This window comes from Vicugna pacos, chromosome X, assembly GCF_048564905.1.
Source record: "Vicugna pacos chromosome X, VicPac4, whole genome shotgun sequence".
Lineage (NCBI taxonomy): Eukaryota > Metazoa > Chordata > Mammalia > Artiodactyla > Camelidae > Vicugna > Vicugna pacos.
Window position 1 is genome coordinate 41,601,528 of NC_133023.1, and position 144,179 is coordinate 41,745,706.

A 144,179-nucleotide genomic window follows, 5' to 3' on the forward strand; every position below is an offset into this window, starting at 1 on the left:
AGAGATGAGAAATGGACAGATTCAGGATACATTTTGAAAGTAAAGTTGGAAGGATTTGCTAATGGATCATATATATGCCATGTGAGACAAATATTTAGTAATATTTATTTAAATTAAATATGTGGTAAATATTACCACTCCTCATCAATTTTGAATCTGTGAAATGGGGAAATTCTGTGTAATGAGGTGTGTCATACTTCCTTGAAGTTAAGCATAGCTATGTTCATTTCTCTGATAAATGAAATATGAGGGGAAGTACAAAGTCTTACTTACTTTGGGGAGCAATTAAGAACCAATGACTGGTTCTCCATGCCTTCTTCTTCCTACTGCTATAACTGATGAAATTTGGAAATTGTAGCTTCCATCATCCTATATCCCTATATATATGCACATATATATATATATATATATATATATATATATATATATATATATATATATATATATATAATGGAATATTACTCAGCCATTAAAAAGGAAACAATGCCATTTTCAGCAACATGGATGGGCCTAGAGATTATCACATTGAGTAAAGAAGTCAGAGAAAGACAAATATCATATAACACTTATATGTGTAATCTACAAAAAGAATGATACAAATTCTATTTACAAGCCAAAAACAGACTAAAGACATAGAAAACAAATGATGGTTACCAAAGGGGAAAGGGTGGGGAGGGATAAATTAGGGGTTAGGGATTAACAGACACACATTACTATATATAAAATAGATAACCAACAAGGACCTACTATACAGCACAGGGAACTGTATTTAATTTCTTGTAATAACATATAATGGGACAGAATCTGAAAAGAAAAATATGTGTATATATGTATGTAAAAAATAATAATGCAGAGCAGTTACCATTCCTGATACATGATAAACATGTACAATGAACAATAAATATATATGTTGATGTGTTAAACCACTGAGATTTTGGTGTGTTTTATTACAACACTCTAAATCTAGCTAAACCTGAATGAAATTGCTACTGTTACCCAAAGTGGAGTGCTGTAGAAACAAAACCCATAAAAATCTTAAAAATATAGCATTGACTTAGCAGTCAGATGGTAGATGGCAAGAAAAAGCTCTTTGGAAGCTCAGAGGAGTTAAGAAACTTGTTTCTGTTTACACATCTGACAGATGGCAAAACTGAATTTGAATTCAATTCTGTTTGACTCCAAGGTCTATTTCATTTACCACTCTAGCCTTTCAGTTTGGACTTTGGTGGTTGGATGGTGGTGGCCTATCTTTAATTGATATATTTATTCTTTCAGTTAATATTGATTATTTGGCATCATGCTGAGCAGGAAGAGGAACATATAAATTAATAAGTAATTTTTCAGTTATGTTGCATTTCAGCTGACTTTGGGACTGCTGAGTGGAAAGAATGGTCCAGTAAGAATTAATTAATTAATTCATCCATTCATCCCACAAATCAATGCTAAAAATTTATAATGTGCCCAAAACCGTTATGTTCTAGGAATACAGTGGTGAACAAATCCCCCCTTGATAATGGTATATAATTCACTTTTTGTATTTTTAGACTCTATTTTTTATATTTTATTGTTTTATTGCATTTATATTCATCTACTTCTCTTTTTTGTACTGTTTTTGTCTAGTTTTGTAGTTAGGGTAATTCTTATGTCATAAAATGATACAGGAAGTATTCTCTCTTCTATTTTCTGGAAGAAATTGTGTAAATTAGTGCTAATTATTCTTTAAATATTTGGTAGACTTGTCCAGTGAAACCATCTTGGCATTGAGATTCTTTTTCTAGAGTTTTTTAATTACAAATTCAATATCTTTCATGGTTGTAGGACTAATTGGATTATCAGATTATGTATATTGTCTTGGTTGAGTTTGGCAGGTTGTGATTTTTTGAGGAGTATGTCTTTGTCTTCTAAGTTGTCAAATTTATGAGCGTAAAATTGTAGTATTCCTGATTATGTTTTATATGTAGGGTTTTTAGTGATATCTCCTATTTTATTCCTGGTGTTAGTGATTTGTGAGTCCTCTCATTTTATTTTTCCTCTCTAACAAAATGTTTATCATTCCCTTCAATTTTCTCAAAGAACTTCCTTTTGTTCATGCTTGCATTGTATATTTTTTCTATGTTTTCACTTTACCTGTGTCATTGAGTTTGAAGTGAGTTTCTTGTAAACAGCAGCAGACAGATTTTTTTTTGTTATTTTGTCACAGATTCTTGAGGCTCTGATTTGTTTTGAGTCTATTTCTATGTTCAGATTGAATAGATTTTCTTGATTATGTCTCAATTCACTGATTCTCTCCTCAGTTCACTGATTCTGTCCTGTCTTCTCCACTCTACTATTGAGTTGAGCTTTCCTATTTCAGTATTATATTATTTCTTACTGAGAGTTTCTATTTTTTTCATTTGTTTTAAGGGAATTTCAAATTGCTTGTGGAAACATTTTTATGATGGCTGCTTTCAAATTCTTGCCAAGGATGTTTCAGATCCTGGGGATGAAGAGGCTTCCTAGGTGCTTGTTTTGGTGGAAACACTCTGGATCCTGCCATCCTGTTGCCTTGTGTCTCTTGTAGGGGAGGGTAGCCAAGCAGAGAAGAAATGCACTTTCCCTGGCTGCTTATTATCAGCAGGTCTCCTGATAGATGCTCCTGACCATTGCCACTGGGCTCCATTGGTGTTGATGATGGTACTTGATTCAGTTCAGGTGAGAAATGAGCCTACCTTGGCTTTCTGTTATTGACAGGTTGGAGTTTGGGAAATGCCAGACCTGGGTTTCCTTATTCTGTTGTGTGTGGTGGGGAGAGGGGGAGATCCTAAGACACTCTGCCACTATGTTGTTCCCATGGTCCTAGAGTCTCTAACTAGTTTGCCTTCCTTTTCCCACCTTTCAGAGTTCTCATCTGGCTGTTTCTTGCATTTTTTCCAGAGTTTATAGATATACTTAGAAAAGAGGAGCAGGAAAAAAATGAGTCCATGGACTGGATGTTCACTTATATTATTTTTAGAATTCCATTTTGATTTATCAATAGCATTTCTGAGTGTATCTCTTGGTTTAGACTTTTTGTTATTGTTCTAAGTGTTATATATTATACATATTATTACACTATACATTATACATACATTACTTACCACAGTTCACCCATGTCTTCCTTTTTTTCCAGTTCAAATGAAGTGTAGAAAACTTTCCAGTTTTTAATTCCCTTTGCTCTCCCCTATTATAATATAAGCATCTTAACTATTTCTCTACATACTTTATGAACCACTGAAGACAATGCTATACTCTTTTCTTCAATTTTTAAGCATAGTTTAGAAAACTAAAGAGAAGGAAAATCTACTGTATTTACCCCTAATTTTCCTCTTTCTGTTGTTTTTTTCTTCCTTCTTGATGTTCCAAGACTCCATCTTTCATCATTTCCTTTCTATTTAGAGAATTTTCTTCTAGCCATTCTTTTAGGTAGGTCTGTTGGAGACAAATTCTCTTAGTTTTCCTTCATGTGAGATTGTCTTGATCTCCTTTTCTTTTCTGACAGATATTTTCTCTGGATATAGATTTCTATGTTAACAGTTCTTTTCTTGTAACACTTGAAAAATATTTTGCCACTTCCTTCTAGCCTTCATCATTTTTGATGAGAAGTCTATTGCCAATCAGAATTGTTTCTTCCTTATATATGACACATCATTTCTCTCTCATTCCTTTTGAGAATTTTCCCTCCAAATTTGGGAAATTTTTCCAGTATTTCTTTGCACTTAACAACTCCACCCTCTTTCTCCTTGTGAGTCCCTGATAATAGGAATGTTAGTTTTTTTGTAATAGTCCAAGTACCTGAGGCTGGTTTTAGTTTTTTTTTTTAAATAGTCTCTCTCTTTGTACATATTAGGTAATTTTTCTTGTTCTGTATTCAAGTTCACTTAGTCAATCTCTGTCTTCTCTATTCTGGTTTTGAGTCCATCCAGTGGTTTTATTTTGGTTTTAGTATTTTCAGTTCTAAAATTTCTGATTGAGCCTTCTTTACGTTGTCTATTTCTTTGCTGAGACTTTATATTTTTTTTTTGCTGAGATTTTCTACTTTTCATTTGTTTGAAGTGTGTTTTTAATGCACTTTGAAACATTTATATAATGTTTGTTTTGAAAATACTTTTCAGATAATTTCAATGTCTGTTATCTCAGTGTTGGCATGTGTAGATTTGTCTTTCCTCATACAAGTTGAGATTTTCCTGATTCTTGATATGATGAGTGATTTGTGTTGGATATTTTTTGTATCATGTTATGAGACTCTGCATCTTATTTAAATCTTTCATTTCAGCAGACCTTCTCTGACACCATACTAATGGGAGAAGGGGAGTGCTGCTTTGTAATTGCCAGGTGGGTATGGAAGTATAGGATCCTCACTCAGCTTCCCCTGACAAATGGGAAGGAAGGGGCTCCTCATTACTGCTGGAAGGTGGGCACAAGTTCAGGCTCCCCACTAGGCCAACACTGAGACTAACTTATCTGGATGTTGTAGGGGGAAACCTCATTACTATTCCCTATGTGGTCTCTACTAAAACCGTGGGAGAATGCTTCCTTATCACTGAGTGAGGATGAATGTCCCAGCTCCACACTAGGCTTCATCTGAAACCACACTGACTCAGGAAAGAAGTGCCTTGTTACAGCCAGATCAGAATGGAAGTCTGAGCTCTCTGCTCAGTCTTTATTGACCAAGGGGTGAGGTGAGGTAAGGCCACGTTATTTTCTATGGTATTTGGCTGGAGTGGGGCAGTAATTGTCTACAGTTTTCTATCTTGTTATGCTGATGCCCATTATCTTTTCTAGTTCTTTGGCTACAGAAAGAAAGCTTTTCTTGTAAACGTACCCATTGACATTTCTGGGTTACTAGATTTTGTCCCACCCAGTCTTGGATCTATGAGACAAAAAACATCCAGGAACTCACTACTGTGTTTTACTTCATGTCTGATTTCTTCTTGCCACCTATCACGTGTAAGGGTTTTAGTTGTACTTAGTGGGAAGAACAAGGGGAAATGTGTCTGTCTTGTCAAGCCTAGGATCTAGTCCAAGATTTACTATTTACTAGTTAATTGACCTAAGCAAGTACTTTAACCTCTTTGGGACTCAGTTTCCTCATCTGTAAAACTGGGATACGGATAGTGCTGTTTCACAAGGTGGTTCTAACAATTAAATGAGATCATTTTGTTAGTTAAGATAGTTTATCGCAGTGCCTGGCACCCCATAAATATAATTTCTATTGTCATATTTGTATTATCTCTAGCAGTGCAAGGAGAAACAAGTGAGCAAGCCATTTTTCTTGTCTTCAAGGAGCTTGTCAAAAATTCAGGAGGATGAAGTGGATACACAAGCAGCTACTATAAGAGCCATAATAAGATAAATACCATAGGGCTAGGACTGCCAAAATGCTGTGAGAGTTCAAAGGTTTGGAACATGGTAGCTAATGTCAGAATTTTGTACCTAATTTTTACATGTGTGATTTTCTCAACACTGAGGACTTGATATACAGCATTAAAGCTAGGAAGGCAAATATGCTGCAACCCTCTTCCTATATCTGTAGACAGACCCTACTTCTTTTTGGAGATAATGAGGTTTATTTATTTATTTATCTATCTATTTATTTATTTTTAATGGAGGTACTGGGGATTGAACCTAGGACCTCGTGCATGCTAAGCATGTACTCAACCATTGACCTATAGCTTCATCCCAGCACATACTATTTCTTGATCTCAGATATGACCTTGAATTTTTTTCTTGACATATTGCTTTAGGGTATCATTACTAATCACCTGAAATTGTCCTTGAAATAGAGTCTGTACCTAAAGTGTGATGCTCCTGGGGGGACATCAAGAAGAAAGTTGCAGATACTAAATACTATATATAAAATAGATAAACAACAAGTTTCTTCTGTATAGCACAGGGAACTATATTCAATATCTTGTAGTAACCTATAATGAAAAAGAATATGAAAACAAAAAATGTATGTATATGTATGACTGAAACATTATGCTGTACACCAGAAATTGACACCACATTGTAAACTTACTATACTTCCATAAAAAAAGACCAAAAGAAAAAGAGAAAGGGACATAGGCTAACAGTGCTAAATAGTAGAAGTAAAAGACATAGAAAGGTATCAAATTTTTAAGAAAGACATCATCGATGAATTTTGAGAGACAAATTACATTACAGTGAACCCAGAGTAAAGGTCACAGAGTGTGAAGCTCAAGGTGGATAGAGTTAGTGACTGTTGGAGTTGTGGGCATCAAGGAGCTTTGAGGCTAAATTTGGATGGATAATCCAAATAAATGTTGAAGTTGCCCATGAAGATGGCAGAATTTGCAGTGGAAATCAAGAACTGACTAATGGAACCCTCTTACACTGCTGGTGGGAATGCAGTTTGGTGCAGCCACTGTGGAAAACAGCATGGAGATTTCTCAAAAGACTAGAAATATGCTTATCATATGATCCAGTAATCCCATTCCTGAGCATATATACAGAAAGAACCCTACTTCAAAAAGATACCTGCACCCCAATGTTCATAGCAACACTATTTACAATAGCCAAAACATGGAAACAGCCTAAATGTCTATTGACAGATGACTGGATAAAGAAGAAGTGGTATATTTATACAATGGAATACTATTCAGACATAAAAACCGACAACATAACGCCATTTGCAGCAACATGGATATTCCTGGAGAATGTCATTCTAAGTGAAGTAAGCCAGAAAGAGAAAGAAAACTACCATATGAGATTGCTCATATGTGGAGTCTAAAAAAAAAAGAACATAAATACAAAACAGAAACACTCATAGACATAGAACACAAACTAGTGGTTGCCAAGGGAGCGGGGGATGGGAAGGGATACACTGGGATTTCAAAATTTGTAGATACTGACAGGCATATGCAAAATAGATAAACAAGATTATACTGTATAGCACAGAGAAATGTATACAAGATCTTGTGGTAGCTCACAGCGAAAAAATATGTGACAATGAATATACATATGTTCATGTGTAATTGAAAAATTGTGCTCTACACTGGAATTTGACACAACATTGTAAAATGAATATAACTCAATAAAAACGTAAATAAAAATAAAAATAAAACCAAAAAAAAAAGAACTGACTACAGTAGTCTCCCCATATCTGCAGTTTCACTTTCTGTGGTTTCAGTTACCCACGGCCAATTTCAGTCCAAAAATATTAAATGGAAAATTCCAGAAATAAACAATTGTGCACCATCTGCGTAGGGTGATGAAATTAACAGCTGTCCTGCTTTGTCTCAGGCATCCCTTTGTCCAGTGTACTCTGCCTGCTAGTCACCTAGTAACTATCTAAGTTATCAGAATGACTGTTGCAGTATTACAGTGCTTACATTCAAGTAACCCCTATTTTACTTAATAATAGCCCCAAAGCACAAGAGTAGTGATGACAACAATTCAGATATACCAAAGAGAAGCTGTAAAATTCTCCTTTTAAGCGAAAAGGTAAAAGTTCTATACTTAGTAAGGAAAGAAAACAATCATATGCTGAGAGGTGGGGGAGGGTATATAGCTTAGTGGTAGAGCACATGTTTATCCTGGGTTCAATCCCCAGTACCTCCATTAAAATATTTTTAACATTTTTTATTGAGTTATAATCATTTTACAATGCTGTGTCAAATTCCAGTGTACAGCATGATTTTTCAGTTATATATGAACATACATCTATTCATTGTCACATTTTTTTCACTGTGAGCTACCACAAGATCTTGTATATATTTCCCTGTGTTATACAGTATAATCTTGTTTATCTATTCCACATATGCCTGTCAGTATCTACAAATTTTGAAATCCCAGTCTATCACTTCCCACCCCCTTCCCCTTTGTCAACCACTAGTTTGTGTTCTATGTCTATGAGTGTTTCTGTTTGGTATTTATGTTTCTTTTTAGATTCCATATATGAGCAATCTCATATGGTATTTTTCTTTCTCTTTCTGGCTTACTTCACTTAGAATGACATTCTCCAGGGACATCCATGTTGCTGCAAATGGCATTATGTTCTCATTTTTATGGCTGAGTAGTATTCCATTGTATAAATATACCACTTCTTCTTTATCCAGTCATCTGTTGATGGACATTTAGGCTGTTTCCATGTCTTGGCTATTGTAAATAGTGTTGCTATGAACATTGGGGTGCAAGTGTCTTTTTGAAGTAGGGTTCCTTCTGGATATATGCTCAGGAGCAGGATTATTGGGTCATATGGTAAGCGTATTCTTAGTCTTTTGAGGAATCTCCACACTGTTTTCAATAATGGTTTCACCAAACTTCATTCCCACTAGCAGTGTAGGAGGGTTCCCTTTTCTCCACAGCTTCTCCAGCGTTTATCATTTGGGGACTTCTGAATGATGGCCATTCTGACTGGTGTGAGGTGATACTTCATTGTAGTTTTGATTCGTATTTCTCTGTAATTAGTGATACTGAGTATTTTTTCAAGTGCCTATTGATCATTTGTATTTCTTCCTGGGAGAATTGCTTGTTTAGGTCTTCTGCCCATATTGGATTGGGTTGTTTGTTTTTTTCTTATTAAGTCATATGAGATGCTTATATATTCTGGAGATCAAGCCTTTGTCGGTCTCATTGTTTGCAAAAATTTTTCCCATCCATAGGTTGTTGTTTTGTTTTGCTTATGGTTTCCTTTGCTGTACAGAACCTTGTAAATTCAATTAGGCCCCATATGTTTATTCTTGCTTTTATTTCTATTGCTTGGGTAGACTGCCCTAGGAGAACATTTTTGAGATTTATGTCAGATAATATTTTGCATATATTTTCTTGTAGGAGGTTTATTGTATCTTGTCTTATGTTTAAGTCTTTGATCCATCTTGGGTTTATTTTTGTGTCTGTTGTAAGGAAGTGTTCTAGCTTCATTGATTTACATGCTGCTTATACACGGAGAACTATAAAACACTGATGAAGGAAATTAAAGAAGACTTTAAAAAATGGAAAGATATCCCATGCTCTTGGATTGGAAGAATCAATATTGTTAAAATGGTCACACTGCCCAAGGCAATCTACAGATTTAATGCAATCCCTATCAAATTACCCAGGACATATTTCACTGAAGTAGAACAAATCATAATAAAATTTATATGGAACCACAAAAGACTTAGAATTACCAAAGCATTACTGAAGAAAAAGAAAGAGGCTGGAGGAATAACTCTCCCGGACTTCAGGCAATACTACAGAGCTACAGTAATCAAAACAGTATGGTATTGGCACAAAAACAGACATATGGACCAATGGAACAGAATAAAGAGCCCAGAAATGAACCCACAAACTTTTGGTCAACTTATCTTCGACAAAGGAGGCAAGTATATACAATAGAATAAAGACATTCTCTTCAGGAAATGGTGTTGGGAAAACTGGACAGCAGTGTGTAAAATTTTTTTAAATCGTATACTAAGATTGCTGAGATCTGCAATAAGAGCTTTTGAAAAAGGAAAGAGAAATTCATGCCAGTTTTGATGTCACACCTCCAACTGCAAAAGTTAGGGCCACAGTGTGTGATAAGTGCTTAGTTAAGATGGAAAAAGTCTTAAATTTGTCCAGTAAGACATTTTGAGAGAGAACATATTCGCTTAATTTTTCTTATAGTATATTGTTATAATTGTCCTATTTTATTATTAGTTGTGGCTGTTAGTCTCCTATTGTGCCTAATTTAGACATTAAATTTATCAGGGTAAGTATTTTTCAGAAAAAATATAGTGTATATCTATACAGCTCAGTACTATCTGTGGGTTCAGGCATCCACTGGGGGGTCATGGAATATATCTCCTGCAGATAAGGGGGGACTACTGTTCATGCTGAGGAGGAATGACATAGTACATAGCAGATTACAACAAGGAAGAAGGTTTGTTTACATGGCTACTCCCTCCCTCTACTAGATTGTGGCACCTCAAAGCCTAGGAATTATATCTTATTTTCTTGAAATCTCAGCACCTAATGCAGAGTACAAAGCATTCAATGAATGGGTTGAATGAATGAGGAAATGTTTGGTGATCATCAGGTAAATGAATGTAGATGATATATTTGAAAGGAAGTTGAAAATACCATCCTAAAAAGATTAGATTGGGGCTAAAGAGAAATGCTAAAAGCTGAGTTTCCCTTGAGCAAAATTGTATCTTCATTTCCCTGAGTCTTCAATAGGTAATTTGCCCCATTAAGCACTCATTCCTTCTGACCTCAGTCTATGTCAAAGACTCTTATCCTTGTCTGCAAGTTAGAAACACCTAGGGTTTTAAAAATTCAGTTTCCCTGCCTGCACCCCAGATCAATCAAATCAGAATATCTGGAGGTGTGACTTAGTCATCAGTATTTTTGAAAGTCCCCTAGGCAATTTGTGCTGCCAAGATTGAGAACGACTGGGTTGGACCCAGATAAAACCAAGTGCAGGCGTATTAACTTATTTAATCACACAAAGATTCAGTAATACAGCTAGAATTAATTTCTAGTAATTTTTGGTAAGAAATGAAGTATCACAGTTCTCAACTTCTGTTTACAATGTTATTCCATGATGACATAGTGCTTAGAGGCCTACAATGGATTGTGTTGGACCCTCATAGTGCTGAAAAATTTTTTAATTTATCTCCAACATTTAAAACTCTGGAGATTTCACATAAAAATAGGAGCTTCCACTTTCTCTTGAAAATTAGAAGTGCTGGTAACATGATGTTTGCAAAATTTATTGAGATTTGCGTTCCTTAGTGATACCAATCAGTCAAAACTGAGTAGCTGCTTCCCCATTTATTTATTTATTTTGTGTATGGTCTCATTTATATTTGGAATCTAAAAACCCCAAACTCACAAAAGAGTACAGTGGTGATTACCAGGAGCTAGGGTGGGGGAAGTGGAGAGATGTTGGTCAGAGGGTACAAACTTTCAATTATAAGATGAATGAATTCTGAGGATCTAATGTATAGCATAGTGATTACAGTTAACAGTACTGTATGGGATACTTAAAAGTTGCTAAGAGTAAATTTTAAAAGTTTTCAGCACACAAAAAAATGATAATTATATGTGATAATGGATGTGTTAACTAACCTTACTGTGGTAATCATTTTGCAATATATACATGCATCAAGTCATCACAACATACACCTTAAACTTCCACAATGATATATGTCAATTATATCTCAATAAACCTGGGAAATAGAGTTTTGAAAATTAATAAAGTTAAAAACTAAAATATTCACCAGTAGGTTTGGCACAAAGCACTAGCCCATTATTATGTATTTACTGATTTATTAATGAGGATAGATTTTTTTATATCTTAATTATAATTTTTTTTCTTTTTGTTAATGCCGTTACATATATTTTGGTAATTTTTATATTATAGTGTTTGTTTTCTGGGTTTTTTTCCTGTTTATTTTGAAAGAGTTCTTTACTTATTGATAATACTCACTGTTGAATATTTTTGCTGCCCCATTTAGGTGGAAATAGTCAATTTTTTTTTTGTCTTTTCTTTCTTTCTCTCTTTCTTTCTTTCTCTCTTTCTTTCTCCCTTTCTTTCTTTCTTTCTTTCTTTCTTTCTTTCTTTCTTTCTTTCTTTCTTTCTTTCTTTCTTTCTTTCTTTCTTTCTTTCTTTCTTTCTTTCTTTCTTTCTTTCTTTCTTTCTTTCTCTGATTAGAGCTTTACCAGTTTTATTGATCTCATAGAACCAGCCTTGTGTTTCATTAATCATTTTCTATTTTTTTTATCTTTTCTGTTTTATCAGTTTCCATCTTTTTTATGCCCTTTCTTCTGCTTACTTTGGGATTAATTTTCTCTTCTTTTCCTGGCTTCCTAAGGAGGTTATTGACTTGAAATCTTTCTTATTTTCTAACGTAGACATTCAGTGCTATAAATTTCCTCCTAAGTACTTCTATTTTTTTGATATAACTGACATATAACATTATATTAGTTTCAGAGATACAACATGATTCAACATTTGTTCTAAGTACTTCTTTAGCAGCATCCCAGAAAACTTGATATATTGTGTTTTCATTTTCACTCAGTTAAAAATACTTTTTAACTTCCCTTTTGATTTATCCTATAATCCATGAGTGATTTATAAGTTTATTATGCCGTTTCCAAATATTTAGGGATTTTCCAGAGTCTTTCTGTTATTGTTTCTAATTTAATACCTTTATAGTCTGGGAATACACTTTGTATTATTTTATTCCTTTAAAATTTATTGGGATTTGTTTTTATTCCACAGAATATAATCTATATTGTTAAATGTTCTATGTGTACTTGCGAAGAATGTGTATTCTACTGTTGCTGCATAGAGTTCTGTAAATGTCAATCAAGTCTAGCTGGCTGATTGTGTTGTTCAAGTCAGCTTCAAATCCTTGCTGATAGTCTGCTGATATTTTCTGTTAGTTATTGAGATAGGAATATTGAAATCCCTGACTATAATTGTGAATTTGAATATTTTTCTTTACAGTTGGTGAGATAATAGAAAATATGAATATTGGTCTCAGCCCCTAGTTTCTGGCACAAGGCTCCTAAAACTTTTCTAAGTTCCCAAGTGATAAGAGTAACTAGGAACATCTTTTGTTTGAATAGTTGGTCTTTGACCCCAGTTCTGGACACAGGGCTCCAGAAACTCTTACAAATTCCTCAGTGAATTCCTAGCACTAGGAGCATCTTTTGTTTTAATGAGGCAACTCTGGGTGGGCTTCTGGATAGGGGCTGGTCACCAGAAAGACTAAGCCTCTGTTAGAATCTTGGTTTCTCAGCGCCATCCCCCTCCATCCTCCAGAGAGGGGAGAGGGGGTAGAAATGGAGTTAATAATTGATTATGCTTACATGAGGAAGCCTTCATAAAATCCCAGTAGTATGGTATTCAGAGTGCTTCCAGGTTGGTGAACACATCCCTGTACTGGAAGGGTGATGCATCCCAACTCCATGGAGACAGATGCTCCAGTGCTCAGGATCCTCCCAGACCTCACCTTCTGTATCTCTTTATCTGGCATTTCATCTGTACCCTTTATTATATCCTTTAATACACTGGTAAATATAAGTCTTTCATTGAGTTCTGTGAGCTGCTCTAGCAAATTAATCAAACCTGAAGATGGGGTCATGGGAACCTCAGATTTATACCACATTGGTCAGATGCATAGGTGACAACCTGGACTTGTGATTGTCATCTGAAGTGAAGTGGGAGCAGTCTGTGGGACTGAATCCTTAACCTGTGGGATCTGACACTATCTCCAGATAGATAATGTCAGATTTGAATTGAATTGAGTTAAATTGTAGGACACCCAGCTGGTGTCACATAATTGCTTGGTGTGGGAAACCCACTCACATATCTAGTGTCAGAGTGTGAAAGTAGTGTGAGAGTGAAGGAGAACCACGAGAAAAGGACTGTTTTTTTTTCCTAACACAGCAGTTATATCAGGTTTTGCTCCATATATTTTGAAGCTCTGTTATTAGGTACATAACCATTTATGATTGTTATATCCTCTAATTGACTAATTTATCGTTATTAAATATCCTTCTTTTTCTGTGATAATATTCTTTACCTTAAAATGTACTTTGCCTCATAAATTAAGCATCTCCAGGTTTTTCTCCACTAGAGTTAACATGGTATATCTTTATCAAACCTTTTACTTGTATTCTATTTGTGCCTTTAAAACTAAAGTATATTTCTTATAGGCAGCATATACTAGTGTCTTGCATTTTTATCCAATCTATCAATTTATTACTTTGAATTGGGGTGTTCAGACCAGTTACACTTTGTCATTATTGATATGATTTAGTTTAAGTCTATCTAGTGTTTTTCTGTTTTCTTTTTGTCTCATCTGTTCTCTTCCCTTTTCCCTCTTTTTCTGGCTTTTTTCCCATTAGTTAAATATTTTTATGATTCCATTTTATCCCCTTTGTTAACTTATTACCTGTAACTTTTTGTTATTTTAGTGATCAGTTTTGGATTCATGGCCTACATGTTTAAATTATTGAAGTCTACCTTCAAGTAATATTATACCACTTTGGGTATAAATAATATCAGATCCTTCAAATAGCCTGCCCATTCTTCCCTCCTGGCCTTTATTTCATTGTTGTATACATTTTATTTTTACATATGTTATAAAACTTACAATACATTATTATTCTTTTTGTTTAAATGGTCGATTTTCTTTTAAGAAGTTTTAAATAATAAGAAAAATACTTTTATACAGTTATTCTTTTTGGATACCATTTCCAGAGGAAAAACACACTGCCATGTGCCTCCTCCATTCTCAATACTCTACTATAACATTACTTCACTTCTGACACCAGATATGTGGGGGAGGGGGTCCCCCACACCAAGCAATTCTGCACCAGCTGGGTATCCTAAAATTTAACTCAATTCTGACACTAGATATCATCAAATGTCACAGGTTAAGGATTCAGTCCCACAAGACTGCCTCCCTCACTTCAGATATCAATTCCAAGTCCAAGTTGTTACCTGTGCCTCTGCCCTGCTAACTATAAATTGGAGATTTTCACAACCCTTCCCTCAGGTTTAATTAATTGGCTAGAACTGCTCACAGAACTCAGGAAAGCATTTGTTTGCTAGATTGCTTGTGTATTATAAAAGGATATCTCAGGAACATCCAGATGCAAGAGTTGCATAGGGCAAGATATGTGGGAAGGGGCACAGAGTTTTCATGCTCTCCCTGGGTACACCACTCTTCTCACATTTCGGGATGTTCAGCAACCTGGAAGCTCTTTGAACTCATCCATTTGTGTTTTCATGGAATCTCTAATACATAGGTGTGATGAATTAAATCTTTGGCCATTGGTGACTGAACATTCCAACCCTCTAATCAAGGTAGGTTCTCCTGGCAACCAACCCCCATCCTTAGGGGCTTCCTGAAAGTCACCTCATTAACATAATCTCAGATGTGCTTGAAAGATGTTTGTTATGAATAACAAGACACCCATTTCACCTTTATGCTCTAAAACTATTTCAGGAACTGAGGACAAAAGACCAAATATTGAAACAGAAGATGCCCCTATGGCTCTTATACAAGAAATTATAAGACTTTTAGAGGCTATGTGCTAGAAACAGTGGATAAAGACCAAATATATATTTCTTATTATAATAAAATATCACACTATTTCTGGCCCTCTTCATTTCTTTCTGTAGATGCATATTTCCATCCAGTATCACTTTCCTTCTGTGTGAAGCACTTTCTTTAGTATTTCTTGTAGGACAAGTCTGCCAGTAATAAATTATTTCAGCTTTTGTATGTCTGAAAAATGTCTTTATTTTACCTTCACTTTTGAAAGATATTCTTGCCTGATATGGAATTTTACCTTGACATTGTTTTTCCTTTTGGTATGTTATAGATGTTTCTCCACTGTCTTCTTGCTTGCATTGTTTCCCAGGAGAAATCTGATGTCATCATTATCTTTATTCCCCTGTACATAGCACGCCTTTTATCTCTGAGTGCTTTTAAGATTTTCTCTTTTTTCCCTGGTTTTAAGCAATTTGATCATAATGTGCATAGGTGTAGTTTTCTTCATTTTTCTTCTGCTTGGAATTCATTTACCTTTTTGGTTCTGTGGGTTTATAGTTTTTCTTGAAGTATAGTTAGTTTACTATGTTGTGTCAATTTCTGGTGTACAGCATAATGTTTCAATCATACATATACATACATATATTCGTTTTCATATTCTTTTTCATTATAGGTTACTATAAGATACTGAGTATAGTTCCCTGTGCTATACAGAAGAGACTTGTTGTTAATCTATTTTATATATAGTAGTATCTGCAAATCTCAAATTCCCAATTATCCATTCCCACCCTCTTCCCCCTCTGGTAACCATAAGTTTGTTTTCTATGTCTGTGAGTCTGTTTCTGTTTTGCAAATAAGTTCATTTGCATCTTTTTCTTTTTTAGACTCCATACGTGAGTGATATCACATGGTGTTTTTCTTTCTTTTACTGGCTTTCTTCACTTAGAATGATGATCCCCAGATCCATCCATGTTGCTGCAAACGGCATTATTTTATTCTTTTTTTAAGACTGAGTAGTATTCCATTGTATAAATATACCACAATTTCTTTATCCAGTCATCTGTCTATGGACATTTAGATTGTTTCCATGTTTTGGATATAGTTTTTTTTTTAATCAAATTCACAAATTTTCAGCCATTATTTCTTCAATTTTTTTTCTGTCTCCTTCACTTCTCCTCTCTTTCAGAGACTCCAATTATGCATTCATTAGCTACTTTTCCCACAGCTCACTGATACTCTGTTCATTTTTTATGATTCATTTTTCTCCCTGTGTTTCATTTTGGATAGTTTTTGCCATCAACTACATTAATCTTTTCTTCTGCAATATCCAATCTGCCATCAATTCTATCCATCACATTTTTCATCATGCAAATTTTAGTTTTCATCCCCAGAATTTCTGTTTGGGTCTTTTTCATATATTTCATGCCTCTACTTAACTTTTTGAATATATGGAATACAATTATAATGTCTATTTAAATGTCTATGTCTTCTAATTCTAGTATCTCTATCAGCTTTGGATCACTTCCAGTTGAATTTTCTCCTCAATGCAGTTTATATTTTTATGCTTTTTTTCATTCTTTGTAATTTTTAATTGACTATTACCTAGATAATGTAGATTTTACCTTGTTCAGTGCAAAATATATTTGTATTCCTATGAATATTCTTGACATAGTTCTGGGACATTGGTAAGATATCTGGGAATAATTTGATCCTCTTTAAGTTTTGTTACAGGACTGGAGTAGTGCTCAAATCAGGCCTTATGATTCCCCAGTACTCTGAAGCTACCCTTCTGGGTACTTGACCCCATGCCTCATGAAGTTTAAAGGTTTTCAGTGTGGCTGGTGAGAACACGCATCATTTCTGGCCCTGCATTCACCTCAGACACTGTTAGTTCTAATCCTCTTGGGTGATTATCTGGCCTTGGGTACTTTCTTCTCATGCATGTTCTGATCAGTCCTCTGCTGAATAATGAAGGGAAATTCCAGTAGACTTCTGGAGTTTTACTTCTGTGCAGTTTCTCTTCTTTAGTACTCTCTCCTGAAAATTTTAGCCACCTAGGTCTCTCTTGACACTCAACCCCATCTTCTCAACGTAGGGAGTCCATTAGTCTTCTCAATTCTCCTTCCCTCCACCATAGCCTGGAAAATCTCTCAAGGCAATAAACTGGTGCAATCTTTGAGCTTGCCTCATTTGTTTCCATTGCTGGATCTTTGGAGATCCAGTATCTTGAAAACTGATGTATTATACAGTTTGAAGCATCTTTTGGTTCTCTCAGCTTTGAGGGTAAATCTGTTGTGTTTTACTCCATATTGTCCGCAAGCAGAAGTACTATTCTTTTTTTCTTATTGCATTTTAAATTGAGGTGTTTTACATGCAATAATATGCATGACTCTTGTGTGTACAGCTCAATTATCTATATATCTGTGTAATCACTGTCCAGATCAAGATATTAAAATATTCAAGCACTCTTAGAAGACTCTTTCATCCTTCTCCACTACTCTGTTTTATTAGAAATTAGATAACTACCTTGTTCTTCTTTTGTTTTGACCTTTAAGAATCTTATGCTACAGTCAGGATAAATCCATGTAATTTTATTGGTGCCACACTTAGGCTATCCATCCCTCTCTTCTAGAAGTAGTCTCACTTCAGACATTCTTTTTATTTTCTTTTTTACAAATGGCTATTACAGATCAGAATAGATTTTTTTTTACTTTTTAAAAATTGAGGTATAATTGACATATAGCATTATATTAGTTTCAGGTGTACAACATAATGATTTGATATTTGTATATATTGCAAAATGACCACCACAATAAGTCTGGTTAACATTCATCACCACACATAGTTACAAAAATTTTTTACTTATGAGGTCTTTTAAGATTTACTCTCTAAGCAACTTTCAAATATGCAATCCAGTATTACTAACTCTAGTCACCATGCTGTACATAATCTCCCCATGACTTTTTTATAACTGAAAGTTTGTATATTTTGACCCCATTCACTCATTTTACTCACCCCCTACCCTCTGCCTCTGGCAACCACCAATCTGTTCTCTGTATCTATGAGTTTAGTTTTTGTTTGTTTTGTTTTGTTTTGTTTTTAATTCCACATATGAGATCATATAATATTTGTCTTTCTCTGTCTGACTTATTTCCCTTAGCATAGTACCCACCAAAGTTCATACATGTTGTTGCAAATGGCAATATTTCCTTCTTTTTTATGACTGAATAGTAGCCCATTGTGTGTGTGTGTGTGTGTGTGTGTGTGTGTCCATCTTCTTTATTTTATCTATTCTTCCATTGATAAACACTTAGATTTCTTGCATTCTTGGCTATCGTAAGTAATGCTCAATGAACATGGGGATGCATATATCTTTTCTACTTAGTGTTTTTGTTTTATTTGGATAAATTCCCAGAAATAGGATTTCTGGATCATATGGTAGTTCTGTTTTTAGTTTTTTGAAGCTCCCTCATAACTTTATTGTTTGTTTTTTATTGAAGTATAGTTGATTTACAATGTTGTGTTAGTTTCTGGTGTATAGCAAAGTTATACATATATATATATTCTTTATATATATTCTTGTTCATATTCTTTTCCATCTCCTTCATACAGTTTTGATTGTAGCTATGCCAATCTACATTCTCATCAACAGTGAACAAGAGTTCCCTTTTTTCACATCCTTACCAACATTTTTTGTCCAGCAAAACTGGGCCTAAGTATTCATGGTTTCCAAGTTTCACACCAAAACCCACCAAATCTCACTGTTATCAGTTATTTATCATTCACATAGTAGAATTTTGATAGATACTAGCAAAAGTGAGTAATGCTAATAGAATTATGACCATGACTCCAATCAAGAAAAGTAGCATGATGCTGTAGAAAAAGTAATGGTTTCCTTCTGCTTTTTTACCCTTCCTGTCTGGATAACAAGTCAAAACCATTATTTTTAAATCAATGGCATGCTTTCTTGAGTTTATGATTTTTCTTTATCTTCCAATTACTATTTTTTCATGTTTCCCAGACCTCAGCAGACAAAAAATTAAATAACAATTAAAAGGGAACATTTCTTCGATTCTGCTACCGCCTGGTCTTCAGAAACTTCAATCTTTGTCAAATTCCACACAAATGATTTTAAGAGAACCCACTGAGGTTTCTTTCACCCCACAGGTTTTTATCACTTTGCTCCTCATTAGAATTACCTTGGAATTCTCTCAGGACCCCGCCCAGGGAACTGTTATGGTTTCTTTCTTTTTGCATTCTTCTTTTATTTTGGAAATGTTTTCCTAAAACTCAGTCTTTGGGTTCCTAGTACTGGGCTGGCAGACAGTGAGTGACTGAATGGGTTGTATTCATAATTCCTCTCTTCATGGTTTTGATATGAATTTTCCTGATGGCTAATGATGTTAAGCATCTTTTCATTTACTTACTGGCCATTTGTATATCTCCCTTAGAGGAATATTCCTTTAGATCTACTGCCCATTTTTCAGTTGGGTTATTTGTCTTTTTATATTTGAGTTGTACAAGTTCTTTATAAATTATATCCACACATGCCTTATCAGATACAGTATTCAAATAGGATAAACTATTTCCACATCATGTATCCTTTACAATCTAGAAGACTTTTTTTTTAATTTTGTTGCATAATTACCCTCTCTAGAACCTATAATACAATGTTGAAAAGAAGTGGTGGAAGTGTATATCCTTGCCTTATTGTTTATCTTAGGGAGAAAGCATTCAAGCTTTAATCATTAAGTATGATAATAACTGTTCCTTTTTTGTAGAAGATCTTTATACGGTTGAGGAAGTTCCATTCTATTCCTAGTTTGGCCTTTTTTTTTTAAATCATAAAGGGGTGTTAGATTTTGTCAAATGCTTTTTTGTGTGTCTGTTCATGTGGTTTTTGTCCTTTATTCTATTGATACAGTGACTTTAATAGATTTTCAGACTTTATACCAACTTTTCATTTCTAGGATACATTCTACTTGGTCATAATATGATCCCTTATATATGTTGTTGGGTTTGATTTGTTACTATTTTATTGAGGATTTTTGCATAAAGTTCAGTAGTTTTCTATTCTTGTCATGCCTTTGTCTGCTTTTATTTGTAGGAAAATATTGGCTTTATAGAATTTGGAAAATATTTCTCTTCTTTTATTTTCTGTAACAATTTGTAAAGATAAGTATTGATTCTAATTAATTATTTTAAAATTTGATAGAACTTATCAGTTTCTTTATAGCGTCATTCATTTCTTCTAATTTCTTGTTGATCTTCTGTTTGTTGTTCTATACATTCCTGTAAGTAGAGTGTTAAAGTTTCCAACCGTTATTGTTGAGTTCTCCATAGCTCTTTTCAATTCTGCAACTTTATGCTCCTTTCATTTGGAGCTCTGTTTTGGGGTGCATATATATTTACAATGTTAATATCTTGTGGATGGGTATACTCTTTTATAATAAAGTTTTTATTTATAATAAATGTTTTTTGTTTTAAAGTCAAAACTCAGGATATAAAGTCAACACACAAAATTAATCACATACATATGCTAATAGTGAAATTAAAAAATATATAATAGCTCCAACAGTTAAATAAAATTGAAGAAAACAATATAATTTATAACAGGTCAAAAAGGGGAAGCAATTTAACATGAAGAAAAAATAAACAGGATCTGCATCTTGAAAACTATAAAACACTGATTAAAGGAAGCTAAGAAGACCTAAAGAAATAGATTCATCTAGTGCTCATGTATTTATAGAGTCCTCTTACTAAGATGGTAATCCCCAAGTTAATCTATATATTTAGCACAATTTCAATCAAAATCACAAAATTTCAGTCAAAATTATTTTTGTGGTTATAGAAAGCTGATTACATAATTTATAAGGAAAGTCAAAGGGATTAGAATAACCAAGCCAATTTTGAAAAAGAAGAATATATTTGGAGGATCACAGTACTTGAGATTAAGATTTACTTATCAGGACAATATGGAATTGGTGAAGGGATAACATAGATCAGTGGAAAAGAATAGGGCATTCAGAAATAGACCAATACAAATATAGTGAATGATTTTTTTTTTACAAAGGTAAACTTAATGGAGAAATAATTGTCCTTTTAATAAATGGTGTGCATACTAAAACCACAAAGAGATTCTGCTACATACCAGTTAGAATAGCTAGCATAAAAAAAGTATAAAGAACATCTAGTGTTGGCAGGGATGTAGAGCAATTAGAACTCTCACACATTGCTGGCGGGAACACAAAATGGTACGGTCACTTTGGAAAACATTTTGGCAGTTTCTAATAAAGTTAAAAATGCACATGTTATAACTATGAGCAATCCTATTCCTAGACATTTCTTTTGAGAAACTAAGATTTATTTTCACACACAAGACTGCATATGAAAGTTATAGCTGCTTAATTTGTCATCTTCAAAAGTAGAAACTATCCAAATGTTTTTCAGTTGATGAATGAATAAACAATTTGTGATACATCCATATGATGAGATAGTCTTCATAAATAAAAACTAATGAATGGTTGATATATGTATCAATTTGGATGAATCTCAAAGTTGTTAGCCTAAGTAAAATAAGCTTGTCTCAAAAGGTTACATATTCTATGCTTCCATTTATATGACATTTTAGAAAAGAAAGAACTAGATTGAAAGAGAACAGATGAGTATTTGCCCGAGTTTAGGCGTGGGGAAGACTGTGTGATGAAAACAGGATACCATGGGGCTTTGGGGGTCTTTGGAATTTTTCTGTATCCTGATTGTGGTGTGGTTACATGAATCTATGCATGTGTTAATACTCATAGTACTGTACATACCAAAAATTAATTTATTGTATGTAATTTCTTTAATGACAATTTTTAAAATTTAAGTATAATTGTCTTACAATGTTGTATTAGTTTCTGCTGTACAGTAGAGTGATTCAGTTGTACATATACATTCTTTATCAGATTCTTTTCCATTATAGGTTATTACAAGATATTCAGTATAATTCCTTGTGTTTTATAGTAGGTCCTTGTTGTTTATCTATTTTATATATAGCAGTGTGTATGTGTTAATCCCAAACTCCCAATTTATCCCTCCTCCCAATCCTTTTCCTCTTTGGTAACCTTGTTTTCTATGTTTGTGAGTCTATTTCTGGTTTGTAAATAAGTTCATTTGTAACTTTTTTTTAGATTTCACATATAAAATATCATGTAATATTTGTCTTTCTCTATCTGACTTACTTCACTTAATCTGATAATCCCTAAATCCATCCATGTTGCTGCAAATGGTATTATTTCATTATTTTTATGGTTGAGTAATATTCCATTGTATATACATACTACATCTTCTTTATCCGTTTATCTCTCAGTTGACATTTAGGTTGCTTCCCTGCCTTGCCTATTGTAAATAGTGCTGCTATGAACATTGGGGTACATGCATCTTTTCAAGTTACTGTGTTATCTGGCTATATCCCAGAAGTGGGATTCCTGGATCATATGGAGACTCTAGTTTTAGTTTTTTAAGGAACCTCCATAGTTCTCCATAGTGGATGTACCAATTTACTCTCCTACCAACAGTGTAGGAGGGTTCCCTTTTCTCTACACCCTCTCCAGAATTATTGTTTGTGGACTTTTGAATGATGGCCATTCTGACTGGTGTGAGGTGACACCTCATTGTAGTTTTGATTTGCATTTCTCTAATAATTAGTGGTATTGAGCATCTTTTCATGTGCCTGTTGGCCCTGTATGTTTTCTTTGGAGCAATGTCTATTTAGGTCTTCTGCCCATTTTTTGATTGGGTTGTTTGTTTTGTTATTCAGCTGTATGAGCTGTTTGTATATTTTTGGAAATTAATCCCTTGTCAGTCTCATTGTTTGCAAAAATTTTCTCCAATTTTGTAGGTTGCCATTTCATTTTGTTTATGGTTTCCTGTGCTGTGCAAACTCTTTTAAGCTTAATCAGGTCCCATTTGCTTATTTTTGCTTTTATTTCCATTACTCTAGGAGACAGATTGAAAAAAATATCACTGCAATTTATGTCAAAGAGTGTTCTGCCTATGTTTTCCTCTAGGAGTTTAAGAGTATCTGGTCTTACATTTAGGTCTTTAATTCATTTTGAACTTATTTTTGTATATAATGTTACAGATTGTTCTAATATCATTCTTTTACATGCAGCTGAAAAAATTACAACTCTTTTTATGTACCAAGGTGAAATGAATGTCATAAAATATGGTTAAGTGAAAAAATCATGGTGCAAAATAGTTTGTATCATACGTCTGGTAAAAGTGTAAAAAATTTACATGTGTTTACTTGTATATGCATAAAATACCTTTGAACAAGTGAGAAATTCACTAGGTAGCTAGGGGCCAGGTTTAAAAAGGAGAGTTTTTATTATATATCATTTTGTCCCTTTTTTGGTAATTAAAAATATTCTTTATATCTTTATTATAATATATGAAATAACACATGTAATACATTTGTAAATATATGATAAACATATATTTGTAAATATATGATAAAGAATGGTGTAATGAACATGTCTGAACCAGTCTCAACAAAGATAAAATTATTGATTAATTTCCTCTGGCTATGAAATCCCCCAATGCTTTTCAGCACCTACCCTAGAGGTAAATGCTATCTAGCAATCTATGTTTTTCTGTTTACATATGTATGTGCTTCTTTTTTAAAATTTATTGAAATTGTTTATCCTCTTCCATTTTATCCCTCTACAAGTTTAAATTTATGCATTTTTCTTTATGCTGCTTTTCACTCTCACCATGTTTCTGCTCTTTTAGTGGTAACTTTTGAATATTTCTTCGACTTATTTAACTTAACAATGTCTGAAATTTAAAAAGATTTTAACCCTCCTACCAATTTAATTCTGATCTCTATCTCTTCCTGAGTTGTAAATATTTTTGTTCAGAATCTTTGAAACACCATTTTCTTCAACTCCACAGCTCAGTCCTGATTATTATGTTTGTGTATGTACCACGTTTTTTTTTTAATATTGACATACATGTTTATAATTTTATTTGCTCTTCATTCTAGAAGCTTTTTGGATTGTCCTTCTGGTATCATTTTCCAGAGCCTGTAGAAAAGTAGTTTTCAATCTCCTCTGTGCTTCAGAGACACTTTAAGGAGCTTTAAAAATATATGTAAATGCCTGACCTCATCCCCAAAGCTTCAGATTAGTTTTGGCTGGGATGGAGATCAGGCATTGGTATTTTAAAAAGTAGAAAGACAAAAGCTTTCCTAGTGATTCTAATGTCCACCCATAGTTGAGAACTATTGCTTTATAAGTTCTATATTTATTATGTTATTTTGTTTATTGCTTGTCTTCCTCACTAAAATGTAAGTTCCAAAAGTGCAAGGATTTCTTTGACTCCTCTGTTTATGCATGTATCGCTACTGCCTTGAAGAACGACACAGAAGCTGACCAACAAATGTTTGCTGAGTGAATAAGAATAGGATACGAGGCAGAAGCAGAGAAAAGGAGCAGTTGTCTGGTTTGGGTTAAAGAGTGAAAGGAAGCATTAGCAAGGTTTCATGAAAGGGAGAAAATGTGAGCTGACCTTTGAAAGGTGAATATAAGCTAGCAGTGTGTTAAAGAGATTTGTGATCTTCTTGGTGCACTTTCCAAATTATAAGGAATTGTGTGAGACTTGGATTTGGGGTGGGAGAGGCTGTGTGGTGAGAAATGAGGTGAGAGAGAGAGAGACAGAATTAGACTACCAAGGCTTCTGTATATCATGGTAGGGAGTTGGGATTTCGGGAGAAACATGGAAAGTCTGAGCTAAGTGATGTTGGTGACTGAGAGAAGTGGATGAAGTCTATAAATGTTCAGTAAGCCTGTCTATAATGGCAACCCTCTCCCTCTCTCCCTCCCGCAAGTACATTGCTATCCTACTTACCTGGTTTATTTCTATGTAGCACTTATCACCATTTAGCATGTATTTTTTAATCTGATCTTTTAAAATCTGATTTCTTTTTTTTAATCTGATTTTTTAATTTGATATTTTTAGTGGAAATACTGGGGATTGAACCCAGAACCTTGGGCATATAAGCACATGCTCTACCACTGAGCTATACCCTCACCCCTCTAGCATGTATTTTTTAAAATATGTTATTATCTGTGACACAAGAATGTAAGTTCTATGAGGGAAGAAGTTTTTGTCCATTATGATCATGGTTCTATGTTCAGGGCCTGGTGCATATTAATTGGTCAATAAATATTTGTTGCATGAAGTAATAAAGAATTTTAATGCAGAGGGCATCAAGGAATATGCTCAGGTTTCACTGTCTCTGGATTTTGGATAATCCATTGGCTATTTTTTTCCAGCTCATTTCCAAAATACAATTAATTCTTAAATGCATAAATCCCTTATTTTCTGTTTTTGGTCATTGATGACTATAATATCTTCTAAACCAACCTGTCTGTCTCTAGGTCTTCTATTTTCTGATTTGAAACATTACTATATGCTTTCTTGATTAAAATTCACCTTTGGCTTTCTGTTTTCCTCATAATTAAACTCAAACTCCATTACATGGTATGTAAGGTCCTTCCTTGTCTGGCCTCTTCTTATATCCAGCCTCTCAACACTGCTCCTTTCACACTATACTCAAATCCATTGTCATTCATTTTTAATTTACCCATTCAATCATTTATTCAACATCAAACAAATCTCCCTTGAGCATCCTCTAGGAGATAAGGTCTATTTTAGGTTTCTAGTATTCGCCAGTCAATGGGTTAGCCATAGTTCCTACATTGTCTTCTCTTGACCAATTATTATTGTTACATTATACTACTGTTAGTTGTTTATGTCTTCTTTTTCCCTACTGGCTGGAGGGTCTTGAAATCTAGGACTGCGTTTTACTCTTCTTCACATGGACACTGTCAGGAACAGAGCCTTGCACTGAGTGATGGTTCAAAATCTGTTGGTTGAATGGCAAAATATGAGTCAAAATGTTGAAATGAACTATAACAATACCAACAAAAGTCAGGACCTTGTGCTGGTCCTGGTCATTGCCCTGACCACATTTTGGTTATTTATTCAGTCAACAAACATTTATAATCACCCATTTTATGCTAGGCTCTAATGTGTTTAAATGGTACCTTTAACCCCTAAGCTGTGGGCTTCTAGTGCAATACCTCTGACTATAGCATAGTGTTTGGGATATGGTAGATTCTCAGCATATACTTGTATGTCAACTAAAAATAACACCAAAAGAGGAGAACTGGGTACAGATATGGGGTCCCAAAGAACTTTCTGGAAGTAATGGCAATAGTTAACTCAATGTTGAACTTTTAACCAGAGTAAGGATTTTTTTTTATAAGTTTTTTTGGGGGAGCAGATGGGTAATTAGGTTTATTTATTTAAAAAATTTTAATGGAGTTACTAGGGATTGAACCTGGATTATTATTATTGAAACTTTTTGTCAGTTGTCAATTTCTTCATTTTCCTGGGGACTATACAAGTATACAAGAGTGTTTTCTAAATAAGCTCACCTTTGCTTATTTGGAAATTTGAGTATGGCAGGTAACTCTCTGGATACCATTCCAAGATAAAAGTGATTCACATTTAGGATTTTTAAAAAAAATCTTGAAATCTAAGTATGCCACTAGTAAAAACGAACTTTAAAAAAATTCCAGAAAACAGTAAATCAGTGTGGTAAATATATAACTGTAGGCATCCTAGACTTAAGAGGCTAAGGGTAAGGGGGATATTTGAAAGTCTGAATCATCAAGGCTTGGTGACAAACTGGATACTTAGGGTTTGACAAAGATGCTGCAGTTCCTGGGATGACTAGAGCTAGAATTTGTAAAAAGTTAACTGATTCCCTCTTCCAGCCGTTTTACGTCACTATCCAGGTTCCCATCCATCTGGTGAGAAAGCCAAGGAGACGAAGTATTTAAAGAGCTTGCTAGAGAGGCACAGGAAGTCGCCTGGAGTGAAGGCAGGGGGCGGGGGTGGGGGGCCGGGGTGGGGGTGTGGCCGCCTGGGCTAAAGCTTCCACCAAACAAAAGAAAACAGCACTTCCGGTCACGCCATCGTCGCGTCGCGGCTTTCTTCATCGAGGTGAGTGTAAAGAAAGGGACTGGTAATTTTCACAAGTGAGTCCCCAAACACTTAAGGGACACTTTCCTCCTAGCGTTCACGTGAGATGGAAAGAATTCATCCTCAGAGTACATTGTATGTAGGATGTTTCTGATGCTTCTGATTCCGATAGCCTCTCTCCTCTCTCTTACTCGTCAAGAGACGGCCGGCCGTCATCCCCTCTCCCTGTGACTTTCCTGGTCCTTTTATCCCTGGTTGTTCTTTACTTCTCCTCGTTGTCCCGGATCCTCTCTGATTTTTTCTGAGCCGTGATCATTTCTTCTGTCGCCGATTTCTTTCCAACCTCTTTACTCCTACCTCCCACCCCGCCCCTCTTTTAGCTTAAGAACTTTTGCAACCCCCCTTCCCCGACTCTGAACCTACATTCTTCCTTCTTGTTCCTTCCGACCCCAGTATTTTACTACTCCTGAAGATTTCTGATCTCCCCTGTCATACTCCTGCAGAGGCCAGTGAATTATATACTTTATAAAATCAGATGTGACTTAAATTTCAAGGGCAAGGCTGCTTTTGTTCTTTTTAAAAATTAGCAAAGGAGCAGAAATTTTAAACTCTGAGAGACATATGGACTTCAAATTCTTACGTCCTTGTACTTATTTTTTTTACTCTAAACGAAATTACATGTCAGATATTGCACTGGTTTCAATCTTCTATTTATGACATTTAAACAAAATTTTGGTAGACAACTGAATCCTCAGATTTTTAGAGTGGCAAACAGAGTGGCTTTTCCCTATAACCTGGTGTCAGTTTTAGAGGGTGGAAGTTTACCATCCTTGTTAGAATTTCTCATAGAGCAGAAATGGTTGACAGGTATAATATCCATTCACAAATTTATTATTTCATATGAGTTGGGTTTATTATGTAACTCCTTTTCTAATGTCTGGTAGCAACATTGAAGAGCAAGTTGGCAGATTTTTCAGACAAAGATTTTTTTTCTAGGAGCTTTGCATGTGTTATCCATTTGGTGCAGTGTCAACTTTTTTCTTCATTTGTTGCAATGTGAAATGTATTTTTCTGCTCTATTTGCCATATATAATTTGTCTTGAGAAAATATTCGTTAATGTTCACAATTTATTCCTTCAGTTCTTTACCCAAGAGGAGGAAATGGTTATTAAATTTATAATGAGGGTCGGGGTTTTCATGCTCTAAAGAGGAACTGAACCAACAGTCTCCTTGCACAAGCAACATATTCCCTCCTCCTGCTATAACTAGTGTGTTAGACTTGCCAGAATAAGAGATGATTCTTTTTTCTAGGCCAGGTATAATTATCAGTTTTTTAACAGTGAGGCTGAGGTTTCCTGACACCAGAACACTTAGAGACTTTTTCAAAGATTGGTGCTGATGTCTCTATATTCTCAATTCAAATCGTAGTTACACAGCATTTTAAGTATCATCACACCGGCTTCAGCCCACTGTGCATGCATGCATCCATCCATTTGTTTAAGAGTTTTTTGTTGCATAGCTTATATGCCAGACAGTGTTTTAAGCACTGAGGATACAACAGTGGAAAATAAAACCCAGAGTCTTTGAAACTACAATTGAGAGACAGTAAATTAACATATAATAGAGTGTGATGAGGGAGGGACTGTACCATTTTAAATACCATGGTCACGAAGGTCTCCCTGGTAAGACATTTGAGCAGAAACCTAAAGGAAAAGAGGGCACAAACTATACAGATACTAGTGGGAAGACAGGATATGTCTATGGCAGTGTCTCTGCATTTATTGGTCATTCGGCTTCCTACATTCCCTCCCCTCCCCTCTCCCTGCCATCACTGTTCTGCATAGCATTAATGCACCACTCTGCATACTCAAATAATCTATTCTGTCCACATAAATTCCCCATATTCTCTTTCTCCTGGCTAGCTTCTGGCTGCCATTTAGGGGAATTGTAAGTTACCAGCCCACCCAAGAAGATGTTTCTTTGTCTCCATCCTCACCTCTTCCTCAGTCTGTTTATTTGTGGTGCACTGTGTGCTATCTTACAAGATCCGTGGTTTCCTCTCTCACTGCTCTTCCTCACTCTGCTCTTTCCTCTCTCACTGTGTGTCTGTAATATGTTGTCCATAAATGTTTGGTATGGTAAATTGAAGTGAATTCAGTGCTTGTCTGTAACAGACAAACTTTTAAATATAGATGGCTCCCTCCTGTTCAAAACCACCTTCTGAGGTCAGTATCATCATTGTCATTTTCCTGATAAAACCAAGATCCAGGTGTATCCTAACTTGCTAAATGGTAGTAGAGTTAAGGAGTTAAAGTCAGATACTCAGTCCTGGCCTGGTTCTCTCTTTCTGTCTGCCTGTATTTTTGTTTGTATGTTTGACTTCTTTGGCTTAAAGATTTTGTTTTTGAGATTGATCCAAGTTACTGGGTGTAGTAGTAATTCCTTCATTCTTATTGCAGTGTATTTCATTGTGTGAATTTACTTCAATAGGTGGACATTCTGGTTGTTTACATTTTTGGCCTGCAAATAGTGCTGTAAACATTCTAGAACATGTGTTTTGGTGATAACATGTGCACCTTTCTGCTAGGCATATACTTAGGAGTAGAAATGCTGACTCACAGGCTATGTATAAGATTAGCTTTAATAGATACTGCCAACCAGTTTTCCAAAGTGATTGTACTCAAAAACTCCTAACAGAAAATTTTGAGTTCTGATTGCTCTAGAATATTGCCAGTACTTGGTTATTATCTTGTCTTTTTAAGAAAAAATATGTAGCCACTCTAGTGGTTATGGATGGTATCTCGTTGTGGTTTTAATTTGCATAAGCCTGGTGACAAATGTGAATCTTATGTTTGTTGGCCTGAATATCTTTTTATGAAGTGCCTGTTCAAGTCTTTTGACCACTTTTTCTCTTAGACTGTCCTTTTCTTATTGATTTGTAAGAGATCTTTCTATATTAAAGATGTCAATACTTTGTTGGGTCTATTTATTGCAAATCTCAGTTGCTTGCATTTTCAGTCTCTTAGTGATGTCTTTTGAGGAACTGAATACAGGCATACCTTGGAGATAATGCGAGTTTGGTTCCAGACCATCGCAATAAAATGAATATCACAATAAAGCAAGTAATATGAAGTTTTTCATTTCCCAGTGCATATAAAAGTTAATTTTATACTATACAGTAGTCTGGTAAGTGTGCAATAGCGTTGTCTAAAAAACAACGTATGTGCCTTAAATAAAAAATACTTTATTACTGAAAAATGTTAACCATCATCTGACAACACAGGGTTGCAAGTGTACTGTGAATTTGTAAAAAATGCAATATCTGTGAAGTGCAATAGAACAACATACGCCTGTATCTCAATTTTAACATCCTTCAATTCATCATTTTCCCCTTCATGGGTAGTGCTTGTTTGCCCTGGTTAAGAGACCTTTGCCTTTCTTAAGGTCGTGAAAATATTTTTCTATATTGTTTTATCATTTAATCTCTCATTTATATTTATGATTCATTTGAAATTGATTTTATTGTATGTTGCCAGTATGACTTATGGGTATGGGTAAAGGCCCATTGTTCTGTTGTTGTTGTTGAAATGGGCATCCAGCTAACCCAATACCATTTATTGAAAAGATCATCTTTTTCCGCCTATAGTGTCATCATCTTTTTCATAAATTAAATGATTTGGTTATTTCTGTAGATTTGTTTCTAGATTCTGTTCATTTTAGTTTCTCTATCCTTTTCTGAGTACCAGTGTTATAATTATGTAATTTCATAATATACCTTTATATATGGTCAGTAAGCCTTACAGTTTTGCTCTTTTTCTTCAAGAATGCTTTGATTATTCTTGGCCTTTTGAATTTCCATGTTCATTTTAGAATCAGCTTACCAATTTTCACGAAAATTGTTCTTGGCATTTTGATTGAGATACCACCAAATTCAATACCAAATTTAATAATAATTTGAAGAGCACATGGCACTTCACCCATAAATATCTCAGTGTTCATCTCCTAATATTAGGAACATTTTTAAAAAAAAATTTAATTACCATTATCTTACTAAGAAAAATTAACAGTAATTCCCTAGTATACTAATCCATTCTCAGATTTCTTTTTTCTCAACAAAATTTTTATAGTTGGCATTTAAAACCATCATCCAGTCTAGATTAATGTGTTTTCTATTTGTTGAGTTTTTATTGTTGTCATTTTCTATATTTTGTTGAACTTGTTACATATTTAGTACTTTTCCATTCCCTGCAGTCGTTATTTCTTCTATTTCTCAAACTGTCCTGTTTGGAAGGAGCCATTTGGAAAACCCTAACATTGGCTTCTGTATTTTTTCATTTATTACTGAAATTTTCAAATAGATTTAAAATAGAAAATAGTAAAAAAAAAAAAAGCATGAATCCATTCCCGAGCTTCAATAGTTAATACCATTTTGCCAGTTACATTTGATCTTTTCTCCTCACCCACTTTTTTCAATGGAGTATTTTAAGCAATCTCAGACATAGTGTCATGGCGCAGGTAAATAACTCACAATGAATCCCTAACTCATAGGTACATTATATAAGGAATCACTAGGCCATTATTCTTAATAAGATTAACAATAATTCCATATCATCTAATACTCAGTCAATATTCAAATTTCCATGATTGTCTTAAAAATGTCTAGTTACAGTAGCTTTGTTAAATCCATGTCCAAACAAGGGCCATTTATTGCTACTGTTATGTATTTCTCTTGAGCCTCTTTTCCTATAAAATCCTCTATGATATCCCCCTCCATTTTAAAGACCATTGATTTATTGGAGAAACTAAGTCACTTGTCCTGTTGACAAATGGATTTAAATGCTTGCTTCTTTGAGATGGCTTTTATTGTGTTTTCCCTTCTCTGTGTTTCCTGTTCACTGGCCTTTAAAGCTAGAGGCTTGATTAGATTCCGTTTATTTATTTTTTAAGGGAAAGACTCATTTCAGGCAGTGATAATGCACTTTCTATTGCATTTTATCAGTCTGGTTTTGTCTTTTTAACTGATGATGAGATTGATTTGTATTTTCAGGTGATCTCAGCCTGGTCCCTCCTTGTAACACATCCTACCAGCCTTTCTCCTGTTGGTTTTAGCAGCCATCGAAGATGATTGTCTAAATTCAGTATTTCAGTAGTGGTTGGAAAATAGTGGTCTAATTCTAGCAATCGTTCTGCATTTATTAGCTGGAATTATTTTATAAAGGAGATCTTTTCCTTACTAGCTACTTTTTTTTTGTCCTGAAATATGTTTCACAAGAAGAAAGTCAAGATAGATTCTTTTTTTTTCATTTATCAATTTTCAGAGTAATGAGTTGGTTTCTTAGAGACTGTAATTGTTTCTTTAATATCATTAAGAATTCATGGATTTTGGTGTATTTAACGTGTCCAACATGTCCATTGTGATGTAAAATTTTTTTCATTGAAGTATAGTTTATTTATAATACCGTGTTAATTTCAAATGTACAGCACAGTAATTCAGTTATATATTTTTTCCAGATTCTTTTCCATTATAGGTTATTACAAGATATTGAATATATTTCCCTGTGCTCTACAGTAAATCCCTATTGCTTATCTATTTTATATATAGTAGTGTGTATCTGTTCATCCCATACTCCTAATTTATCCTTCCCTCCTCTCCCTTTCCCCTTTGGTAACCATAGATTTGTTTTTTATGTCTGTGACTCTGTTTCTGTTTTGTAGGTAAGTTCCTTTTTTTTTTTTTTCAGATTTCACATATAAGTGATACCAGATAATATTTGTCTTTCTTTGTCCGATTTACTTCACTTAGTATGATATTCTCTAAAGTCCATCCATGTTGTTGCAAATGGCCGAATTTCATTCTTTTTTATGGCTAATATTCCACTGTATTTATATACCACATGTTCTTCATCCAGTCATATGTTGATGGACAGTTAGTTTGCTCCCATGTCTTGGCTACTGTAAATAATACTGCTTTGAACATTGAGGTGCGTGTATCTTTTCGAATTAGAATTTTCTCCAAATATATGCCCAGGAGTGGGATTGCTGGATCATGTAGTAAATCTATTTTTAGTTTTTTAAGGAATTTCCATACTGTTCTCCTTAGTGGATGCAGCAATTTACATTCCCAGCAACAGTATAGGTGGGCTCCCTTTTCTCCACACCCTCTCCAGCATTTATTATTTGTAATACTGCAGTTTTTCTTTTTGATGCTCAAATTGTGTCATTTTAGAAATTAAGAGTCCTTTTTGTTTGATTCCTGTGTCCTTTTCACTTGTTCTTGTTGGATCCTAACTTCCCTGCTTTCTTTTCATTTATTTATTCAATTTTATGTGTGTGTATATATATATATATATTTTTTTTATTGAAGTATAGTCAGTTTATAATGTTGTACCAATTTCTGGTGCACAGCATAATACTTTAGTCATACATGAACATACGTATATTCTTTTTCACCGTAAGTTACTACAAGATACTGAATATAGTTCCCTGTGCTATACAGTATAATCTTGTTGTTTATCTATTTTATATATATTAATTAGTATCTGCAAATCTCGACCTCCCAATTTATCCCTTCCCACCCCCACCCTGGAACCATTAGTTTTTTTCCTATGTAAGTCTGTTTCTGTTTTGTAAATAAGTTTGTTTCTTAGATTCCACACATACGTGATATCATATGGTGTTTTTCTTTCTCTTTTTGGCTTAGTTCACTTAGAATGACAATCCCCAGGTCCATCAATGTTCCTGCAAATGGCATTATTTTATTCTTTTTTATGGCCGAGTAGTATTCCATTGCATATATATACCACAATTTCTTTATCCAGTGATCTGTCGATGGACATTTAGGTTGTTTCCATGTCTTGGCTATTGTAAATAGTGCTGCTATGAACATTGGGGTGCAGGTGTCTTTTTAAATTAAGGTTCCCTCTGGATATATGCCCAGGAGTGGAATTGCTGGATCACATGGTAAGTCTATTTCTAGTTTTTTAGGGAATCTCCATGCTGTTTTCCATAGTGGCTGCACCAATTTACATTCCCACCAGCAGTGTAGGAGGGTCACCTTTTCTCCATACCCTCTCCAGCATTTATTTTCTGTAGCATTGTGATTTTTCTTTTTAGTGTTCAAATTGTGTCATTTTAGAAATTAGAAATCTTTTTGTTTGGTTCCTGTGTCCTTTTCACATGATCTTAATAGATCCTGACTTCCCTGCTTTCTGATAAAAGATATTTTAGGCTCATCATGTACACTCCCTGCCCCAGCTCTAGAAACAGCCATTTTGCAAGGAATCGTGTATTCTTTCAGTAGGGATTGGTACTTAGAAACCAAGGTGTGAATGATCAGGGGATTTTTTTTTTCAGCCACACCACTTGATCTTTTTTTTTGTGCCCTTTTCTTCACTATTTTGAATATATTTGAGTGACTCCACTGGCATTCTGTTGAAAATTTCTTTGTGCATGGCTTTTATTTGTTTATGTAGTCATTCATTCAGCAAAAATGTTTGGAACACTTACTGCCATGTATATTGTCTTATGCTGAGTACAGGGGATGTGAAGGGAAACCTAACTGGTTTCCTGTCCTTGATGAAGATTCATTATAGTTGGGGTATGAGTAAATCAACAGACAATGTATAAAGCGTATAATCAATTCTATGGTGGGCATAGGCAAGTGGGTTTGACAGCCTGGGAGCACAGAGTGGGCATCTAAAAATGCTTTGGAAGAGGGAGATAATGCTTGATATTGGATGAGTAGAGGAGGTATGAAGTTAGAGGAGCTATGAAGGGTGTTTCAGTCAGAGGAAACTAGAAGAAGTAGAGGGATCTTGATGTGTTCAAGGAAAAGTATGTGTGTATTTGGTTATAACTGGGATGTAAGTTTTATGTAGGGGAGGAACGAAAACTGGAGACACAGAGGGACACTGAGAGCCCCAAAGTTCAGATCAGACAACTGAAATTGCACTCTGAAGGGTATGAGACAGAAGTCCTGGAATTGTTTTAAGCAGATGAGCTTTATAATCACCCCTGTGATCTACTGATGATGCACTGAGTGGGTGGGTGGGAGTGGCGCAACCAGAGACTGGTAAGGAGGCGAAGGGTATAGCTGTCAGGGAAAAGATAATGTCATGGTACACTGCACCTTAGGTCTGTGTGTGGTGTGTGGGAGAGGGGTGTGTGTGTGTGTGTGTGTGTGTGTGTGTGTGTATTACCATAGGTTATAATGTATGTTATATATAGATAGATATAGATACATAAGGCTCTCCCACACACCACACATGTATATGTATAGAACTATATATATATATATATATAAATATATATATAAAATTTATATATATATATAAAATAGATCTATGCATGCACATGGATGTAGTGTGGCATGTCTATAGTTCTGTATGTGCATGTATATCCAGGGGCTGTCACATTGCCACAGGTCTAAAGCAGAGAATATTTCATTGGAGAAACATTCTCTAAGGAAAACTAGAGTGGAAAAGGGCTAACAAAAACTCTCTTCTTGACCAACCTTTAATCATACTCTTTTGTGCTCTCTTTTCAACTAAACCTCATCCTTGGCCATGGTCTTTGGCCTGCCTAGCTCAGTTTTAGAAAGAATCCTGCTAGGTCAGTTTAGCAAGAATCCCCCTACCCTTGATAGCTCAGCACTCTGGCTTGCCTTCAGCAAGAATACCCCAGCCTTGATGTCTCCTTTTAGTAATTTTCTATCCACCAAACTCCCTCCTGCCTCCACCAAATCTGCTCCTTGGCTATAGATCCCCAGCTGTCTTTATTGTATTCAATCTTTCTCTCTTATTGCAATAGTCTTCCCACCTATTACAATAGTCCTTAATAAAGTCTTCCTTACCATTTTAACAAGTGTCAGAATAATTCTTTAATAGGCCATACCAAAACTTGTGCTTATTGTACTCTTCCTCTTCAAAGCTCTACCAGTTGGCATGGAGGATACCAGTTGTGTATCCTTGAGTAATCTGAGAATTCCTCTTCCTCCCCTCCTTCGTGGAATTTAAGGGTATAAGGGGGAATGAGGTGATTTTTTTCAGCTTCTCCCAGGGGTTAGAAGGTAGCTTTAACTGTTCTCTCTGGGAATGGGAATGATAATTGAAGATGCTTATCTCCTTTTCTGTGTCTGTGCCAAGTACTGTTCTATACTAGTGAACACATACTATATTCGCCTTTTCAAACTACTATCTTAAACTCCTTAAAATAGAAACTATGAAATTTATCTACATGGGTACATAAGATGTAGACTTGAGAGGGTCCTGTTAGGGTAAGGATTTAAGGGAAACCAGGGCAGTGAGTGTGAATGGATCAAGGTTGGTGAAGGCTAAAGTACAGACGGCCAGTAATTGGTCAAAGTGTTGATGAAGTGAATGTGGACTCTTGGGTCATGAATACTGTCTGTGCATAGAGAACAATCTTATGGTTACCAGAGGGGAAAGGAGGTGGGAAGGGATAAATTGGCAGTTTGAGATTTGCAAATACTAACTACTATATATAAAATAAATATACAACAAGTTTCTACTGTATAGCACAGGGAACTATATTCAATATCTTGTAGTAACCTGTAATGAAAAAGAATACAAAAACAAACATATGTATATATATGTATGACTGAAACATTATGCTGTACACCAGAAATTAACACAGCATTGCAAACTGACTATACTACAATAAAAAATAATGCAAGTTAAAAAAAATATTGTCAGTGAAAAGTAGAATAGCTAGTAAGTGGTACATGTATATTTTTAGGATGAGAGATTTGAACATGTTTGTATGTTCTGTGAGGGAGAAAAACAGGTCGTTGAAAATACCAGGGAGAAATGGGATAACTGAAGAAGCAAATATGGAAAAGAGATGGTTTAGAAAATACGTGGAAAGATGAACCATGAGGAAGAGCAAGGGCATCACTTCCCATTCTGAAGTTAAAGAGGGTCAGAAAGTCAGAAAGTTTTTCAGGTTTTGGAGAGGCAAGAGATTGAGGGAGTTTCTTTCTTGCCCCAATATATTCTCTGTGAATAAGGTTGTAAGGGCATTCTGGAGTGTCAGAGGGGATGGTCAGGAGCCAGAGAAAAGAGGTGGAAGGTTGCAAACTTCTTTGGGGAATGAGAAGTTGATGGGCAGTAATGAATGTCTAGCTGAGGTGGAAATAAAAGGTCTTTAGTTTTGTCTTTTTTTCCAGTTGTGTTCAGCTGCCAAGAAGTGGGAAGCCAGGAAACAACATTGGGTTTGATTTTAGACTCGTGAATGTGGTGATGATGATTTTGGGTGGTACGAGGTTTGAGGGACTTAAGCGGGTTGTTGAGGTTACTGATTAATTTTGTTCAGGATATAGACCATGGGATTTAGTCTCATCAGGAAAGTGTCTTCTCAGGAGGATTCTGTGGAACCCGAGAAATAGAAGCTGGGTAAATATGTGAGTGGGTGTAGATGAAGCTATATGGAGATTCTAAAGCTCAAAAAGCAGATGTTAAAAAGGTGGAATGGCAGACAAGAAATTGTGGTTAGAGTATGATATTGGAACTTAAGATTTCAGAGGAAAAGTAGTTCTAGATGACAAGGTTCAGTGGGTGGGTGAGTTGGAGTAGAAAAGGTCCAGGAACTGTGACTCTGGGGTGATGGACAAGTTAGCCATGGGCTCATCAAATACAGTGGGAAAGATATAGAATGGAGAGGAAGGCAAGAAAGATCCTATTTTTTTTTAATTGAAGTGTAGTTGATTTACAATATTATGTTACTTTCAGGTGTACAGCATAGTGATTCAGTTATACATATATAAACAAATATATTTTTTCATTATAGGTTATTACAAGCTTCTGAATACAGTTCCCTGTGCTATACAGTAGGACCTTGTTGTTTATCTATTTTATATATAGTAGTGTGTATCTGCTAATCCCAAACTCCTAATTTATCCCTTCCCACCCCCTTTCCCTGCTGGTAACCATAAGTTTGTTTTCTATATCTGTGAATCTGTTTATGTTTTGTAAATAAATTCATTTGTGTCATTTTTTTTGGATTCCACATATAAATGATATTATGACATTTGTCTTTCTCTGACTTACTTCACTTAGTATGATAATCTCTAGGTCCATCCATCTTGCTGCAAATGTCATTATTTCATTCTTTTTTATGGCTTAGTAGTATTCCATTGTGTGTATATGTGTACACACACACACACATACACACAGTACATCTTTATCCATTCATCTATTGATGGACATTTAGGTTGCTTCCATGTCTTGGCTATTGTAAATAAGGCAGCTATGAATATTGGGGTACAGTATCTTTTCAAATTAGAGTTTTCTCCAGATATATGCCCAGGAGTGGGATTGCTGGATCATAGGATAACTCTATTTTCAGTTGTCTAAGGAACCTCCGTACTGTTTTCCATAGTGGCTGCTAAAATTTCATTCCCACCGACAGTGTAGGAGGGTCCCCTTTTCTCCACCCTCTCCAGAAGTTATCCTTTGTGGACTTCTTAACAATGGCCATCCTGACCAGTGTGAGGTGATATCTCATTGTAGTTTTGATTTGCATTTCTTTGATAATTAGCTATATTGAACATCTTTTCATGTACCTATCAGCTGTCTATGTGGAAAGATGCTATTTTTTATTGAAGTATAGTCAGTTTAAAATGTGTTAATTTCTGGTGTACAGCATAACGTTTCAGTCATACATATACATACATATATTCATTTTCATATTCTTTTTTATTATAGGTCACGACAAGATATTGAATATAGTTTCCTGTGCTATACAGAAGAAATTTGTTTATCGATTTTATATATAGTATTTATTTAGCATCTGCAAATCTTGAATGCCCAATTTATCCCTTCCTACCCCTTTCCCCCCAGTAGCCATAAGTTTGTTTTCTATGTCTGTGAGTCTGTTTCTGTTTTGTAAATAAGTTCATTTGTGGCCTTTTTTTAAGAACACAAGATTGAGATTCCATGTATGAGTGATACCATATGGTATTTTTCTTTCTTTTTCTGGCTTACTTCACTTAGAATGATGATCTCCAGGTCCATCCATGTTGCTACAAATGACATTGTTTTATTCTTTTTCATTGCTGAGTAGTATTACATTGTATAAATATATCACAACTTCCTTATCCAGTCATCTGTCGATGAACATTTAGATTGTTTCCATGTCTTGACTGTTGTAAATAGTGCTGCTATGAACATTGTGGTGCTTGTATCTTTTCAAATTAGAATTCCCTCTGGATATATGTCCAAGAGTTTGATTGCCAGATCACGTGGTAAGTCTATTTTTAGTTTTTTAAGGACTCTGCATACTGTTTTCAATACTGGCTGCACCAAACTTCATTCCCACTAGCAGTGTTAGAGGGTTCCCTTTTCTCCACAACTTCTTCAGCATTTATCATTTGCGGACTTTTGAATGATGGCCATTCTGACTGGTGTGAAGTGATACCTCATTGTAGTTTGGATTTGCATTTCTCTAGTAATTAGTGATATTGAGCAGTTTTTCATGTGTCTATTGACCATTTGTATGTCTTCATTGGAGAATTGTTTGTTTAGGTCTTCTGCCCATTTTTGGATTGAGTTGTTTGGTTTTTTCTTCTTAAGTTGTATGAGCTGTTTATATAGTCTGGAAATGAAACCTTTGTCAGTTGCATGATTTGCAAATATTTTCTTTGATTCTGTAGGTTGTCATTTTGTTTTGCTTATGGTTTCCTTTGCTGTGCAAAAGCTGATAGGTTTAATTAGGTCCCATTTGTTATTTCTGCTTTTATTTCAATTGCCTGTGTAGACTGCCCTAAGAGAACACTGCTAAGATTTATATCAGAGAATGTTTGCCTATGTTTTCTTCTAGGAGGTTTATAGTGTAGATAGACTGTTAATTAATCAATCAATCAAGAAAGTAGGTAAAAATGTAGTGATATAGACTCTTTACTGCATAATGAGGACATATAGTTGAATTATATGTATTTTCTACCTAGTCATGTGGGTGAGATAGACATTGCAACAGGGAGTGCTATTATAGAGAGACCAGGGTGTGCTGATTCAATAGAAATATGGGGGAGGATATCTATTCCATTCTAGGAGGCTCAGAGAAGATCTCCTGGAAGGCACCATGTTAACCCCATGCTCATAGCAACACTATTTATAATAGCCAAGACATAGAACAACCTAAATGTCCACCAGCAGATGAATGTATAAAGATGTGATGTGATGTGATGTGTGTGCGTGTGTAGTGGAATATTACTAAACCACAAACAATGAAATAATGCCACTTGCAGTGACATAGATGGACCTAGAGGTTATCATACTAGTGAAGTAAGTCAGACAGAGAAAGACAAATATCATATGATATCACTTACATGTGAAATCTAAAAAAAAATGACACAAATGAACTGCTTTACAAAACAAAAACAGACTCACAGATATAGGAAACAAACTTATGGGTGCCAAAGGGGAAAGGGGAGGTAGGGATAAATTAGGAGTAAGGGATTAACAGACACACACTACTATATATAAAATAAACAAGGACCTACGGTATAGCACAGGTAACCATATTCCATTTCTTTTAATAACCTATAATAGAAAATAATCTGAAAATAATCAATATATATGTATATGTATAACTGAATTGCTTTGTTGTACACCTGAAACTGACACAACATTGTAAATCAACTGTACTTCAATTAAAAAAAAGAATTTAAGTTTGCATAGAAGTAGCAGTTAATCTGACAATGGAGGAGAAACCTTTGTGTGTAGGGGTCATTTATTTAAACCACATATAGTAGCTACCAGTATGTCATCTGCCTTGAGCTTGAGAAGTACCTGAAGAAATGGGCAGTTGAGAGGACACTGTGGTCTAGTAGGGAAAGAGGGCAAATAGAAAGAAACTGTTTTATAAATGGTTAAATTTATGCTATAACATTGATCACCTTCACTTTCTTGGAAGATTAGCCACTTCTGTTTTCCCCAATATTCCATGAGCTGATCATTTTCTATATATGCCATGTTTTTTGCATCTTGTGTAAGGAGTTCTTTCTCACCTTGATTTCATAAAGATGTTCTATATCTTCCTGTAAAGCTTTTATAATTTTCTTTTCACAATTAAGTTTATGATTCACTTGGAGTTTTATTTTTATGTACTTTATAATGTAGTGATCTTAATTTGTTTTGGAATGATTCATTGGTGGTTCAAGGACTATTTACTGAATAGTCAGTTCTTTCTCCACAGATTTATAAAGCTCTCCTTATAATATACCAAGTTGTAATGTATGTACATATCTGGTTCTGTGCTTTCTATTCTATTCCACTGGTCTATTTGTCTATTTCTATACTGATATCACACTGTTAATTACATAGTTTTGTAATGCATCTTAATATTTGGCCGAGAAAGACCCTCATTCTTTTCCCTCAAAATTGTTTTCTTTGCCTTTACTTTACCATATGAATTTTAAGATAAGCTTTGCATGATCTCTAAGAAATACTGAAATTTTGATTAGAACTACATTTTAGTTACAGATTATAGAGACAGAAGTGGCCTCTTTACCATAATGAAGGTGGTTTATCTCTCCTTTTATATGGATATTTTTAATGTCTTTGAAAAAAGTTTTATAATTTTCTCCATAAGGGTTTCATGTATATTTTATTAGATTTATTTCTGTGTAGTAATAGTTTCTGTTGCTCTCACTAATATTTAAAAATGACATTTTGTAATTCATTGTGACTGGTGTATGGGACAACTTGTTTCTGGTGTACAGGTCTGAGATCCATTCACCTTGCTAACCTCTTTCTCTGGGTCTGATTGTTTATAGATTTTATTGAGTTTTTATATAACCTTTATATAAGACATACTTAAAAGTACATGAATTATACCTATACAGCTCAATGAATGATCACAAAGTGTTTTTGGTTTGTTAATGTAATTTGTGAGCAACATTTTTGTGAGCATTTATTTTTCCCTTCGGTCCTTATACCTCTGAAAGTTGATGTCATTCTGTATAAAATAAAGTAGAATTTCTTTTCTGAGGCAGTTTCACTTAAGCATCTCTGATACCTCATGTTCTGATGAGCTGTGTTTGATGTGTAAATACTTTTGAAGTCATCAGAAAAAAGAAATACCTTTACTTGGAAATTTGAACAGCACTTAATAAAAAAGCCTACGGGGTGGCGATATTTCAGTTAATTGACTGCAGTCCAGGATTTGGTCTTCAGCATTTGTGAAATTCAAATGAAACTTGGTGGTAAACAAACACAAACTAATTTACTGAGACTAAGATAGGTGTGGAGAGAAACACACACACATTTTCCACTAATACATTCTTTCCAGTGACTAGAACACTCAGGTCCTCTGTCTAGGACACGTCAGTTGGGGAAGTCAAACTAAGAAAACAGCATGTTGCTTACTGTGAGCTTAGAATGAAAGCAAAAGAAGGTAGGGTATTTCACAAACATGGAGTCTTCTGTGCAGCTGTGGGTCATTTGAGGAACACATTTAGATGTTCTGCTTTCTCTTCATCACACCCCAAGCAGTTTGAGAGGCAACAAGATGTAGTAGGAAAATATTGGACTTTATAGACAGGGATTTAAATCCTAGCTCTTAGTGTACTGACTTTAGGAGTTACTCCTGAGTTTTATTTTTCTCACTGGTGAAATAGATATCACAACAGTGCTAATTTCAAAGAAATAGATCCTTTCAAAGTATTTGTTATATAGTAAACTGGCAGAATCGTTGGTTTGTTTTTGTTTATCCATGCCTGTGGGTAAAGAGGAAAGTGCCAATGATCCTTTTTTTTTAACATTTTTATTGAGTTACAGTCATTTTACAATGTTGTGTCAATTTCCAGTGTAGAGCACAATTTTTCAGTTATACATGAACATACATATATTCATTGTTGCATTGTTTTTGCTGTGAGCTATCACAAGATCTTGTATATATTTCCCAGTATAATCTTGTTAATCTATTCTACATATGCCAATGATCCTTTCTTAATTTGACCGAATGATATTAGAAGTATTCTTCTGTTTCTAAATGTTGAGACTACAGTTTCAGCTTTATCACCAGATGTGTTAGTTTCCTATTGTTACTGTAATACATAATGACAAACACAGACGCTAAACAGAAATTAATTATCTTGTAGTTCTGGAGGTCAGCAGGCCTAAAATCAAGGTGTTAGTAGGGTTGAGCTCCCTCTAGAGGCTCTAGGTGGAAATCGGTTTCTTGCTTTTTCCAGCTTCTTAGGGGCTGCCAGTGTTCCCTTGGTTCGTGGTCCTTCACTCCATCTTCAGATCTAACAGTACAGCATCTTCAACTCTCTAACTCTGACCTTCTGCTTTCATGATCCTGTCTCCTTCTCTAACTGACCCTCCTGCTTCCTTCTTGTTTTAACATTTTTTGTGGGGGGTGGAGAGGTAATTAGGTTTATTTATTTATTTAAAGTGGTGGTACTGGGGATTGAACTCAGTACCTTGTCCACGCTAAGCATGCACTCTGCTACTGAACTATACCCTCCCCCCTCCTGTTTACTTCTTATAAAGAGTCTTGTCATGACATTGAGCTCACTGGGATAATTCAGGATAATCTCTCCATCTCAAGATCTTTAATCAAATTTGCAAAGCCCCATTTGCTCTGTAAGGTAACATGTTCACAGGATCAGGACGTGGACATCTTGGAAGGGCTGTTGTTCTGTCTACCACACCAAGTTAATGAATTACCAAGTAAGATACTTAATTAGAATTACACATTTCTTTTGTGGGTTTTTTTGGAGAACAAAGCATCAATTTCTAAAATTGTAGGAGTCTTCCAAAATGCTTTTCTTTAAAAATTATTCTAAGGAATAATTTGTATTAACAGAGAATAGAAGTAATTGGTATCAGTTATGAATATTCATAAGTCTCCATATTGTAAAAGAGAACAAGATTGACATTCTCATTAAAATTCTCAATTTAACATCTTTCAAGTTTAGATTATTCGAAATAATTGTGAAGCAAAATGGCTTCCACCCTTCCTGGCTGCTGGGGAGAGAGTACAAGCCTACATCTTTTGAGTTTCCTTTCGTTGATTGTGAAGATTCGCATTTGTAAAGTTAGGCTCTGGAATTTCATTAGCTATTTTTAAAGAAAAAGCAGGTCTGGAGCCCAATTTTGTTTGTAAAAAATGGAGAAAGGACAGAAAAAGATTTTACTTATTATCAGTGAAAGTCTACATTTTGTGCCTAGTAAAGTAGTTGTTAAGATTCAGTGTGATCACTTTGACAAAGCCCTAACACCTGCTTGGTGAGTGAGAGCAGTTTGAGTCTCTTAAACTCCTCTGTACTTTCCATCTTCTGTCGCTTATTAATTTCCTCTAACTTGTCTTAAATTTTCACAAATTATTTTCCTAATCTCCTGATTAAAGCTATCCACTAGGGATACTGTTTTTTTTTAAGTTTGATTAGGTTTCATTATAATATACCATTTGATATAGCTTCCTGTTGCTTGGAAATAATCTGCAAGTTTGTTTTTTTCTTAATTTCCTTATCCACAGTAAAATACTTACATTATGGTTTGTGTTTGCTAATCCCGGTATTTGGAGTCTTTTCTGTTATCAGCTGATCCTGCTGGTTTGCTGCTTTGTCTATTCATGGCTCCAGGATCCCAGGGCAAGTCATATAATTCATCCTGGGCTGTGAAATGACCTGCTTCCCATTCATCCTCCCCCTGAGATGGTGGCCTTTTGGGGTCCCAGCTTATTGTAGGGAGGATCTCCTGTTGATTTTCCTACTTTGTGTACTTCTGGGTTTTAATCTGTCTTTCAAGGCAGCCAAAATGAAAGTTAAATTTTGAGGGGATTTGGCAAATGCTCTCAGGGCAGAAATTGCCTCCCTGCTTATATTTACTTCTCTAGGTTCCCCCTTTCCCATGATGTTTCCCTGATGTTTCCGTATTTTTATTGCCCTGGCTTTTTCTTGTTTTCAAATAGTTGTGACTTCTTTTTCATCAGGGTTTTTTTAAATTGAAGTATAGTTGGTTTATAATGTTGTGTTAGTTTCTGGTGTACAGCATAGTGGTTCAGTTTTATATATATATATATATATATATATATATATATATATATATATATATATATATATATTCCTTTTCATATTCTTTTTCATTATAGGCTATTACAAGGCATTGAATATAGTTCCCTGTGCTGTACAGTAAGACCTTGTTGTTTATCTATTTTATATATAGTAGTTAGTATCTGCAAATCCTTAACTCCCAATTTATGCCTCTATCCCACCTTTTTCCCCTCCTTGGCAACTGTAAGTTTGTTTTCTATGTCTCTGAGTCTGATTCTGTTTTGTAGATAAGTTCATTTGTGTCTTTTTTTTTAGACCCCACATATGAGTGGTATCATATGGTATTTTTCTTTCTCTTTTTGGCTTACTTCACTTAGTATGACAATCTCCAAGTCTATCCATGTTGTTGCAGATGACATTATTTCATTCTTTTTTAATGGCTGAGTAGTATTCCATTGCATATATATACCACAACTTCTTTATCCAGTCATCTGTTAATGGACATTTAGGTTGTTGCCATGTCTTCGCTATTATAAATAGTGCTGCTATGAACATTGGGGTGCATGTACCTTTTTGAATTAGGGTTCCCTCTGGATATATGCTCAGGAGTGGGGTTGCTGGATCACGTGGTAAGTCTATTTTTAGTTTTTTAAGGAATATCCATACTGTTTTCCATAATGGCTGCACCAAAAAGATTTTTTTTAGTTGGTTTCATTATAAGGATTTGTCCAAATAAGCTTGTGGGCAATTACCAGAACTTGAAAACTTTCCTTTAACTCTTTCCTACATTTTCTTTCACATTAGATTTAGGCTCAGAACTTCTCATTGCCTTTGGTTTTATTTATTTTATAGAGGAAAGATCTGTCGGCTGAGGAAAAACACACAACCTAAAAGTTGGGAGTTAAGTTTTATCCGGAGGCTTTCCTGAGGGATAGGACGTTTTTGCTGGAAAAAAAAATGTAGTCAAGCATCAAAATATTACTGGTAGTCATACAAGCAGACATCTCAAGTTAATGATTTTAGTGCTTTTCTATGTATAGGAAGATGCAAGAGTCTGGGCTCAAATTCTTCCTTAAATATACATCTTAACTATCTAGGACCTGTATATCCAAAGCACAGAATGCTTCCTGTTTTTCTCCTGAATTCCCCTCAGGGTGCACTATGTGTGTAGGAGGGGGAGCAGCTGCAGTGGCTGATGACTTGATGGTGGACATCATTTATTGTTCACTAGAATAAACATCCACTTTCTACATTTCCAGTGCTCAGAAATGCAAAGATTCTTGCCCAAGGTCCCTTAGCAAGGAAGTAGTAACATTCGGATTAAAGCCTAGCTCTGAAGCCTGTGTGCTTCGTCTGGTCAGTGCACTGCATACTTTGGATTCCAATGTTTTTTGTTCCTGGATTATGACACATCTTTCTTCTAAGAGAGTAAACGACTTGTTGTGTTTTTCTTATCAGGTTTTTATCCTTTAAGGTCAGCGGCCACTCCCTAGCCTTGAAAAAACATGCATTTTTAGGCCTCTTTCACAAGGCCTTTGGCTGGTTCTAAAACATCCTAATAAGTAAGAAAACCTCTTCCAGCACCCTTCCCTGTACCTTTCAGAACTGAATTTATGGGCTTGGAGTACCCCAGCTCTAACCACAAAGTTTTATTTCCTGTTTCATCTGCAGGATTTTCTACATCAAAAAACCAAACTAAATTCCTAGCTGAATTTGGAAAGAATTAAGGACAAAATGACCCAAAAAGAAATCCTCTTAGGTGAGCAGAGGAAGGAACATGAGACAGGGAGGGGCTTGAGAAGTTACAGACTTGTTAGATAAAATTATGATAGTTTTGGAATTTTGGTTGGTGAATGTCCCTGTCCCCAAGGCACCTTGACATGGTGGAAAACACAGGAGCTTAAGAGTCAGGCATACTTGAGTTGGCTTTCAATTTCCCAACCTACTAATTCTAAAATACTGGGTAAGTCAGTTCCCCTCTCTAACCATCAATTTCTTCATCTCTACAGTTGGAATAATAATATGTATCTCTCAAGGTTTCCATGTGAAATAGAGATAATGTTTCAGTGAAGTGTTTGTGCTTGCTATATCTTTCCTAAATAGTTGTAGCAGCAGTTATCTTTATTGTTACAACTGTAGGGGTGGGAAAATGTCCCCTTCTTCCCTTCAAGGTTCTTTGACGGGTCTAATAATTAAATTGACATAAGACAGATGAACAGGAGAAAAACAAATTTAATCTAAATATTTTTAAATTTTATTATTTTATTGTTTTTATTTTATTTTTTTTACTGAAGTGTAGTCAGTTTACAATGTTGTATCAATTTCTGGTGTGCAGCATAATGTTTCAGTCATACATGTACATACATTAATTCATTTTCATATTATTTTCCATTATGCAAGATATTGAATCTAGTTCCCTGTGCTATACAGAATAAACTTGCTGTTTATCTATTTTATATGTAGTAGTTAGTATCTGCAAATTTTGAACTCCGAATTTATCCCCCCTCCAGTAACCTTAAGAATAAATTTAATTTTGTATGTATAGGAGTCCCATAAAAATATGAGACTCAAAGTTAAGTGACCAGAGCAGGAAGCCTTTATACCTTTTAGATAAAAAACAAAAGCAAAAAAAAAAAAAGAATTTGTGAAGAATCGACAAGGCAGAAGGGTTTGGGCTAGAAATAGTAAATAGTGAAGAATTAACAAGGTTTGTTTGTCTGGCCTTCTCAGGCCCTAAATTCCCTATCTCTGGTGGTAAGGCTGCCTTCTACCCTTCTGTTACAGTGAGGATGCCTTGCATTTGAGAAATTTATCTCCTGCTTTTGGAGGGACAAAGGAGGATCAGAGTATCCAGCTGTTTCTCAAGTTCCTTTAATTCAAAATAACATGCCATCATGGCATATTTGGGGGTGACATATTCTGAACCTCTGGGCCCCTCTCAAACTGTCCATCTGATGGGTGCCCGTAAGACAAGGCAAAAGAGCATCTTTCGTTTCCTATTTTCTTTGTGGTTACCTTTTTGTTAGCATGTCCAGTTATTTCTCCCTTCTCTGAAAATTAATCTCTTGCTCCCTCTTTTCTTCCAAATCCTTGCTTTTCTCTCTTAGTTCTACACATTCAACACCTCCTTTTGTTTAGATCATTTTCCCATTTCCTTACTCAGTTGAATCTCTTTCATTTTCTCTACATTCCTCTCCAGACAAACCAGTCATCCTCCCGTCACTTGGCTTCTCTAAGTCCCTCTCTCCCTGAGTTGGGAGGCTACCTGAAAATGAGACAAAGCCATGAAGTCACCAGGTCTTAGCTGGCCTTCGTTTTCTGACTGATTTTCTTTCTTCCTCACTTTGGCAGCATCTTTTCATCAAGTAAAAGTTATATGTTTTTTTTTTCCTGTCTCTTCTTTTTTTAATTGTTTCCTTATGGATATCTCTATCTTTTTTACATATTTGGTATTATAAAGGGAGAGACAGGCTCATTGTGAGGATTTTGGAGACCAACAAAACTTTATAAGGAAGGAAATAAAAATCACTCATTTGATTTCCCAGCTATAATTCTTATTAATGAACTAATATATTTCCTTCCAGTATATACAGTTTTGTACCTTGCCATATTAGTTTGCTAGGATTGCCCTAACAAAGGACCACAGACTGGGTAGCATAAACAGCAGAAATTTATTTTCTCAGCATTCTGGGGCCTAGAAGCCTAAGATCAAGGTGTTAACAGGGTTGGTTTCTTCTTGGCCCTCTCTCCTTGGCTTGTAGATGGCTACCTTTTTATTTCTGTGTCTTCCCTTGGTCTTCCCTCTAGGTTTGCTGTGTTCTAAACTCTTCTTCTAAGAACACCAGTCATACTGGATTAAGGCCTACCCTAAAGACCTCAGTTTAATTAAATTACCTCTTTAAAGGTCCTATCTCCAAGTACAGTCACGTTCTGAGGTACTGGTGATTAGGACTTCAACATGAATTTTGAAGGGACACAATTCAGCTCATGCTTTCTTCTCTAAAAATTATCTCATGAGAATCTCCTCTGTCAGCAACCCGTATCGGCAACATTTTTTTATTGAAGTATAGTCAGTTACAATGTGTCAATTTCTGGTGTACAGCATAATGTCCCAGTCATGTATATATGTATATGTATTTATTTCCATATTCTTTTTCATTAAAGGTTATTACAAGATATTGAATATAGTTCCTTGTGTTGGCAACATTTTGATGACTGCATAATATCCCGTCATATGCATATACTACAGTTTATTTGACCAATTCCATATTTTTGAATATATTGGGGGTTTCCATTTTTTTCACTAGTATAAATGCTTCAATGAAACATTTTGTACATGAATCTTTATTTGCATATCTGACCATTTTGTTGGCTATATTGCTTAAAGAGTCATTACTAGCTCAAAAGGTACGACTGTTCTCTGGCTCATAATTGCACACTGCACAGTTGTTTTCTAGAAGTTTGTGCCAATTTCCATTAATACCAGCAAGGAGAACAGTCAGACATGCCCTTACACAAACTGCTGGTGAGAATGAGAGAGGAACAATCACTCTCTCTCATGGTTGTTTCAATTTACATTTATTAATGACTAATAGGATGAAATATTTCATACATTATTATCTGTTTGCATTTCCTTTTTTGTGAATGACTTACTCATTTTTTGACCCATTTATGTTGATGGGTCTATCATTTTACATGATAAGATTATAATGAAGAGTAGGATCTACTTCAGAGAGAAATTTCAGCAAAAGCCAAATTCCAAAGAATATTATGGATCCAAAATCCAAAGTCAATTGGTCAGAGTCTCTATGTGGAGAAGACTTGGCATAGAATGACATAGGCTGCAAGGAAGCTTGGCAGGGAAGAATCTAACTTATTCCTTTTTCCAGGGAAGTCTGTTGCAGGCACAGTACTGCCACTTATAAAAATTATCCTACTGAAGAGAAAGGTTGTGAGTGCATTGAATGAGAAAAGATTGAGCTAGATGTCTGTTTATGAGGAAAACTCCAATGTGAAAGAATGTAGAGATATGCTTCATACGACTATGACTCAGCAGAGTTTTTAGAATATGTGAAACACTGGGAAATTTTTGATGGGCAGAAGCCCTCCATGTATGATTAATGTTTAAAAGTCTTTGTTGGTGTTCAAGGTTGATGCCTCAGAGTTTTCTAGAGAGAAAGCCTCTGAAGGTAATGGAGACAAAGCAATGTTTAGTCATGATGCCAGTTTTATTTGACTTGTGAAGATTCATACCTGAGAATTTATTAATTCATACAACTGTAACAATGTGGGAAGGTGTTCAGGCTGAACTCAGTTCTCTTTACACAAAAGAAATTTCATAAGGTGGGAAAGCTTTCCCAATGTGAAAGAAATTGCACTAGCAAATCAAACTTTTTCCATCATGTGAAAGTGCATAGTGAAGAGAAACCCTATGAATGTATTAACTGTAAGAAAGACTTCAGGACAAGCTCAGACTTTTTTTTTTTAAACATGAGAAATTTGGAAGGGGAGAAAAGCCTCTGTGCTAGTAATGCCTATGTGGAAGGCTTTCAGATCCACCTTACTAAGCATGAAAGAATTCATAGTGCAAGGAAACCTTATGCATGTAATGAATGTGGGAAAGGGGTTTTGGTGATAACAGGTCAGTCCTTATGGAACATCAGAAAACTCGTCGTAGAAATGAAAAGACAGCCTTGTTTATCACCTGCAAATTCCTAGTGGATCGAGACTAGAATGAATAAGCCTTCAATTAGTGGCTAAGTCTTATCTATCATTAAATGATTTATAAAGGCCAGACCCTCTGTACATAAAAAATAGGAGTATTCTTTCAGCAGAATTTAGCCTTACTTGACATCAGTGAGTTCATAGTGCAGTGAATTTGGAAAGACCTTCATATTGTTTTTTTTTTTAATTGAAATATAGTCGGTTTGCAATGTTGTGTTAATTTCTGGTGTACAGCATAGTGATTCAGGAAAGGCCATCAATTTGAAGTGTAATCTTACTCAGCATTAGACAACACAGGAATCTTATTAATGTAATGTTGTGGAAAGGTCTTTGTGAGAAAAATCAGATCTTGGTAAAAATGAAAAAAGTTTCATAATAAAAGTTAACGAAAATATTTTCCATTTATTGCATATAATTATACAACTACCATGTGCCAAGCACTGCAAGAACTTTACATAATTAATCATTTAATTCTTGCAATAATCTTATAACTCTCATCTTTTTTTTACCTGTGAAGAAACTGAAGCAAAGAGATGGAAGAATTTTATCAAGGTCAGATAGCTATCAGTGGAAGAGCCAGGATTTGAACCCTAGACAGTTTAATTGTTCTGGATTTATAGTGGCAATGTGTAAATCTTCAGAGGTGTGTTAGCCTTTATTTATTATTTTGGAATTCATTCAAGAAATTAGAATTCACTCTTCAGTGCAGTGAGTTTTGGTAACCTTGGGTCAGTTTTGGAATCTGGTAGATACTCCAAGAAACTCTGTATTGGGGTCCATAAAATGGAGTAAAGGTTATAGTTTATCCTTTTAGGTTGTTTCCACATCTTGGCTATTGTAAATAGTGGAAACAACGTAAATGTCCATTAACAGATGACTGGATAAAGAAGATGTGGGGCATGTATATATATATATAATATTACTCAGCCATAAAAAAGAATGAAATAATGCCATTTGCAGCAACATGGATGGACCTAGAGATTATCATATTAAGTGAAGTAAATCAGACAGAGAAAGACAGATATCATATGATACCACTTATGTGTGGAATTTTTAAAAAGATGATACAAATTCTATTTATAAACCAAGAACAGACTCACGTACATAGACAACAAACTATGGTTACCAAAGGGGAAAGGGTAGGAATGGATAAATTGGGGGCTGTAGATTAACAGACACACAAATAGATAAACAGCAAGGACCTACTGTAGAGCACAGGGAACTATATTCAATTTCTTGTAAGAACATATAGTGGAAAAGGATCTGAAAAGAAAAGAATATATATGTATGTATATGCATATGTATAACTGAATCACTTTGCTGTACACCTGAAACTAACATTGTAAATCAACTACACTTCAATACATTTTTTAAAATAAATAAATAAATAAATAAATAAATAAATAAATAAATAAATAATAAAAAAGGAGTTTATCCTGGAACTCCCTTCGAATAGGGATCACCTCCAACCTTGAGCAGCTTCATCAATAAAATTCTCTTAAATGTTCACCATAACCACTTCTCATGCTGTAGGGAGTGTGATGGAGTATACAGATCACAGGCTCTGAGATCTGCTAGGACAGTGTCATCATCAGGAACTAAGGGAGAGTTGTCCAGTTCTAAAAAAAAGACTGAGTAGGAATGGAGGCCAGACTGATGTATGTGCTGGGAGCTTCAGGAACAGAGCCAGATCATTTTAGGGATTATAACCAGATAAGCCAAAATAAGCTGAAGAAATCTAGCCTTTAAGAAGAGAAACTAGGGTACATGGAGTGATTTTTCTCCTGGATGGGTATAGATATGGGTTGCTTGTCTTTTACTACTTAAAATTGCCATGGGGATATTCAGTGCTTCAGCACTCAAAGATCAGTGTGACTTCAAGAAACTCAAGGTATAAGAAATACAAATATATACCCTTTCACTTTAAGAAGGCACCACAGTATAGCAGAAAGTGTTCATGTTCTAGAACCAGATATACTTGGGTTTATTTGCCAGCTTAACTGCCTTCCAGCTGTATGACCTTGATTATATTAATAAAGCTCTCTGAGTCTCATGGTGCTCATTTTTTAGGTACGAATATTCATACCACACCAAAGTTGTAAAGATTCAAGGGACTTTAAGGGTCATAATGTGTCGAGAGCAGTACCTGGCACACAGTACACACTTAATGAATGTTTGCTATTGTTTTTGTAAGTTCTGCCAGGGCTTCAACTCTCCATAATACAGAGCTCCCCAACTCCAGTGTTGTACAGCTGTATTGAGATATTAATCACCTTAGACCATGAGCTTCTGCTAACTCATATGGTACCTTAGTGTGAATTGGAATATGATATCTCTTCCTCAAGACACCTTATGACTTCCTGCCAGAAAACTGTCATCATAAGTGCAGGTATCTATGATGTGTGTAACGTGAATGATCTTCCACAGAATCATGTGATACACAGCTTGCACAGTCTACATCTGGTAAGCTGAATAATGGACCTTCAAAAATGTTTGCATCTTAATCCCTAGGACCTGAATATAAAGCTGATGTTACCCAAAATGATAAAAGGGACTTTTCAGATAGGGTTAAGGTTTATGAGATGTGGAGATTGTCCTGGATTATTAGAGTGGGCCCAGTGTAATCCTAGGGCTATTTGTAAGAGATGAGCAAAAGGTCAGAGTTGTAGAGAGAAGAGAGGAGGGCAGAAGCAGAGGTCAGAGAGGAAGATGCTAAGCTGGTGGCTTTAATGATGAAGAAAGGGGCCACGAACCAGGAAACGTAGGCTCTCTAGAAGATAGGAAAAGCAAAGAAATATATTCTTCCCCAGAGCTTCCAGAAGGAATGCAACCTTGTGAACCCATTTTAGACTTTTGACTTCTAGGACTATAAAAGAATACACTTCCGTTGCTCTAAGCCACTAAGTTTGTGGTCATTTGTAGTGACACATAGGAAACAAATACACTGCACAGGCAGCCCAGTCTACCTGGAGCCTCCAGGCCAGTTACTTCTGGCCATGAACAGTCTTGTCAAGGATACCTCCGTGTCTGTACATATGTCATCATTTTCTATGTGTTTTATAGTGTTAAGATTCAGAAACAGTGCGCTGGTAGATTGTTGTTCCTTTTGAGGAAGGAGTTTTTACTCTCTTCTGTGGTTTCCCAGGGTTTCTGGATGCAGAAAGAATGAAGATAAGTTGATCACTTGTTTCTCCAAGAAAGAATGAAGATAAGTTGATCATTTGTTTCTCCAAGTGTGATATGTCTATTAAGTGGTTTCTCCGGTGCAGCACTTGGCTGGTTATCCGATTTCTGATCCTTAGTCAGAGATGTATATTTTCGGAATGAATTGAGACAAAATTGACATATCAATCAGAAAGCCAACATACGGGTTTTTGTCTCCACTGATGACAAGATGCCTTTTTTTTTAATTGTATGGTCAGTTTACAACATCGTATTAATTTCTGGTGTATAGCATAGTGATTCAGTTTTATATACACACACATACATACACACATATATATATTCCTTTTCATATTCTTTTCCATTATAGGTTACTACAAGGTATTGAATATAGTTCCCTGTGCTATATAGTAGAACCTTGTTGTTTATCTATTTTATGTATAATAGTAGTATCTCTTTTCAGTGGGCAGTGCTGGATGTACACGGACAAAATTTACCTCCTGATGCCAGTTCTTGCTACAACTTACTGTTGCAAAGAGTGTTTAGGAGATCCACTGCCATTAGTTATGTTAATTCTCCCATGCTAATTCTCTTAGAGCGACTCCAGTTATTATTGAGGCACTCCATTGTGACAGCCTACATTCCAGGATAAGAAATAAATGTATCTTGCACCAATTCCAATTGATTGAGATAGGTTTACATAATATGCCATCTTGAGAATAATTCTGAGGTGCAAGGGGACCATTCTGTGGTAGATTACTGATGTCTGCTGTAGATAGGAGATTGGCATCAGGGTGGCCTCATATATTACATCTTCATGATGATTGTTTTATTCATTCAGAAACATTTGTTAAGCATCCTCTCTATGCCAGGCAGTGTGATAGATATTTTGAATAGAGATATGAAAAAGGTATATTCCTGGTCCTAGAGGAGCTGATATTAGTAGAAGAGACGTGTAAATGAACATACACAGCAAAATATTACAGATGCTTGGGGAGAATATTTGGGAATTTTATTCACGGGATTAACAGGATCAGATTTCCATTTTATAAATATCCAGTGACGAGAGTATGATGGATAGAGTGGAGAAGACAGAACTGGGTAAAGGGAGACCAATTCAGAGGCTATTGCAAAAGAGGAGAGATGTTGAAGCCTGAGTTAAGGCAGTGGGGATGAAGTTAGAATACACGTATGTGAGAAATTAAGAACTCAGTCATTGACTGGATATTGAGGACGGGCAGCAATGAGAAGAAGGAATCCTCAGTTTTCTTCTGCCTTGGATGATTGAGATGTAAAGACATTCCATGGGCTGGAGAACTCAGAGTGAGGAACAGGTTTGAAGTGGGGGGAAATGATGAGTTCAGTTTTGAACAAGCAGAGTCTGAAGCACCTTAGTCCAAGAGGAATTATCCAGGAGGCAGTTGGGAATTTATTCTGTTGCTGTAAAGCAAGAGGGTTACAGGTAGATTTCAAGGTCATTAAACATAGAGATGATGGTTTTGATTAAGGTATGAATGAAATTGCCCCAAGAGAATGTGTGGAGTGAGAAAGCGGGGTACGGGGCAGAATCTCAAATTTAGGCATGGGGGTGGGGTTGGGGGGGTGAAATCTGAGAATGAACAGCAGGAAAGGTGGGAGGGGAACCTGAGGAACTACTGCATTCTTATTGCGCCCTCTTGTGGCAGTCTGAGTTTCTTTCCCAGAATAAATTTCCCCTCTCCTGTCTTTAGTCTCCTCTGTCCCTATTTCCAATCCAATTTGACCTGTGAGACTGGGGCTACCAGGTCCTCTGGTGGTCACTTCTCAAGTGTAAAACTTACCTTTGATTATTGCTGTCATTTAAGAACAATTTGAAACACCCCCTCCCAAGTTGCAAAAGAATAAAAAGCAAACATTGGGAGCACTTCAGTTTCTACCTTTATATGCTCCACACTTCTTTTTGATCTATTCTGTGGGCCATGTTACTTTCAGCAAATCCCAATTCTCATCTTTTTTTTTTAAAGTAAGCGCTTTTTTTGTTCGTTTTTGGGTTTTGGGGGGTAATTAGGTTGGTTGGTCGGTTTGTTTGTTTGTTTATTGGAGGTACTGGGGATTAAACCCAAGACATTGTGCATGCTAAGCACATGCTCTGCCACTGAGCTACACCCTCCCCATCCTCCAAGTTCTCATCTTATCCCATCTCTTAATAATTAAATAGTTCCCTTTATAATTAAAATATATATTATTTTGTATTTTTATTGTAGTAAGTGTAATATAATATATAGTTACAGCATATTTTATTTTATAGTAAGACCTATATATGGCTTAAAAATTTATAGTAACAAAAAAATTAGCAGTATTTACCTTCACATCTTCCCACTCACCAGACTCAAATGCCTGAGGTAGCCAACTTTGAAATGTACTAGCTATGTATTTTGGGTTTTACCTCTATAGTTCAAGACAATATGGCTGTATTATTACTTCTTGAAGTAACTCAAGATTAGCTGTTGATTTTCCATGATGGTAGATGAAGATTAAACTCTCACTTTTCTTCTCTTACTTCCCTTCTCCATCCTTTTAATATAGTTAGAGCATACATTTTGGTTAATGAAAATGTTTATATTATTGTGATTATGCAAACATTGTTGACTAAAAGACCAGTAGCGAATTGTGATTACATTTTTGCTTGTACACATACTTGTTAATTCTGGACTTAATGATTGCTTTTCACCTGCATATTTTTATATATTCCTATCCTTTCTAGCAGATCAATCGTATGTCTGGGATTTTCTTGGGGAGGGGGATTGGGTTTTTTTTTTTTTTGCAACATGCTCAAGTAAGTCAGATTATCCAGAAAATTGATTTTTTGGAAATCCCCTTTCTAGAGCCTTCTGTCCTTCTCCAATCTGCATTATTTCCACCCCAAACTCCTGGAAGCATTGTGAATTTTTATTTTGTCACTGACAGTCTGAAATTTCATAACGATGTGTGGATATTTGTATATCTGTTGTGCTCAACACTTGGTAGACTCTTTCAGTGTGTATGTTTCTGTACTAGGGCTCTGGAAAATCTTGTTATTTCTTTGATAATTTGCAAGCTTCAAAAGGACAGACATTTTAATCTATTTTAGTTATTTCTGTGTCCCCAGTGCCTAAAATAATGCCCGATACATGATAGGCACTTACTTTGTTGCATGAATTAATTACTATTTATGTTTTAGACATATGAATAAAATAATGCCAGTAAACCCACCAGCCAGAGTAAGAAATAGATCATTAGCAATACCTTAGTGCCCCCTTATGTGCCCTTCTCTAATCACACCCTCCCATCTGTCTTCATCTAGAGATAATACTGCCCTGAGTCTTGTATTAACAATCTCCTTGGTTTTTTAATACTTTTATCACCTGTATGTATGTCCCTCAACAATATACTGTTTAGACTCACAGACATAGTAAACAATTTTATAGTTACCTGGGGAGAGAGGGTGGGAAGGGATAAATTTGGGAGTTTGAGATTTGCAGCTGTTAACCACTATATACAAAAATAGATAAAAATTTCATCTGTATAGTACAGGGAACTATATTCAATATCTTGTAATAACCTTTAATGAAAAAGAATATGAAAACAAATATATATATATATATATATATATATATATATATATATATATATACACATGACTGGGATATTAGGCTGTACACCAGAAATTGACACATTGTAACTGACTATACTTCAATTTTAAAAAAGCAATATGCTGTTGTTGATGTCCTTGAATGAGTAAGGCCATGGGGCCCAAGGCCAAAGTCACAACAACATACTTGTATTATGAGGTAAATAATGATTGTACACATGGGCTGATTATATAAGTTTTAGAACAAAGAAAGTAGAAGTACGCATGCGCTAATGATGTTCTCATGAACAAAGAAATAAACACTGCATATGTGCAGGCAGAAAATAGATAAAAGCAGGACAAGTGCACCACGGCGGGGGGTGGGGGGAGCGCCATCTTGTTAAACTAGAAGAAAGTGCTGAGCGCCATTGCCGCTGCCGCCCGACGCGCGCACCGCCTTGTGGCAGTAGAATAAAGTGCTGTTTTGCTCCATGTCAGCTCCTGGTGCAGTCTGTTTTGTGGTATGGCAGCTCCTCACACATTTTTCCGGTTGGGCCGCTCACCTCCTCGAATCCCACGTCAGCCCCCCTCTGCTGACAACTGTTTAGTTTTGGAAAAGTTGAAAAGCAAGTACAAATCTAGTTCCATGAGAAAATGGTAGCATCACCCCTGTTAAAGTCTCCCAGGAAAACAGAGGTTCTGAGTCAAAGAGTGACTTCAGCTTCCCTGAGCATTTAGTAAAGCCATCTCTGGGAAGATGAGTGAATGAGATCATGAAGTTTAGTGTTACTGGTGAAAGTCCTCTGTCTAATTTAGTTTTTCTATTGTAGACAAGCTTGTAAGATGTCTAATTTATTCTTTGGGTTCAGGAATTAGATCAGGATATACCTAAGTGTGTCTTAAAATGTAAACTCCATGAAGGCAAGGATTTTTGTCTATTTTGTTCACTGATAGGTCTTAAGTGCCTTAGAACAACAGTGCCAGACACATAATACGTCCTTATTAAATATATTGCTTAAATTAACATACAGAAGCATAAATTGTTGAACAGATAAGTAAATGGATAAATGAATCAGTCTTGTCTGGAATTCAGAGGATCATATGGTAGTTCTGTTTTTAAATTTCTGAAGAACTTCCATACTGCTTTCCATAGTAGCTGCACCAATTGACATTCCCACCAACAGTGTAGGAGGGTTCCCTTTTCTCTACATTGTTGCCAACATTTGTTTTTGTAGACTTTTTGATAATAGTCATTCTGACAGATATGAGATAATGTATCATTGTGTTTTTTTTAATTGAGGTATAGCTGATGTACAACATTATGTAAGTTTCAGGTGTACAACATACTGATTCACAATTTTTAAGGTCACACTCCATTTGTAGTTATTATAAATTATTGGCTATATTCCTTGTGTTGTTCAATATATTCTTGTAGCTTATTTATTTTATACATGGTAGTTTGAACTTCTTAATCTCCTCCCCCTATCTTGCTGCTCCCCCTCTTCCCTCTCCCCACTGGTAACCACTAGTTTTTTCCTCTGTATCTGTGAATCAGTTTCTTTTTTGTTATATTCACTAGTTTGTTTTATTTTTTTAGATTCCATATATAGGTGACAACATACAGTATTTGTATTTATCTGTCTGACTTATTTCACTAAGCGTAATACCCTCCAAGTCCATTAATGTTGCTGCAAATGGCAAAATTTCATTCTTTTTTATGATTGAATAGTATTCTACTATGTATATATATTCTACATATATGGTATATTCTATATATATATATATACATACATACACACACACCACATCTTTAATCCATCCGTCTCTTGATGGACACTTAAATAATGCTCCTGTGAACATTGGGGTGCATGTATCTTTTTGAATTAGTATTTTCATTTTTTTCAGATATACACCTAGGAGTGGAATTGCTGGGTCATATGGTAGTTCTGTTTTTAGTGTTTTGATAAACCTCCACAGTGTTTCCCACAGTGGCAGCACCAATTTACACTCCTAACAGCATAGGAGGGTTCCCTTTTCTTCACATCCTCCCCAACATTTGTTACTTGTAGACTTTTTGATGGTGGCCGTTCTGACAAGTGTGAGGTGATACCTCATTGTAGTTTTGATTTGCCTTTCTCTAATAATTAGCAATGTTGAGCATCTTTTCATGTGCCTGTTAGACATCTGTATATATTCTTTGGAAAAATTATCTCTTTAGGTCTTCCACTTATTTTTTGATTGGGTTGTTTGTTTTTTGATGTTGAGTTGTATGAGCTGTTTATATGTTTTGGCTATTAACCCCTTGTTGGTCATATCATTTGCAAATATTTTCTGTCATTCCATAGGTTGTCTTTTTGTTTTGTTGATGGTTTCCTTTGCTGTGCAAAAGCTTTTCAGTTAATTTGGTCCCATTTATTTATTTTTGCTTTTGTTTCTTTTGCCTTGGGAGACTGATCTATAAATATTTTGCTACTATTTATGTCAGAGGATGTTTTGCCTATGTTCTCTTCTAGGAATTTTATGGTGTCATGTCTTACATTTAAGTCTTTAAACTATTTTGAGTTTATTTTTGTATATGGTGTGAGGGAGTGTTCTAATTTCATTGATTTACATGTACTGTTCAGCTTTCCTAACACTACTTGCTAAAGAGACTGTCTTTTTCTCCATTGTATGTTCTTGCCTCCTTTGTCAAAGATTAATTGACTGTAGGTGTGTGGGTTTACTTCTGGGCTCTCTATTCTGTTCCATTGATCTATGTGTCTGTTTTTGTGCCAGTATCATGCTGTTTGGATTACTGTTGCTTTGTGGCATGATCTGAAGTCTTGGAGGGTGATACCTCCAGCTTTGTTTTTTTTTTCTCCTCAAGATTGCTTAGACAATTCTGGATCTTCTGTGGTTCCATATAAATTTTAGGATTATTTGTTCTAGTTCTATGAAAAAATGTCATGGGAATTTTGATAGGAATTGCATTAAACCTCTAGATTGCTTTGGCAAGTAAGGCCATATTAATTCTTCCAATCCAAGAGCATGGGATATCTTTCCCTTTCTTTCTATCATTTCCAGTTTCTTCCATCACTGTTCTGTAGTTTTCAGAGTATAGATCTTTCGCTTCCTTGGTTAAGTTTATTCCTAGTTATTTTATTCTTTTCAGGGCTCATCCATGACCATCATTTTTCATTTTATTATTTAACTGGAATTTTTTTAAGCTTTGAGCTTCAGGAAGTTTTTGGTGTATGTGCTGTACTTGACTTTCCTTAGGTGTTCTTATTACTCTTCCATCAGGTTTTCACATACCTTGTCCAATAGTTTTGTTTCATTTCTCTTTGACTGCTGAGACTTATTTTGTTTGTATGTTTGTTTTTCTGTTGGTATATTTGTGTTTATGATCATTTTGTGAGCCCGGATGTAGACTGGAGAGGGTGTATTTGGGTCAGCACTGCTAAAATACCCCAACTATGTGTAAGTATGTAAAGTGTTCCTCTGCAAAATAAGTCACATGTGAAGTCCTCACACTGCTTTATTTCCAGAGAACAGTTGGCATTTCCGTATAGCAAAAGTTGTCCTAGGGTAAAAACTGCAGAAATTCCAGTATTTGGGCCTCGTCACCTTGGACACAAATTATACTCTGAAATGGTGTTATTTCACTAATAGCAGACAAACACAGTAATTAAGTGTGTATCCAAGGGCTCAAAAGCTAGCATTAAGCTAGCTAGCAAAAAGGAAAAAAAATAGCTAAAATTACTGTTAGGTCTAAATTTCCAGAGAACTTGTTGTTAACAAGAACATTCTGTCAGACTAAATTCTAGTTTGTATTAAAAGGTGTTTTTATTTTTCACCCTTTAAGAAATGGTTCCCTGAGCGGCCTTTTTAAAATAAGGCATCCATCTGGATGAATATCTGAACTCCTTTCAAATATTTCACGTAAAGGTTTTCTACCCAATCCCACAAAAGATCTCTTTTGGTTATGGTCTTTTAAGACTTATCAGTATGGCCAAGGAAGATATCTCTTGGTTCAGTTGGTGCCTGGTCGCAATCATCCTGATTAATTAAATAGCACCTACTGTATGTGCTGTGGTAACTCTATGCCTTCAGAATTTGTACTCCCTAATCCAGGGGAATCGGGAGTCTAGGGGTGCTGGACATATAATTTCCTTGTTTAGACTGATCTTAATTGCTGCTAAGTGTTTGTCTTCAGTGCTAATCAAAAACAAACTCCACCTAGAAACTTGTTTGTGTGAAAGCATAGATGAAGTCAGTAAAGAGAATTTACATGATTTCAGTGGTCCACATCATGTGGGAATTGTAAAGGATCAATAAATAACACTTGTCTTCCCTGCCTAGGTTCAGAACCAATTGAAATATAAGTGTAGGAAATCAGATAGATGGAGATCCAGACATCATCTTCATTACTGATAAAGCTGATTGGAGAAGATGGTTTCCATGTGGACTTCCAATTAGTGTGGGCCCCAGAATTAGACAAACTTTTGCAGACAATTGCAAGCAATGCTGAACTGCAAGACTCCAGGCCAAAAGTTGGCCCCTTATTGCATGGCAAGGAACTAGTCAGGATGTATGTTCACTACAGGCATGCAGATTCCTGAAAGAGAAGCAGAGAGCAGGGGCCCGAGCCAAGCCTACTCAGACATTTCTCACAAACATACTAGTCGTATAACTCACTTCTCCCATGGGCAGAAAAGCAGGAATGTTAGTCTGGTTGAAGTTCTTCCACATGGAAACATGAGAAGTAAAGATTAAGTGTTCCGTCTAGCAGCTCAGTGATATATTCAGTATTGCCATTGGCTCGAACCTGTCTATCCTCTTCAGTACCAAAAATAACACAATTTTTCTGTAACAAAAAAGCTATTGGGGTATTTTAGGAAGACTTAAGTATAGTACTTAAATAACTACATGGTATCATATGAAAGATATATCAATGGGCTATTTTAAAAATTTCATCTAACTGCTGTAACAAAACATGAGGAAATGCTTCTTAAAGGCAAATTTACTGAAAGGAATTCATTCACAACTACCTACCAAGTGGGAACATTAAATATTGTATCTTTCAAGCATGGTATGTCCATCTACTTACCACAGCTCTGAAATGAGGCTTCAAGTAAGAAATTTCTCTATTATTATCTATGTTCATGTAATAGCCACATAATGGGAAAATATATGGGTAGGAGGGTGGAGGAGAAGAGAAGTAAAGGGAAAAAAGAGAGAGAAAGTGAAGAAGATTGAGGGGATGGGCACAGCATGTAAAATTGTGGATGATCTGGGCTATGCATTTGAAGCAGAGTGGGGCGAGTATTGAGTGACAAGAGGAAAGAGGGAGTGATGTAAGCAAGATCTGTGTGATCATGGTGGCAATGGGGACGGTGTGAATAATGGTGGAGGATGGCGTGGAGTCACTGAAAATGAAGGCTGGGGCAATGTGAATGGTAGTGACGGGACAAGATAAGGATGTATGTGATAATGGTAGTTAGGGATACAGTGCATGTCCAACTGTGGGTGATGAGAATTATGCCAGTGGATGATTGCATGAAAGAGTAGGGAGGGAGAGAAAATAATGGGAAAGGGCATGATGATAATCAGGCACTGAGATCATTGTGTATTTGGAAATGTGGAAATGTGGGTGGGGCATTTCAAGTAATAATTGGAGGATGTAGACAGTGGGTAGAATGGGGAGAATGTTATGTGATGGTAGAAGATAGGTACATGGTGGAAGTGATATAGGGTTAGTGTGTTTGTGTGTGTGATGCTGGGGGAAATGAGAAGTGTGTCTTGTTTGTGGGGGTAGATGGGTACAGTGAGCGTGCATGACAATGAGGGAGTGGAAAAGTGTATGATAATTTGGCGTACGGAATCACAAGTGTCTGAGTGGAGTTGTTGAAGAAAGTGTATTATGGAAAAATGGAGTGTCTGGGTGTCAGTGAGGAATGGCAGAAGTATGTATGTGAGAGTGTGGAGGTGATGTGGATATTGGTTGTGATTGTGTATGATCTGGAGACATCATGTGGGGAAGGAATATGGGAAGATGATGAATATTTTATAGTGAGGATATAGACTGTATGTATGATGAGGGTGTGGCTAGGCACTGTGTGATAGACTAGGGATTGAGTAATTGTAGGAGTGGCTGTGAATGATGGAGATGGTGTGTGTGATAATGGAGGTTGATCAGAGCTCTGCATTTGATAGTGGGTGGCATGGTACCATATGGACACTGTGTGTATTGATAGTACAGAATAGGATAGTGTACATGCAGAAATGAGAGTAATAAAGACAATGTGTGTTACTGGAATACTTTGGAGAATTGGAACAGTATGTGGAGATCGTAAGTCATGGTCATTACATAAGTCATAGAGGGAATCATGTGTGAATTAGATAGTGTATTAAAGATCGTGTGTGTGTGAGAGAGAAAGAGAGAGATTTCATATTTTGTGATAGGCATTTGGAATTGCATTCATATATGAGTAACAGAGATCTGAAAATGAGTTGTTTAAAATGATTAGGGGATATCTTTATCTTACCTAAAACAAATCTAATGGTATGAAGTCCAGGACTTACATGATTTCATCAAAGTTTCAGAGGTCCTATTTTTTGTTGTTGTTACTGTTGTTGTTCCATGATGCTTAATTAGCATGTGGGGGCTCACATCTTTCAGGTGCCTCATTGTTGCAAGATGGCTGCTGCAACTCTAGCCATCATTTCTATGCTCCAGGTAGGAAGATGAGGAAAAGGAGAGGGCAAAATACCTTGTCAGTAGAATTAGTCTCCTTTATATGGCGCTTTCCCCAAAATTCTGCCCAACAATTTCCACCTACATTCAGTGGACAGAACTGTGACACATGACCACCATTTTCTTCAAGGGAACCTGGGAAATACAAGTTTACAACTGGGGACATTATCACCCATAATAAAAATCAAGAATTATTTAGTAAGGAAGAAGAGATGTTGGGTAGGATACAGCCAGTAGAGAAAGAGAGATTGAAGATATGGGCGAGAGGTATAATTAATAGATTAATATCCTAGAGGTGATAGATACAAGCTTCGGGGTGCAGGAACACTACATGATTGGCACAGTTTCAGATGCTGAGGATATCATGATAAGCAAAAGTAGACATGTTTTCTCTGCCCTCATGGAGCTTACTGTTTTGTGAAGAAGACAGACGTTAATCACAGACCAAATTTTTGTGAAGTTGACACTGCTTTAGAGGGGAAATACGGGGTTCTGTGAATAGGTTTAAAGAGAATTTGATCTACTCAGGGAGATCAAAGAAGGAGGTGATGATTGAATTAAGATCTGAAGGCAGATTCACAGTTAACTGGATGCAGGATGGATGGATGGTTGGGATGAGGGAAAGGTGTTCCCAAAAGAGGAAACAGCACGAACAAGAGCACTTAAGCACTATTTGTTTTTAAGTCTTAATTTTTACTTAGAGTATTTGCTATCGTTATGTCTTCAAGTTTGCTAGTGTTTACTACTGAATTCCATTCAGTGTATTTTTCATTTCAATTACTATGATTTTTGTCATTAGACTGGTGATTTGTACCTTATTAAATATATCTCATTTCTCTACTTAACATGACCACTCTTTTTTCTAGCCTTTTGGACATATGGAACATAGTTATAATAACTTTTTAATGTGCTTGTCTAATAAATTTAGCATCTATGTAAGTTCTAGATCGATTGGATTGATTGATTTTTCTCCTTGTGATGGGCCCCAGTTTTCTGCTGCTTTGTATGCCTGGTCGTTTTTTATTGAATGCCAGGCATTTTGAATTTTATCTTTTGGTAAAATTTTGGTATACATTTTTACCTTTTGGTGCTAGACATTTTTGTATTATTATGCACCTTGAACTTTATTATGAGATAGTTATTTGGGAGCAGTTAAATCTTTTTCGAGTCTTGCTTTTAAGATTTATTGGGCAGGACCACAACAGTGTTTTGCATTAAGTTAAACTATCTCAGCCTACTGAGGCAAGACCCATCTGAGTACCTCATGCCTCATGAATTGTGAGTTTTTCTGTTCTGAATTGTGGAAATAGGCATGATCTCCAGACCTGTTTGAGCTTCTGACACTTGTTCCATCTAATCTTTTCAGATCGTTCTTTCACCAGCCTTGGGTAATTTCCTTATATGCATTCACTTATCAGTACTCTGCTGAATACTTTATGGCAGTCCTTCAAAGATCTCAGGAGTTCTCCCTAAGTGCAGCTCTCTCCTTTTTGATATTCTCTTCTCTGAACTCTAGCTGCCTCGGTCTTTCTGGTTTCATCTCTGAATCCTCTGGGCTTCAACTGCATTCTCCCTCATTGCACGAACTGGAAACTCCCCCAAGTTGTAAAGATATTCCCTCATCTCTCAGGGATCACTGGTTTTCACTTGGTGATGTCCAGTGTCTTGAAAACAATTATTTCATATTTTGTCCCCACCTTTTTAGTGTTTTTGTCAGTTTAGAGGGTAACACCAGCCTCTGATTGCCTCTTAGGAAGCTATATGGTGAAGACTTGTTAGATAATTCTTTCCTTTCCCTTTCCTCTTCCTCTTCTTCTTCTTTTCCCCTCCTCTCCTTTGAGCTGGTTGATTTCCTCACTACCGCCAAATATCTGATGTAAGTGACAGTCGTACTTTAAAAATTTTTGTTATCAGATGAGGAGAAAGAGTCTGAACAAGAGCAAGAAATTTATTCAAAGCCAGGGATTTGAGGAAGATTTTGGATTACAGGAAATGTGACCGCATATTCCAAGGGTAACTCTTCATGACTCCGAACTTAAACTTCTGAGTATAAAAACAGGTAAAAGAGGCAGATTAACCTGCTTTAAAAGATAGATGTTTAAGGCTTGGGATGGATACTCACAGGATTGGCTCCAAGACTATAATAAATGTTAGAGTAACTGTGCTCTAATCTTAGACACCGTCCTACATTAAGATGAATTCATACATGTAGGTCAAGCAGCCTATGATGTGGGTTACATGATCATAACTTCAGTTCAATTTCAGGGATCATAAGTCACCAAGAAGGTCATGATGGTGACAAAACATGTGTGAAGAGCATTGAAGAGCTTTTAGCCAGGCTTCAGATCTTGTTAACATCAGAAAATTCATCAACAGAGATAACCCCTATGAATGTAGTAATCATGAATTATCTTTCCACCAGAGTTCAAATGTTGCTCAACATTGCTAATCATCAGAAAAATGCAAATCAGAACCACAGCGATATATCACCTCACATCTGTCAGAATGGCCATCATGAAAAAGTCTACAAATAACAAATGTTGGAGAGGATGTGAAGAAAAGGGCACTCTCATACACCATTGGTGGGAATGTAAATCATTGCTGCCACTGTGGGAAACAGTATGGAGGTTTCTTGAAAAACTAAAATTAGAACTACCATATGACCCAGCAATTCCACTCTTGGGTATATATGTGAAGAAAGTGAAAACACTAATTCAAAAAGATACATGCACCCCAATGTTCATAGATAGCAGCGTTATTCACAATAGTCAAGATATGGAAGCAACATGTAAGTGTCCATCAACAGTTGAATGGGTAAAGAATATGTGCTAAATAAATACAGTGGAATATTAGCCATAAAAAAGAATGAAATTCTAAAAAAAATGGTTAATTTTGACATTTGCAACAACATAGATAGACCTAGAAGGTATTATGCTTAGTGAAATAAGTCAGATAGAGAAAGACAGATACTGTATGTTATTACCTATATGTGGAAATCTAAAACATAAAACGAATGAATATAACAAACACGCTCACAGACAGATACAGAGAACAAGCTAGTGGTTACTGGTGGGGAGAGGGGTTGGGGGAGGGGCAAGGTAGAGGTAGGGGGTTAAGAGGTATAAATTACTATGTATAAGATAAATAAGCTACAAAGATGTATTGTACAATACAGGGAAATATAGCCATTATTTTATCATAACTTTAAATGGAGTATAATCTATAAAAATATTGAATCACTATATTGTATACCTTAAACTAATATAATATTATAAATCAACTATACTTCAGTATAAAAAAATTTATTCAGTATGGTTGGAGACATGGGGAAGAGAAGCTATAGGCATGCACTTAATGTAGAAAAGCCTTTAGGAGCAAGTCAAACCTTAGTAATCATCAGAAATTCCAGTCTAGAGAGACACTGTTGGATATCCACAATGTGATAAAATACTTCCCTCTCTTATTTCATGCAGGTTCCCTCAGTCTCTATAAGTGATTCTTTGGATCCCTCTTCATGGCTTTGGCAAGAGAGTTGCATGCCCTTCCCTTCCTCAAGAGGGGAAAACACTCCCAAGGCAAGGACTCATAACACTGTAAATTGTGCTCTAATTCCTTCTAGTTTCCAAGTACATTTGGGATGAGAAGGAATGGGATAAGTATCAGTAGCATGACTAGTCAGCTCTCCTTGCCTAAGCCCTATAGGAATATGTTCAGGACTCCTTGGTGACTCTTTTTAGGATTTGGAGATACTTGGCATTGGCATCTTTTTTTTTAAGCTCTGTGGCTTTAACCAGAACTCAGAGGCAAGTGTAAAAGTCCCATTCAATATCCTGCTGAGTTTGTATTCAAGTATTTTCTTACTTTATACTGCCATAGAAACATGCTTCTGTCATTAAAATCATCCAGATAGTTCAGATTTTTGTAATTCCCCAATTAGAGCACAATCTTGAAAGGTAAATTACTGAGAAAGCACAGATATTTTTAGGTCCTAAATACACACTTCCAAATTAATTTCCAGAAAAAAATGAATGATTTATTTGGCTTTTGGATTGGGAAGGACATTTGCAGCATTAAAAGAAAAAGAAGCTATGACAATGGAAATGAAAGTATATGGTTTACATTTTTTATTAGATCAAGAATTCATAAACAAAATTAAGAGGAAAGCCAAGCCATAAACTTAAAAAAATTGCAATAGATGTGATAAATATAAGGTTAATATCCTTAATATTTAAAGGACTCTTGCAGAAAGTGTGTTCCATTTTATTAGTCATGAAGGAAATACTATTTAAATCAATTAAATATTTTGTTTCTCAAACTGAAAAATATTTTTAAAGCAAATACTCAGTACTTATCAAGGGTACATGAGAACTCTTCTATATCACTAGCATTGATAAAAATCTTTCTGGAAAGCATTTTGTTATTATTGAGTAACAGCCTTAAAATAGTTTATATACCTTTGACTTAGTAATGCCATTTCTAATAATGTACCCTAAGAAAATAATTGAAGATGTGCTGAGAAGTTTGTAGGGGGGAAAAATCACCACAACGATAATATAGTAAATAAAAATAAATAGAAATAATACTTTTGTTAATTAGCCATAGGTAAATTTATATCACTGGATATTACACAGTTATTATAAAGAAGTTTGCAAAGGCTTTTTAATGTTGTGGAAAATGTTATGTCAAAATAATTGTGATGTAACACCATGTACTACAACAGTTTCAGATGGAGTATGCTAATTACCATTGTGAATGTGGATGTGGGTGTACAGTGTTGGAGTTGGTGGACCATTTCCCCAGTGTTTTTCAGATGATCTTTGTTTCATAAAATGAAATCAGGAAATGCCATAAAGCTGAAGCGGGTGATGACTTGTGTAAGTCCAGCTCCATATCTCTTATAGTTGTTGTTCATGGTTCGTAATTCTCAAATTAGGTGGTTTATAAGTTTTATATTGATGTTGAACATTAAAAGACACATATGGAGCTAAATCATATCCCAGGTATCTGAGAACATTCAGATATACCTCTAGATTTGCAAGTGCAAATGATAGAGGGCCTCTATGTCACAAGACCCCAAGAGCCCGTAAGGCAAGACCATCTGATAAATATCAAACAAACATCCTCAAACTGTGTGTGCAGGTCCTGTTTGCAGGGTTCTTCATCTTGTCTCTCCTGGTAACATTCTTCTGCTTATTAATAGAACGTTAATTGCTCAGTGATGGGAGGGAGAAATTAACTGAAAGGGAAATGTGGAGTATGAAGGAAGATGTAACCTATTTAAGTTTATGCCAGGATCATTTAATGTAATCTCTAGATGTCACTTTGGCTGCTCCCATGATGCAAATTGGCATCAAAAACTCGGTTAACTTTCTTAAAATTGTATGAGCCTGACTGGGCTCAGTTTTGATTACATTAGACTGAGATCCATTAGTCTTTGAAAGCAGGTAACACTTGTGGTTTTTTAAATTGAACTGTATATAGTTAGTTATAATGAGCCAGTTTCTGGTGTACAGCATAATGTTTCAGTCATACATATACATACATATATTCCTTTTCATATTCTTTTTCATTATAGATTACTGCAAGACATTGAATATAGTTCCCTGTGCTATACAGTAGGACCTAGTTGTTTATCTATTTTATATATAGTAGTTAATGTCTGGAAATCTCAAACTCCCAATTTGTCTTTTCCCATCCCCTTTCCCCTTGGTAACCATAAGTTTGTTTACTATGTGAGTCTGTTTCTGTTTTGTAAATAAGTTCATTTGTGCTTTTGCTTTTAAAATTCCACATATCATATGGTATTTTTCTTTCTCTTTCTGGCTTACTTCACTTAGAATGGCAATTTCCAAATCCATCCATGTTGCTGCAAATGGCATTATTTTATTCTTTTTTATGGCTGAATAGTATTCCATTGTAATACATGTGTTTTTGCTCATCATTATTTCTCCAGCACTTATCACAATATGCATCACCTCATAGCATACAGTACTTTAAATTTTCTTTCTAAATTCTTGTACATATGTAATGAAGGAGATGAAATCAATTTAGCTCCAGTCCAGAAAACATGGAAGCTAGTTTTAAGAATTCCATAATGCTCATTCTGAGACGCCATTATGTTTTATGCTTGGGCCTCAATGCACGGTATCTTTGTAAGAGTTTTAAGAATCATATTTCAATGATTAGTCTATCCTTAGAAAGGGATGTTATAATCTCATGCTATGGTTTTGGTTTTATTATTCTTTCTTACACATCTATTAAATTATTATTTGTATATTATTCTGTTTACATTATGCAGTGAGCTTTTATCTAAAATAATGTTTTGCCTTAAAGTACTATGTCTAATATTAATAAATTTTCATTTGTTTATTAATTATGTGCCATAACTTATTTCATCCTTTTATCCTTGCTATACGTTTGTGTTGGAGATATTTCTTTAGTGAATTGCACGTAGTTGCTTGAAAATGAAAAAATGTATTAGCATAAATTTTCTTTGATTACAGCATCCCAAAATATCTGTAATTGCAGTTTTGATTTCCTCTTTGAAGGAAAGCGTTATTTATCCCCTCTCCAATGCTCTTCCTGTCTTTGTGTAGATCTAGGTTTCTGCCCTATATCATTTTCCTTGTGCCTGAAAGAAATCTTTTAACACTTCTTGCAGGGCAGGTCTACTGGTGATGAATTCCTTCAGTTTTTGTTTGTCTGAGAAAGTCTTTATATATCCTTCACTTTTAAAGGATACTTTTGCTAGATACAGAAATCTAGGTCAGTAGGTTTTTTTCTTTTTAACAGTTTACATATTCCATTCCACTCTTTTCTTGCTTGCATGGTTTCTGATGAAGTCTTCTGTAATTCTAATCCTTGTTCCACTATATATATACTTAGAAAAAATTTTTTCCTATGACTTCTTTCAATAGTTTCTTTTTGTTTTGGTTTTCTGCAGTTTGAATATGATGTGCCTCAGTGTAAATTTTTTAATGTTTACCTTCTTGAGCTTCTGGGACCTATGATTTGTTGTCTTCATTAATTTGGAAAAGTCTTAGCCATTATTATTTGGAATATTCTTCTGTTCCATTCTTTTTTTCTCCTTTGGTGTTCTGGCATATGTTGCATCCTTTGAAGTTTTTCCACAGTTCTTGAATGTTCTGTTCTCTTTATTTTTCTTCTTCTTTTTATCTATATATTAGTTTGGGAAGTATCTCTTGCCCTAACTTCAAGTTCACAAATTCTTTCCTCAGCCGTGTCCATTCTACTAATAAGCCCATCAAAGGCAGTCTTCATTTCTGTTATATTAATTTTTTTTATTTCTAGCATTTTCTTCTGATTCTTTCTCAGGATTTCCATCTCTCTACTTATATTACCCATCTGTGCTTGCATGTTGTTAGCTTTATTCATTAGCTCCTTTAACATATCAACTATGGTTAAATTTCCTGTCTAATAATGCCAGCAGCTCTGTCATATCTGAGTCTGATGCTTGCTTTATCTCTTCAGACTTTTTCTTCTTGCCATTTGGTGTGCCTTGTAAGTTTTTGTTGAAAGCTGGACATGTTTTAGGTAATAGGAACTGAGATAGAGAGGCCTCTAGTGTGAAGATTTATGTTAGTCTTGCTAAGAGTTGGGCTTTGTTTAAAGTTTACTTTAGCAATAGGTGACAGAGGCTTCACATTCCTCTAGTGCCCTTGATTTTTTTATTGAAGTATAATCAGTTTACAGTGTTATGTTAGTCTTTGGTGTATAGCTTGGTGATTCAGTTATACACACACATATATTTTTTCATATTCCTTTCCACCATAGATTACAAGACATTGAATATAGTTCCCTGTGCTGTATAGTAGGACCTTGTTGTTTATCCCTAGTGTCTTTGATTTTTGTCTCCTTTTTTGACTTTGGGCTTCCTTAGAGAGTCATCTTGTAAGTCATTCAGCTATAATCCACTGTTATTATACTGGAGCTCTGTTGGTATGGTGTCATGGTGTGGGAGAAAGGGAGTATTTTCTAATATTCCAATTAAATCACAGTGTTTTAGTAGGTCTTTGACTCAGGCTTATGACCTTTACAGGTATTTCTTCTTGTATAGCCCCCCCCACTCTCCCCCTACATTAGATGAGACAGGAAAGCTAGAACACGGCTGGAGTGAGAAGAAAAATGTCCTTCCTTCATGGCTATAGGACAAGGCTCTGGTAGTCTCTCCTCTTGGAAAGTAGACCTTTGTTATGGTGAAGGCTCAGGGCATATTCCACAAGGATATTCACAAGGACTCTTCCCCTCCTCTGTCTTTCTTGGATCTTTACCATAAGAAACTGGTGAGATTCCTGGAAATAAAACCCATGAAAGTGTGCTTCCCCCACAAGACTACCACTCCCAGGAGTTTCTCACTCTCACTCTGGTTCACACTCAACTTCTAGCAGTCTTTCAGAAGTTTCTTTCAGAGTACCTACAAGTTTATGGCTTCAGTGGCTTCTGCTTTAGGTAAGCATATCTCATCTGTGACTCTTGATTCGCCTGCCCCTCAATATTTCAGGATGTTTGTTTGCTCTGAAACCTCATTTCTCTGTCGGGTCCAAGAAAAAGTCATTGAGTTTTAGTTTATTCAGCTTTTTGTTGTTGTTAGCACTTCTTTTCAAGGCTGTACCTCTAGTCTCACATTCATTCTGTTGAAAGGAAAAGCAAAAAAGAAGCAAGGAGTCAGTAAATATTGTGGGTTCCTGTAAAAAGGAGAAACAGAGACCTTATATTCCAGGATGGGAAGAGAACCTAGATAGGTTTGTAGGATCCTCTAGCATTGTGTCCTGGTGCCTCACTTCCAGGATAAAGCCAGGAAGAGGACAAGACCACAAAATAGAAGTGGTTGTGTGGTGTCTATAGGCATTCGGAGCTTTAGGCTTCCTCATATGGTTCCTCTCAGCTCAGGATATCATGGGAGTATAAGAGGAATATGTTAAGTAAAGACAGTCTCACAGGGATGAACAATCCCCAGCATATGATAGAGGCAGCAGAATAGTTCCTATGTATATGAGTTGTTTATACATCACACCCTCAGAGACAGTCAGACCTTCGGGGGGCTTTGTAGTAAAGAATGAGGCTCAACTCAACAGCTACCTGCTTGGACAAACTTTGATGAACCAGATATGACAGCATGTAATGCCAGGATGCATATGTGATACTCAACATACATCACCCATCCTGGTGTTTTGACATATAAGATACCATAACTTAGATATAACTCTAATGAATGGGGTGAGAGGAACTCCATCCACACTGATGGAGTTGAGTTTCAACCACTCAGTAGATTGGGAACTTGACATAGAATTCAAGTTGAGTTGCAGAGAAAAAGAAACCTTACATTTCCTGCATACCTAAATTTGTCAGAGAATATTCATACCCGATGAACAACCAGGAGCAGAAAGTATGTGATAAATGCTGAGTATCCTAAACAAATTTATCTCTTCAAAATGCAGAGCATGTGGCACTTACTAGTTGAAAACCACAGTGGTCTTACCTCCAGGCAAGAGTGATGTCCTGTGAGAAATGACCTCTGGCACTTCGGTGGGTACCAAATGCAAAGGGAGCTGGGGATTTGAGAAGAAGAAAAAGGGAGAACTTCTAAAATTAAGCCTTCTTTTCTCTGCAGAGTGAAATCTGCCATTAGTGAAGTGTGATTCCCCATCACTTTTCCCCCTCTTCCTCTTCCACCCCGCTTCCCTCTGCTCCCTTTCCCCTTCCTCCTCTCTGCCCTTCTTATTTCAAACACTTCTCTTTTCTCCCTCGTTATTTTCTCTTCCTCCCTCTTCCTCTTTTTCTTCCTTCTCCTTGTTTATTTTCCTTTCTTCTTCATCTACCTGGAATCTCTCTGTCTGCTTCCACCTCTCTCACACTCTTCCGTCCTACATCTCTTTTCCCTTCTGCATTCTACTTCCTTTTTCTCTTTCCTCCTGCTTTTTAAATTTCAACTTAGTATCCATTCTTTCTGCATTCTCTTATTTCTCCTTATCTTAATCATACCATTTACTTGCAACTGCTATTTCACTTATTCTTTTTATTTTTTACATAGTCTTTTTGTTTAGCTTTTTTGTGGTGGGGGGAGGTAATGAGTTTATTTATTTATTTTTAGAGGAGGTACTGGGGATTGAACTCGGGACCTCATGCATGCTAAGCATGGACTTTACCACTTAAGCTATACCCTCTCCCCACTTATTTCTTTTATTCCTGTTTTCTTTGTGCTTCTTTCCTTCCTCCCTCTCTTCCTCACCATCTCGTCTCTTTTCAATTTTTCTCTCACTGTTACTCCCTCTCTTCATGCTCCCTTCTAACAAGAAGATGATGAAAATTGAAAGAATAAAATGGAATCAAGACATACTTAAAATGGTAAAATCAACAGAAATAGGTGATGGGTTAGATTTGGTGAAAAGGCAGAGAGAGATATGAATAATGGTAAGTAAAATAGGAAGAGAAATAAACTACTGAACATGATGTTTAGAAACTAATTAAAAAGCAACAAACATTCTAAACTGTGAAGTGGTAAAGTCATTTCAAGAAAAAGAAAGAGTTGTTATTTATTGAGATTATGACCCAATATTGTCTAGATGTTTCAGCAAGTTATATAAGACATCAAAATAAGTGCAATATATATAGCAAAATAAGTGATCAAATTATTTTTATTGAATGATTTTAAATTAGAAATCTCAATAGTTACAATAAAAAAATACTAAAATTAGGAACTTCCTCTTCCAGTAGAAAGGAGTAAATCAGATAGATGTACTTTTCCCTGTTTGTCCCTGGGCATTATGTATAAACCAAACATGGTTAGACCCTGAAAGTAGGAATTAAGATGGCATACTCTCTAGGGAACTTGGATACCAAGCAATGACATGGTGGTGAGTTTCCTGGGTTTTCTTTTGCCACATATATCCCAGACCAGATGCTGGAGAAGCTGGCAAACTGGAAACACCATAGGGCACACACACACACACACACACAAACAGCTCCAATATAAGTTTAATCTCTCTATATCCGAAAGACAAAGGCACCATAGTGAGACCAGAAAAAATTTTTTAGACAATAAGTCCTCTACTTTAGCTAAATACCAGAAGAAAAACTGGCCCCACCCCTACTAGCAAAAGCCGACTAGAGACCCTGTACTTCTACTCTTGCCAGGCTGTACTGAGGTCTCAAATCTCCTGACGGAATGTTAGAGAAGGGTGAATGGGAAGTGGGAACAGCCCAATCCCCACAATGTTAGAGACCATGTGGGGAGCCTGGATCTTCTCTAATGGGTGATAATGAGATACTCCTCCCCTTAACCATTGGGGTCATGTCCGAAGAAGACCTAGTGGAGAGTCAGGATTTTATCAGCACCAAGCACTAGCAGTGATACACATTCCTCATGTAATTAGGCATCCAAGTCTCCCCCAGTCAGGGTGGTATCAGTAGAAGCTTAATATGGAGCTGGAACTCTCACTTAGCCCTCAGTAACAAGGAGCCCCTCTCTCCCAGGTGTCAATGAAGGCTGAGTGAGAATGTGGACTTCCACCCACATGTGATAAAACAGAAGATTTAATAAGATTCAAATCCTTATGTCATAAGATGCAAAATACCCTGGATGCAATTGAAAATCACTTGTCATGTCAAGAATTGTGATAATCACAACTTGAATGAGAAAAGACAGCCAACACACACCACCACCAAGATGACACAGATATTAGAATCATCTACAAGGGTTTTTGAACAGCCATGATAAAAATGTTTCAGTGAGCAGTTGTTCATAGAGCATGTAAAAGAATAGAAAGTCTTAGCAAAGAAATAGAAAGTCTCCAAAAGAAATAGAAGGTATAAAGAAGAATCAAAAAGAAATTTAAGACTGAAAAATCCAGTAAATGAACTTAATTAATAGATGAACTCAACAGCAGTACCAATAGATGAGCTCAGTAGCAGAATAAGATGACAGAAGAATGAATTAGTGAACTTGAAGGTGGAATGATAAAAATTATCATATCTGACAGAGAGAAAATAGGCTGAAAAACAAAAGTAAACAACCTCAGGCACTTCTTGGACCATTGCAAAAGATCTAACATAGGTGTCATCATATGGGCTGAAAAAGTGTCTGAAAATTTCCCAAATTTGGAAAAAAGCATAATCAGACATATTCAAGAAGCTGAGCAAACTTCAAACAGGATACAGTCAAAGAAATTCACACCTAGACACATCATTTTCAAACTTCTGAAAGCTAAAGGGAGAAATAAAAAAATCTTAAAAGGCACCAGAGAGAGAAATGACCCTTTATCTGTAGAAGAACACCAGATCGGTGACAGCAGATTTCTCATTAGAAACCATAGAAGCCATAACATTTTTCAAGTGCCACAAGAAACAAACTGTCAACATGGAATTATCTACCCAATGAAAATATTCTTCAGTAATGAAGAGAAGGAAATCAAAACATTTTCAGAAGACAGAAAACTAACAGGATTTGTCACCAACCTACTTACCCTAAAATAATGGCTGAATAGAAGTTCTTGAAAAAGAGAAAATGATAAAAGAATCTTGGACCATCAGTAAGAAAGAAAGGATAATAAAAAGAATAAAATAAAGGTAAACATAATAGGCTTTCCTTTTCCTCTTGAGTTATCTTAAATTATGTTTGATGATTGAAGAATTATACCACTGTTGTTCTCAATGTATGTACAGGAAGTATTTAAGACAATTTTATATATATATATATATATATATATATATATATATATATATATATATATATATAAATTATATTATGAATTTATATTATAAATGATGGTAAAAACATGTAAACAAAGTTAGGTTTCTGTACTTCACTAAACTGGTAGAATGTTCCATGAGTGGATTGTGATACATGACATACATATACTTATAGCACCTGTAGCAACCACTAAAAAAAGTCTATGAAAAGCTATGCACTCAGAAATGTTGTTGATAAATCAAAACAGAATTTGTCTTACTCCATGTGGGCTGCTATAACAAAATACCACAGACTAGGTAGCTTATAAACAACAGAAATTTGTTTCTCACAGTTCTGGAAGCTGAGAAGTCCAATATCAAGACATCAGTGTGGTCTCATTTGGTGAGGGCCCTCTTCCTGGTTTAGAGTGGGTACCTGCTCACTGTGTCCTCAAATGGTGGAAGGGGCTAGAGATCATTCTGGAGCCTCTGAGACACTAATTCCATTCAGGAGGGCTCCACTTTCATAACTAAAGCACCTCCCAAAAGCCCATCTCCTAAATCTATCATCTTTTGGGATTAAGATTTCAACATACAAAGTTTCAAGGGACACAAACATTCAGACCATAGCATTATTCTATGTAAAAGTTTAACCCACAGGAAGGCCTGAAAAAGAAAACAGAGAAATAAAAAACAGAGGAAAAGCCCCATAAAACAAAAAACAAAAAAGGCAGACCTATTAAGCCCTAATATATCAACAACGAAAATCTATGTAAATGGTTTAAATACATCAATTAAAAGACAGAGATTGGCAGAGTAGATAAACAAACATTACCAAATTATACACTGTTTATAAGAAGCTCAGTTCAAATATAAGGATAAAAGTAGGTTGAAAGTAAAAAGATGTTAAAATATATGTCATACAAATACTAATCAAAAGAGAGCAGGCGTGGTGGTATTAATAATAACATAGACTTCAGAACGAGGGTATAGAAGAACTCAATAGCATCAGCCAACAGGATCTAACTGATATAGAACATTCTACCCAACAACAACAGAATACACAAAACTCTGATGAAGAAATCAAAGAAGATCAATAGAAGAGACATACTGTATTCAGGGATTAGAAGAATCGATGTAGAAAAGATGTTAATTCTCCCTAAATTGATACAAGTTGAGTGCACTTGATATCAAAATCACAGCAAGATGTTTTGCAGAGATAGATTATTCCAAAATATGTGGGAAAACAGAAGAACTATAATAATAGATAAAATAATTCTGAAAAAGAAAAAATAAAATTCTGTGCAACTTCAAGACTATTGTATAGCTACAATAATCAAGACTATTGTGGCATTGATAGATGAATAAACACATAGACCAATGGGCCAAAACAGAGAACTCAGAAATAGCCTCACACAAGTATGACTGACCAACTGATTTTTAACAAAGTTGCAAAAATAATTCAATGGGTGGATTGTCTTTTAAACAAATAGTGCTGGGATGATTCGATGGATATTCGTAGCTCTGCCTCTTCCATTCCCCTAAATGAAAATTGACCTGGGCCTCACATCTCACTCAAAATTTAAATCCAAATTTTGATAGACTTCCATATGAAAGTTAAAACCATAAAACTTTTAGAGTATAATATAGGATAAACTCTTCAGATCCTAGGATTTGTTCAAAAGGTCTTAGAAATGACACAAAACCCACAATCTTTAAAAGGAAAAAAAAATCAATATATTGGGCTGCCTCAAAAATTTGCCATGTGACTGTTAAGAATTTGAAAGCTACACACTGGGAGAGAATATTTGCAAGCCATATATCTGACAAAGGACTTGTACATAAAATATATAAATTCTCAAGGTTCAATGCTTTTTTAAAAGGACAGAAAAATACCAAACAATTCAATTAGAAAATGGACAAAGGATATGAGGAAACATTTCACTGAAGAGGATATATTGATGGCAAATAAGCACGTGTTTAAAATGTTCAACATCATTAGCCATTAGGGAAATGTAAAGTGGAACCACAATGAGTTATTATTTTACATTGATCAGAATGACTAAAAAATACAACAGATGCTGGCAAGGATTTGGAGAAAATCCACTCACACATTGTTGGTGGGAATGTAAAATGATACAATCACTCTGGGAAAGTTTGGCAAGTTTTTTACAAAACTAATATGTTCTTATTACACAATCCAGCAATTGCACTCTTGGGCATTTATCCCAGAGAAATGAGAACTTACGTTCATAGAAAAAATTATACAAAAATGGTGATAGGAGCTTATTCTAAGAGCCCAAACTAGAAACCACCCAGATGTCCTTCAGTGGGTGAATGGTTAAACCACCTATGTATGGCACGTCTATACCATGGAATAGTACACAGCAATAAAAAGGGAAAACACAACTTGGGTGTATCTCACAGGTATTATGCTGAGTGAAAAAAGTCTCTCAAAATGTGACGTATTGTATGATTCTAATTTTATAACCTTCTTGAAATGTTAAAATTATATGATAGAGGGATAACCCATTCATGGCTCCCAAGGGTTAGAGATAGTGGAGGGAATGGCAGTGAGTGTGACTATAAAGGGGTAGTACAGGGAAATATTTGTGGTGATGGAATAGTTCTGTATCTTGATTGCTGTGGTAATTACTGTGGAAACCTCCACTTGTCATAAAGTGACATAAAACTATACACACATGTTACGCCAATGTTGATTTCCTGGTTTTGCTGTTGTATTACAGTTACAAAGATGTGCCAATTGGGGGAAGCGGCTGAAGGATACATAGAACTTCTCTGTATTATCTTTGCAATATTCTGTGTATCTATAATTAATTTAAAATTTTGTTTTAACATTTTAAAGTAGCACAATTAATACAATAATTTGCTAAGAGCTGCCAACCCAGCTGTATTTCAAAAATCATGCCATAAATTTTAGCTGATTGGATCCCATTGCTGCCACCACTGAACACTGGATACCGGTTGCTGCCCTTGGCCCTGCTACCTATGCTGCTCCTAGAAACTGGATTTTTTTGTGGTTCCTCATCCCACTGCCACAGATAATGGCATTGAATTCCATCACGGCATCTTTGAAGCACTCTTTTCAGATCAAGTCTTAAGTTGGAATTATGACTGTGCAGTAAAAGACTTGACTGGGCAGGTCTGGGATGTTCAAACCCTGTGCATTCCAAAAAATTTCTGCATATTCCAAAGAAAGGCCCAGCTCTTGACAAGCTCCTGGGAGATAACCTCTAATCCTTTGGCATATAATGCCTGATGAAAGTTTTTTGCTCACCTGGGGCTTTGGGCCACATCAGATGGTTTATGTTAACAGTTTGATTTATAGTAGGGCCTTGAGCCTTGTGATGTTAGTTTGACCTCTGCACAGGCTGAAGAATAAGGTCAGCCACCTGGGTGTCCCATGCCTACCTGACTGACCTCCAGTAAAATTCCAGGCACCAAGGCTCAGGCGAGCTTTCCTGGTTGTCACACATCTTGCTGGGAGAATTAAGCACTGGCCATAAAACTCCACTGAGAGAGAAGCTCATCCTGGTCTCTCCTGGACTCTGTCCTATGTGCCTTTTAGCTTTGTGAATTTAAATCAGTGTCCTTTTATTGTAATAAACCGTAGCCATGAGTATAACACCTTTTCTGAGTTCTGTGAGTGCATCTAATGAGTCACTGAACCTGAGGATGGTCTTCAGGACCCCACCACAGTGGTAAATTCTAGATCACATTCTCTTAGCTGCTAAGAGAATGTGAAAGGGTGAATATCTGACCTTTGTGGCTCTTGCATTTGGAACTGTTATGTAATATAGAGTATACACATTGTATTACCTTACTGAAATGTAAAAAAAAAATTTGCAATACTTCTAGCCCTAAGGGATTTCAGTAAGCATCTGTAGGACTGTATAAAATGAAGTCCCCCAATAATCAAGACAAAGACAGACAACAAAAGAAAAATAGGTAAAAGATTTAACACAAGTGCTTTACAAAAGAAATCAAGTAGGTTCATTAATATATGAATATGTGTTCCATTACTTATCAGAAATATAAGTTAAAACCACAAGGAGATACCAATAAAATACACATCAGATTGGCAGAAAATTGGGAAAGTCTTATAACACCAAACACTGTAGAGTATGTCAGTCTTACTCCTGGACATCTGATGTCATGGGATTAAAAATGTTAAGCTTTAAAATACAAGGATATATGTACAAGTATTTAATTGCAATGTTGTTGGCATGTGCCCCCTTCCCCAAAAAACACCTGCAACTAAAATGAATGACCATCAGTGAGGGAATAGTTAAATACATTGTAGTCCATCCCTATTGTGGAATATTATGCAGCAATGTAAAAGGATGAACAAGAGGTAGACTAGTATTAACTAAGAAAAATCAGACGCATTAAAGTATATATAATATCTTAACTTTTGTAAAACAATTTAAAAAGGACTTTTTGAATATGGACAGATAGAAAAATGGTTATTTGAAATGTATATCTGACAGATAAGGGTAGAGGTGAAAGAAAGGAGTGGGTAGCATTAAGTAAAAATGCAATTTATGGTATAATCCCACTATGTAAGAATATATATGCATAAAGTTATATGAAAAGGTAACATCAAAATCTTAATAGCAGTTATCTGAAGGTGGTGAGATTTGGAGTGGTGGTTACTTAATATCTAAAATATTTAGGTAATATTTGAATTTTTAATGATGATATGCATTATTTATGTAATGAGGAAAAGTAAGTGAATTCATCACAGGAAAGAAAAAGGAATGCCTCTCGGGTTCTGCACTTAAGCAACAGGGTGGATGGTGAGATTCATTCGTTCATTAAACAGATATTTTTTCAGCATATAAAATATGCCAAGCATCATTTTAGGTGCTAGGGATACAGCAATGAATAAAGCAAACAAAAATCCATCTCCCTTAAAGGTTTTTATTCTAATGGAGAGAGAAGGTCATTACTAAAGGAGAAACACAATCCTTGGTGAGGAGGGAGATATACAAAGGAATCACTTCGGGACCCGTTAATTGTAAAAATACTGAGACCTATCCAATTGCAGAAATGAGGTAGGCAGTTGGATTACGGATCTAGAATTCATAGATCAAGTCGAGACTGGAGATACAGATATGGGAGCAAAAAGCATATAAAATGGTGTTTCAGACCTCCTTTCCTGAGTCTGATCACGTCCCAGTGCAGACACTTTACAGAGGAAGGGCTGAGGAAAACAGGCAGCTGACAGAGGAGGTTGCTATGCAACAGATGAGGAAAGTCATCCAGCCAGGCAGAAGTGATGTTGGCCCTTGGGGACCAAATGCTGCAGTTCCTCCTAGCATTAGCTTCCTTTCATATGTTGGCTCCTGGCAGGAGCCGATGCCAGAACAAATGTGAAATGTACAAAGATCTGCCCTGGATTTGGGGGAAGTGTCAGTTCAATTTGAGTCATTTCACATCTGTATATCATTTTCTGCCTTTTTGAGTCTCTCTAGTCATTCTGGGAGCACAGCAGCATATGTGTCCTAGGGTAGGACCCCAGTAAGTGCTTCTTTGGCTTCCCATTTTGCATATTGAGAAGCTGGGTTCACACAGCTAGTGACACACTGGCCCAGCACTCCATCCCTGGGATTGAGGCCCAGCCCTGGAAGGAACCAGGGCAAACATTTACTCTGAATCAGGGCTTGTCATGGCTCAGACACACAAGTGCCTGATTGTCCTGCCACTCTGGTGGGCACCAGAAATGCCTCAGGGGCAGCGTGTTTGTGCCACTCACAGCGAAGAAGCCTGACAGTAGGAGCAGGGAGTGGACCCCAAGGGGTAACTCCTACACCTATGGACCCACATAGAGCAGGCTGGGGCTGGGGCCTCTCCCTGTGTCCTCCCAGATGCAGAGCAAGAGCTTAGGTCTCAGAGGACACAAACCTTACTTGTTTGGACAGATGTTGACAGGGCAGGGGAGGTGGGGTGAATCTGTCGCTCAAACTGAAGAGGGGAGGGTGCCTCAGTCTCTGGGACCGGCACGAGTGGAACGTGAGTTTTAGGATCTGGAAGATCCAGGTTCACAGTCTGCATTTTCTGTGTACTGGCTCTGTGGTCTTGTCTAGATCATGCAATGTGTCTGTGCCTCAGCGTCTTGATCTGTAAAATGGAGATGCTGACATTCACTTCCTAGGGCTGCTGCGAGAGGAAAACAAGCCCCAGCATAGATCGTGCTGTGAAGTACAAGCTGTGCCTTCCCTCCCCTCCTCCCCACCTCCCCACACAAAATAAATAGCTGGAGCTGCACAAAGGGCAGGAAAGAAGCTAATGTTTATGAGTCTGGGTGCTGTTGGCGGGGGACGGGGGGGTGAAGGGGGAGAGTCATGCAGAATCACGTGGCATGCACAGACTTTTTCTACCTCCAGTAATGATGTATTCTCTCTGGTCATTCCTTTGCCTGGGTCTCAAAGTAGAAGAGTTTATTTTTATAAGGAGCCTAGCACTTGTTGCAGTTAGAGACCTCCTTAATAGTGACCTAAGTGGTGCTAGACTAGGGGGTGGAGATGCATGCCAACCTGACAGGAGGGGCCACGAGAGGGGAGGGATAGAGCAGAGACGCATTGCGGAAAAGGTAGGGGGCCGATGTGTGGGGCAAGGGGTGGGATCTAGAGGCTCAGCGCATTTGTTTGGGGGAGGGGATACAGAGGAAGGGGAGGGGCCGCTGTATACTGTCGACCTGGTTGGTGGTGGGGTGGTGTGTTGGCAAAGAGGCGGGACCGTTTCCCGCTGCACATGCGCACTACGGTCCCGGGGACGAAGCTTTTGTTGGGGAAGCGGGCGGGACTCTTATTTGGTCGGTCAGTTCTTGCGCATGCGTACAACCATCTGAGGCGGTGGGTGGTATATTAGGCCAAGAGGCGGGGTCGTCCTAGCTGCCGCGCTGGCATTTTCTCCTGGACAAGGAGAGGGTGCGGCTGCTGAGAGCCGAGCACTGCAATCCCGATCCTCTGAGTCGTGAAGAAGGGAGGCAACGAGGGGGTTGGGGTTGGGGCCTGAGGCAAGGTGAGAATTAGCCCCCAGACAGGGCATCTGCCCCCTGGTGCGGGCCCCCCATTTTTCATCCCGATCCCTTTACCCCGGATTCTGATCCCTCTTCCACTCCCCGAACCCCGATTCATACCCCTCACCCGATCCTCCCTTATTCAGAATCCCTGTTCGCTCTCTGAACCCCTCCCATCGTACAAAATCTCTACAGATTTCTCGACCTCGATCTGTACTGTTATACGATTCCTTCTGATTCGAAAACTCCATTCAATTTCCCAAATGCGAATCCCAACGCAATCCGCCTGGATTCAGAACTCATCGGCTTTCCGAACCCCGATTTGAAGCTTCTCCCCGTTGTAGCTTCTCGGGATTCAGAACATCCATCCGGACACCCATTCACTTTTCCCACTCGGATCTGGCCCGTTCTCCTCACATTCAGCACCTCATCCGTCCCCACAATGAAACCTCAAACACCACCATCCTCCCAAAATTCGTTTCTTCGCATTTGCCCTCTGGAGTATAACGCCCAACTCCTCCCCTACACCCCCCAGGCTCTGCTCTTGCCAGAGGGACAAGAACCATGGCTCAGAAAATGGACTGTGGTGCGGGCCTCCTCGGCTTCCAGGTGAGATCTCCACTTCCCACCCCACCATTTCCCTAGCCGACAGTTTCTCCCCCTGCTCCCCACCACCACCCTCTTTGGCTGTCCAAACGCCTGGATCCGATTTGGCTTTCTAGGTGCCTAGATCCCGTCATTTTTCCAAATTCCCATGGCTTCTTAAGGGGGGCGGGAGGGTCGCGTCCCTTTCCAGCCCTCAGTCCCTGCTCAGAGAAAAGGGAGACCCTGTTAGTAGTCAGGGCAATCTGCCCAGATAATGCGGGTTGGGTAAGGAACCATTTTTTTCCTATAGTCCTGATGCTTGTAGAGCTCTCTGCCGCCCCCTCCCCCAACCTCCCGCCTCCACCCTCCCTTTCTCCTGCATTCCCCACCCCCCCCCGCGACCCCCTTATTCTCCTCAACTCCTCGAGGTGGCACTCTTTCTCCACCTCCTCTTCCTGAGCGCTCCTGCCTCACTCTGCAGTGCTCTGCTCTAACCTCTCTCCTAGATCAGCACCCCCCACCACTTCGCCCCCTCCCCTCATTGCGCCCCATCCCTTGTTTAGCCCCTGCCCCACTCAGCCCCTACCACACGTTTTGTTACGGCTACACTCCTCGCAAGCCCCTAGATCTCTGCCTCAGCCCTCCTCTGTTGCACCGACCACCCCTCTGCACCTCCCCTGTGCTGCTCCTCCCCAGTCTCCCAGAGATTTATTTTTGCCCCTTGTATTTGCAGGCTGAGGCCTCTGTAGAAGACAGCACCTTGCTTATGCAGACCCTGATGGAGGCCATCCAGATCTCAGAGGCTCCACCTACTAACCAGGCCACAGCAGCTGCCAGCGGGCCGCATGCTAGTCCTCAGAGTTCACAGCCCCCAACAGCCAGTGAGATGGCTGATATGCAGGCTTTAGCAGCTACCACTAAGCCTAAGACAGCCTTTAAGGCCCAGAATGCCTCCACAAAAGGCCCAAATGCTGCCTATGATTTCTCTCAGGCTCTTAATGCCAAGGAGATTCCCAGCACCCCCCATACGGCAGCCTTTAAGTCCCAGAATGCCACCCCAAAGGGCCCAAATGCCGTCTATGATTTTTCCCAGGCAGCAACCACCAGTGAGTTAACTGCCAACAAGTCAGAGATGGCCTTTAAGGCCCAGAATGCCACTACTAAGGTGGGCCCAAATGCCGCCTACAATTTCTCTCCCTCTCTCAATGCCAGTGAGATGGTCAACACTCAGCCTAAGACAGCCTTCAAGGCTTGGAATGACACCACTAAGGCCCCGACAACTGATCCCCAGACCCAGAATGTTAATCAGGTCAAGATGGCCACTTCCCAGGCTGACATAGAGGCTGACCCAGGCCCAGGTATCTGTGAATCTGACGGTGCAGCTGCACAGACATCAGCAGATGGTTCCCAGGCTCAGAATCTGGAGTCCAGGACGATAATTCGGGGCAAGAGGACCCGCAAGGTGAGATCCCTGCTAATTCCACTTTGCTTTGGGTTCTCTCCTTTCTTCTCAGAGGTGGTTCATTTGTTCTAAACAAAACAAAACAAAATGTATATAATTGCCTGTTGTAGGTTGTAGAGGATGATAAGGTGAATGTGATCATTCCTGTCCTCTGAGTGTCCGCAGACTACTGGGGAGATGACACATGAATGCATAATGTATATAGTCTGTACGTAATTCAGTTTACATTTTGACAGTAGCCACTGTGTGTTAGGTCTTGGCCTGAGCAAGTTCACACAGGTTATCTCACTCCTTAAATCTCCAAAGTACCTCATACCAGCTAGGGGTCACAGTTTCAGCTTTACAGAGAAGGAAACTAAGTCCCCGAGAGGTGGAGTGACTTGAGTGATTTGTCCAGGGTGGTACAAGCAGAGCCAGTGGTGGACATAGGAAGAGGAGAAGCCTCAGGCCCCACCCTTGGGTTGCTTCTGGCCTGGTTCAGAGATGAAACTCCTGCCTGGAAGACAGTGAAAGACAAGCCCAGGACTCAGGGTGACCATTGGCTAGTGGGTCAGGCTGTCACTACAGGTGAGGGTTTTAGGGGGCCTTCCTGGAATAGATAAGGTGAGAACATAGAAACAGTTGGTGACCCTGACTTTCCTTCTCTTTGGTGATGCAGATTAATAACTTGAATGTGGAAGAGAACAGCAGTGGGGATCAGAGGCGGGCCCCACTGGCTCCAGGGACCTGGAGGTCTGCACCAGTTCCAGTGACCACTCAGAACCCACCTGGCGCACCCCCCAATGTGCTCTGGCAGACCCCATTGGCCTGGCAGAATCCATCAGGCTGGCAAAACCAGCCAGCCAGGCAGACCCCACCAGCACGTCAGAGCCCCCCAGCTAGGCAGACCCCACCAGCCTGGCAAAACCCAGTTGCTTGGCAGAACCCAGTGATCTGGCCGAACCCAGTGATCTGGCAGAACCCTGTGATCTGGCCAAACCCCATTGTCTGGCCTGGTCCAGTTGTCTGGCCCAACCCACTGGCCTGGCAGAATCCACATGGATGGCAGACCCCACCTGGATGGCAGACTCCACCAGGCTGGCAGGGTCCTCCAGATTGGCAAGGCCCTCCCGACTGGCCGCTACCACCTGACTGGCCATTGCCACCCGATTGGCCGCTTCCCACTGACTGGCCTCTCCCACCTGACTGGATCCCCACCGATTGGCCAGTTCCCCCTGACTGGCAGAACCTGCGCCCCTCCCCGAACCTGCGCCCCTCTCCCAACTCGCGTGCCTCACAGAACCTGGGTGCCTCACAGCCCCGAGATGTGACCCTTCTTCAGGAAAGAGTAAGAACTAAAACTCCCCAGTTACTCCTCCCCTTTTCCTCTTTCTTTCGTCGTTCCCCCGTCTATAATTCAACCAAGTGTTCTGTAATGATAACTTTAACAATTTCCTTTTTTCCTTCCCAGGCGAATAAGTTGGTCAAGTACCTGATGCTTAAAGATTACACAAAGGTGCCCATCAAGCGCTCAGGTATGCATCCAGCGCCCTCTCTCAGAGCTCTGACCTTCCCCACACTCCGTGCTCTGTGGACATCTCTTTGCTTGTAGGTCCTCTCCCTTCCAACCCCCTCCTTCCAGGGTGGGAGTCTTCCTTTTTCCCTCTCAAGGACACTGACTGTGCTTCCCTCACTGGGGCTGGCAAAGAGGTTGCCAATCTGTGGGCCCCGCTCAGCTCAGGTGCTCTCTCCTCTCTCCTCCAGAAATGCTGAGGGATATCATCCGTGAATACACTGATGTGTATCCAGAAATCATTGAACGTGCATGCTTTGTCTTGGAGAAGGTGAGAAGACAGCCTTGATGGACAGGAATGATGGGGAAAGACTCCCCTCCCAATAGATACTAGGAGAAAGTCTTGATTTCAAAGATTCATGGGATTCCTACCAGCAAGTCTCATGGGGAGGGGAGTGACCGTGTATGGGTAGCAGTTTAGGCTAGATTTTGTTATTTCATAGTCTGTTTTCTTGTCCCTGTAGAAATTTGGAATTCAGCTGAAGGAAATTGACAAGGAAGAACACCTGTACATTCTCATCAGTACCCCTGAGTCCCTGGCTGGCATACTGGGAACGTAAGATGGGAAAGGAGGTGGAATATTACCTTTCTCAGTGGTGCTTCTATCCCCAGGAGTTTCAAGTAGAAGTAGAGCAGGATCCAGGATTTGGGGTCACATAGCAGGTCACGGGCAGAGCTGGGGTAGAATTATCCCCTAGTAGAGGAATCTTGGGGAAGCTGGATGGGGAGGCTGCCTAGGCGGTTCTCATGCAAATAGCTGCTGAAAACATTTTTTTTGTACTCCTTTAGGACCAAAGACACACCCAAGCTGGGTCTCCTCTTAGTGATTCTGGGTGTCATCTTCATGAATGGCAACCGTGCCAGTGAAGGTGAGTGGCTGGACCAGCAGCTGGGGGTTGGCTTCAGCCTGATTTCCATGCTCATTTTCCGTCCCTTGTCTCCCCTTGCCTCCCATTGCAGCTGTCCTCTGGGAGGCACTACGCAAGATGGGACTGCGTCCTGGGTATGATTGGGCTCTCTCATCTCTTGCCTGTTTATATCATCCTTTGGCAACAGAGGATGGTCCCAGGATTGCATCAGCCTGGTGGTCTAGGGGAATTGGTTTGGGGAGGTACAGAGCCCAAGAATGCGACCCGGGTGGATGGGGAAATAGTCCTGACCTCTCTGCCTCTTCTCTCATCTCTGACCTCTGTGCTGGAAACCTCTTTTCTTGTCTTTGGGCAATGTCATCGTCTCTGATTATGGGTTTCTTTTTATATTCTCAGGGTGAGGCATCCCCTCCTTGGAGATCTGAGGAAACTTCTCACTTACGAGTTTGTAAAGCAAAAGTAAGTAATACCTAAATGGTTTTGTGTGGTCCCCATGAAGTCTGTGTGCTGATCAGCCTCAGAAATCCACCCCTGTGCTCCTTTTTTATATTCACTCTACCAATGCATACAGAAAAACATGTGTACTTAGGAGTATTTATTGAATATACTCCTTGTGGTTGGATTTTTCTGCAGCATAGTTATCTTGTAAGTGAAGCCTGTCCACCACGCCCACTGTAGATATTTCCAGGGCTGGACTTGACTGAGGCTTTTGCAGTGGGCTTATCTGTGGTTCAATGACAAGATGACAAGAACCTGGAGCTAGAGCTGGGGCGGAGGAGGTAACATTAAGTGTTGTCCTTTCTATGACTCTACACAAGCTCCCCCTCCCGCTCTAGGGGACTGCTTGGTATAGAAGCACTGGCCCAGGAATTCGAAGGCCTGATAATTAGAGGGTAAATAATCTGTATTTAGGAATGAGTCTGGGTTGGGGGGGGAGTTGCTACCTGAAATCTGGGGTGTCAAAATCTAGGATTATTACACATTGATGGGCTATAATTCTGGCTGGGTAGAGGCAAAGACCTTTCTGCTCTTTCTAAGGTACCTAGACTACAGACGAGTGCCCAACAGCAACCCTCCTGAGTATGAGTTCCTCTGGGGCCTCCGTTCCTACCATGAGACTAGCAAGATGAAAGTGTTGCGGTTCATTGCAGAGGTAATAGAGGGACTGCTCCAGACTTGATAGGTCAAGGGATGAGGTGTGATTGATGGGAAAAGTCCAGAGCAGGAATGAGATCTTAGGGATCGCACCTTGTAGGTGCCACATTACTGGTGGTATTTGTTGTTGTTACTGTGTGAACAGTAACACAAAGCAGGGCACTAAATATATAGCAGGTGTGTCATAAATATTAATTTAGAGTGTTATGGATTTTATTTTCTATTCCTCATCTCAGGTTCAGAAAAGAGACCCTCGCGACTGGACTGCACAGTTTATGGAGGCTGCAGACGAGGCCTTGGATGCTTTAGATGCTGCTGCAGCCGAGGCCGAGGCCAGGGCTGAGGCGAGAACCCGCATGGGGATTGGAGATGAGGCTGTATCTGGGCCCTGGAGCTGGGATGACATTGAGTTTGAGCTACTGACCTGGGATGAGGAAGGAGATTTTGGAGATCCCTGGTCCAGAATCCCGTTTACCTTCTGGGCCAGATACCACCAGAATGCCCGCTCCAGATTTCCTCAGACCTTCGCGGGCCCCATTATTGGCCCTGGTGGTACGGCCAGTGCCAACTTCGCTGCCAACTTTGGTGCCATTGGTTTCTTCTGGGTTGAGTGAGATGTTGGGTAGGTATATCACTTTGGATTGGGCATTTAGGGTCATTGGGAGATACAGAGTCCATGGGAGTGTGTTTGTGTGCTGTAGCTGAGAGTTCTGGGAAATCCATGGTGGGGAGATGAGAGAAGTTTGGGGAAGCACTATTTGGTATGTATCTCCCTTCCTATTTGATATATACTATTGATTTTTAATGTTTTTTTTTTCATTTTTGTGTTCACAGATATTGCTAATCAATTGCAATAGTCTTTCCCCTGAGTGAGGCTGAAGCCTCAGAATCCTTCTGAACACAGCTATCTAGAGAGCCACATCCTGTTGACTGAAAGTGGCATGCAAAATGAATTTATTTGCTGTTCCTTGTCTATTGCTTTTTCCCCCTTGTGTGCTGTCAAGTTTTGGTATCAGAAATAAACGTTGAAACGGCAGAGTGAATTAGATGTGCTCCCTGGTTTTTTTTTTCCTGCATTTAGGGAGAGATCAACATGTTTCTATGGGAGAGATGGGGGTGGGGGGGCTCAGTGCTAGCCAGATCAGCTTTCTGGCTAATGGCTTGAGCAACAAAGGAGGAACTGATGAACACAAATGTTAATGAGGTCCAAGAAAAAGTGTGGTTGATCTAATAAATATCACTTAAGTGACTCATCTGTGACAGATATGCAGCTAGGTGTTTTGCAGTGACATTGAAAGATGAAATAATGAGAGGGTGTAGGTGGTCAGACAGTTGCATTTAGGAAGACAGAAGAGATAGAACTCTGGATGATGATAAAGTTCAAAGAGTGGGTGGTTGAAGGGGAGGGAAGATAACTGTTCCTGGAGATAATGTTCTGGGGACTCCAGGGTATTGGTTGTATTAACCACAGGGAAAGTGAAATAACTCAGGGTTGGGGGTAGGAGTAGAAGCAGAGCCAGGTACCATAGTTTCCTGTGTGAGGAGGAAGATTTCATTCCCCTAGTCACATTTGCCCATAAAGGGACAGGCCCACTGGCCCCCCTCATCTCTGGACATGCTGCCTGGGAACCCGCCTCTAGAAAGTCTTCACAATCCCCCACCCCCACAGAAACTGGGCCTCATCACAGAAACAAGGTCTTATGTACAGCGAAGGAAGCCTCACAATGGCCTCTTCTCCCCTCCTGCAGCGAGAAAGAGGAACCTTTGTTGTTTAGGGAACAAGAATTGAGAAACTAAGACAAAGGCCCATGCAGAGCCAGACAGCCTTTTGGCTGTGACTGTGAACAGGGACCTGGCTTGAGCTGCTGAGGTCTTTGCCAGAAGCAGAGCCCTCCCGTTGAGGATGAAGTTAGGCCTAGGCCAGAACATCCTCAGAGGCTTGGGGGTACCTGGGCATGTAGGCAAGGGCAGATGCAGGAGCTCCTGGGGTAGAAAAAACAAAGAAAGCAAGAGCAAAGGCAACTTGGCCTCCTGGGAAGGGCTCACTAGTGGGCAGGGACAGTGTTCAGGGCTTCCTGAGGTTCTCGGGTGATGTCCACATTCTGAGAGGAGAGAACCCAGTGTTAATAGGAAGGAGACAGGAGTGCCAGCCCCTCCTTGCCTCTTGTTCTCACGGCCAGGCTCCCCTTTTTCAGCCAGGCCTGTATCCTGACCCTCTTCTCCCGCAAGCCTGGCGGAATCCCGGCTGGAGGCCTTTTTGACAGGGGTTGCTCCAGCCCTGCGTCTCTGGTGCCTCAGGTTTGGGCTGCGGTTCCCACATTTCTGGGTTATCCTACCTGTTGGAGTGAAACACCCAAGCTCTGTGGGACCGGGGCTTCCTTTCTGTGGGAGAGGGTGCTTTCACTGGGTGCCAGCTTAAGCCACAGAGTCCATCACCTACCTCAGGTTTCTCCCGGTGTGTGTTTACGGCCGCCACATTCAGGTAGATGGACTCCACATTGCAGCCTCAAAAAGAACAACTCATCCAGCCACAAGCCACCAAGGTGAGCACACATCTTCCCTGAGGTGTCACTCGGCCCCCCACCCATCACCACCCACACCCCCAGCTCCATGCTGTGTGCAGATTGTGACTCTGCCCTGTAGAAAGGGGAATTTAGGCCAGCTGCATGATGTGTGGGGAAGACAGCAGGCCTGAGAGGCAGGAGTGGGGCATCCACCCAGCTCTGCCCCTGTTAGTCTCAGAGTTCTCTGAGCCTCCGTTCCTCAGTTGTCAGTGGGAAAGAGAGATGAGAAGAGATGGTCTCTGCCCACCCCCAGCTCTTGTCTATGAGACAGAAACCTAATCTATGTAGCAACCATGGAGCTTTGTGGATCCTCAGAGCTGTGTTAGGTGCTGAAGTGGTGGGAGAGTCCTGGGGCCACTGCCTCGGGGTGGTCGGTCCCAGGTAAAGTTTATTTAGAGAACTAAGTGGTTTATGGCAACACCAGAGGTATGGAAGGTCACAAAGGAGTTCTGGGGATACTGAGGAAAGAGGAGGGTGGTATCCTTGGGGCCTGGAGCTGGCAGAGGAGGCTCAATGCCTGCAGTAGCCCCCTTGCCTCCATCCCTGTGGATTGCACCCTAATCCAGACTTCAGTACACTGCCTTCCCTGTTCACACCCCAGAAGAGATTTGAGTCTGTCTCTTCCTTGCTCATGAAATTCTGGTGCAATCTGGACAGTTGGCAAAATTTGAATAAGGGCAGTTAGTGGTCTGTTAGTATTCATGGTCGTGGTCTCATTTTGATTATTGGTACTGTTTTCTGTAAGAGAATGTAGCTTACTTGCAAACTATTTTTAAAATTGTATGTGTGTATGTGTGTGTAGAGAGTCAGAGACAGACAGACTTGGATAAAACAAATATAGAAAAATGTTAACATTGGAGAATCTAGGTTAAGTGCACACAGGAATTCCTTTTACTATTCTTGCAACTTTTTGGTAAGTCTTATATCGGAATAAAAAGTAAAAAATAAAAATTGTTTTTATTTTAACAAATATTTACTGAAGTTCAGTTATCCAACATCTACACATACTTCTTGCCATTACATCCTTTGGAAGAAGGACACTGTGTAACATAGTGAAGTTATTCATCATATAAACAAAAGTGCATTCACTCCTTTCTAAAGAGATAAAAACCTTAAGTCTCATAATTTATTGCATCCAGATCCAAGTCCAAGGATAATGTTTTACCTTAATTAGCAGGGATTTTGAATGAGGACGTTTGGGAAAATGGACACATAACAGAAGTGGTATTTGGACTTCTTGAGACCACTCAAGAACATGACACTATTAGTGAATGCTCACCCAAATAGGCTCTCAGTAATCGGTTGGGTAATATGACCCACTCAGTGGAGGTCAGTAAGCCTCTTTTTTCAGACATTCCTGTGCTTCTTCAATGGGCACCTATACAAAGTGGTCATGGAGGCACGAATAGAGCCTATATATGGCCTCAGCAACCTGGTTTCCCTTTACAAAGCTGATATGACCACCCCTGCTGCTGAATGCCCAACTTGCCAGCACTATACAGAGTTTCTGGTATGTACCAATCTCAAGGGGACCAGCCAGGTACCTGGGGGTAAGTTAATTAATTTGGATCCATTATATCATGGAGGAGTTAGTTGACTTCATAATTTCTCTGGAATAAATCAGTATTCTAGACATGGATTTACCTTCCCTGCCTGTAATACTTCTGTAGGTACCATGATCTGTGAACTTATAGAATGCCCCATGTACCATTGTGAAATTTCATGCAGCATTGCTTCGGATCAAGGGAGGGGCTCATTTCAAAATAAAAAAAAACTGTGGTGATTGGCTTATACCCATAGAATTCACTGGTTTTATCATGCACTCCATCACTCAGAAAAACAGTTGTCCTTATACGATGGAATACTGACTGTATTGAAGACAGTTATGCCACAGTTTGAGAGGCAACACCTTGTATGTTAGAGGTGCTGTCTTACAATATATGGTATGTGTTCTGAACTAGCCACCAATGTATATAATGTCATATAGTCAACAATCAGAATTCCTAGGTCTAAGAACTAAAGGATTGAAGTTAGCTGTCCCTAAAGACCTATTCACAAAACATTTATTTCTGGTCCCTGCAACTTTGAGCTCTATTGGTTTAGAATTTTTAGTACCCAAGGAAGGTGTGTTCCTATCATATTACTCAACAATGATGCCATTAATTTGGAAGTTTAGATGGCCACCTGGCGACCTGGAATCCTAATGCCAATGGAAAAATAGGCAAAAATTGGGAATTTTGTACTACCTAAGATGATTTATTTCAATCTTCAAGGGAAAGTAGGGTGGCTGCTATGTAATGGGGGCAGAAAAGAGTGTGTCTGGAGACCATGAGATCTTCTAGGGTGCTTTATCATGTCCCAATGTGGTTAAAATTATTAGACAACTATGGCAACCCCATATAGGCAAAGCTACCAATCGCTCAGACTCCGCATAAAATAAATGTTTGAATATTTTTCTGGATAAAGAACCCATCCAACTAAAATGCTGATGGGATGAAAGAAAACATGACATGATGAGTGAAGAAAGTTTCTATCAACTTTGACCACATTTACAAATGAAGACTGCAGTAGTTACCTATATTTGAGTCTTTGCAACAATATTCATATATCTACATATTTTGATGTGCCTCTTTTTATTACACTCTATTTTATCTACTATTTTATATATGGTGAGTTGGTGGTAGTTTTATTTTTTATTTATCCATCTTATTACAGAATATTGATACAGCATTTGTATTGAACTAGAAGAAGAATGGACGCCATTTGAAGAACTTAGACATGAATGCTATGATTGATAAGACGTCAGGTTTGGCTCCCTGTGGGGATGAGTGAATGCATTTCTTCTTGTATGAAGAATAGTTACATGTTCTCATTTTTCCAAAGTATGGGATAGCAAAAAGTATGTGTAAATGTTGGACATAATGAATGGACAATTGTGAATATCTGTCTTGTCAATATCCATTCATCTTCCTAATGGTGTTCAATTCCCTTTTAGTATAATAGAGTTCCCCCATTTTTTGTGACATACAAAACTGGTAAACAGAATTCTAGGATGACCTAAAAGATCCTCTACCCCCTGGTGTGCATACACGTTCTCACAGTTATTCAATAAAACACTAATCTAGATACTTTTGTGAAGAAATTTTCCACGTGTAATTAAGGTCTCAAATCAGTTGACCTTAAAATAGGAAGATCATCCTGGGTGGGCCTGATCTAATCAGATGAGAGCTTGGGGAGCACTGCACTATTCCTGGCAAAAGGTATTTGAAGAGTGAGAGGGATTTTATGTATGGAAATTATCCATTCTGGAATTTGAAGATGGAGGGGTTATATGGCAAAGAGCATGGGTGGCCCCTATCAACTGAGGCCTTCAGCTGATATAGCCAGCAAAGAAACAAGGACCTCAGACCCACAGCTGCAAAGTTAGGAGTTCCGCCAACAATCTGAATATGCTTGGAAGTGGATTCTCCCCCAGAGGCTCCAGAAAGGAATGTAGCCCTGCTGACACTTTGATATCAGACTTGTCTGAACAGAGAATCCAGTCAAGCCATGCCTGGACTTCTGACCTACAATTACTATAAGATAATAAATAGATGTTGTTTTCCACTCAAATTGTGGTCACTTGTTGTGCATTAATAGAAAACTAATACATAGTGGGATGACATGTCAAAATGCTTGCCTCCTCCTATCAAATTGCTGTAAGCTAGATTCTTCCTCTTCCTGTATTGTTAAGGGGCAGGCATGCAACCTACTCTTTCTCAATCACACGACCTTTCATTGGACTTTGAAAATTAACTGATTGACACAAAGTTGAAAAAAATTGGTTTGTGTGATTTTATCCCCAGGGCAGCATTCTAATCAGACTATTCCTGTCTTTGTGCTCCCTATCCAGTTCTCAAGTTACTTTCTCCAGTCTCCCTCCAGTTCTGTGAGTCTCTGACATCTTTCTAATAACATTTATTTATTTACATTAACAATAAACTCTTCCTATTTCTTATGACCAATGATGTGCTGTGGTCAGCTTGTACCTGTGTGCACTTCATCCCGCCTTTACATTCAGCAAAATTGGTGACTTAAAATTGGCCATGGTGGGATTATTTACTCTATGAAAAGCAGCAAGATGACCAATCAAGGATATTGTGGGGTTTTTTTGTCATTTTGATAACCATTTGTTAACTATTTACCAGCACACCATTGAGTACAATAGAAATCTTAAATGATGGAACATGTGTGTGTGTGGGAAAGGACTGGGATACTGTGAGCTCTAGGGGAGCAGAGGCAGCACAGTGTTGTAGAAAGGACTTGGATTTTGCCATCAGAGAGCAGTAGTTTTTGCCTTCCCCAGTGGTGAATTTTGCCTTCCCCAGTGATGAATTCTGCCTTCCCCAACAGTGTGTTTGGGGCAATTCCTTTTGTCCTCTATGTGTCTTAGTTTACTCATCCATGAAAGTACATAAGGAAGATTCAGTATTGGGCAACAAACAAACAAACAAAAAACACTTAGTGCTTATATTTCCGAGCCACCTTTGCTGTTTTGTTGGGATCACATGACTCTTTCTTGCCAATGGATAGAAGCGATATGTACACTTCCAGGACAACACCTAAGAGTCTATATATCTTTGAAATAATGTGTGCGCAGCAGACTCCTATCGGAGATTCCCTGGACAAGTGGTTGGATATTGTGGTGGAAGTGGGACAGGTGGTAGTAGGATGAGAACAGAGAAGGACTGGGCTGGCCTCTAAATCCAGCATGTGGTCCCAACTTTCTCTCTGTCTCTGCCAGAGCACTGAGCTAAAATAGGGCTCACATGTAACAGAAGCAGTTGATTTTAGTAATTTGGTTTGGTGCAGAGAGGTGCAAGTGAATGACATAGGCAGACTGGATTGTGGGGGGAGTCCCAGTCCAAAGGCAACCAGAAGAACAAGTGTACTTTGAGACCAGATTGAAGAAGGGTCCCAAAGATCAGCCTGGGCAGCCTAGATCCATGCGCATGATGTCACTTTTTTTGCCCACTAATTTTAGTATTCATTGATGATTCTAGCATCATTCAGTTATTACCATGCTTATTGTCCAGAGGTGACTTTCTATTTTCATCACTTTGTCTACTTTTTAAAAGTTGAATTTCTACTCTTAAATTTTTCTGCTATAAAGAGATTTATTTCCCTTCTCATGTAAGAATCTATGTAAGTATGTATGTATGTATGTGTATCAGTGTTTTAACCTATTGATTATTATTCTATTCAGTCTAGCATAATCCCTTAAGAAGATTATTTATTTAGATACACAAATAGTTACAGATTTCATCAGTGGGAGCCCTTTCTAGTTGACTCCAGAGTCCGCTTGATGCATCCTCATCATTCTTTGAGCATTTCTTATGTTTCAGTACAGCAAGATATTACAGATTCATCTTGTATCTTTCCTGACCCAGCCCTTGCTTCCTTTTCAGTAGGTAATGGTGTTAATAAACCAAGACCTGGGTGCTAAATGTGCTCACTGCTATTGAAATATCATTGCTACTAGGCTATCTAAGAAGACAGATCTAGGTGAGATGGATATATATATATATCTCCACATTTTAATCTATTTTACATCAATTTTAAAAACCATGAGCTCATACTGTTACCCCAATTCCAGTCTAACACAAGATTCATTTCAACCTTTTCCCTTTCTGTAATTATAACCCTGTTCTCCAATGAGAAACTTGGCTCTCATTATCCAGTATGTATATAATTAATTTACTTGGTCAATGCTAGTCTACACAATAATTAATTTCAGAATTTTAAGCCCATGCTTATTTAAGAATAATCAAATCAACAGCAAAAACAGCAATAAAACTATTACTTAGAGTTTAATATTTAAGTTGGTTTTTGTTGTTAGTAGTAAGGCATAAAATGCAAATACTTTTCAAAAATCATTTAGAAGACTCGCACTTCCAGAAATATGGAGTAGACATACTTTAAAAAATTCCTTCCAGGAATAAAACCTTTAGACAGTAATTGAAGAACACTATGGAAAACTGCGGCACACCCCGAACCTCAACCCCAGTGAAGGTTGAATGGAGAACCTAGATTTCTACCATCGTATGGGTGTAAAGAGACACTTCAGACCCTGACCCTGCCAGAGTGGTGTCAGAGAAAGGTGAGTGGGGATCCAAAACATTCATCCTCTCTGAGTGGCAGATAGTTCCACCCTCCACCTTGGGTGCTAAAACCATGTGGAACAATTCTGGGTCTTTTGTGATTCTGTATAAATTTTAGAATTATTTGTTCTAGTTCTGTGAAAAATGTCATGGGTAATTTGATAGGGATTGCATTAAGTCTATAGATTGCTTTGGGTAGTATGGCCATTTTAACAGTATTAATTCTTCCAATCCAAAAACATGGGATATCTTTCCATTTAAGTCATCTTTAATTTCCTTAATCAATGTTTTGTAGTTCTCTGCATATGTCTTTCACCTTCTTGGTCAGGTTTATTCCTAAATATTTTATTTTTTGGATGCAATTTGAAAAGGATTCTTTCTTTACTTTCCTTTTCCGATATCTCATTGTCAGTGTAAAGAAACACTACTAATTTCTGTATGCTAATCTTGTATCTTGCGACTTTGCTGAATTCTTTTATCAGCTCTAGTTGTTTTTGTGTGGAGCCTTTAGGGTTTTCTATATATAATATATCATCCACATATAATGACTATTTTACCTCTTATCTTCCAATTTGAATCCCTTTTATTTCTTTTTCTAGTCTAATTGCTATGACTAGGACTTCCAATACTTTGTTGAATAGAAGTGGTGAGAGTGGGCATCCTTGTCTTGTTCCAGATTTTAGCCAGAAGTCTTTCAGCTTTTCACCATTGATTATTATGCTGGCTGCAGACTTGTTATAAATAGCTTTTATTATGTTGAAATATGTTCCCTGTATACTCACTTTGGTAAGAATTTTTAACACCAATGGGTGTTGAATTTTATCAAATGTTTTTTCTGCATCTATAGAGATAATAATGTGATTTTTGTCCTTTCTCTTGTTGATATGCTGTATCACGTTGATTGATTTGCATATGTTGTACCGTCCTTGTGTCCCTGGGATGAACCCAACTTGATCATGGTGTATAATATTTTTTATGTGTTGTTGGAATCTGTTTGCTAATATTTTGTTGAGAATTTTTGCATCTGAATTCATCAATGATATTGACCTAAAATTTTCTTTTTGGTAGTGTCTTTGTCTGCTTTTGGTATCACTGTGATGGTGGCTTCATAGAATGAGTTTGGGAGTATTCCCTCCTCTTCACCTTTTGGAAGAATTTGAGAAGGATAAGTATGAGCTCTTCCTTGTATGTTTGGCAGAATTCTCCAGTGAAACCATCAGGTCCTGGACTTTTGTTTGCAGGAAGGTTTTTTATTGCTGATTTTATTTCACTTCTAGTGATTGGTCTGTTAAAATGATCTATTTCTTCTTGATTCAATTTTGATGGACTGAATAAAAACAATGAAGCTGGAGAAATAACTCTTCCAGACTTCAGACAATGCTACAAAGCTACAGTACTCAAAACAGCATGGTTTTGGTACAAAAACAGACATATAGATCAATGGAACAGAACAGAGAACCCAGAAATAAACCCACAAACTTTTGGTCAATTAATTTTTGACAAAAGAAGCAAGAACATATGATGGAGTAAAGACAGTCTCTTCAGCAAATGGTGTTGGGAAAACTGGACAGCTGCATGTAAATCAATGAAGTTAGAATACTCCCTCACACTATACACAAAAATAAACACAAAATGGCTTAAAAACTGAAACATAAGACAAGACACTATAAACCTCCTAGAAGTAAACATAGGCAAAACATCATCTGACATAAATCTCAGCACTGTTCTCCCAGGGAAGTCTACCCAGGCAATAGAAATAAAAGCAAAAATAAACAAATGGGACCTAATTAAACTTAAAAGCTTTTGCACAGCAAAGGGAATCATAAGCAAAACAAAAAGGCAACCCACGGAATGGGAGAAAATATTTGCAGATGAGACTGACAAGAGCTTAATTTCCAGAATATATAAACAGCTCATACAACTTAATAAGAAAAAAAATAAAACAACCCAATCCAAAAATGGGCAGAAAGCCTAAACAAACAATTCTCCAATGAAGACATACAAATGGCCAATAAGCACATGAAAAAAATGCTCAATATCACTAATTATCAGAGAAATGCAAATCAAAACTACAACGAGATATCACCTCACACCAGCCAGAATGGCCATCTTTCAGAAGTCAGAAGTCCACAAACAATAAATGCTGGAGAGGCTGTGGAGAAGAGGAAAACCTCCTACGCTGTTGGTGGGAATGTAGTTTGGTGCATCCATTATGGAAAACAGTATGGATATTCCTCAAAAGACTAAAAATAGACTTATCATATGATCCAGTAATCTCAATTCTGGGTATATAGCTGGAGGGAACTCTAATTTGAAAAGATACATGCACCCCAATGTTCATAGCAGCACTATTTACAATAGCCAAGACCAGGAAACAACCTAAATGTCCATAGACAGATGACTGGATAAAGAATCTGTGGGATATTTATATGATGGAATACTACTCAGCCATAAAAATAATAAAATAATGTCTTTTGCAGCAACATGGATGGATCTAGAGGTTGTCATTCTAAGTGAGATAAGCCAGAAATAGAAAGAAAAATACCATATGATATCACTTATATGTAGAATCTTAAAAAAAGACAAATGAAGTTATTTATAAAACAGAAACAGACTCACAGACACAGGAAACAAACTTATGGTTACCAGGTGGGGAAGGGAGTAGGAAGGGATAAATTGGGAGTTTGAGATGCGCAGATACTAACTAATATATATATATAAAGTAGATAAACAACAAGTTTATTCTGTATAGCACAGGGAACTCTGTTCAGTATCTTGTAGTAACCTATAATGAAAAAGAATATGAATAAGAATATATGTATGCTCATATATGACTGAACCATAATAGTAGACATCAGAAATTAACACAACATTGTAAACTGACTATATATATATATATATATATATATATATATATATATACACACACACACACACACAAAAAGAAAAAAACATGTGCAACAGTAATGAGAAGATCTCTTTCTTCTGATCATAGTGGTGTCAGAGAATACCTAGTAGAGAGTCAGAAATTTCACCACCTCTAAGGTGTCCACCCTCGTCTTTGGCAGTGTCAGTAGAGACAATGTAAGATGCCTGGACTTCTGTACATCCCCAGAAATAATGAGGCACTTCTACATCCCTGCTGAGGTCATTTCAGAGAAGGTCTGTAGACAATCAGGACTATCACTACTCCTTATCCTTAACAAAGCCACCATCCCACTGTGTTAGTAGAGATCACATGGGATGCAGTAACAAAGCACTTCTGCCTCTACCAACCAGGATGATATCAACAGAAGCCTAATGTTGAGCTTGAACTCCTGACCCTGCATGATGGTAATAAGGAGTACCTATTGCACTCTGGGTATCAACAGAAGTCAAGTGGAGAATCTACATATTCATTCCTACCTAACAGGAATGAGAAAATGTCAACTTCCAACCAACTGAAGCAGTGTCAGAGGACGCCTGCTAAAATATAGAATTTAAATAAGATATCAATTCCCACCACAAAATACCCAAAATATCCAAAATTTCAATATGAAATCACTCATTATAGTAAAAACTCAATTTTTGTTTTAAATATTTTATTTTAATAATTTGTATTATGGCAAGATACACATAACATAAAACTTACCTTAAGCATTTTTATGTGTACAGTTCAGCGGTATTAGGTACATTTATATCATGCAACCATCACAGCCATCCATCTCCAGAACTCATTCTGAAAAACTGAAACTCTGTACTCATTAAACAATAACTCCCCAGACCCAGCCTCTGGTAACCACCACTCTACTCTTTGTTACTATGAGTTTGGATTTTGTTTGCTTGTTTGTTTTTATTATATTCCACATATAAGCGAGATCATACAGTATTTGTCTTTCTCTCACTTATTTTGCTTAACATAATTCCCTCAAGGTCCATCCATATTGTCACAAATGGTAGGATTGCCTTCTTTTTTGTGGCCAAATAATATTTCATTGTATATAACTGACTATTATGAATAATGCTGTAGTAAACATGTGAGTGCAAATCTCTTTGAGTTAGTGATCACATTTCCTTCAGATACATACCTAGTTGTGGGATTGCTGAATCATATGTTAGTTCTGTTTGTAATTTTTTGAGGAATGTTCACACTGATTTCCATAGTGGCTGTACCACTTTACCTTCTCACCAAGAATGTGTACATGTTACCTTATTTTCACCGTCTCTCCAACACTTGTTGCTTGTCTATTTGATAATAGTCATTCTAACAACTTTGAGGTCATAGCTCATTGTGGTTTTGATTTGCATTTCCCTGATGATTAGTGAGGTTGAGCGTCTTTTCATGTACCTGTGGGCCATTTGTAATTTGTATGTCTGTAGGAAAATGTCTATCCATTTTTTAGTAAGATTGTTTATTTATTTTCTGCTATTGAGTTGTATGCATTCTTTATACATTTTGGATATTAACATCTTATCAGATAGGTGGTTTGTAAATATTTTCTCCTAGTCTGTAGTGTGCCTTTTTATAGTACTGATTGCCTCTTTTACCATGCAGAAACTTTTTAGTTTCATGCAATGCCACTTGTTTACTTTTGCTTTTCTTGCTTCTGCTTGTGGTGTCATATCCAAAACATCATTGCCAAAATCAATGTCAAGGAGATTTTTACCTATGTTTTCTTTTAGTGGTTTTTTGAATTTGAGTCCTGTTTAAGTCTTTATCCGTTTTGAGTAAATTTTTGTGAGTGGTGTAAGATAGAAGTCCAATTTCATTCTTTTGCATGTGAATGTGCAATTTTACCAACACCATTTACTGAAGAGACTCTCCTTTCCCCATTGAATATTCTTGGCTCTCTTATCAAATATTAGTTGACCATACACACATGAGTTTATCTCTGGACTCTTGATTCTGTTCCATTGATCTTTGAATCTGTTCTTATGTCAGTACCACATGGTTTTGATTACTATAACTTTTTAATAAAGTTTGAAATCAGGAACTGTGATGCTTCTGCTTGGTTCCTTGATCTCAGGGATTTACTTTGACTGTTTGGGGTCTTTTGTGGTTCCATAAAAATTTTAGGTTTTTTTTCTACTTCTGTGAAAAATATCATTGGAATATTGATATAGATTTCACTGAATCTATAGATGGCTTTCAGTAGTACGGACATTTTAACAATATAAATTCTTTCCATCCATGAACATGGAATAGTTTTCCACTCATTTATGTCTTCTTCAATGTCTTTCATCAATGTTTTATAGTATTCAGCATACAGATCTTTCACTTTTTGGTTAAATTTATTCCTAAATGTTTTATTTGTATGATATTGTAAATGGGGTGGTTTTCTTTATTTTTAAGATATTTTGTTGTTAGTATATAGAAATACAACTGATTTTTGTATGTTGATTTTGTATCCTGCAAATTTACTAAATTTCTTTATCAGTTTTGACAGGTTTTTTGTGGAGATTTTAGGGTTTTCTATAATGTCATCTGCAAATGGAGACAATTTTACTCGTTCCTTTCTGATTTGTGTACCTTCCATTTGTTTTGCCTAATTGCTCTGTCTAGGTCTTCAGTACTATGTTGAATAGAAGTGGTGAGACTGGGCACAATTTTCTTATTCCTGATCTTAGCAGGAAAGCTTTCATAGATTCACCATTGAGTATGATGTTAGCTGTGCATTTGCCATATACGGCCTTTATTATGTTGAGATACATTTCTACTATACCTAAGTTGTTGAAAGTTTTTATTACGAAAAGATGTTGAATTTTGTTAAATGCTTTTCTGCATAATTGAGATTATCATATGATTTTTATCTTTCTTTCTGTTAATGTGTTATATAACATTGTTGGTTTGCATATTTAGACCCATCCTTGCAACAGAGGGATAAATCCCACTTGATCATGGTGTATAATCTTTTGAATGCTCTGTTGAATTTCATTTGCTAGTATTTTGTTGAGAATTTTTATAAGTGTATTCATCAGGGATATTGGCCTGTTGTTTTCTTTTCTTATATGTCTTTATTTGGCTTTGATACCAGGGTAATCCTGGTCTCATAAAATAAGTTTGAAAGTATTTACTTCTCTTCAAATTTTTGGAAGAGCTGGAGAAGGATTAATATTAATTCTTCTTTGACTGTTTAGTAGAATTCACCTGTGAAGTCATCTGACCCTGGGCTTTTCTTTGTTGGGAGATTTTTTATTACTGGTTTAATCTCCTTAGTCATTTATCTGTTCAACTTTTCTATTTCTTCATGATTCAGACTTGGTAGGTTGTACATTTCTTTAAATTCATCCATTTCTTCTAGATTATCCAATATGATGGCATAACAATTTTCATAGTGGTCTCTTGGGGTCATTTGCATTTCTGCTGTGTCAGTTGTAATGCGTCCTCTTTTCATTTCTGATTTTATTTATTTAGGTGTTCTCTATTTTTTCTTAGTATAACTAAAGGTTTGTCAATTAGTTTATGTTAAAAAAAAACCTCTTAGTTTCATCTATACATTCTACTGGGTTTTTTGTCTCAGTTTCATTTATTTCTGTTCTAATCTGTGATCTCCTTCTTTCTGATAACTTTGGGCTTATTTTGATCTTTTTCTATTTCTTTGAGATGTAAAGTTAGGTTGTTTATTTGAGATTGTTCTTTTTTCCTTAACGTAGGCATTTATTCCTATAAACTTCCCTCTTAGGACTGCTTTTGCTGCATCTCATACCTTTTGGAATGTTGTGTTTCCATTTTCATTTTTTAAAAGATAGTTTTATTTGCCTTTGAGTTCTTCTTTGACCTATTGGTTGTTCAGAAGCAAGTTGTTTAATCTCCACATATTTTTACATTTTTCTGTTTTTCTCCTGTTAGTTAGTATCTGGTTTCATACCATTGTGGTCTGAAAAAAATGCTTGATATGATTTCATTCATCTTAAATTTTCTAAGAATTGTTTTGTGGCCTAACAAATGATTTATTCTAGAGAATGCTCCAAGTGTGCTTTGGAAGAATGTGTTTTCTTCTATTGTTGGGTGAAATGTTAGGTCCATTTGGTCTTTATTTGTTTAAGTGTACTGTTTCCATATTGATTGTCTGTCTGGATAATCTATCCATTATTGAAAATGGAGTATTAAAGTCCCCTACTATCAGTGCATTGCTGCCTATTTCTCCCTTCAATTCTGTTAAATTTGTTTTATATACTTAGGTGCTCTGATGTTTTGTACATAAATATTTAAATTTTTTGCATATCCTTTTGATGAATTGATCTCTTTATCAGTTATTTAATTACCTTTATCTCTGTTATAGTTTATTACTTAGTTTATTTTTTCTGATATATATATACTATATATATATATATAGTCTCTACCCCTGTTCTCTTTTGGTTTCTATTTGTATGGAATACCTCTTTCCATCCTTTCCCTTTCAGTGTATGTGTGTCCTTAAAGCTGAGGTAAATCTCCTGTAGGCAGCAATATAGTTGGGTCTTATTTTTTATCCATTCAGCCACTATGTCTTTTGACTGGATAATTTAGTCCATTTACATTTAAAATAATTATTGATGGATGGGTATAGACTTACTATTGCCATTTTGTTAATTTTTACTGGCTATATTATAGTTCTTTTGTTCCTTTCTTCCTCTCTTTCTTTGTGATTTAATGATTTTCTGTAGTGGTGTGCTTTGATTCCTTTTTCTTTATCTGTTGTGTATCTGCTATAGGTTTTTGCTTTGTAGTTACCATGAGGCTTACATAAAATATTTTATAGTTATAATAGTCTATTTTAAGCTGTTAATAACTTAACTTCAAATGCACACTAAAGCTCTACATTTTACTCTCCCTCCTCACATTTTCTGCATTTGATGTTGCCATTTACAGCTTTTTATATAGTATATCCATGAAAAAATTATTTAAGGTATACTTATTTTTAATACTTTTGCCTTATAACTTTAATACTCCAGTTATAAATAATTTACACACCACCATTAGAATATTAGAGTTTTATGAATTTAACTATATATTTACCTTTACCAGTGAGTTTATTCTTTCATATGTTTTCATGATACTAATTAGTTTCCTTTCATTTAAGCTTGAAGAACTCTTTCTAACTTTTCTTGTAAGGTCAATCTAGTGATGATTAACTCTTTCAGCTTTTGTTCTTGAAAATCCTTATCTCTTATTCAATTCTGAAAGAAAACTTTGCTGGGTAAAGTATTCTTTGTTGGCATTTTTTCCTTTTCAGTACTTTATATATACCATCCCACTCCTTTTAGCTTGCAACATTTCCACTGAAAAATCCATTGATAGCCTTAAAGGGACTACTTTGTATATAACAAGTCACTTTTCTCTTGCTGTTTCTAAAATTCTGTCTTTAACTTTGGACAATTTAATTAAAATATGACTTAGCATGGGCCTCTTTGGATTTATATTTTTGTTATTCTTTGGGTTTCCTGGATCTGGAGTCTGTTTCTTTCCCCAGCTTTGAATAAGCTTTCTCTCTCTCTTCACTTCTGGGACACCTGTAATTCACATATTGATCTACTTGATAGTGTCCATGAGTCCCTTAAGCGATCTTCACTCTTTTTCATTCTTTTTTCTTTGTGCTCCTCTGATGGGAAGATTTCCACTGCACTGTTTTTGAGCTCTCTGATCCTTTCTTACACTTGATCTAATCCGATGTTGAATCCTCCAGTTGAATTTTCAGTTCAGTTATTGTTTTCAGCTCTATGATTTCTATTTGTTACTTTTAAATATTTTCTAACTTTGTTGAAATTTTCATCTGTTCACATATTACTCTTCTGACCTCAGTGAGTATATTTATTACCATCATTTGAACTCTATGTCAAACAAATTGCTTATCTCCATTTTTTAAGGCTAGTTTCTGTAGATTCACTTTATCCTTTTGTTTGGAACATATTCTGTCCCTTCTTTATTTTCCTTGACTCTCTGTGTTGTTTTCTGTGCATTAGGTAAAGCAATCATCTCTCCCAGTCTTAACAGACTGGCCTCATGTGTAAGGTGAACCTCATCAATCAACCCAGCCTGAGCTCCTGGTTGTCCTTCAGATCTTTCTGTTTGTCCAAGCCAATATCTTTGTTCATAGTGGCTCTGAGTAGATTAGGATTATCAGGACCTGTCAGGGTCCCAGATGCTTGGGAACACCTACTCCTGTTTAGGCTTCTAAAGGACTACTAATTGACTGCTCCTTCAGCATCCCGATATAGGCTGACTAGAAATACAACCTTCAGGATGTATTTGGGAATGTCAGACCTTAGATATGTAGTTTGGCCTGTATCAGGGAGAGTCCAAGAGCTAGGTGTTTGTGCCTACTCAAGGCTGAGCCAGAAGGAATAGTTCTTGAAGAGCTTATGCCCTCATATAGAACCACCTCTTTTTTGTGTGTATTCATAGGGGATTCATGGATGCCAACCCCATCATCTCCAAGAAATTAGTAATTTGGAGCTCATTTCCCAGGTCACAGCCATAACAGCATGCTAGATGTATAGAAACTTACTTCTAAGAAGAAACTGGAGATTTGGTTTAACTGTTGGAGTGAGCCGGGGGAGAAGGCAAGGGACATGGCCACCAGCTCTTTCTGGCTCCTGGGAGGATCTCAGTTAGCTCCTTCATGCAGGATGGTTAGAAGCCAGACCTTCAGGCAGCTGTTAGGAAAGTATGCAGTCAAACTTATTCCAGGGAGAAACTGGGAAATGGGTATTTTTGCTGTTCCCTCTGTGCTGAACCTGGGGACATAGCTTCATAATGTGCTCATTCACCCACTTCAAAACTGATTCTTTGTTTAATATAATTAATATGGTTCTGTGAGACTAGTGAGTGCCAAGCCCCACTGGCTATCAATACTAGGTTACTTGAAGACTTATCCCTTGGGTGGCAGCTGTAAAAGTTGAGATGCTGGATGTGTGCACAAGCTCCTTCTAAGAAAAAGCTAGTGACTTAATTTTGTTGAAATGAGCTGGAGAGAGAAGGTAGGGGACATGCTCACCTAGGCTTTGGGGTGGATCTCAGTCTACCCTCAGATACAAGCTGATAAAATGATGGACACTCAGGCTGCAGCTGGGAAAGTATGAATGAAGTCATACCTCTTCTGAGGAAAAGCTGAGAGATTGGCATTTTTTTCTGCTTCATCTGCAGTGAGTCTAGGGAGGTGATAGCTGAGGGTATGTTCACATTCCCATTTAACAACTGATTATTTCTTTAGTATGATCTTATAGGACTCATAAATGCTGAACCCTGTTGGCTCTCAGAGCTAGGTGATTTGTGTGGCAGCTCTAAAAATTTGGCACTAAGAGGGGGATGAAGATGGTGGAGTAAGAGGATGTGGAGCTCACCTCCCTCCACAAACACATCAAAACTACACTTACATGGGGAACAACTCTCATGGGAAACTAACTAGAAACTGGAGAAGAATGCCAATATAAATAAGACAGTAAGAAAGATACACTTGTAATTGGGTAGAATGAAAAAAAAGTATCCTGTCAGGAGCTGTGCCCCTCGGACAGGACTAAGAGGAAAATGGAGACTATATGGGTGGACACTTGCCCTAAGGAGTGAGCAGGTTGAGCCACAGGTTGAGCATCCCAGACCTGGGGTCTTATGTGCAGAAGACAAACCCTCTTGGCTGCTTAGAGAACCACTGGGACAGATAGAAAGGCTGGAGAAGCTTAGACTCCACTACTGAGGAGTTTGTGGGTGTTCAGTTGTCACTGGGCAGGGTAGAAAGAGGTGTGTCCTAGCAGCTGCTACTTCACTGCTCCTCAATCCAAGCTGAGTAAACACTCTGGCCCTGCTCACTCCATGCCACAGCTTGGCACTGAATCTAGAGTGGCCAACACCTGGGAAAAGACTTGATCTAGGGATACAGAAGTGACCTGGGGGACTGGGGTGTGGTCCAGGTGGGGCAGCAGCAGCTATTGTTGGTGCTGACTCAAACAGTACCACAGAAGCAGGCCAGAATTCTGATTACAGTGCAGCCATTTGAAATACTACAATCACATTGCTCATTCCCTAGTCCTAGCCAAGTGAACACTCTGGCCAAGTCCACGCCATGCCACAACCTAACACTAGATCTAGGACAACCACAATAGGGGAAAAGATGTGACCATTGGCTGCATCTAAGTGGAACCACAGATGTCTACACAGGCAAAGCATCAGACATTGGTAAGTACACAAACCACACTTACTTTAGCATTCCTCTCCTTTGGGAAAAAGGCTCCAGTGCAGGGAGAAGGAAAACACACAGTTAAAGGGAACAAAGACAGTTTGAGCCTAACCCTCAGGGCTTCCACTCCAATAGACCCTGCTCCTGACAGGGTGGCAATGGCCACTGAACAAAGAGGAACTCTTGCCTCACACCCTGTGCAGGCTTTACCTCCTCCATCATGAGCCACACTCACTACCAAGGTGATAGCTGCAAGCACACCCTAAGGAAAGCCATTACTGGTACCCACATCAAATTCAGCCCTCACACCAGAGGCATTGGGCATATACAGTCTACATAGGTACACTCCTACATAAGAACAATCCTTCAAGATCACAATAGGGAATTGTTTCACCTAAGTTCATAGAGACAGAGAAAGTTTAGTAAAATGAAAAGGCAAAGGAACTATTCTCAACTGAAAGAGCAAGAGAAAAACCTTGAAAAATTAAAAATGAAACAGAGATAATCTGTCTACTAGACAATGAATTCAAAACGTGGATAATAAAAATGCTAACTGAATTAGGAAAGAGAATTGATCTAAGTACAGATCATTTAAACAAGGAACTAGAAATCATGAAGAAGACCCAAACAAAAGTAGGTAATTCAGTTTCTGAGACAAAAACCACCCTAGAAGTAATGAATAGCAGACTAAATGACAGAGAAGACTGCATAAGCGATCTGGAAGATAGAAAAATGGAAATCACTCAATCAGAACAGCAGTCAGAATGAAAAATTTTTAAAAATGAAAGCAACATACAAGATCTATGAAATAACATAGAATGTTCCAACATCTGCATTATAAGTGTTCCAGAAGGGGAAGAGAGCATGAAGGAGATTAAAAAAAGTATTTGAAGAAATTATGGCTGAAAACTTCCCAAACCTAAAGAAAAAAACAGATATCCAGGTACTAGAAGCACAGAGGGTCCCCAATAAGATGAACCCAAATAGATACAGATCAAGGTATATCATAATTAAAATGACATGAGTGAAATATAAAGAGAGAATTCTAAAGGCAGCAAGAGAAAAATGAAGAGTCATACATAAAGGAATCACCATAAGGCTATAAGTTGATTTCTCTGCAGAAATTTTGCAGGCCAAAAGGGAGTGGCATGATATATTCAACGTTCTGAAAGGGAAAAATTTGCAACCTAGGATACTCTACCAAGCAAGATTATCATTTAGAATGAAAACAGAGATAAAAAAAAAACTTCTTAGACAAGTGACTTCTAAAAGAATTCATCAACATTAAACCTACCCTAAAATAAATGTTGAAGGGTCTCCTCTAAATGGAAAAGAACTAAGAATCTATAGGAAAGGGAAAATCCCAATAGGAAAGGCAAATATATAGTAAGGATAGACAATAACAAGACAGTACATAGATTAAAAGACAAAATATTGTAAAAGTAAATATAATTACAACAAATAGTAAAGGGATTATCAAGAAGATGTAAATAGGGCATGAAATGCACAAAATGTGAAGGAAGGGAGTAATAAATGTAGATCTTTTAGAATGTGTTTGAACTTAAATGACTATCAGTTTAAAGCATGTAGATATAATTAAGAGTCAACATATGTGCACCCCATGGTAATCACAAATCAAAAACCTAAAATAGATACACAAAAACTAAAAAGGTGGAAACCCAAACATACTACAAAAGAAAATAATTAATCTACAATAGGAGAAACAAAAAGATAAAGAACCAGAGAGGAACTACAAAAACAACCAGAAAACAAGTAATCAAATGTCAATAAGTACATACACATCAATAATTAAATGTCAATGGACTAAGTGCTTTGACCAAAAGACATTGGGTGGGCTAATTGGATGAAAAAGCAAGACTCTTCAACATGCTACTTACAAGAAACTCACTTCAGGGTGAAAGATGCACAGACTGAAAGTGAGGGGATGTAAAAAGATATTTCATGCAAACAGACATGACTACAAAGTGGAGGTAGCAATACTCATATTAGACCAAGCAAACTTTAAAATAAAGGCTATATTAAAAGATAGAGAAGGGAGTTATATAATGGTAAAGAGATCAATACAAGAAGAGGATATTATACTCATTAACATATACACACCCAATACAAGAGCATCTAAACATGTAAAATAAATACTAACAGACATATAGGGAGAAATTGGCAATAATACAATAATAGTAGGAGAATTTAACACCCCACTGACATCAATGGACAGATCATCCAGACAGAAAATCCATAAGGCAACAGTGGTCTTAAATGACACAATAGATCAGTTTGACTTAATTGATATCTGTAGGACATTACATTAAAAAAAAACTTAGCAGAATATACATTCTTTTCAAGTGCACATGGGACCTTCTCCATAGATCACATACTAGGTCACAAAATAAATATTTAAGAGGATAGAAGTTATATCAAGTATTTCTCTGAACACAATGGTATAAAACTACAAATTAATAACAAAAGAAAATTGGGAAAAGAACAAACATGTGGCTACTAAACGCCGATGGCCAATGATGAAATCAAAGAAGAAAGCAGAAAATACCATGAGGCAAATGAAAATTGAAACACAACCTTCCAAAATCTATAGAATGCAGGCAAAGCAGTTCTAAGAGGGAAGTTCATAGCGATATATGCCTTCCTCAAGAAACAAGAAAAATCTCAAATAAACAATCTAACCTACCACCTAAAAGAATTAGAAAAAGAAGAATCAACAAACCTCAAAGTCAGCAGAAGAAAGGAAATAATAATGATCAGAGAGGAAATAAAAACAATAGGTGTAAAAATAGAAAATATCTATGAAATTAAGAGTTGTTTTCTTAAAGATAAACAGAATTGATAAACCCTTAGCCAAACTCACCAAAAAGAAAAGAGCGACGACCCAAATAAACAAAATAAGCAAGGAAAGAGGAGAAATAACAACTAATAACACAGAGGTACAAAAATCATAAGAGAATACTATGAACAGCTATATGCCTACAAGATTTGACATAATAAAGATATCATTTCTTCTCAGATTAGTTTATGGGTTTAATGAAATTCCTATCAAAATCTCAGCAGGGTACTTTGTAGATATAGACAAGATGATTCTAAATTAATATGGAAAAGAATTAGAACGTCAGAAATAATTTTGAGCAAAAATAAAGCTAGAGAAATAAGACAGTCTAATTTAAAGAATGACTATATAAAGAGAGAAGAGTTTTTCAATATCAGTACCATTGACATTTAGGAATAATTGACATTTAGCAATCCCACCAACACCTCCAATTGTGACAACCAAAATGTCTCCAGCCATTGCTAAATGTTCCTTAGAGTAATATTATCTTCCATTAAGAACCACATGATATAGTAAAAAAGACAGTATAGTATTGGTAAAGACATACAAATGGAATACAATAGAGATTTGATAAATTGAGAAACAGATCCACACAAATATGGGCATTTGATTTTAACAACAGTTCAAAGCAATTAAATAAGGAGAGGACAGTATTTTCAACAAATATTGGAGCATTTAGGCATCCATATGCAAAAAAATTGAACCTTCAACTAAACTACTCACCTTAAACAATATTTAAGTTGACACTGATTATAAATCTAACATAAATGTAAAATTATAAAAGTGTAGGAGAAAACATAGAATAAAGTCTTACTTGAATTAGGTAAAGAGTCCTTAAATATAGCAGCAAAAGCATCTTTTATAAAAGAAAATTTGATAAAATGAATTTCATAAAAATTAAAATTTTTGCTTTGCAAGACACTGTTAAGAAAATTATAGACAGAGAGGAAATATACAAATCATATATTTAACAAAGTTAGGACTTGTATCCAGAATATAGTTTTAAAACCCTCAAAATTCAATACTAAACAAACAAAAGCATTTAAAATTGGGCAAGAGATTTGAACAGACATTTCAACAAAGACAATACACAGATGACAAATAAGAACATGAAAATATATACAACATAATTAGTCATTGGGTACAAGCAAATTAAAACCATGATGAAATACTACTACTTGTCTATTAGAATCTCAATGCTGTGGAGAAAATGGATCTCTAATACACCGTTTGATAGAGATTTTTGTGGTAATGGAATAGTTTTGTACCTTGATTGCCATGGAGATTATAGGAATTTATATATGTGCTAAAATAGCATACGACGGTACACATAGTGTACCAATGTCATTTCCTGGTATGTATCATATTATAGATGTATAAAATGTAATTGGGGAAATTGGGTGAAAGGTATACAGTGGCTTACTATTTTTTCAACTTCCTGTGACTCTATAACTATTTCAAACTAAAAACTTTCTTTAAGTTAATAAAAAAAGAAGCATTGCTGGTAGGGATGCAAAATAGTAAAAACAATTTGGGAAATGATTTAGAAGTTTCTTATAAAGTTAAACATACAATCTGTTATATGACCCACTAATCACTCTTCTGGGTATTTCTCCTTGAGAAATGAGTTTGTGATTATACGGAAACCTGTATATGAATGTTTCTATGTGCTCTATTAAAAATAGTGAAAGTTCCATTCTAGGTGAAGTAAGCCAGAAAGAGAAAGAAAAATACCATATGAGATTGCTCATATGTGGAATCTGAAAAAAAACCAAACAAAGCATAAATACAAAACAGAAACAGACTCATAGACATAGAACATAAACTTGTGGTTGCCAAGGGGGTGGAGGGTGGGAAGGGATAGACGGGATTTCAAAATTGTAGAATAGATAAACAAGATTATACTGTGTAGCACAGGGAAATATACACAAGATCTTATGGTAACTCACAGAGAAAAAAATGTGACAATGAATATAAAAATGTTCATGTATGACTGAAAAATTGTGCTCTACACTGGAATTTGTCACAACATTGTAAAATGATTATAAATCAATAAAAAATGTTAAAAAAAACCCCAAAATATTGACAATTCTGAAAACCAGTCAAATGTCATTCAACAAATAAATGGATTAAAAATTTTAGGAACAGACAATAAATAGAACATACTTCAGCAATAATAAGAAGTGACCTATTAGATATGATAACTTGGATGAATCTCAAAAATCATGCTTGGTCAAAGAAGCCAGTCTCATAGAGTTACATAATGTATTGTTCTATTTAGATGACATTCTCAAAAAGATAAATGTACAGTGATGTAGAGCACATTGTGATCACTGTCAGGACAAGGACTAGGGAGAGGATGTGACTATGAGGTAGTGGTTCATAACTAGGGGAGATTTTTTTTCTCCTCCCAAGGAAATGTTTATTTGTCAATGACTCCAGACAATTTTGGTTATCACAACTTGGGGTGGAGGAGCTGCTACTGGAACCTGATGGGCAGAGACTAGTGATGTTTCTAAGCATCTTACAATGCACAGAAAAATTCTCCACAACAAAGAATTATCCAGCCCAATATATCAATATTGCCAAGGTTGAAAAATTCTGCTATGAAGAGATGGCACAAGGGAGTTTTGGAAATGATGGTACTGTTCTCTATCCTGACTGTGGCAGTGGTTACATAAATAAGTACATGTGTTAAAATTCATAGGACCAAGGGAAGAGATGTATGAAAGTTTTTAAATAAAATGAATTAAAAATTAAAAAACATCTGTGGTGTAGCCCTAAATAAAGCAGATGGGAGCTATTTACTAATGATCTAAATATATACTACCAATAATCAGAAGGGTAAGTCAGAAGTTGCAGAATGCTGTCAAAGTATGCACAATGTTCTACAGTCCAAGTCCAAGATTTTTATGCACAGTAAGTTGAGAAACATTGAGCATTAGTGTACAAATTCATATCCAACAGCTCCAAATGCATAATGTTTTTGAAAATCTCTTTTTGAAAAAACTTAGAGGGCTCTCTCAGGATCTAAATCTCCCAAGTTAAAAAATATTTTAAAAAAATTTTCCTTTTTCTTGTTTTACTTCCATTTATTTTATCATAGTCTAAAAATGATATTTAATTACTTTTGATTCTGAATAGAATATAGGCTATAAGCCTATTGTTGTCAAATTCATTTTTGTAAAGTTATATTTCTAGCTATCCCCATATTAATCTGTATTTTTTATTTCACAAGTGAATAGAATTACTATCAGTGAATTTTTAAAATTAAACTTTTTATTTTGAAGTGACTATAGATCCTCATAAAGTGATATTTTTTTTAAAACTCAGTATAATACTTTTAAATTCATACATGTTGTTGCTTATCAATTGTTAGTTCCTTTTTATTGGTGTGTAGTATTCCATGGTATGGATGTACCACAGTTTGTTTACCCATTCACCCATTAAAGGACATCAGAGTCACGTCCAGTTTTTAGCTGCTATGAATAAAGATGCTATGAACATCTACGTACAGGTTTTTGCATAAGCCTAAAATTTCATTTCCCTTGGCTAAATGCCCAAGAGTCTGAGTCATATTGTAATTGCAGATTTAGATATGTATCACTGAGTTATAATTCACACAAAATAAATTTCATCACTTTATAGTATACGATTCAGTAGATTATGGTGTATTCACAAAATTATGCATTCATCACCATTAATTTTTCTAATAAATTTTCACCATCCCCCAAAATAAACCCATTAGCAGTCATTTTCCATTCCCCCTTTCCTTCATAACCTGGCAACCCCTTGACTAGTTTCTGCCCCATGGATTTCTCTGTTCTCAACATTTCATATACATGGATACACACAATATGTGCTGTTTTCTGATTGGTTTTTTTCATGTACCATAGTGTTTTCAAGATTCATCCATGCTGTAGCATGTATCAATACTTCATCTCTTTTTATGACTAATAATTTGTTTGTGCATTCACTAGTTAATGGATATTTGAGACCACTTTTTAACTATTATGAATAACACTGCTATGAATATTTGGGTACAAGGTTTTACATGGATAAATGTTTTCAATTCTCCTGAGTATATACCTAAAAGAAGAATTGCTGGTTTATATGGTAATTTTAAGTTTAACTTTTTGAGGAACTGCTGAACTGTTATTCAAAGTGGATGAATCATTTTACATTTCCATCCATGATGTATGAGAATTCAGATTTCTCCACATTTTCACCAAAACTTGTTATTCTCCGTATTCATGTATTACATCCATCCTATTGCTGTGAAATTATATCTCATTTTAGTTTTGACTTACTGTCCTTAATGACTAATGATGTTAAGCATATTTTCATGTATTTATTGGCAATTTGTACATCTTCTTTGGAGAATGTTGATTCAAATCTTTTGCTTATTTTTAAAATTGAGTTATTTGCTTCCTTGCTTTTGAGTTGTAAGGATACTTTACATATCACAGATACTAGTCCCTTATTAAATATATGATTTTCAAATATTTTATCTCATTCTGTGGTTTGGATTTTCACTTTCTTCTTGGTATCTTTTGATGTATGGAAGTCTTTTTTATAAAAATTTAATTAAATTTTCCTTTGTCACTGTACTTTTAGTGCTATACCTAAGAAACCATTAACTAAACTGCTAAGATATACTCATATTTTCTTCAAAAAAGTCATAATTTTATCTCTTATATTTAGGTTCCTGACACATTTGTGTTAATTTTTGTTTATGGCATGAGGAAAAGGTCCAATTTAATTCTTTTATTTAAGGGTATTCAGTTCAACAAAAATCACTTGTTGAAAGACTATTCTTTCCCATTGAGAATATACAGTTGGAACAGTATAAAAAATCAATTGGCCATGACTATAAATTCTATTCCATTGATCTGTATGTCTATCCTTATGCTAGTACCACATAGTTGATTACTGCGGCTTTATGGTAAGTTTAAAAATTGTCAAGTGTGAGCCCTACAACTTTATTGTTCTTTTTGAAGATTGCTGCAGCTACTTTTGGATCATTGTATTTTTCCCCAGCTATACTGAGGTATGATTGACAAATTAAAATTTTATATATTTAAGTTGTACAGCATGATGTTTTTTTCAGATTTTTTAATTGATTTATAATCATTTTAAAATGTACAACATGATGTTTTGATGTATGTATATATTGTGAAATAATTACCACATATAAGCTAATTAACATATCCATCACCTCACATAGTTACCCTTTTTGGTGGTGAGAACACTTGAGGTCTACTCTCTTAGCAAATTTCAAATTTATACAATATGGTATTTTTAACCTTAGTCATCATGCAGGACATTAAGTCTCGAGAACTTATTCATCTTATAAATGAAAGTTTGTGCTCTCTGATCAACAGCTTCCCTTTTCCCCCACCCACTAGGTCCTGGTAACCACAATTATATACTCTGTTATTATGAGTCTGAAGTTTTAATCTAAATTCCATATATAAGGGAGACCATGCAATATATTTGTCTCTCTCTGTCTGGCTTATTTCACTTAGCATAATGTCCTGTGGGTTCATCCATGTTGTCATAAATGGCAGAGTGTCCTTTTTTAAAATGCTGAATAATGTTCCATTGTATTTTTTTCTATCCATCCATCCACCAATGGACATTTTAGGTTGATTCCACATCCTGCATGCTGCAATGAACATGGGAGTACAAATACCTCTTTGAGATAGTGACTATTCCCTTTGGATATATACTCAGAAATGGAATTCCTGGATCATGTGAGAGTTCTATTTTTAATTTTTTGAGGAACCTTCATATGGTTTTCCATAGTGGCTGTACCAATTTACATTCTCATCAACTATGCACAAGTGTTCCCTTTTCTCCACATCCTCACCAGTATTTGTTATTTCTTGTCTTTTTGATGATAGATATTCTAACAGGCATGAGGTGATATTTCATTGTGGTTTTAATTTGCATTTCCCTATTGATAAGTGACATTAAGTGTCTTTTCATGTCCTTGCTAGCCAGTTGTCAACTGTTTTTTGTATGTCTTACAGCTTTTTTTGTTCCTCTTTTCTCTCTTACTCCCTTCCTTTGTATTTCATTGGTATTTTGCAGTGATATTCTTGGATTACATTCATTTCCTTTTGTGTATATTCTATTTTCTTTGTGATTATCATAGAGATTATATAAACATCTTACAGCTTAAACTGATAATAACTTAACTTCAATGGTATAAAAAACTTTACTTCTTTACAGCTCCACCCCCACTTTATGTTATTCATGTCAAAAATTACATCTATACATTTTGGGAACCCATTAACATAGATTTATAGTAGCTTTTTATGTTTTTATCTTTTAAATATTACAGAAGAATTAATACTGGAGTTATAAACCAAAATTACAATATTACAAGTTTTTATATTTGTCCACATATACCTTTGCTGGAGCACTTTATGTTTTCATATGGCTTCAGGTTACTATCTAATCTCAATTCATTACAACTTAAAGAACTCCCTATGGAATTTCTTGTAGGCCATTTTTAGTGGTGATGAATTCCCTCAGCTTTTGTTTATGTGAGAAAGTCTTAATTTCTCCTTCATTTTTGAAGGACAGATTTGCCATATATAGTATTCTTGGTTGATGGGCTTTTTTCCTTCAGGACTTTCATTTTATCAACCCACTTCCTTTTGGCCTGCAAGGCTTCTGCTGAGATTTCCACTGATAATCTTATAGAGGATCCATTGTATGTGATAAGTCATTTATTTCTTGCTGCTTTTAAGATTCTCTCTTTGTCTTTGAATTTTTCAGCTTAATTATAATATGTCTCAATTAGGTATTTATGAGTTTATCTTACTTAGAGTTCATTTAGCTTCTTGTATTTGGATATTCATTTCTTTCCCGAGATTTGGAAAGTTTTTGATCAGTTAAAAAGAAAAGCTCTCAGCTCCTTTCTCTCTTCTCCTGCCAGGACTCACATAGTGCATATGTTGATCCAGTAAACAATTTCTCATCAATCTTTTAGGCTCTGTTAACTTTTCTTCTTTCTTTTTTCTTTTGCTCTTCTGACTCAATGATCTCAAATGACCTGTCTTCTCTGATTTTTTTCTTCTACCTGCTCAAATCTGTGGTTGAATTCCTCTAGTGAATTTTTCAATTCAGACATCATAATTTTCTACTTTAAATTTTCTGTTTGGTTATTTAAAAAACAATTTTAACCTCCTTTTTGATACTTTTGATCGTTGATGTTGTTTTCCTGATGTTTGTTTAGTTATTTGTCTGTGTTCTCCTTTACCTCATTGAGTATCTTTAAAACAGTTTAGATTCTAATGTCATTCTAAGTGAAGTAAGCCAGAAAGAGAAAGAAAAATACCATATGAGATCGCTCATATGTGGAATCTAAAAAACAAAAACAAACAAACAAACAAAAACAAAGCATAAATACAGGACAGAAACAGACTCACAGACAGAGAATACAGACTTGTGGTTGCCAGGGGGCGGAGGGTGGGAAGGGATAGACTGGGATTTCAAAATTGTAGAATAGATAAACAAGATTACACTGTATAGCACAGGGAAATATACACAAAATGTTATGATAACTCACAGAGAAAAAAATGTGACAATGAGTGTGTATATGTCCATGAATGACTGAAAAATTGTGCTGAACACTGGAATTTGACACAACATTGTAAAATGATTATAAATCAATAAAAAATGTTAAAAATAAAACAGTTTAGATTCTTTGTCAAGTAAATCAGAGGCCTGCATTTCTCTAGGCTGATTTCTAGAGACTTATTTTGTCCCTTTGAATGGATCATCTTTTTCTGTTTTTTGAACGCTTTCTGATATTTTGTTACTATTTTGGCATTCGAAAAATAGCCATCTCTCCAAACCTTTATGGAATGGCTTATGGAGGGGGAAAAGCTTCAAAGATCAGCCTGTATTTCAAGGCTCAGTGTCCTCCCAAGCTTTTTTCTGATATGTTTCTTCACTGGGCTTGTGTTTTACATTTATTCCAGTTCTCAGTGTATGCAGCTGATTTTAAATGGTTTGATTTCCTTAAGACTCTCACCCCTGCTTATTTTCAGAAGCCTTGGTTTTCTATCGCATTCCCCTGCTCATAATTTTTAACCCTCTTGTGCCTGTGGCTCTGCAGATCCCCTGTGGCTCTATTGCACATACCACTACTATCTGTGCCTTCCAAACTGTTATCCAAACCATGTCATAATACGCATTAGTGCCCTGAGTCAATGAAGACAAAACCCAGTCTCTTGGACATCTCTGAAACAAGCCAGAAAATTGCAAGCACATCACACTTTTTTCCTTCCATCCTGAGGGAAAATCTGGGAATTGGGAAGTTTCTTCCTGACCATGCTGTGTCGTGCCAAGGAAGAGATGGGCAAGAGTGAAAAAAAAATAAGCTTTCCTACCATCTTAATTGTGGCTTTTTTGTTTAAAAGTTTACTTGGTTTGCTGCTTCCCAACTGTTTTCTGTAGTTCTTAAACTTATTTTGTTTGTATATTTCATTTTATTCAGTATTTCTTTTGAAGTGCCTAGAGCTTTCTAGTTCCTCTTCTTGCTGACATCACTTTCTCTTCTTTAGCCTTTTGATATGGTGAATTATATTGACTGATTTCAGAAAGCTGTGCCAGCCTTGCATACTTGAAATAAATCTTACTTGGTTGTGGTGCATGATTTTTTTCTATATCTCTGAAATTGATTTGCTAATATTTTGTGGAGAAATTTTGCATCTACTCTCATGAAAATTATTTGTGTAAAGTTTTCTGTTTTTGTATTATCTTTGTCTGAATTTAGTACCAGAATAATACTGATCTCATAAAATTAGTTTGCAAGTGGTTCCTATCCTTCCATTTTCTGTAAGAGATTATATAAAATCAATATTGTTTAAATATTTGGTTATGTTTTTATAAGAAGACCTCTGAGCCTATAGTTATCTTTTTCAAGAGCTTTTACATTACAAATAGTTTTCTTTAAAAGTTATATATCTCTTTCATCTTGGTTGAATTTTGATATCTTGTAGTTTTAAGGACTTGATCCATTTTTTCTAAGTTATGGCTTTTATTAGTATTCAGTTGTCACATTCTTTGTTATCCTTTTAAAGCTTGCAGGATCTATAGTGTTACCCCTTATTTCATTCTTGATATTGGCAATTTATTCTTCTCTCTTTTTATCTTTGTCAGTTTTGTTGAAGTTTTGTGAATTTTTTTTACTCACTAAAAATTAGTCTTATTTAAAATTTTACATGGGTTCAGTTTCTTTTTTAACATTTTTTATTGATTTATAATCATTTTACAATGTTGTGTCAAATTCCAGTGTTCAGCACAATTTTTCAGTCATTCATGGACATATACACACTCATTGTCACATTTTTTTCTCTGTGAGTTATCATAACATTTTGTGTATATTTCCCTGTGCTATACAGTGTAATCTTGTTTATCTATTCTACAATTTTGAAATCCCAGTCTATCCCTTTTATTGATATCTTCAATGAACCAGCTTCTTGTTGCATTGATTTTCTGTATAATTTATCTTTTTCCAATGATTATTGTTTTCTACTTTCCTGTATTATTTCCTTCCTTCCACTTATTTGTGTTAACTTTGTTCTTCTTTTCCTAGTTTCTTGAGATAGAAACTTAGGTCACTGATTTGAGACTTTCATTATTTTTAATGTAAGCATTTAGTGCTGTAAATTTTCCTCTCATCACTGCTTTAGCTGTATTCCACATAATGTTGACATATTGCATTTTTATGTTCTTTCAGTTCTATATAGTTTAAAATTTTCCTTTGAGACTTCTTTGATCCACAGATTATGTAGATTGTTAGATTTCTAAGTATGTGTACAGTTTCTGTTGTTTTTATTTTATTGATTATTAGTTTTATTTCTTTATGGTTGGTGAACATACTATGCATAATGTCAATTCTTCTAATGTTGCTGAGGTTTATCTCCAAGGTATGAGCTATCTTGTTGAAAAGTCCATGAAAAAAAGTGTTTTCTACTGCTGTTCAGTGGAATGTTCTCTTTATACATCAATTACATTATTTTGGTTGGTTGCATTTATTGATTCTTCTATATACTTACAGATATTCTGTCTCATACTTTTATCAATTGCTGAGGGTGTGATGTTGAAGTCCTTTATTATAGTTTTGGATTTATCTACTTCTTCCATTTATATCAGTTTTTCTTTCATATATTTTGAGGCTCTGTTGTTTGACACACACACATTGAAGATCACAATTTCTTACTGGTAATTGACCCTTTATCATTATGTAGTGTCCTGCTTTGTCACCACTTTTAAGAATTCACATTTGTTTTTGTAAACAGGTCCACATTTTAACAGTTTCTAGGTTTGGTACATTTGAAATTTTAACAGCAAAATCAGTTTTTATGCATAGTCTAATATGTTTATGATCAAATTTGTTTATATCCAAGCATTAGTGATCTATGTCATTGATTTGGAGTAGGTTTTTCTTACAACTGCTCCCTAGCCCAGGAAAAGCCCCCTTATCCCAAGATTTTTCCTTACTTCTCCCTTAGAAGGAATACTGATATGATGGGCCAGATTCCACAGCACTGTGAGCAGTACCACTGTGCACTATGAAGTGACACCCATACATGTAGGACATGTCTATGCCATTCTCTCTCTTGAGATACTAAGCAGTAGGTAAGCTGAGCCAGTGCCTACCTGTGAAAGCTAGACACTGCCACATTACTACCTCTTCCTTTCTTCTCATTGGAGATTCTGGGCTCTGTCATCCTTACACATTAGAGGTCAGATGGTGGTAAGATGCAGGATTAGAGGCAAAGAGATTCAGCTTCATTTGTGAGCCCAAGCATTACAGTGCTTCAACCCAACTTGACCAGAGGACTCTACATTTTTTTATGCCTTATGAGCTGGCCATGTTCAGTTTCCTATCTGCACATTATGTTCCCTTTCCAGACAGTTATCCCTTCTTTCATTGATTTTATTGATTACTTCTGCCCTCTTTGAGCTCTGACTTTTCTGATCAGCTCTAACATTGATGTCCAGGAAATAGAATTAGTACTCCATTATATCCATATATTTCATCTGTGCTGCACTTTACCAAAATTTCTTGGTATTTAACATATTATATGGCATTTTGTAGTGGTTGGTTGCTCCTTTTAAAAATACCACATGTTATTCTATAAGAAATAATTAGAAAATGCTATTTAGTCAAAGAATCATGTGGTTTGAGTTCTGACTTAATAATTTTCTGGCTGTACAGAAGTCTCTACATTAAGGGTACTAGGAGCAGGCCCTGTGAGTGATATTCCAGGTTCTTGTATTATGTATTCTTTAGGAAAAGAACTGGGAGAGGGTAGAGTGCCAATGGAGGGTAGGAGTGAGGAAGTCTTGTGTTCCCTGAACAAATACTAGCCTCATATAGTCATATTCTTACCAGGAACCTCACACTCTACTGCAGATCATAAACACACCCACCCAAATGACATAACTCACACTGAAATATCACAAGTATCCATTCAAATAGACATGCCCTCAGGTGTTGCCATGCTCTCATCCAAAGGTCAGTACTTTGTGCTTGCTGGCATGGTCAGTTACAACATGTATGAGAAGACAAGGTAAGTATCTGCAGTTCTTAGTTGTTTCAAACATTTGTGGAGTCATCTTTTCCTCCCTGTTTTCCTTTCTGCTTCTTACCCATTTATTTCTTTAGGTATTCTACCTTTTGACATCTGCTTTCATTTTCTGGGTTCAAATCAGGAAGTCACCAGTGACCTTCTACCTTCCTAGGGCTCATGGTAATGTAAAAACAGGTCTACCAATAACCTGAATGGGAGAACTGGTTGATGGGAGGACTGGTGAAGGCCTCTTGAACTCTAGTTCTTAATCTATTCTCACAATAAGCAGATTGTCCTATTTTAGACATCATTTTTTTCTCTCAGTAGTTTAACCTTGATGTTTAGATTATTCAAACTGCAAACATATTCCAGGCCAACTTACTGGTTTTTGCCATTTCTCAGTTGTCTCAATTACAGTTAAAATTTGTACACTTTAGTTCATCTTCAGTAACTACTCCCACATATTTCATTGATTTTTATCTTAGGTACCTCACATTTTACAATTGCCTTGAAATAGACAAGACATATTAAAATACCTTTCATCTATCACTGTTATATATTTTAAATTTTGTCTTGCTGAACCACTACCACTTTCCAATATATATTTCCTTTGAACAAAATTTTACACTTACAGGTTCAAATAAGCTATTAATATAAACATAGTCAAAATGGGATGAGATAAATTTCTCTTCGGTGATCAGTCTCCAAATATGCCTCCACATGAGCAGGTGAAGTCTGTTCTATAGTCCTTATAATCCATCCTAAACTGCCTGTTACAAACAGTTTCTCTACCACCAGAAAATCAATTCTCTGTTCCCATAAGCTCTAGTAAAGTTACATTCCTCTGTGTCTAAAAATAAATCCACTACTGAGATCACATCCATATCACATGGTGCTATCACTCAAATTCAGTCCTAGTGGAATGATCATCAACTAAATATTCCCTAACACTTGCTCAGGAAGTGGGAATGGAAGATGTCAAGATGAAGCTAAGACTGATGCAGTAAAGCGGTTTCAGGATGGGAGGAACTTTTCCATTTCAGTTCATCTGAGTACTGAAGAATCTTGGCTAAAATACTCCTTATCATCCCGTGTTAATAATAGTGCCTCATAGTGAATTATAACACAATATATAATTTGACAAATACATAACATTATCTTACAGCTTTGCACCAAGATTACCTTGGTGTTTCATTGCCATAGTTGATAATATTTATATGTACTAGAGGACTAACATTTTTATGACTCTTGAATGTAAGTTCCCTACTTAGTAGATTTATTTTCATCTAATGAATTAAGAATACCAGTGTGAGTATTTTGCTAATAGAAAGGATTAGGTAACATTCCAGTGTCCCAGAAAAGGGGCATGGATACTTCATTATGAAATGTTCAAAATATTCCTAAGAGAAACATTTTAGCAATGACAAATGCAGCAATTTATGCTACTCATTATGTGAGAGAAGAGGCATCTGCTATTCTTGTCCATTCCCTACAATTGCTGTTAGCATGAGTTTTGTAAAAACACAATGCTGTTAAAATTCTTTCAATTATCTCTTATAGGATAAAGTTAAAACTCCTTGGCATGTGACTTCTGAAGACTTTCTACATTTTGACTAAACCACCCTAGCAGCCTCACCTCTCTCACTATTCCTCTGAGAGTTGCCACCCCCTTTGACTTGAAACCCGCAGCAACACAGAACTCTCTGTCCTTTTCTACGTCACTGATGCATTCTCTCCTCAGGGTCCTGAGGTATGCCTTACTTTTTATGGTTCTGTCTTCCTTGCAGCTGCTACAGTTTGGTGCCTCCCTAAGCTAAATTGTGAATGCTTCAAGGTTATTCACTCTGGAAACTATGGGGAAGAATGATGCTGTTCTTGGGTCAGGGAGGAAAGGTAGCCCTCTGAATAAATAGTGCTGCTCTGGACAGGGTTGGAGGCTAAGCAATGTCGATGAAAAAATTAATCAGTCAATTTAAGAAAAAAATGAAAAACTTTATTCAAGCCAAATTAGGGCTTATAACCTGGGAACAGTCTCTTAGAAAGCTCCAAGAACTACTCTGCCCTTTAGAAGTCAAAGCACAATTATACATATTTTGAGATAGAGGGCTGTACATTAAATGACATATTATTGATGGTTTACACAATCCAGACCTGCAAGTACAAAGTGGTATGTCATTGTGACTCTTTACAAGATCAAGAAGGAATGTTATCTTTTAAGGAGTTGTCTTCTTGGTGCTTGGAGAATGTTGCTCTTTATGGTTGAGCACGTATCTCTGCCCATGGGGGAGGTTTGGTTGATGCTAATGCAGATATACAAAGCACAGTAGAGGGGAGAGAGGAGACCAAAATGCAGAGAAAATATTTTGCACTTATATTTTTCTTGTCTTGCCACAAAGTACGAAGTTTATTTCACAATATTCATTCTTTTGATCATTAATCTTTTGATAGAAAGCATTAGGTGAGCAAATATTTGGTCCCTTGATGCCAGGGTGGTTGCTTGCTTGCCCTGGATCCATCACTTTCTTCAATGCTGAATTCTAATAGACTAGTTCTCTCTTTTTTTGTAGGGGAAGGGGACAATACTAGCAAAATGTTCAGTAAGGAATGGCAGTCAGTTCTAGATTGTCCAATAAAAGACTTAAGGTATTTTTCCTTGTATGTGCATTGTGTATGTCCATTATTTTATAGAGAACTATAGATGTTATCTATAGTTACAAGTTGTTTAGACATAATTATCTTAATAAGGGCAAGAAATTATCACCTTATAAGTTCCACAAATGAATTTAAATTGCCAATAGGGCCAACAATGTCATTAGCAAAGATTTTAAGCCAAGCTCCTCCTGAACCAAATAATTTCTCCTGGTTGAAGGTCATGGTGAATCTGACCTTCATCCAAAGATACATTACTGTGATAAGCTTCAGAAATGAACTTAGAGTGTCCTTTTAATAATTCAATTTTATTTTACAATAATAACATAACAAGGAGCTATCTGGGAAGTGAGTCTTAGTAAATACAGATCTCAATTAACAAAACTAGAAATTAATATCTACTGAAATATAATCATTTTCTCTCTAAAATTACTCCCATTTCTACTAAACATAGCCAAATTAAGACTAATTTATTTGCAAAATAAGTCTGGTTAATTGCTTACATAGGCTTTTTAAAATTGGCTCTGCTGGAACTTTTCATAAGGAATCTCAGATTAAAGTTTTAAAGACCAAGAAAGCCACACCAAGGGCGTGTCACAGATTCTGCCAGCAATATATATATAGATTTGGGTGAATTCCTCTCTTCTAGAAGCCCCCAAAATACCTTGAGATTCCTGCACCTGTTAGGAGGTGCTGGGAATCTAAGAGTTTCCAAATTCTAGAGGGATCAGGTAGAGAGAAAGATAACTATTCAATTCTACTTACAAAGGTATAAGTTATCAAATTGCCATAAGTCATAATTAGCTTGAGGGGAAAGGTTTCCTTATATCTAGAAAATAGATTAAAAACCAGTAATATTTTAGACAAAGACCAAAAATTATAACCACACTCATTACTTTGCTCAGTCCTACGTGACTAATCCTTGATCTTAATCTTCTGTTAAATGTTTTATAAAACCATCAGGTTTTCCATAAGAATTCTTTAATTTCTTACCCAGTTCAGTGATATGGTATGAAAGTTATCAGAAACCTATACTTGTTAAAAAAAGTCCTTTCTATGCATCTTCTTCAAGATGAAACATTTTTTGCAAAAGCTTCAGAGTACAACAATAAAGGTCTATAAATAACAAAAGACATAAAAATGTGAGTTTAAAGACCTGTTTACAATGCAATTTCCAAATAAACTTGGTTACTGTTGTGACATAAAACAATTTAAGACATGGAAACAGCCTAAATGTCCATCAAAGGATGGCTGGATAAAGATGTGGTATATGTATGCAATGGAATACTATTCAGCCATAAAAACCAACAACATAACGCCATTTGCAGCAACATGGATGCTCCTAGAGAATGTCATTCTAAGTGAAGTAAGCCAGAAAGAGAAAGAAATATACCACATGAGATCGCTCATATGTGGAATCTAAAAAACAAAAACAAAAACAAAAAAGCATAAATACAAACCAGAAATAGACTCATAGACATAGAATACAAACTTGTGGTTGCCAAGGGGGTGGAGGGTGGGAAGGGATAGACAGGATTTTAAAATTGTAGAATAGATAAGCAAGATTATACTGTAAAGCACAGGGAAATATACACAAGATCTTATGGTAGCTCACAGAGAAAAAAAAGTGACAATGAATATATATGTTCATGTATAACTGAAAAATTGGGCTCTACACTGGAATTTGACAAAACATAGTAAAATGATTATAAATCAATAAAAAATGTTAAAAAAGACCTTTTAAAGAATGACTTTAAAAATAAAAAAACAATTTAAGATAATTACTAGAATTATGACTGATAACATATCATTTCTAGATATCTATATTAATAGCATTTACTCACACAATACAAACTAAGAAGTTTCACCACCACTCATTTGACAATGCTTCCCATGTAATAACACACCAAAAAAGCCTAATTAGTTTAATATTCCTCTCTGAGATAGGGAGAAGACAAAAAATATTTTGAGGCATTCCAAAGACCCTTTGGAATACCTCAAAGTTAGCGAGAGGTCAAATAAACTTTGTTTAGAATTTGATCTTTGGGAAACTTGTCAAAAATATCAAAAAACTTCAAAAAACCTGTTCAAATAAGATCATAGGTCGCTATGAAATAATACCTATCCCCCTAACCAATATGATAATAAAAGATCTCAAAGGTTGTAATAAATCACTGAAAGGTGAAGTAACTCACACAATCTGTTACCAAGAGACCCTCAATATTTTAAGAAAACTCTTGTTTTCCCAGTAGAGAAAGAAAACCAAACTCCAGTCTTGCATCAACTTATTTTAATAACGAAATTCATCCAATCTTAGCCAATCCTGACCATGCATAAAACTCTTCTCTCAGTGTTCTTCTTCCATAAACCTTCCACAACTTTCTATATCCATATTATTCTGTCTCCGACTTCCTTTTCCATTCAGAAATAAGCAGCTCTAGGACAAAACTACCTTTTCCCTTTAACAAACTGCATTTCCAGTCCTCGTATCTTCTTTTTCTGAAAACATGCTTCCCATTTTCCTTGCATACTGAATGTGTCCCTTATTACTGTAGTAGCTTTAGTCACATATATTATGATTCTTAACCTTAAAACATAGTTTCCAGCAAAAGCTAAGAAGTAAGCAATTATGAACTGTACTTTACATTAATATTCTGTAGATTGACAAGCTTATATATGCTGTCTATAATTTTTAGAAAAGATGTGCTTTCTTACAGAAAATGTCTTAGTGTGGCACCAACATATTTATTAATAGGCTTAAATATCTTTAGTTTCTCTGTAAAAGAAAGTTTATGTTCAGGAATTAAAGTTCCAGTATCTTATTTGGAAAAGATCTGGATATTCAATAGATTCCCATCATTTAACTTAATTTAGCAATACTCTAAAGTTCCTAAAGTTTTAAGTTGCCAAAATCTGGAGAGACTATTTTAGGTAGACATTCCCCAAACATCATTATTCCTAAAGAGTTTACCTAACAGTTCTTTTCTCATTTACCTCTATTTTATTTACTTAAACATTTCATCATATTGTTATTTTCTTGCTGACGAACTTTGTAACAGGAATACTGTTTTATTTGATTTCTAGTAAACCTAGGTGCCATAGAAGTATTACACTTAATGTTGATGACTCTGAGACATGTCTGTATTAATTAAACCAAGAAGCTTAAGCTAACTTTACTACTAGATATTAATTCAATACTGAATATTTCCCAGATGATGTGAACCCAAAATTCATTCTGGCTAGTTTCTTCTGTGTTTTTGAGTATTTACATAAGTACTTGATTTCCTTTAAGCCAATAAAATAGAGCTCTTTTACAAATTAATTTTGCCCATACCACATATCTACAACACATATATAGACAGATACATACAAACACACATACAGAGACAATCCATAGTTCTCATTCCAAAATTTCAGCCATGAATCAAGTACAATAATATAAAACACATCAAAAACAAAATAAGTTGAATTCTAATTGGGTTTCTGGCAAATGGAACAAATCAAGATTACCTATCTAGGAGGCTGAATCCTTTTTACTAATATTTATGGAGAAGACCCTTCTGATTTCTATTTGTCCTTGACAAATCAAGTTCCGAATTACCTACTCCCTTTCCTGAAATTTGCATTTTAAAAAGATGATGGAGGGAGAGTGTATAGCTCAAGTGGTAGAGTGCATGCTTAGTGTGCATGAGGTCCTGGGTTCAATACCTAGTACCTCCTCTAAAAATAAATAAACCTAATTACCTCCCCTAGAATACAATAATTAAATAATATAATAATAAATAAATAAGTAAAATATAAAAAGATGATGGAGTTAAGGGTTCCTGGAGAAGACCAGGTAGAACATTTGCATCTCAAAGGCATAGGAGGAGAAAGGCAAGTTCCTTCTAGGAGAACTTTGTTCCGTTAAGGTCAGAAAATTTATTTCTCAATACTTACAAGCCTCTTAAGATAAATAGGGGAGGTTTGGAGAGTGGCAAAAGGATTTGCTTTGAATTATTTCTGCAGCCACACCTTTATCCTGTAAAGTCTAGATGTATAAAACAAGGGCAGTTGGTTTTGTCCTTGAAGAACTGGGTGGCCTCCTAAATGATATCAAAGGACTGACATACCCATTCTCCTATGTTGGAATGTTTTACTTTCCCTCACTTAGCTTAGTGGAGAAAGCCTCTCTGCCTCCCTCAAAATTCTTACTGGCTCTGAATATCACCTACAATCAGTTTAGTCAGACCTGTGAATTTCCATCATGGTAATCTATTTACAAACCCTTTTGAGGATCTGCCCCAGGTTTAAGAAGTTCTTTAACTATGGCCCTCAGTATGGTTATTGCTCTGGAGAGGTTTGCCTACAGCTTCAAGTGGTCTCATTTCCAAAGGTAACCATTTAATAGTGTTTTTAGAGTAGAAAGGCATTCAGACTGAAGATTACTAAAGTGAGTACTCAAATACAGGAAGATAGAGGGGAGCAGTAAAGTTTTAGGCACCTTTTACATCATTAATCTTCAATTAGCTTCCTTTAACAAATCTTTTAAGGAGGCTATTTTGGAAATTTTGAAGTCTTTTGGGGCTTTTGTATACCAATTAAAATAGATACAATAGTTTAAGATGAGCAATCTCTAAAAATTTTAACAATTTCAACTTTTCCAATTCAGAGGATCCAACGAGCTAGCACTAAAAATATTTTTCCCTGATAATCTAATTTTAGGAAAAAGAAAAACTATTGCCACTGTTATTTCCAGTAGACCCTGCAGGCACAGATCCAGAAGACTACCAGCTTTAACTGTGCCTGAAAAATCAATTTTGAAGTGCCAACAGAACACCACCTTAGCCATTTCAGGGTCCAATTTCATTTAATTCCCAACTAGGTACTCGTAAAGTATACATAAACCCAGCTGGTATTCCCACAGGTAGCTGTTTGCATGGGAGTTTTTGGCCTTTGAGGCACAATTTCTCATTATTAACTTCATAGCCAAATTCAGATATAAGATATAATTTGAACAACTTTCTTAGGACAGTGTGGTGGATCCAATATGTGCTGCTGCTTCTGAGTCTAGATCACCAAGGGGTTACCCTTGGGTTGGTTCCACTCTTTTACATGTCTTGGTTTCTCTCTCTGACAATCTAAAACCACCATGGGTGCTCAGAATGCTAGTTTATCAGCCTGTCATGCCCCTCCAGATGAGCAGCATTTACTTAATGATTGTAGTGGGTTTCCCTTATTTTTTGTAGCTGAATAATTCAGTCTCTCATTTCACTAGCAAAAGTTTTGTTCAAATCATAGATCATCATTTTTTAAAAAGAATCTAAGCCAAATTTAACAAAAACCCAGCCACATATGTTTCCCTGGGCCTCTTGCTCAGATCCCTCTAGGTCTCTGCTTAGGAAATGTACCTGTGCCCCTTTAGATTCCAAGTCTTATTTAAAACAGCTCAAATAAAATTTTCAGGATTATCACTCAAACAATGAGATCTGGATATCAGGAGAACTCACTGGAACATCTGAGGAGTACTGAGAAGCCAGTGGGTCTCAACAGGCCCATGCTGGTTTCAGGTAGACTACAGGTACCCTTCTGGTGGGTATCTCTGATATTCTGCTGGCTATGCCATGCATGCCAACAACAAAAAATCAATCAGTTGATTTAAGAAAGAAATTGAAAATTTTATTCAAGCCAAATTGAAGCTTATAACCTAGAAACAGCTCCTCAGAAAACTCTGAGAACTGTTCTACACATTCGAAGTCAAAACATAGTTACGTAAGGTTTATTTTTGAGACCAAGGGATGTACATTAAGTGACATATTATTGACAGTTTACATAATCCACATCTGCAAGTATAAAGTGGTGGATCATTGTGACCCCTTACGAAATCAAGAAGTAATGTTGTCTTTTAAGGAGTTGTCTTATTGGTGCTTGGAGAATGTTGCCCTTTATGGTTGAGCAGGTATGTCTGCCCATGGGGAAGTTTTGGCCAATGCTAATGAAGATACACAAAGCACAATAGAGGAGGGAGAGGAGATCAAAACAGAGAAAAAAATTTTATGTTTAAATTTTTCTTGTCATGACATAAAATATGAATTTTATTTCAGAGCAATAGAACTTTTTCTTACTTTATTGTGTAAGCTCTCTCTTCAGAAACATATCTCTTGTCTTAAATATTCTCATTTTGGAGAAACTATACATTGCTACACTCCAATCATGAAATACTTTATCAGGAAACTTCTAAGCTAAAAGCCTCCCAGTCTGATTCTTCTGCTCTGTCAAATGAAGAAAACCCACAATCTAAAGATTGTGAATTATATTTTATTTGGGGACCTTATTGACGACTCTAGTCTGGGAGGCAGCCTCTGAGGAACTGCTCTGAAGAGATAAGGGAAAAGCCAATATATATATAGGAGTTTTTGCTAAAAAAAATGTAGTGGATCATCAAAATGTTACTTGTAATAACAAAAACAGACATCTCAAGTGAATGATTTTAGTGCTTTTCTATGTATGGGAAGATGCAAAAGTCTGGGCTCATTGAAATTATTCCTTAGATATGCATCTTGACTATCTAGGGCCAGTATTCAAAGCAAAGAATGTTTCCTGTTTTTCTCCATCTTGAATTACCCTCAGGGCCTACTGTCAGGGGTGGGGAGGTAGCCACAGTGGCTGATGGCTTGATCCTTGTAGAAGTGAAATGATGGGCAACATACTTTGTTTACTGAAATGGCAGACAACATCCCCTTTCCATAGTTCAAATGTGAATTTCTTCTGGTCTTGCTGTGTTTCTAATCTTTTGTTTTTCTTTGAGGCTCATAAGTCCTCTGTGAGAGGTGTTGGTGTGCAAAGGAGTAAACAATTCTCTGCAGAACAATATGTGAAATAGATGAGGAGTGAGTCCATGTCCTCATCCCTTTCCATCTCCATGTCCCCTGGCTTCTGGATAATCTAAGCTACTTTTTAATCTATAATTAAATGAAAAGAGAGGCCCCTGGGCTGCCTCATGATTACTTGAGTCCCTAGTTTTTGGTGACCTATTGTTCTGCATCTGAAAACCACTAATTCTTCAATTTTTAATCCCAGCAAAACTATCTTTTATTTTCCCATATCATAAAAAGGAGAACTATTTAAATAAAAAATCATTATGGAGTCTATAATAATTATTGAAATAAGATATATGACCACAATCATACAATACAGAGGGGTGAATGGAATTATAATATTTTAAATTTATTATATTTATGTGAAGTGGCTAATATTAACTCTAACAGATTGTGATGTTAAAGATGCATATTGTAACCCTTGAGTAACTATTAAAAGTGATACCAAAAATTATAGATTTATCTATATATTTAAGCAAAATAGAGGTACTAAATAAAATACAAAGGTATTGATTATCCTTGATGATTTAAGAATGTGAAACAGACTTCCGGGCAAGATGGCGGAGTAGAAGGACGCTTGTAAGCCACCCTCTCCCACAAATACACCAAGACCCACATCTACAGACCCACTCAGCCAACCAGAGCACCTGGGGAACTCCAACAGCTCATCGCCCTCTTCAAAGGATAAAGACGCCAAAAATCTGGTAGGAGAAAAGGAAAAAGAAAGAACAAAAGGCAAAGCAGCGCGGGACGGGTCCCGCGGGGAGGGAGCGGCAAAGGAGGACTGGCGCTTGCTCGCTGGGTCTCCCCTCTCCAACTGAGAGGCCAGCGGGACGGAGGGGGAGCCTCCGAGGCTCGGATCTGTACAGAGCAGCCCTTGTCTGACAGAACTAAGTTAAACAGGCACAGAGCGTCCCCCCGACACCCAACCTGAGACACGGGCCGGCAGCAGCGGGCAGGGCCAGGCTGCATAATCTGGGCAGAGGACGGGGGCGGCTGCACGGAGGAAACTCCGGGGGACTGCAAGGGGCTGGGCGCCGGGGCTGTGGGTGTACAGGACAGAACAACCTGGGCCCTCCATAAAACAGCAAGGTTGATGTGCTCTCGGGGGAAGGGTGCATACCCCCATCTCTGAAAACACGCGGAAACTTTTCAGGGGAAGAGGGGCGGGGCCCAGGCAGAGCCGCCATATTCTCCGGCGCTAAGCACCCAGGCGGGGGCAGAGGCGAAACCTGCGTCCGCACCGAAGGGCTTAGCAGCCTCAAGGGCCAGACTGAGACGGGCCTACAGCCCTGGGCAGATAGGACCCTTCCATTCTGGTACCCCAGAGAACTTGCTCCACAAAGACAAACAAGCAGCTGGGTCTTGGCTCGGAGCAGGGACGAGGCTGCGCCTGGGTCTTCCCCGGGCCCACACGCGGAGCGCGACCAGGGCGGAGTGCGACCAGGGCGGAGCGCCGACTGGGGCGGAGCGCGACCAGGGCGGAGCGCCGGCGCAGAGCGCGCAGCCGCACAGAGCAGCGGAGCTACCGGCGGCGCAGGCAGGGGGAGAGCGGCCCCCCGCCTGTCGGGCAGGAACACAACCCCTGACCGAGGTGCTGGGAAGGGGCACGACCCGCCCTCCTGCCTGGCCTGTCTGCAACATCTGACTGCGGCATCCGGAGGGGCAGTGACCCGCCCGCCCGCAGCACAGGAGAGCTGCATCTGACCCCGTGTTAGGAGGAGGCGCGATCTGCTTGCCAACAGGTGCTGGGAGCAGCACAGAAGAGGGCGCCAACTGAGGGCCTCTGAAAACAAGCTGAGCTTCCAAAACAGGACGAAGACAGAAGGACTTCACATTAAAAGCACACAGACTCCAGGAGAACACCGACAACCCCCTTTTTTTTTTTTGGTTTTTGTTTTGCTTTGTTTTGTTTTTTTGTTTTCTGTTTTTGTTTCTGTTTTGTTTTGTTTTAATCGGTTTTTACCTGTTCTATTTTCAATTACTCTTTTAATTTTTACTTCTTAATTCATTTCTATTTCTCTTGGGTTTTGATGTCCTGTTATTGATTAGACACAGGCTTCAAACACCTATATTCATCTCCCCACCCCCTTTTTTTTTTAAGGTTTTAAAAGGACTTCTCCACCCGATTAATACTCTGCTACAACCCGTTCTTCTATTATTCATTATACATTGTTTTCAAACCCTCTTTCTCCCTTCTTTTAAAAATCTTTCTCTCTTATTCTTTTCTCTTTTTTTCTTTTTTCCTAAGTTCTATTCCTAAATAGGCATTAGATAGATAAAATCCTTAAGATCCAAAATAGACAACTGATACTCCATAAACCACAGTGCCAGAGAGGTATGAGCAAGATGAAGAAGCAGAGAAACCTTCCCCAATTAAAAGAACACGAGGAATCCCCTGAAAGAAAGCTCAATGAAATAGACATCGATAGCCTACTAGATCAAGATTTCAAAAAAGGAGTGATCAAATTGCTGAAGGAATTAAAAGAGATAATGCTTAGAGAAATAAAATATGTCAAAAATGAAATTGAAGCTATAAAGAAGAGCCAAGCAAAATGGGAAAACTCAATGACAGAGATGAGGAATGATCTAACAGCTGTGCAAAGCCGACTAGTTAATGTAGAGGAACGAATTAGTGATCTAGAAGACAGGGCAACAGAAAGCACCCATTCAGAAGAACTACAAGATAAGCAAATAAAAAATAATGATAATAGCATAAGGGAGCTATGGGATAATATAAAGCGTCCCAATCTTCGCATAATAGGGGTCCCAGAAGGGGAAGAAGGATCAAAGGGGATTGAAAAGGTTTTTGAAGAAATCATGACTGAAAACTTCCCAAACTTAAAGAAGGAATCAGATATCCAAGTACAGGAAGCTCAGAGGGTCCCAAACAGGAAGAACCCAAATAGACCCACACCAAGACATATCATAATCAAGATGGCCAGAGTCAAGGATAAAGAAATGATTCTAAAGGCAGCAAGAGAAAAGCAAAGAGTGAACTACAAGGGAACCCCCATAAGGCTCTCAGCTGATTTCTCTACACAAACACTACAGGCCAGAAGGGAGTGGCAAGATATATTCAAAGCCCTGAATGAAAAAAAGATGCAGCCTAGGATACTTTATCCAGCAAGGCTATCCTTTAGGATAGAAGGAGAAATAAAGAGTTTCACAGACAAAAAAAAGCTGCAGGAGTTTAGCAACACTAAACCCATGCTAAAAGAAATATTGAAAGGGCTATTCTAAATAGAGAAGCAGCAGGATGCTACAGAAATGAGAAACGTACAACTGGAAAGGTGATAACTCATGAATTACAAATAAAGAAAACACGAAATTATAAAAGAAGACATACAAATCACTGAGAGTGGGAGAGGGAGGCAGGGAAATATAGAATTTTTTTTCTTTCTTTTTAAAAATTTTTTTAACAGTAGGATGGGTTTGAGATCATGTTATTATCAGTTTATTAAAAACGGGTATAGGTTAATAGATTTACAAAAAAGGGTAACCACAAGTCAAAAATGTACAAGGGAGTCACAAAAATTAAATAAAATCCATGATAATACAAAGGAAAATTACCAAACCACAAAAGGAAGAAGAAAGGAACAAAGAGGATATACCAATTCAACTGCAAAGATAAGTTCAAAATGGCAATAAACACACATGTATCATTAATTACTGTAAATGTTAATGGACTAAATGCTCCAGTCAAAAGACATAGAGTGGCAGACTGGATAGTAAAGCAAGAACCTTCAATATGCTGCATACAAGAGACCCACTTTAGGGAGAAGGACACATATAGATTGAGAGTGAAAGGATGGAAAAGGATATTCCATGCAAATGGAAAAGCCAAAAAAGCAGGTGTTGCAGTACTGATTTCAGACAAAATAGACTTTAAAACAAAGGCCATAAAGAAAGATAAAGAAGGACATTTTATAATGATTAAAGGAGTGATACAAGATGAAGATATTACACTCGTTAATATATATGCACCCAATATAGGAGCACCTAATTACATACAAGAATTACTAACAGAGATAAAGGGGGATATTGATGGGAATACAATCATAGTTGGAGATTTTAACACTGCATTAACATCACTAGACAGATCTTCCAGACAGAAAATAAACAAGGCAACAGAGAAATTAAATACTACAATAGAAAAACTAGATTTGGTGGATATTTTCAGAGCTTTACACCCCCCAAAAATAGAATATACATTCTTTTCAAGTGCACATGGAACATTTTCCAGGATCCATCATGTACTTGGACACAAAAGAAACCTCAACAAATTTAAGAAGATAGAAATTATCTCAAGCATCTTTACTGACCACAATGCCATGAAACTGGAAATCAACAACAGAGAAACAAAGGAGAAAAAAAGAAAAGCATGGAGATTAAACAATATGTTATTGAAAAAACAATGGATCAATGAGGAAATCAAAGCTGAAATTAAAAAATACCTTGAGACAAATGATAATGAAAGCACAACCACTCAAAACCTATGGGACACAGCAAAGGCAGTGCTAAGAGGGAAGTTTATAGCGAAACAGGCCTTTCTCAAAAAAGAAGAACAATCTCAAATAAACAAGTTAACCCCACCTAAATCAATTAGAAAAAGAAGAACAAAAAGCCCCAAAAAGCAGCAGAAGGAAGGAAATAATAAAGATCAGAGAGGAATTAAATACAATAGAGATTAACAAGACCATAGAAAAAATCAACCAAACCAAAAGTTGGTTTTTTGAAAAAGTAAATAAAATCGACAAACCTCTGGCCAAACTCACAAAAAAGAAAAAAGAGAGAGCACAAATTAGCAAAATAAGAAAGGAAAATGGAGAAATTACAACAAAAAAAATAGAAATACAGAATATCATACGAGAATATTATGAAAAACTATATGGAACCAAACTGGATAACCTAGAGGAGATGGACAAGTTTCTGGAAACATACTGTCCACCAAAACTGAATCAAGAAGAAACTGAACACTTGAACAACCCGATCACTAGAAAGGAAATAGAAATAGCAATTAAAAACCTCCCTACAAATAAAAGTCCAGGACTGGACGGCTTCACCGGGGAATTCTACCAAACATACAAAGAAGAACTCATACCAGTCCTTCTCAAACTCTTCCAGACGATTGCAAAGGAGGGAATACTCCCAGTCTCTTTCTATGAAGCCACCATCACCCTGATACCAAAACCAGGCAAAGACACTACAAAAAAAGAGAATTATAGGCCAATATCACTGATGAACATAGACGCCAAAATCCTCACCAAAATTTTAGCAAATAGAATCCAACAACACATAAAAAAGATTATACATCATGACCAAGTGGGATTCATTCCAGGGACACAAGGCTGGTTCAACATACGCAAATCAATCAATGTAATACATCACATCAACAAGAGAAAGGACAAAAACCACATGATCATCTCAATCGATGCAGAAAAAGCATTTGATAAAATTCAACACCCATTTATGATAAAAACTCTCGCCAAAGTGGGTATAGAGGGAACCTATCTCAACATAATAAAAGCTATATATGACAAACCTATAGCCAGCATTGTTCTCAACAGTGAAAAACTCAAAAGCTTCCCACTAAAATCTGGGACAAGACAAGGATGCCCACTATCACCACTCCTATTCAATATAGTCCTGGAAGTCCTAGCCACAGCAATCAGGCAAGAGAAAGAAATAAAAGGGATCCAAATTGGAAAAGAAGAGGTAAAAGTGTCATTATATGCTGATGACATGTTACTATATATAGAAAACCCTAAAAGGTCCACAATAAAGCTACTAGAGCTGATCGAAGAATTCAGCAAGGTAGCAGGTTACAAAATTAATGTTCAAAAATCAGTTGCCTTTCTTTACACTAACGATAAATCAACAGAAAAAGAAAGTAAAGAAACAATCCCCTTTAAAATAGCACCCAAAGTAATAAAATATCTGGGAATAAATCTAACCAAGGAGGTGAAAGAATTATACACAGAAAACTATAAACCATTGATGAAGGAAATTAAAGAAGACTTTAAAAAATGGAAAGATATTCCATGCTCTTGGATTGGAAGAATCAATATTGTTAAAATGGTCACACTGCCCAAGGCAATCTACAGATTTAATGCAATCCCTATCCAATTACCCAGGACATATTTCACAGAACTATAACAAATCATAATAAAATTTATATGGAACCATCAAAGACCTAGAATTGCTAAAGCATTACTGAAGAGAAAGAATGAGGCTGGAGGAATAACTCTCCCAGAATTCAGACAATACTATAGAGCTACAGTCATCAAGACAGCATGGTATTGGTACCAAAACAGACATATAGACCAATGGAACAGAATAGAGAGCCCAGAAATGAACTCACAAACTTTTGGTCAACTCATCTTCGACAAAGGAGGCAAGAATATACAATGGAATAAAGACAGTCTCTTCAGCAAATGGTGTTGGGAAAACTGGACAGCAGCATGTAAAACAATGAAGCTAGAACACACCCTTACACCATATACAAAAATCAACTCAAAATGGATTAAAGACTTAAACATAAGACAAGATACAATAAACCTCCTAGAGGAAAACATAGGCAAAACATTATCTGACATACATTTCAAAAATTTTCTCCTAGAAGAAATAAAAGCAAGAATAAACAAATGGGACCTAATGAAACTTACAAGCTTCTGCACAGCAAAGGAAACCAGAGATAAAACAAGAAGAAAACCTACGGAATGGGAGAAAATTTTTGCAAGTGAAACCGACAAAGGCTTGATCTCCAAAATATATAAGCAGCTCATACGACTCAATAAGAAAAAAATAAACAACCCAATCCAAAAATGGGCAGAAGCCCTAAACAAGCAATTCGCCAAGGAAGACATACAAATGATCAAAAAACACATGAAAAAATGTTCAATATCACTAATTATCAGAGAAATGCAAATCAAAACTACAATGAGGTATCACCTCACACCAGTCAGAATGGCCGTCATTCAAAAATCCACAAATGACAAATGCTGGAGAGGCTGTGGCGAAAGGGGAACCCTCCTACACTGCTGGTGGGAATGCAGTTTGGTGCAGCCACTATGGAAAACAGTGTGGAGATTCCTCAAAAGACTAGGAATAGACTTACCATATGACCCAGGAATCCCACTCCTGGGCTTGTACCCAGAAGGAAATCTACTTCAGGATGACACCTGCACCCCAATGTTCATAGCAGCACTATTTACAATAGCCAAAACATGGAAACAACCTAAATGTCCATCAACAGGTGACTGGATAAAGAAGAAGTGGTATATTTATACAATGGAATACTACTCAGCCATAAAAACCGACAACATAATGCCATTTGCAGCAACATGGATGCTCCTAGAGAATGTCATTCTAAGTGAAGTAAGCCAGAAAGAGAAAGAAAAATACCATATGAGATCGCTCATGTGTGGAATCTAAAAAACAAAAACAAACAAACAAACAAAAACAAAGCATAAATACAGGACAGAAATGGACTCATGGACAGAGAATACAGACTTGTGGTTACCGGGGGGGGGGGGGCGGGGTAGAGGGTGGGAAGGGATAGACTGGGATTTCAAAATTGTAGAACAGATAAACAAGATTACACTGTATGGCACAGGGAAATATACACAAAATGTTGTGATGAATCACAGGGAAAAGAATGTGACAATGAGTGTGTATATGTCCATGTATGACTGAAAAATTGTGCTGAACACTGGAATTTGACACAACACTGTAAAATGATTATGAATCAATAAAAATGTAAAAAAAAAAGAATGTGAAACAGAGGAAAATAAATAGGGCAAAGAGAAAACAAATAGCAAATGATAGATTCAATCACATGCAAAATTACACTAAATAGAAATAGAATAAACACTCCAATAAAAGGCAGAGATTATTAAACAGGATAAAAAAATCAAGACCCAACTATTTGCTGACAAAAAGAGATGCACTTTAATATAAATACTCAAATTGCTTGAAAATAAAAGGATGGAAAGTGATATATCATGCAAATTGTAAACCTAAGAACACTGTTGTGGCTTTATAAATATCAGTCAAAGAGGACTTCAAGAAAAATAATATCACAAGAAATAAGGTAGAAATTTCATAAAGATAGTCTGTTAATACATAATAATGCTAAATATGTGTGCACCTAAAAACAGAGATTTAAAATTTATGAGACAAATGCAGACAGCTCTAAAGGGAGAAACAGACACATTCACAATTATAATTGATAATTTTTATTACTCTTCTCTCAGTAATTAATAGAAACTACACAAAATTAGTAAGGACTTAGAAGATTTCAATCATAGTGTCATCTAAGATAATGTAATTGCCATTTTATAGAACACTACACTTTGTAACTGCAGAATTCATGTTATTTTCAAAGGCGCATAAAATACTCACCAAGGTAGACTATATTCTGGGCCACAAAATATCCATGTATATTTTGCATATATACATATATCAATATTTGTCCTTAAATATCAAAAGTTTAAAATCTTAGAGTATATGTTCTGTCTACAACATAATTATTAGGAATCAATAACCATGAAATAGCTAGAAGATACCTAGAAATGGCCCCAAATATTTATAAATGAAATGACACACTCCTAAATAAACTATTAATGAGAGATAAAATCATAAGTAGAATCCGATGATATTTTGAATTGAATATTATGTAAACACAACATATCTAAATGTTTAGGATACAGCTAAAGCAGAATATAAAGGGAAATTTACCATTTTAAATGCTTATACTGGAAAAGCAGAGTCTTAAAAATCAGTCACCTAAATTTACATCTTTAAGAGCTGACAAATGAAGAGTAAATTAAATCCAAAAAAATTAAAAGGAAGAAAAATAATAAAGAGAACAGAAACAATTAAAATAGAAAACAGACCAACAATAGAGAAAATTAATAAACTCAAAAGTTTATTCTTTGAAAAGATTAATAAAATTTGTAAATTCATAGCAATACTGTTCAAGGAACAAAAAGAGAAAACTCACAATATCAACATCAGGAATAAAAGTGTACATCACTACAGATTTTATATATATTAAAAGTTTAATAGGAGTATGCTCTCTGACCATACAAAATTAAGTTAAACATCAGTATTAGTAACAATTAGGATTTCCTCCAAGAGTGTGGGACACATTTCCTTCCTCAGTTATATGTCTGGTTAGCCTATGTACTAGTTGAGCTGGTCCTATAGTTCTTGAGTACTGGGAAAGAAAACTAGGGAACATGGCATTGCGGAAATTACCTGGTAGAGAGGGGTTTAGTATTGTTGTACCATTGGTGACTAAGAGAAGTTGAGGTTGAAGACTATAGTCCTTCTAGTGATACCACAATAAGCAGGTGGGTAGCCTAGAGGCACACATAATAGAGGGGAAGCCATATGAAAGCCATAAGTTGGAGGTCAATGGGGAGTGGTGACCAAATTTTCCAAATAATTGTTAATAATTTAGGGGAGCTGCACTGGAGTGAGCTCCTCATCAATAAGGCATTGACATAGTTATAACCCATTAATTCTTGAAAGGAGTTATATCAGTCATAGAGTGGGACTGAAAAAAGCCAGTCAAGTATAGTTGCTTGTCCTTTTTTTTCTCTCTCTCCCTTTTTTTTCCCCTTATCACATGGAGGAGAAAATAAGTGCCTTGAAGGTAGGATGACAAGGGGAGAGGATGTGCATTCCTTGACTTCTGCACCTCCTTCTAAATACTGTAAATGAGGTTGAAGTCACAACCTGGTCTAGCATGACCTGGGGCAGGCAAAGAGATCTGAGATTTAACCTGAGTTCAAAAATTAAATTGTAAAATAAATGGGACTATGTTATAAATATTAACATGGGATCATTTTAATAACATAATATCACCAGCAATTTATGGAATTTGGTCAAGCCACACACATGTGCAGTGAATGTTTTCAACTTTGCTATATGGAGAGCAGTTACTGGAAAAAATAAAATTATTTCATGGTTGCACACCAATGAATTGAGAATTTTTAATACACCTACTTAGATCTGAGACATAACTTCATCTCAACCATTACTCCTCTTGCTGTCCCTGTACTTTAGTTTGTTCCTCAGTTTGCCCATTTCTCGTTTCTTTATATTTAGTTCTTCATCTCCTTTTCTCAATTTTATTGCCCTTAACAGTCTCTTCTCCTCTCTCTTTATATATCCTTCCATTTTTCTCTCTCTTAAACTTTTATTCCATGCTCCTATCATCCCTTCTTCTCCTCTATCTTGCCTTACTCTGATCCCTTTCCTTGAGTATATTAGATCACTACTTAGAATAGACTAAATACTTTATCAAATTGTGTCACTTTTGAGAGTAAATGAGGGTGAAAACTATACTTTTGCTAAGACAACAGGCATAAACCAGTATTGTCATAGGCAAATTGGGATTGTGATCACACTATCTGTAACAAAGTCCTAAATTACATAGGTCAAGACTGTCTAGGAAGGCCACTATGGCAAAATGATAGTAAGCTGATTTCTGTAAGATGCACAAGAGTTAGGTGAAGAGTGGGGAGAAGTATGCTACTGACAAAACAAAGGGGGATGTAGAGGTCCTGAAGTAAGAATGAAGAAGTTCAGAGTAGCTGGAGAATGAAAAGAGATGGAAAGAGTGGCATGGAATGAGGCTGCCAACGACGATAGTGAGAATTCACATCAAGAGAGGAATTGAACAAAGGGGTTTCCACAGTTTCTCCATTTGTGAGGACTTAAATGAG

General features: G+C 36.8%; 1 protein-coding gene across 2 annotated transcripts; it reads left to right on the plus strand.

Moving 5' to 3' along the window:
- Positions 1–27,007: 27,007 nt before the first annotated feature.
- MAGED1 (MAGE family member D1) lies at positions 27,008–90,684 on the plus strand. Of its 2 annotated transcripts, none has more exons than XM_072956042.1 (13): positions 27,008–27,074; positions 84,554–84,627; positions 85,337–86,065; positions 86,724–87,392; positions 87,516–87,579; positions 87,809–87,888; positions 88,082–88,173; positions 88,407–88,486; positions 88,578–88,620; positions 88,883–88,945; positions 89,525–89,639; positions 89,878–90,263; positions 90,476–90,684. In XM_072956042.1, the coding sequence occupies exons 2-12, from the start codon at positions 84,583–84,585 to the stop codon at positions 90,253–90,255; spliced, it is 2,358 nt and encodes a 785-aa protein (XP_072812143.1). In that variant the 5' UTR covers positions 27,008–27,074; positions 84,554–84,582; the 3' UTR covers positions 90,256–90,263; positions 90,476–90,684. The 2 variants fall into 2 exon arrangements, with proteins under 2 accessions (XP_072812143.1, XP_072812142.1); XM_072956041.1 differs by lacking the exon at positions 27,008–27,074 and adding an exon at positions 83,845–84,020.
- The last annotated feature ends 53,495 nt before the right edge of the window (positions 90,685–144,179 follow it).

Excerpts from the sequence above, each read along its gene's own strand:
- MAGED1 (XM_072956042.1), top strand. The coding sequence starts at position 84,583 with ATGGCTCAGAAAATGGACTGTGGTGCGGGCCTCCTCGGCTTCCAG. Across the intron at positions 84,628-85,336 it reads CGGGCCTCCTCGGCTTCCAG|GCTGAGGCCTCTGTAGAAGA; the intron begins GTGAGATCTCCA and ends TTGTATTTGCAG. Across the intron at positions 88,174-88,406 it reads CTGGCTGGCATACTGGGAAC|GACCAAAGACACACCCAAGC; the intron begins GTAAGATGGGAA and ends GTACTCCTTTAG.